This window comes from Erithacus rubecula (genome assembly GCF_903797595.1).
Source record: "Erithacus rubecula genome assembly, chromosome: 6".
NCBI lineage: Eukaryota > Metazoa > Chordata > Aves > Passeriformes > Muscicapidae > Erithacus > Erithacus rubecula.
In genome coordinates this window covers 54,322,754-54,435,377 of record NC_136688.1, presented here as the reverse complement: position 1 = coordinate 54,435,377, position 112,624 = coordinate 54,322,754, and the positions used below count along the sequence as shown (strand labels likewise).

Genomic DNA, 112,624 nt, shown 5'->3' with positions numbered 1-112,624 from the left:
CAGAATGCAGCAGTGTGAAAACTTCCCCTGCAGAGCAGAGGGAGTTGGCCTGGAAAAGTCACCAGCCCCACAGAAATCCCCATATTGCAGATCTGTTTTGCAGCACGTGCCTTTCTACCACCCTGTTTGGGTTGTTCTGAGCTCACACAAAGCCAACAACTGCATAGTTGGGAGCCAAGCATCCTTGACTTTGTGCTATAATCTCAGCATCTCCCAGAAGTTTTACTGGAGGTGCCAGTGCCAACACCCTGTGCACTGGACTTGTGCTATTCCTCTCCCAGAGGGGCTGGCTGTCCCTTCAGCACAGCTCAGACCCACCCAGCCAGTGGTCAGAGCTGGTCAGACAAGGGGGGACATGGCCCAGGTGTCCAGAGGAACCCTGAACTCCTCACACCTGAGCAGCCCAGCATCCACCAAGACCCTCTGATACCTGTTGACCTTCTGTCTCAGCAAAGAAAGCAAGCAGCTCCTCTGGAACAGCTCCTCTGCCAAAAAAAGAGAGCTGGAAAGTAGCTCTAAGCCATGAGGTCTGTTTCACAATTCACATACTATCATTGCATTTAAATACATTTATCTTGTAAATACATCTATCTTAGAAACCCCAGATTTGACACCTAATTTTGAGAAAATCAGCTACTACATGGAGCACAAACTGGTGAGTGCTGGGGTCTGTCCTCAGCTGGACAGACCAAAGTGAGCTGGGACTGCCATTTGTCTGGCTGGTGCTCCAGGCTCCTGTTAAACAAAATTACTTAAATTTGCCAAATCAGAGGTTTAGATCAGCACATGATGTTTGCATCATGTATATCACCAAGACTCACTAGATGTGATTAAAGACAGTATTTTCATATATAATCTTCATCAGGGTAAAAAAAAAATGCTAAAAATCCTTATTTTTAAAAGAAGATACATAGAGCAAAATAGACAAACTTCCGAACAAATCAAACATTTATGCTTTGCCACTTTAGCAAATTCTGCTACTTTATTCATGAGCCAGAGCAATGACAGAGAGCAGACACAGACATGCACTCACCTAACTCACTGCAGTCAGAATCCCTTCTGCAGTTTTAAATTGCAGATGGTGTTTCAGGATGTCAGAGTGAGCAGCAAGAGTCTGCACTGCAATCTCTGTGTGATCAGTAGATCTCCCCAGCAGCTGCTACTGGGATGTCTAATTGCTCAAATTTATAGAAAGGGTCTTGTCAATCAAGGCAGATCCTTACTTGAACTACCCAAGGCATCAAAGTCATTGACTGCAAAGCAAGGCTCCCCCTTCCAGCAGTGATTAGCTTCAAGGGAATTATTGTTTTTGCAGGTTATTGTTTCATAACCTGATCAAAAAAGGAGTATCTTGGTGAGTGAAATTATGAGCATGCACTGGGGCAAAATGGATCTTCTTTTCCATAATGGAGTATCAACACCTTTGTGAAGGAATTGGAAGCTGACTCTGAAATTATCATTACCCCTTTAATTAACAAGCCCTAAGTAAACATCCTCAAGGGAGATTTCTCAGACATTTGTACAAAAACATGCCTGGATTTTTGTCAACTGCAGAACACCATTTTTTACTCCATTTCTCAGAACAAGCAAGGGCAAGGGATGGGGGGGAGAAGGTGTGAGCTTGCAAGGAAAGAAAGTGTTCTTTCCTTGGAGAACCAGACAGCTGAAACACAAGTGAGCACCACTGGAAAAGGAAATTTAGAAATCATGTCCTCTGCCTTCACTGTGCAAACCCAATTTTCAGCTGCCCACAGAGCAAGGAGCAGTTGTGGAACTTGGTTCTGTGAAAAAAATTGCTGGTCAGTGAGTTCATAAAAGATGAGTGGGAGAGAGATTTGCAGCCATAAGCTCACACAGTGGCCTGCAGAAAGTCTCCCTTTCCTTTCCTTTCCTTTCCTTTCCTTTCCTTTCCTTTCCTTTCCTTTCCTTTCCTTCCTTTCCTTTCCTTTCCTTCCTTTCCTTTCCTTTCCTTTCCTTTCCTTTCCTTTCCCTTTCCTTTCCTTTCCCTTCCCTTCCCTTCCCTTCCCTTCCCTTCCCTTCCCTTCCCTTCCCTTCCCTTCCTTTCCCTTCCCTTCCCTTCCCTTTCCCTTCCCTCCCTTCCCTTCCCTTCCCTTACCCTTTCCCTTCCCTTCCCTTCCCTTCCCTTCCCTTCCCTCCTTCCCTTCCCTTCTTCCTTCCCTTCCCTTCCCTTCCCTTTCCCTTCCCTTCCTTCCCTTTCCCTTTCCCCTTTCCCTTCCTTCCCTTCCCTTCCCTTCCTTCCCTTCCTTCCCTTCCCTTTCCCTTCCCTTCCCTTCCCTTCCCTTCCCTTCCCTTCCCTTCCCTTCCCTTCCCTTCCCTTTCCACCATGGATGGACTGTGATTTCCCAGCCCCAGCACCCAGAAAAATCCAGAAAAGAAGGACAAGGGTCAGGGATTATGGACCCCTCAGGATGATGCTGTCAGAGCCACAACAATACAGCCCAGCCATGAGAATAGAACAACACAGGGGAAACCTTGCTTCAAATAAAATCCATGCTGCAGTATTTTAGAGGGAAAAACCAAATGAGTAGGGAGAAAAAGAAAAAGAAAAAAAAAAAAAAAAAAAGTAGAGGAAAAAAACCACAACAACCAAGCAAAACAGCATCTGTTGATGTCCAGAACATGCATCTTATCAAATATGAAGCAGTGATTACTATGAGATTGTTAATTTATCTTTCAAATATACATCACATGCTTCCAATGGATTGCATTCAGGCTTTCTGCAGTGTGAGCTAAGGAAAACAGCAAACAGCCTTTGAGGAAATGAGATATTGAACCATTCAGGACCAAATGAGTCACACCACGATGGTGATGGTGCTCTCCCTTTTTCAGGGTGAATAACCCCTGGCTCAAGGTCCTTGTTTCACTGCCAAGGTCAGCAGCCCACATTTGGTGCAGCAGCAGAGCTCACCTTGTTCTCAAACCCCTGGGAACCCCAGAGGGAAGGAATTGTCTGAAAAACAGAAGAGCATCAGGCATTGCCATCATGACATGGAAAACAACTGCTTCAAATAATTAACTCACTTAACAGAAACCAGAAGGATAAAAAAAAAAAAAAAAAAAAAAAAGAAGAAGGAACAGAATTTTTAATAAAAATCTTGAAAAGTTAGGTGGGAGGATTTTTTTAAAAATCTCTCCCAGTATTCTCCCTCTTTATTGTTCCCAGTGTCATTGGCAGTAAAGGACTCGAGGTTCAAGTGAAGGGTGAACAGGTGAGGTGCTGGAGGAGGAATGTTGAATGGAGGTGTATTAAATGTCCCCATCAGATCACCAGACACCAGAGACCTTTTTCCCCCACTGAAACCAACAGGGAGAAACAGGAAATTCAAAGACAAATGAGATCACAAGGAAATCAAGAGGACCAGCCAAAGTGTATTCACTGATCTAAAATGATCAGCAACTTTCCACTAAAATAACCCTAAAACTACTTTTCTGTAATTTTCACTGATCAAAAATAAAGCTAGAAAATAAACTCCTAAAGCTTTTTCAAAAATATACAGTTTAGAAGTTCCTGACTTATGGGGAAAGCATGTAAAAGTGAAAATACTGAGCTTAAGTCCTCTTCATTTGATTCTGGAAATATGCCAGCAAAAATCAGCCCAAGATTAGAGGCAGGTACAGGAAATACGTGCCAGATTGCAGATGAACCAGCTTTGACAGATCCCTCTTCTTCTATGGATTAAAAAACCAGGTGCTGTAGTTTTTGTGTAATTAAGTTTGGTTTCAGTGACTTCAGCTAAGTAAGATCCTGTTCTCTCATCTCCATTTGTACTGAACAGCCTCTTAGAGTGAAACAAAAGAGACACTGCAGACTCTCACCTATTCTGTCTCTAGAAAATCCTGTCTGTGGGACAGACACCAATTCCTGAAGGATTTGCTTTGTGTTGTCTGAAAAGCCTGAGTGCTGGCTTGCTCCCACACAGAGTTCTGCTGTCTTACTGCTCTGTGAGTTTATCTCATTTAAGTCAATCAATAAATACAGCAGTAGTATTTGAAATTGGGTTGGTCATGAGAAAGGAGCTGAGATGAGCTATTTAATGAGACAGACCAAGGGAAACCCCAGTGCTGAGTGGCTGCACACAGTAAGAACTGCAGAGACCTATGTAGGATGTGGCAGGCCAAAAGAACCTGGTGACCATTCAGGCAAGAAAAGACAGTGACTAGAACAGGAGATAATATATATATATTTATTTATATATTTATATATAATGTACTGCACATGAGAGGAGGTTGGAAATGTGGGTGTTAGCTCAAAAGTAAGACAGAAGAAGAAATGGGTGAAGAATCAAAGTGGTGTGGGATGGCTGGCCAACTTCATAAGAGGTGACATCCCTGAGAGGTTAGGGTATTAGAATAGATTGGTAAAACTATCATAGCCATAAATGCTATATGGAATTTGATGAACTCAATTCATTAAAAAAAAAAAAGCACTAGAATCACTTTTCCCTATACAAGTTACCACCAGACTTTCTGTCAATAGGTTGTTTACTCTTTGCTGATAGTTGGGAAAAGATGTAACCTTTGTGTCCTGAAAACAGCATTTCAAACCAGTGCATTAAGATTATTTAATCCATCCCCACAGCTGCTGTGTTCTTGTCTTGGAGTGTGACTTTCTGTCATTTTCTACATTTTGAAAGAATGCAGAGTTGGCTTACAAAGGGGCAGATAAAGCAGGTTTAACCTTGAGAGGGCACAGATGATCTGTAAATGAAAATCAAAGGCAGAAAGCAAAGCTCCTTGAAAGGCTCTGATAGAAACACTCCCAAGTGCAAGCACAGGGAGCAAAATTCAGCCATCAGGAAATGAAGGAATTAGATAAATGTGGGCTTTCCCTGCTAACAATGGGACACAGTCCCTGCTGAAGGTCTGGGGCTCACAAAGCCACTTCTGCTTTAGAAGACTTTCTGCTCATTTTGTTTGCTGAGCTTAACACAACACGAGCTGGCACCAGCTGAATGAGCATTAGGGGGAGAAGAATGTGGACAGGAAAGAGGATTTCTTGAGGCTGCTGTGGCAGTAGATCACACCACACTCAGAACTCAGGGGAATGACCCCTCTCACAGGAGAGATAAACACTTCTTGCAGTTTGAGGATACCTATGTTAGGAATGGCAGTGAGCACACCTGTAAAATCCAGCCCTGCAGATCTGATGTGCTGTGGAAAAGCTCAGTGCTGACTGCAGCAAAATCACAGCTGTTTCAGCACAGACACTGCCTCAGCAGCACACTCTAAGGAATCTGTCAGACACTATTCTTCTCTTCCTTTTCCATCAGACTTGGGAAATGAAGTCCAAGGGTGAGGCTTAACAGCAACAAAAAACACTAATCCACAGTTTGCTTGAGGCACATCTATCCTGGAGAGATAACACTCCTCTGCTTAAAAAGGCCTGCAGCTATGATGGATTCAACCCAGAAGAGAGATAATGAAGGTCCTGCAGACACTGGAAGAGCTGAAGCTTCTAAAATTTGGTAGTGCCCATCTCTAACATACAGGTATTGCACCCAAAACAAGGTAAATCCAATGATAATAAATCCACAGCAGAACTGCAGGTTCAGTTCAGAACCTGATCATAACCTGATTTGATACTGTATGGACAAAAAGCTGATTTAATACTATATGGAGAAAAACTATAGTTTGAACACATTTAATTAAATTCCTTTTTTATATCTTTATATGCAGGGTACCTCAGAAAACCTAATTTCTCAAACCTTAAACTTTGAGCAAAATGCTTCACAAGTAGAAATTAGAAGTAAAAAATATAAAGGCCAGAAAGGAAGTAAAGACTTTCCATTGTGAATAAAATAACAGGTTCCATCAAAATTGATGGTAAAGGATATAAAAGATGTGATAGACCAGAGCAGTTTGTCTGATATTGTCCCAGTCTGACTGGTGCAAATACTGATTGCAGAGTTCTGCTCTACTAAGTCAGATTTTGCAAAGATTATCAACTACTGAAGACATATTTCTCAAGGACTGACTGGCAGGAAGAATTTGCCTGCAACAGGAGCATTCCTGGGGAGTTCCCTGGAGGTTTAGGGGTTGTGATATATACAGTGGTAAGGGGACAAACACAAAAACACATATCCAGAATGGATGAGGAGGGTAAAGGTACAACACTGAGCCCAGGCTGTGGAACTCCTTTGTCATGGTCCTTAGGAAAGTAAGGAGCCCATTTCCTAAGGCTGCTGTATCCTTGCTCTGGAAAGGTGTATTTGTCAAGCATAGCTCCTGGTAGTAGTCAATCAAACACCACTTAGTTTTCTCAGTTTTCTCAAGCACTTTGGAAGTGTGTGCACCCTTCCACTGTCATCAAACACAGCCACATTTTCTTCCCTATTAAACTGTCCCTTCTTGGTGATGATGCTGATCACGTTCAGCCTAGAATCCAAATTCAGAAATTCAAATCAAATGGAATTGGCTGAATATTGATGTGAGAGAGAACTGGGTTCTTACTGTACACCAGAGAATTGCCTGGAGATTTGATCTGAGTTCATGGCAGTGTGTAGATTTTCCATTAAGCACAGATGCTATGCAAACTTTATGTTGCTGACAATTACCACATTAACTCCAGCCACTTTTGCACTCCACAGCTTTCCTCTAATAGTCTTTTTTGAAAAGACATTTTAGTCTTTTAGGACAGAATAGTGAGCAATGACACAGCTGCCCTGGGCTCAGAATTTGAAGATGAAGCTTCTTAATCAAAACTACAGAAGTTCAAAGATACATTATCTTAATTCAATAATTTCCCTACTGCTCATGGCCAGTGCACTGGAGAACAGACACCTTGTCTGACTCACATCACCCCCAGTGCTAATGCTCCATTTTTAACATTGCCTTCGTGATGAGTGAGGTTTGCAAATAGACAAAGCTGGAAATGAAGTCTCCTGAAACAAAGCTACTGTCTCTTCCTGTGAATCCTGTCAGAATAAACTCATAGAACTTTTGAACTAATCAAAATCCAGCCAGGGAAACAAACATGATGAGAAATCCCAAACTCCAGAGAGGCACTTGGCCAAATCAAACCTTGGCACAGCATAGACCCAGACAGCAGCAGCCAAGGAGTGTCAGAAGCAGATAGAACCAAATCTCCCAGCCTGAACTCTTCTTACCTGTGGGGAAATGTGGATCTCAGTCAACACTTTGAGTCCTCAGACTATTTCCAGATTAAGTTCTTCACCTTGTTCCTACTGATCTTAACAATTCCTTGTGGGTGCAGATCCATCCCATGTCATGGGGCCAGCAGGGCTCACAGAGGCCAGGATGAAAAATAGATTCCAGAAACAAACCCCACCACCATAAGAGACAGCTGAGGTACCAGAGGCTGCCCAGGTTCCTCTTGTCTGTATCAAGCCACCAATTTATCAGCAGCTGAAGAATCACCAGGGGAGGAAGATAAGAAGAGTGAGAGATAACAAAATCCATCTCTCACCTCTGAGCATCACTGCCACAGCCACATCACACTGTGACAGCCTCACCACCCTCTCAGAGAAGAATCTCTTCCTACATCACTCACTATAGTTTACATCTTCTTTACACATTCTGGTATCACAGTAGTAAAGATTTCACCTGAGCTGCAAGTTCAGACCAGAGCCTGCACTTTCCTGCATATGGATTAATCAATAGAGATTAACTGACAAGAGTACCAGAGGTTCAATTTTATGGTGCTAATGCTGCACACCTCTGCCTTGCTTCAAGCATGCTTTTTATTCTGCAGCTTTTGTAAGCAATGTCAACTTTTATTAGATCAGACAGAAAAATCCTGATAAATACAAAGCACTTTTGTCATTTAAAGACACTTTCAAACCAGACATTAATTTATAAAGATCGGACAGCCTAACAAGACAAGTTTAATGTTTCACAGAGCTTCATACAGTATTTGACTCTGACAATGTCAGCTATATCCTCTGAAGTTCAAAGGTCAAATATGTAAATCACAGCTGAGTATAATAATTTCTTGCTTTGCTTGCAGCTGGCATGTGGCAAATGGATGTTGAAATCCAGCTGCTTAAATCCTCAATCATTCATTTAAGTTTTAACCCAGCAGTGAAATGACTAAAATGTATGTTTGCAGAGGTGTGTGCCAAACTGTACCCCAGGGATTCCCACTCGACTCAAAGCACTAAAAGACTCTGAACTTCTTGGACATGTAAAGAATACAATGTACAGATGTTGCTTTATAAGGAAAATGCATTACAAATGACTCACATATTAAGCTGGAAAGATAATAAAGTGGTGGGTTTGACTCAAAACATAAGGCTAGAAAATTGAATTTAAGGTTTGCCTCTTTAATTAACATCAGGGATCAGTTGTCCTGCAGGCTCCAGTTTCTGAACACTTTATAAAGCATCACCCAAGAGCAGCAAGCACTGTAGGTTAAATGGGGTTAGGAATGGCCAAATCTCCACTGACACTTAAAGGACAAAACTACTGGTCTGTACTTCCTTTAGAAAACCCACCTCACAGGGATTGGCAGTAAGATGCCAAGAAGACTCAGAACCAAACTCCAGAGCCACAGCCCAACATTTACTGATCTTCCTGCTTTGGGTGACATTCCCTGCACAGCATGGAGAGCACTGGTGGAACTGTAATGTGTCTAAAAAGGGACTGGTACCAATGGCAGCTTCTGGACATCACAGCTGCACAGCCTTTTTCAACTGAGAAATCACCTTATTCTTTTCAATCCAAGGAGTTAGTGTTGACAGATAAATTAAAATTATCTAATCTGCTCTCTTCCCTTTTTAAGTTGTTTGAGTACATGCACAGGACCATGTCCAGGCAAAGGTTTTCCAAAACTCTTAATTAATACATAAGAAACAGACAGTGGCTGCAGGCTGAGCAACACAGATTTTGCCTGACCCAAGGGGAATTCTGGAATAAAAAAGATTCTCCATGTCACAGGAAAGTGAGAACTTTAAACCATGGTCCAAGGAACCCTGCTGTAAGTGTGGTCTTCTTGGCATCATTGTCAAGGGGTTTTTATCACCAGAGCCATTGGACACTGAATTTTCATACATTTTTTAAGAAGGCTCAGGGCATTTCTTCCAGACAGGAGATTATTCAGAATCTCTCCTCCAAACCTGTTTGGCATATGCAAATATGAAATTACTGGGGACACTAAATACAGCTCCTCACTCCTGTTACCCTCTCAGCACCGAAGAGAAGGACAACAACCTCTCTAAACCCCACACAGAGGTCAGCCTAAAATACTCACTTACAAGGACAGGAAAAAACATGGAATCATTAAGGATGGAAAATACTTTTAAGATCATTGAGTCCAACTGTTAATCCAGCACTGCCAAGCCCACCACTAAAAACCACATCCCCAAGTGCCACATCTGCAAATCTTTTAAATACCTCCAGGAATGGTGATTCCATTTTCCTGAGCAGCCTCTGCCAGTGCTTGAGCACCCTTTTGGTGAAGAATTTTTTCTTCATGCCCAATCTAAATGTCCTCTGGCACAACTTGAGGAGGTTTCTCTTGTCCCATTCCTTGTTGCTTGGGAAAACAGACTGACCCCCACCTGGCTACAGCTTCCCTCCAGGGAAATTTAGAGAGTGAAAAATCTCCCCAGAGTCTCCTTTTCTTCAAATTGAGCCCCCAGTTTGTGCTCCAGACCCTTCCCCAGCTCTGTTCCTTTCTCTGGACCTGTTCCAACCCTTCAATGTCTTTTTTGTAGTGAAGGGCCCAAAAGTGACCCCAGGATCTGAGGTGCAGCCTCCCAGTGCCCAGCACAATCTCTGCTCTGTTCCTGCTGGGCACAGGGATCCAAGCCAGGTGCCACTGGCCCTTTTGGCCACCTGGGCACACCTGGCTCATGTTCAGCCACTGTTGACCTGCACGCCCAGGCAGTCAGAGCAAGAGATCCAGCCTGAGCTTTTGGCTGACATGGCTGAGACAACCCTGTCCTGATCCACTGGGCAATAAAGTGTTTTCTTGGACATAAGACACATGTGACATGTTCAAAAATGCCTTGTCTCCCGAATTCCTTAAACATCTGATCATCTTTCAAGGCAGATAAATGTTTGAACAGATTTTGACTGTCTTTTCACCTCACTGTAGCACCTCCAGCTGTAAAACTTCATTCCAATCCCACGTTTTTGCCTCCTCTTCTCTCAGGTCTGGGGCAGAGCAGCACATTTCATGCAAGGTCCTTTTTTCCACAGTCTACAAAGTGCAGATCCACTTCCATTACAGGGTGCCAAAACAGATAGCACACACCTTGCTTCTCAGCATCACAGTGACATTTACTGTGTTTGATGTGTTTGATATTCTCCAAACAAAGCAAGTGAAGTTATACTGATTTCTTTCCATTTTTTTTTTTCTCATGTCAAAGAACAAATAACAGGTTTTTTTGCAAGACAACATGTTTTACGTAATTAATAATAATGGAGAGTCTCAGAGGAGAAAAGTTTCAGTAACACCAATCATGAAATGACAATTGCACCAGGAAAGGGCAGTTCCCTGCTCCTGGAAAAAAAAAAAATCCTTTCCATTTCCCCAGTAGCAAAATAACATCTTTTGAACAATGCTGCCCTGTTCATAACCAAATCCTTTTGTAAGCAGACATTGTGTCTAGACAGCCTCAGAAAAACTGCCTCACTTAACATCCCAGGGCTGGGGTTCACTGTGTGTGCTGAAGTGTTCACCTGAATGCTCAGTACAGATCACAAATCATACAGCAGAGGTTTATTCTGCATTAATAAATCCAGTTTTTCCCTGGAGCTGATGGGTGTCATTGTACAATAGGCAGGAAGCAAACTGGGATCAGACATTCCCTCTGAAGCTCATCTCCATAAAAGCTTTCTAGAGGTCACACAGACAATGTACACACAATAGTGGGGGATGTGAATAGGATCCATTTGCTGCAGGAAGAGGAAATGAGCCCACGTCACCCCTGTTAGTGCTGACCACTTTCCCACATAGACACAGCAGATTTGTCCAATCTTCTCACAGATCTTTATTTTACTTTTGGTGACAGCAACAGGACTTCCATCATTGACTCTGGCAGGAAGAGAATTAAGTCCTGCAGTTTACAGACGAGCTGTACTTAATCTGTCTCATCATGTTTCTGTACTTGGAAAAGGCAAGATTCCATCATTCAAGCTTGTATTACTGCAGTCATGGTAAAAATAATAAAATATTATTTAAAAAACCCCAAACTTTAGCCTTGGATAGAAAAACATCTGATTTATCTTTGAGATTTAAACAAAATCCTCTTCTGCACAGGGACAAACTCTGTTCTGGACTAACACAAACCTTTTTTCTTCATCTCCTCCCCTTCAGGCATCTGATCCTTTGGGAAGTGAAGAACTCAGGGAAGGAAATGTGTGGTGGGATGAAAAACTTAAGGACTGGGGGTCCAATGAAGAGTGGGTGAAAGTTACCCCACAGTCCCCTCTCCTCAGGGAAGGGAGGAACACATAGGGAGCAGAGATGTTCTCACTGAGTCACTCACACTCCCACCCACAGGCACAGGCATGCCAGAAATCATCATCATCATCATCATCATCATCATCATCATCATCATCATCATCATCATCATCATCATCATCCTCTCACCTGCTCAGTCCTCATTTTGAGGGCAAAGAGACAATAGCCCCAGCTCTGGAGAGAGACACTTCCAGAAGGTGAGGCACTACTTGAAAAATGTATTAACATGAATGGCCTGATGGGGATAATGGATGGGAATGAGAGAATGTGAACACATGGAAAACAATTCAAGGTTACAGTGAAGGAAAATACATTTCAAAGATGTGTTTTAAGGAGTTCATCTGCTGCCAAGTCAGGCAGCACAGGAGACAAGCCAGTGTGGAAGTAAGGTCACAGAAGTTTAACTACCAGCATTTTCATAGCAAGCTTGAAATCTCTGCTCCTGAGCCTTACCTGTATTTTGCCCACCTTGGCTACTGAAAAGGAATGTTGTGATAGAAATGCTTTCCTTTCATCTGATTTTTCTGTTTCTGGTCAATAAAGCACTGGGATATAAAATTGAATCCATTTCTGCCTTGAATTACCCTGCCACTATGAATGAAGATTGGCCCAACAGCAATCCCATGAAATCAGGCCTATGTTGAAGCAACAACTTAAGCATTAGAAATCAAGTTTTATTTATTGCTGTAAGATCTGGATTCCATGCCCATGCTCCCTGCTGCACTGATGATGCAATCAAAACAGGATATTATACATCAGCTACTAATTGACACCCAAAATGCCACTATGACATTAAATGGCTTATTTATAGATTCTGTTTCCCTTGACAATTAATTCAAGCTTATAGATTTAATTATTAGATTTAAAATTTTAGTAATAAATTGGATATTGTCCCATGAAATTATATACAGCATACATATAATTGTCAATGATTTTAGAGGAGGCTGGTAAATTAGAATAGGAAGTGAGAAGCAGTTGGATGGTGGATTTAGCAGCAATATAAAATAGAGAAATTATTATTGGGAGGGAAGAGGAAAAATTGTGTGTGTGTGTGTTTTTACAGTCTAATTTAGTTAATCTCTTTTTCCAAGCAAATGAAATCCTAGGGTAAAGGGTACATTGTGGGCACACCTGATTCCTGCTGGAAGGGTGTCCTCTTGCACCTGAATGCCAGGATCCCTTCTTGGTTTGTCAAGTCTCTTCTGAAGAACTTTATGTAAACCAAGGGGATCCTGGTTACCAGAGTGTCTTTGAACTGCAGAGAAAGTCACTAACACACACCCAGAAAACCAGATGAAAAATTCAGGGGAAACAAAGAAGCTGAGAAAGTTGAGGGACTAAAATTCCATGGGACAAGCAGCCACCTCTGCTCTCCCAAATTCAGACAAAAATCTACAAGCAAGCAAGAACTCTTGCACATGCTTGGCCTGTCCAAGCTGTATTAGCAGAAGAATCCAAAAGGCTTGTGCAGCTTGTGTGCTTCAGATCTTTGCAGATATTGATCAAAGGACTTTTTACAATGATGTGTAGTGAGAGGACAAGGGGGAATGGCTTCAAACTGATGGAGGGCAGAGTTAGACAGGATATTAGGAAGAAATTCTTTATTGTGAGGGTGGTGGGGCCCTGGCACAGGCTGCCCAGAGAAGTTGTGGATGCCCCATCCCTGGGAGTGTCCAAACCAGATTGGATGAAGCTTGGAATAATCTGATCTGGTGTAAGGACCTCTAAAGAAATCCCATTTCTTTAGCTGACCACATGGAAAGGGATTTGCTTGGAAAGGGGTGCAATGCCCCATGGTCTGTAGTTATGTTCCCCTTATGACAATCTCAACTAGAACAGCATATTTTGCTTAAACTCAGCCCATTACAATTCTTACATCTGTGTTTGCAGAACCAAGTGCAGCACAGGAGAAAGAGGGGCTGGGGCCACCACTTTGCAGTGAGAAATATTCATTTCTCTGTATTCCTGAGTCATTTTTGTCTGGCCAGAACTGATATTAGCAATGTGCATAACCACTAACCGTGACAATTATTGTCTGATGAGTGTCATGGAGAGCAAATAGCAATAATATCCCCTTGTACTTGTGAAATAGTCTGTGGACTAACAAACTAATTACCACTGTCTGAATTCCACATTTCCTTCCTCCAGAAATCAAGAGTGTCCTTTGCCAATTGCAGTTTACTCCAAGATCTGGCACCTGCAGACTTGAGCCTGGTGCCTCCAAGATGCCTGAAATGGAAGATTATGTAATGCAGATGCCCATATTGGTTTGAGACAGTAAAATAAAGTGATTTTCCACTCATGCACATCATAGACACTGACAAATATCTAAAAAAGCAGGGGAGTTGCTGCATAGCCTTTGGGATGACAGATGAGCATAAGCTGTAACCCTACCCAGTACACTTTGCAGAATTAATATCAAAACCTATAACTGAGCTGGATCATTTGTCCAGTTTACTCCCACAGTTCAACCAGGTGTGCTGAAGGTTCAAAAGGCAAAGATTCAAACCTGACCCAAGCCTGCTCAGTTCACAAAAGCTTTGCAGGTAACCTCTGCCTTTACTGCTGGATGGCTGCACAAATCCTTGGGCAAACACAAGGTCTGTCCTTCCTGGCTGCCAGAGCCCTTCTGCCCCAGCTGCTCCTGCTGTGCCTGGGGCTCCAGGAATATTCACTGCTGGGTCACTCCTTCCTCTGTCAGGGGAGTGCAGAGCTTCTTACACAAGGAAAAGATTGCAAAGTAAGAATTTTGACAAGATTCAGGTGGTCATTCTCTGTTTGAAAGTGCATCCCAGATCCAGGGACAATGCCAAATTCCCAGACACTTTCAAGTGTGTGACCAAGTATGAACCACTGTATAAAAACCAGACATTTCTTTAAATGCTTCTCAAACTTTGCATCCTTCCCAAGTCACCCCCAACTTCTCACACCTTCAGTGACTTCAAGGGGGAATAATATGGAATAGACAAGATGGGGGAAAACAAAACCAACCAAACACAAAAATAGTGCAAGATGAAGTTTCTGTATGATCATTTTTCATGTCATAGAAACTCCCAGAATAGCCTGTGGTCACTGCTCACAGTGGGTTAGTACACTTGCTTTCAAGGCATTCACTAACAAATTCAGGATATTTGCTTCAGCTTCAGATCCAGTGTTTAATCTTTAAAACCACAATCATAATTTGAGACCTTGTATCAGTGTCCAGTTTAACTCCCAAGCTACTCCTTCACAGTACACTGAGGCAGTAATTAATGCAGCCTTTAGCTGCACACAATAATACTTTCACAGGCTACAAACACACTTGTGATCTGAGGTCAAAACTTAATGCAAGACAAACCAGATATTCGGCTGCTGAAGAAGAAACCAAAATGTTCCTGAGAAGGAAGGATGAAGATGAAAAATTAGCAAAGCAATTACCATTACTGAAAGTAGAAACTAAGTTAAGTTTTTAATTCCAATCCTGCAAAGGTTGATTTCTAACTTGCAAGTAAAGAAGACAAATCCTACCCTGGAGGCCAACTTACTGCATGTTCTCTCTCTTTTTTTTTTTTTTAAACTTCTTCAGAAAATACTTGCTATGCAATAAAGAAGTAAAGAGACATTAAGTTGTTAAGTGATCTGAATATTGTCTTACAAGTATTTAAAGAGATTTGTGATAATGAGCTCTTCTAACAAAGACAGGCAAGATCCAACTGATTAAAAATAAGTTGAGGAAAAAAATTGAAAGAATTAAGGATTAGAGTATTGGAACAAATTGTGTAAAAACGTGGTATTTAAAAAAATCAAATGTCTAATAAATATATTCTCATTTTATTGAACCAGCAGCTCTCCTACACTGCTGCTAAAGCCCTTCACCTGCAGTGCCCCTTTCCAGGCTCCATCCATGGCTCTCTCCAGAAGGATTTCCCACATTATGTGACCATCTCCAGCGTTTCCCTTCACCTCTAACCTGCAAGGCAGAACAGCAGGAGGACTGAAACACGAGAACTCTGCCATAAAGGAACAAATTCCTTCACCAGCTGCAAAGTGTCAGGCTCAGAGGGTTCCCAAAGAACACTGTGTGGCTTTAATGCCTCTTTCCTGCACCCACTGATCCTGACCTCCCTCACAGGGGGAACAAGGATACTCACCATCACCAGAGGACCTCTGAAAAAAATTAACTTAATGAAAAACAAGTGTTTACTATGCCAATTCTGACTGAAACTTAAAATACCACCTCATTGCTTTGTTTTTTGGGTTTTTTTCTCGGGACAAGAGTCCTTACATTTGATACATGCGGATGCTTCAAGTTCACTGCTGAAAAGGTTTATGAAGTTTAGATGGGAGGAGGTGGAAAAAAAAGCCAAGCACCTGGAAAACACTTCATTGCTTCTTTATTTAGATGCACCCACAGTACAGAGCCTCTTGAGCATGTGCAAAAGAGGAAAATAACACATTTATGGCTGGGAGCACCATTGAGTTTGAGTTTTTTTGATACCATTTTTAAGAAAGTAAACTTTCCAAAGAATGACATTTGAATCCAAGAGTTTAAGACCTGCTTGTACTTTATCCAGAGGTGGAAGATACTTTTATTATTACTTGGATGTAGAGTAGAAGACATTTTCACAGTCTGGTTGGACCAGTCTATATATTTTCATATGCACCTTTTAATATATATAAAAAAGTTTCGTTTTTCCCCCCTACCCACAGATAGTTAGATGCACCTAAGTTTAAAAACAGTAATGGGACCAGAGCATTCCTATGGGGAAAAATGAACTTTTGCTGCCCTCTCCTGCTTAAACAATGAAATGCTAAAATATTAAGATCTATGAATCTAATGCTAACCTTGAAACAAAAAGTGTGACAGGTCATTCGCTATACTACAATCAAAAATAGGACAACAACAAGAAATGTATCAGTACTATTTATATTTGAAAACTCCTCATGGCTCCATGAGGTTATGAATACAACATATTTACAGCAGGTGATCCAAGTAACAAAAACTCTTAGAGAGGTTGTGATAAAAAGCATACGCTTCTGTGGATGGGAAGCAACACTTGGATAAAAATTTTCAACCAAAAGTAGTTCCATTCTGTCTCAAGATGCTGTTTCATCGAGTTCAAAATGGAAAATTGGGCTACATAAAATCTGCTGCACACACCAGCTAGGAAAAACTAACTCATGGCTCACTCCAGAGCTGCTAAGGGAAGCACATGAGCCAAATTTGAAAAGCTACGAGTAAATAAAAACATTCTTCAACCTTGAGCATCATCACCTTTGTCTTCTTTAAGGGCAACTGCTTTGGGATAGTGGTGTCACACAATTAAGGAAAAACGGCATCTTTGTTTTTAAGGATAGAACTAAGAGGAAGTTATGAGAGTTTTACTTGGGGGAAGAAGAATCTCATCTTTCCTACTCCTCACAAAACAATGAAGAGCATTTTAGAGCCCCTAATATATTTTCTTTTCCATCAAGTGAGAGAGCCTAAGGCTGTACTTATGCACATACAGTGCAAGTACAGCTGCTGCATTTCTTAGCAGAGCAATTCTTGGCTCCAACACTCTCAATTTTTCCATATATGAGAACAGACAAAAAAATAAATTAAATCCTTTTACTTATGCTAACAAAACCAAGATTAAATTCACTGTAACCCTGCTAGCAACTGCTCCAATGGCATTAGAATACTTTTATTTAAAGCATTCCAACCTTTGGAAGAGAGACAAAAAACACTTGAAAGCAACGAAAGGAAAACAGCAAGGGAGACGTGCAAGATGAAGAAAGCAACGTGTGGTCCATTCAGAGTGTATGAGAGGAACTTTACTTGTACAGTTGTTACATCCCCATGACCCAATGCCCTCGCAGCTCCTTCCTGTGAGCAGACAGTGCCCAACCCTTCCCCCCAGACCAATGTGGCCCAGGACACGCAGGACCATCCCCACGCCTGCCGGACGAGCAGTCAACAACATGGACACAAACAAAGGTGGTTTGTGGGACTCGAGAAGCAAACAGAAGTGCAATTTCTGATGCACTGATCACACTTGTGCCCTCGGGCTGCCTTGTCTTCCTCCTCCTCCTGCAGCTCCAGCAGTGGGAGCCCCGTGGGGCAGCGCTGGGACTGCGGCACTGGCGGGATCCTGGCAGCAGGTGCCTCTTCAGGTGCATCACCCAGCCTTTAGAGTCAAGTGACTTCACAACAACAGCACATCATCTTCTCCTTAAAGGAACATTCCTTCTCAGAAGTGATAAATCATCTATAAACGTCAGACACTCCCCGCTGTCCCCGTGGCAGAGGCCACGAAATATTGCAACCCACCAGGTTCTCCTCAGTTTTGTACGGTCAATAGCAGAATGACATGGCAAAACCAAAAATAGATATGAACAAACAACACTCACCTAAACTCTAAGTACAGGACAAGGTGCTTTTTCTAATTTCACATTGTTGTGTTTTACTCCACCAGGTGAAAAACATGAAGTTTTATTCCTCCATTCTTTCTCAGTTTTTCACAATGGAACATAGTCTTTGAGCATGAGTTTGAGTCCACCCTCTCATACTGTGAAAGAACATTTCACACAGAAATCACACTAGAAAGTTTGGTATTTTTCTTTTGGTAATAGAAATAAAAGACTGTCAAAATCAACGGGCTAAGGGACATGATTTGTTATAAATTTATTTAATCTTCAGTATTTCAGCTTGCACCTTTGCTTCAGCACTTTAAAATAAAATGTTTCAACTATGACAGTAACTGCCTAATTTACATTGCGTCCCAGTCAATGTTCTTAAAAGAAGCTCATAATAATCCCATAAAATCATGTTGTGTTTGGTGTTGCATATGACTAGTTCCACTTTTTTTTTTTTTTTTTTTTCCAGAATTAACAGTGTCAAGTTCTTACAAAACCTTGAGTTTACAACAATTGTGTGTGCAGACCCAGGAGTACAAACTGTGACCTGATAATCCTGAAACAGTCAGTAGTCTAGGAGGGAATTCTTTTTTACCTTTTTTCCGTGCCTGAAAACAAGAAAACTTCAAATTCTACTGTATATTTAAATGGTAGGAAGAAAAATATACAAGCTTGTATTTATACTGTATTTCTATCAATGGCAACAGGTCATAAATTCATGTTTGCAACTATCACAAAGACTCATGAACACCAATTCATTTTTATACTGTAAATACTGCTGGATTGATGGTTTAGGATTATCAATTCACTGTTGTCATATGTCTATAATAGTTCAAAAGCATCCTGGAGAAAAATCCTGAAACACATACCTTCCGGTATAGAATAATGCAACTGCATTAGCTAAATATATACTGTACAGAAGTCTTATCAGCATTTTACCTACCAAAGATGTAAGATTCCACTTTCAAATACAAAGCAGATAGCCAATAATGTATATTTATAATACAGCCCTCTTCTTTGTTTTTTGTATTTTTTTCCTCTTTTGTTTTAAACAATTTGGTCACAATGCACCTTTGATATAAAAGCATTTTAAACTTTATTATTAATACTCAGAACATTAGGATTTCCAGAATCTTTTTTTTTTTTTTCTCAGTAGCATTTGTAGAACCACTTTTGGTAACAAATACAGTAGTTAGGAATGAGCATCCAGATGAGAATGCAGAAGTGTATTATCCAGAATCCTTTCCAGCTAAGACCATAGGGCTGGTACTGTGATGAGTAATAGTACTAGAACCACAAAAACACTAGAGTATGTTTCTTAGAGGCTACATCCTCTTTTGCTGGAACACTTTATAAATACATATTAAAAAGTAAGGCAACAACTCCAAACTGTCCAAACTGCTATCTTGACTCAATTTCCAATTAAATCCATGACCCAAAGAGACCAATTTCATGCCTGTGTTGTTTAGCATGTGTCTTTATTCTTTCTGAATGGTCCAATAAGAACATACTGTAATAATTTAGCAATTGGTGTTTCTAAACCAGCTCTGGTACGTGTGTCCAATGCTGCATCACTAATACTGGTTAGGTATTGAAGTCCAGGGTGTTACCACTGCCCTTTTCTTTTTCCAAGGATTGTGGACACAAATTTGGATTTGCAATAAATAGGTGCACGAATCCAAAGCTCCTTTTCCTACTATGTTTATCACCTACTTGTTTTTTAATTCCTAATGTTCAAATTAAGGAAGCACCAGAGACAGCCTGGTACTAAAAAATGCTCACACCAGTAAACAAAACTTTTATTCAGGACCAATGTTTTTCATGGCCCTGATCTGAATGGACATTCAACTTATGAAGATATGCAAAAGGAAAAAAAAGTCAAATTACAGTAAAGTTATCCAGAGAAGGAGGATGTTACACAAACTCATAAGGAAATGACAGTCTTTTTTCTCTTTTACTATAAATACACATAACAGTTTAGCAGAAAGACAAGCTAAATTTTAAGATTGTTCACATTTGAAAGTTGTATTATACTCTCTGCTAACGATAAATAAGGAACAGGTCCTGACAATGGAATCTGACATTGCAATTTTCATCAACAGATCTTTGAAGACTGGTTTTAAAGAAGGGTTAAAACAATGATTATGTTTGCAAAGTTCTGAGAAGTCCATCTGTTGTCCAAACTTTGGATTAAAGTCCTTATTTTTTTCCTTTACTTAGAGACAGGTATATACAGTGCTGTTGTAATAATGAAACAAATGTGAAATCTACTGTAAAGTTGCACAATACAGAAAACTGTTGCTCCATCTTCTACTACATAAATGTGTGACTCCACAGGTTAATAATGCTGTTTTGTTTTTTTGTTAAGTTGGAATTATTCCATCACGTCTAAGACCTCTCTTTAATTCCAAATCCTCCAGTTTTTTCCACAGTTCTTCACGCTCTTTCTCTTTCTTCTTCTCACTGACAGATGAAATAAAACAAAGAGTTAGCAGGAGAGAAGATTGTATAATATTTATGTTAAAAAATATGTAGTTGACATTAAATAGCTCCACTAATTTTCTTGAATACAACGGTAATTTCCTCATATATGTATTTCATATTTTTTAATATTTTCTCATATTTTTTAATATTTTCTCTTTTTTTTGCCTTTTTGTTACCTACATAAACATATCTAAACAAATCAGTATGAGAAGAGCATAAAAATATAAGCTGAGCAAAGTGACAGTGTTCATAGACACTAACTTGCATTGAGGAATTAAAAAATGCAGTGGACTTTTACTACAGATCTGTCAAAATTATAAAAATTAACAGTTTGGACTAAGTTATGAAATTATTTTTATGTTCACTTATTTAGTTCAACCTACAAGATGTGCCTTTTGTTCAGTGAGTTACTTTTTTTTCCACATCAAATTCCTGCAAGATCTATGCAGCATTTGCTTTAACAACAGACTTCAGTGGCTGATTTGAGAAAATTAAACAGCAAACCTAACATTTACTTTACCTGCATTGTTTGCTTTCTAAATTTCCTGTCTCTGCCACAGCTCACTGTGAATAAATTTCCCTGAGACTGCAAGGCACAAAATACTTTCAAGTTCTATGACATCACCTTGTAGGTTTAGATGAAATGAAAATCTAACAATGACAGATACATAGATTCTCTGCCAGTCACATTACAGAAGTCATGAGAAGTATTTTAAGGGATTAGAAACATTCCTACACACTTTGATTCAGTCAACATACCAACATCTGTCTCATTTGTTTGCAATTTTGATTTCCCAAGAGGATTTTAAACATATGAAAAAATACAAGCTACTTTCAGATAAATCCCTACAAAACAGTAAATAAATAAAAAAAGAGCCTATTGTTACTAGAAAGTATTTAAAATTAAACATAAGAATAAGTGAAATAGCCTTACATTTTCAAGCTACTTACCAATATTTATCTTCTAATCATTAGAAAATGCATGCCTGCTTACCTAAAGGTCTATTAGAGGATGATCACTTCATCCAACTTACCTATTTGACCTATCCTAGTCATTAATATTGAATGTACTTCTCTTCAAGCTTTAAGTGGTATCTAAGCTACCCTTTTGAAATGAGGTTTTATTAAGATGCTAAAGATTTTCTGAAAACTTTAAGATAGATCTCCTGTTTATACATACAGATTTTAAACTTATTAGAAGTAAATAAAAATGGTGAAATGGTTAGCACCAGCCTTGGTAAGAAATAGAGTGTCAGCAGGTGCAAAAGAAATTCTCTGTGCAGTTCAGTCACTAAACCTTCCCCATTATCCAGACATGGGACACACCACTGCAGTGTCTGGTCCTGTGCAGAGCAGAATTTCTCATCCTAAGTGGCAAAGTGCAACCACAAATTGATTCAGGTCACCAAGCTGCCTCAGTGAATAACTGGATTAGATGATCAGTCCTAAAACTCTCTGCCTTTTTTCTAAGAAACCACACAGTTTGTCTCAACTGCACCACGAGATTGGCACTTATTTATCAATACATATCAAGAATCATCTGGCTTCTTAGTTTAAATGTATCTCTGAACAAGTCTCTAAAAGTAAAATACCATATTAGTGAACTAGCCTGTTATGTGCAGATTTTTTGGGCTGTGCAACAAAGTGGAATGAAAGGTCAGTATAACTCCAGTCACATAAGTAAAAAAAAACTACAACAGCCAAAAGACTTTCAAGGTTGGACTGCCCTAAAAAAACCTCTGTTGATATGCAGTGCCCTTTGCATTGCTTGGGGGAACCCTGAGTTGCAGCCAGATATGATTTAAATGATGTTTCAGGAACTGTTCAAAGTTCCTGAAATTTGCTCCTTTGTTCACCTAATCCTTGCATAAGTTGAAACTTTACAAAAAGATGCTGCAGTGTAATGGAGAAATAAAGATTAGGGAAAATAGGGGAAGAGACAAGAAGCCCTGGAGTTGAAGTAATGTCTCAGTGAGTGTTGTATTTAATGGAGATATATATATAAATAAAAAATATATATCCATAATTTTATATATATGACAGATACAGCAGGACCACTGAATAAGAAATAAAAAGTCTGAGAGATGTCTCTGCTTAAAGACCACATCCAACCTACAAACAGCAGTTTGAACAATCAAATCTTTGGGCTTTTCCTCACCTCTCTTTCCAAACCTAAGTGTAACTTTTTTTTTCCCAAAATCTTTAAGCAAAGCATTACCTTTAAACCCTTGTCTTCCTTTTATTATTGAAGATCTTGATACACTTAAGTGTTTTGGAATGTGGAGTCAAAAGGGAATTGCAGGAGGAATGTGGATTCCCGATGGATGCAATGGATACTGTATTTAATAAAGGCTAAAGAACAACCTGCACACCATCTCACATCCTGCAATGACAAGCCTAACAAGCAGGCAAAGGCAAAAATGGGGCAGTGTCTGTTTTGTCTGAGATTCTGCAATTGCACCTGAGTCTAAGGGGAGAACTAAACTGCAGGCAGTGTGCACAGCTGACAAAAAAAAGCTTTAAAAGTTACCGCTGACGATCTGACTTGTAAGTGGCTGTCAGCTCGTCAAACATGGTGCTGTTCATCTCCATAAATGCCTTCAACACATTGTAGACTAAAGCCACAATAGCCCTGTGAAACATGGAAAAAGAAGAGAGAAAGGAATCCATTAGTTTCAGGTGAAATCAAACGTGAAATAAAAAGTGTCTTCCCTTCCCAGCCTTTCTGTGACCAATTCTGTTCCTTCAAGTATGGTTATGTAAATTCTTGGATTTCAGTGAAACTACTTTTGATTAACATACTTAAAGGTGAGAATCAGCTTTCATGTCCCTACTGACTACTGAAAGGGAGCAGGCCAAAACTCCAGGGTAAAAGGCAACAACAGAAAGCTATTACACATAACTACAGTCTCTTCCCTCATGCTGTGGAGCAATTCTGAATGCAGCTTCAGAGATTCAAATCATCATTGCTGGCAGAAGGAATAGAATTCAAACACTAAATGAAAGTGATTCATATTTCCTTATGACTCTTCTATGAAGCTGAATATTCAGTGCATCTATGCAAAATACAAAGCTGTATTGCAAGACTGATTTCCTTGTGCTCATACAGTTCATATTCATTCTCCCTTTCACAGTTCCTGATCCACTACTCTGGCTGTCCTATTCAGACCCAGGGCTGCTGAAGAAGCAGCTCCTCAGCCAGGAGGCAGTGAATCAACAGTACAAGTGCCAGGAACCTTTGGAGCTAATCCTTACAGCACACAAGCTATGTGCCATTTCCCACGCACCCCTGGCTCTCTCATCTCTTTAAATAAACTTCCATTTTTGTTGCCTACATGAAAAATTTTCTTATAAATATAAAAATTCTTTAAATATCTCCTTTGTTTTAGATGTGTCTTTACCTGGCTTGTGTAACAAAATTTCTATGGGTATGAAAACTCTGAACTGGGATACTGGAATATTCTCATGACCAGAGGCATGATATAAAAGGCTGGAGACTGGTAATGGAGCACTGTGCCATGGAAAGTGTCCTTTTGTGACCAGTGTTAATTTACAGAGGCTTTCCAGCAGCATTAGATTTGTCATGTAAGCACACAAACTTGAGAGTTTGACTAGGTATACAGAACAAAAAGACCAGTGTTTGAAAAGATGAAACATTTTTCAGTAATGTCTCAAAGCAACTGGGACCTGAACATTACACAGCTCATTACAAATAATGAGTTTACTAAATGCTATTCATCTTGACTTAGAAAAATTTTCCAACTAAAATATAGGAGGTATGTCATCTAACTGTAAAAAAAATTTTCACTAAATTACTTTTACTAGGTAATTCAGTTTAAAATGAAATTGCCTAATTATCATGATAGCACTATAAAGCAACTGCTCAATTATTGTCACAGAGAACAGCTGCATTTAAATAAATTTAGAAAAAACAACTTAACCTAAGAATTTTCTGTATGCATGTTTAATGGGTGTTTAAAAAAATGCCAACACCAAAAGTCTCCCAGAGGTATCAGCTGGTGATGCAGCCACAAAGCTTTATTAATGCCAAGTGATACTCTTCTAGACAATTTACAATCAGGCTTAAGAGCCAACCCGTTTATAAAAAAAAACTGCGTAGGAGAAACACTTGATGAGCAACATTTTTCCTTCAATAACAATGTAACATTTAATTTCTTCTCTTTTCCAACTTGTGAGAAGGCCTATTTTTATCCCACAAAGTAGTGATTTTTGTACACATACCAGTTAATTAAAAACACTGAGACAAGCTCAAGTGCAGACTAATATACACTGGCATTAACAGAGCTGCACTTGCTCAGAGCAGCTTTGAGTCTGCATCTCTCCCATTCACATGTTCTTCAGCAGACATTCCCTGATTTTATCAGTGGGATGTCAAATGGTAAGAGAGAGTGTAAATGCACAAACTTACGGATTCCAGTGCTCTTTAGAAATCCTGTAAAGGCTGGAAAACATGATGGGAAGTATAACGTTTGAGTTCTCCTCTATCAAACTCATGATGTATTCATTATTCCAATAATACAGTGCTCTTTCAGCCACCTTAGAGTCAAAGAAATAAAACATTAACAGGAATTCAGAGACCTGCAAGTTTGTTATTTCCTGAAGGAAAAACAAATCACAGAGAAACTCCACAAAGACGAAATAACAGGAGTCATTAGTTTTGGAATTAAATTCTAATCAGTAGCATAATATGCATTAATGGAATTAAATTTCTATCCTGTAGCTCTGATCCCACAGCACCCACTCTCTCTATTTCCTGAGCAATGTGTTATTGCTCACTGAAGACTGGATGCAGACACAGCATCAGTGCTGCAGTTGAGGAGGGGAAGCAAGAGCAGAGAGATTTTTCATCATCCATTCCCTCAAAAGAAGGAAGAGTACAGTTGGAAAAAACCCAGCAATGTTGGGATACCAGAGGAAGGAGACAGGGAAAGACCCAGGAGCTGGGCTGGGTAAGAGAGGAGAAATCTTAAGAGTGGGGAAGGTACCAAGGACAGTAATTACCCTGGGGAGGAGCTGGGGGTTAGGAAGGAGGATGCTGATCTGAATTATGATTTAAAAAAAGATGTAGTCCAATGAAGAACTGAAAAGTCCCATCTGTCTTTGTGCCAGAACAGATCACCAGGCTTAATATGGAGACACTACAGGCCATGAACTCTATATCCTCTTCACATATCCATTAACATCCCATTCATACCTTTCCTCCCATTATACAATGTGATTAAAATGGGCTACAGTTTGTGTCACCTCTAAGCAGACACATGGTTACATGGTTAGAAGGAAGCAAGTCAGAAAACAAGAGCTGCACAACCTGGCACCAAAACCAGGGAGCAAATCCATCCTCCCTGAGCTACAGGGCCAGCACCTATTACCAACAGTGAGAAGGGATCAAAGTCTGCTTGGACACAGGTAAGGATTTGTGAAGGGCTCAGAAGAACAAGTTCTGTGCTGTAACCCCAAACAACTCTAACTAGTTATTCATGGAGCTCAGATCTAACCTTCCACCCAACATACCCTCTTCCACAGAAGACAAGTATTTAAAAACATAACATAAAATAATATTTACATCTGGGGGGAGTTTATGCATTCCTATACAAACAATAACCTCTACCACTGACCTGAAAATGAGGGCTAGAGACACACTTGGCAATTTGTTTAAACAAGGGTTCCTGGATTTTGACAAATTGTGATGGTTCAATGACATCCAAGATTTCCTCAAGCTCTCCTAGGAACATAACCTAAAGACAAAAAAGAAGGCAATGAATATAAAACCTCCAAATCATCTTGTTCTGCAGAATGCTGGTAACCTTCAAATTCTACTGCTTCAGGAAGAAAAGGAAACTCACTAGCTCAGTGAGACCCTCTCTCAAAAAAATGTAATCAGTTCTATGTTGGCAGCTTTTGGACTCAGTCCCTTAAAGCAAGAACAAGTTTCTCCTTCAAGTGCTGCATTTCAAGTATTTTGAATGAAATTCAGAATTGCACCAGTACATATATCCATGCTGAATACCTTGTCCCAAAAAAAGATCTGAACAACCAAGGCTTAAACTTCACAACTAAGGAGAACTTCATTTTGGAAAACAATATTCAAGCTAACAGTTTTGCTGTTTCACAAAACCTCACTAGGGAAACTCTGATTTGCATATGAAACAAAAATGCACATGCTTAACTGCATCTTTTAGATGTTTAGTAGGTAAACACCACATAAAGTATCTTTCATCCTCATTGGAAAAATACTGCCCTCACATATAAACAATTCCAAGTTTGAGTTTTCCAACCCATCCTCAACTATGTTTATTTTCTCCTTTCTAAAAAATTCTCTGCAGAAGTACCAGGACTTATTTTGTGAATAGAAACCACAGTTATCAAACTTTTCACAGTCAAAACTGCTCAAAAAACTAGAATTACAGTACTGAAAAATCATCTACAAGAAACAGCTCATGCTATGGTGAATCTTGGTGTTAGCAACCATGAATTATTTCAAAATTCCCTGCTTACTATGTTTTAGAGCATAACAACTTTTTTTTGTTTGTTTGTTTTTTGGTTTTTGCAATACTAGCATATCACTTACCTCTTTCTGACTGCAGGTTTTTGGCCAGAATTTCATTAAACCTCTAATGACCTAAATTAGAAGGAAAAAGAAATTAGATTTTTTAGTTCTCTCTCCACAGGTTAAGCTAGTCAGAGTTTAAAAAAGAAATATGAAAGAAATATTTACTGGTTCTGTGAGTGAGGGGTCTTTCTCCAGAAACTGTACTATGCAATACGCCAGCTGTGAAGAGGTAAGAATTTACAAAAACAAAGTTAGAACATTTCTACAAAGAAACCACAAAACCCCAACTTTTTTAAAAAGAGACATTTAAGGCAATATGCTATTCAGCTGTCTCAAACTACATCCAAATTTAGACTGAGATGCACAGTTTGCACTGTGCAAATCCATTCAAAGTTCAGTTTATAAGAAACGAGGACAATTTACAAGAACAATTAGAGTGACAAAGTAGCATATAAAATAAAAATCAGAACAACTTGGAATTCTAAATACAGTCACACAAGCAATGATTTGAAGCTTCTGCTCTCTTAAACTGCATCTTTTTACTAATTTTATAGAGTTGTGAGAATTCTTGCAGGATGAGTCGACACAGCTAAAACCTGGAATAACATACTTAGAAAGCAGAGCTTTACCACCATAAGAAATACTGCACTATCTGAAAATCAGAGAGAAAGGCAACAGGTAGTTATCAGAGGGAAAATTACATCATGTAAGCTGGAGGTATAAAAAGATGTATGAGAGCTTAAATGCAGTATTAAGGAATCTGTGAGGGAGAATATGAAATGAAAAAATGTGGATATTGGTATTCAGAAGGTTGCCAGGGTGAAGAAGAGCCCTGACAGCACAAGACTAAGGAAACCCAAACATCCTCTTGGGAGAGAAAATGGGAAAGGCAAACTTATGAGAATGGGAGAAGAGCAGAGAGGAAAACCTAGAGAGAGAGCTCAAGTACTAAATAAGATCTCCAAAATATTACAGATGTATGTTATGCTTTTAATGATCTAATCAGAAGTTAGATATTTGTCATACAAAGGATACTGAATTAATTTTGAAAAAATCTATTGTATTTTTTCCACATTTAGAATTTTTCCCCCCTTTACATGTGCACATAATTAATTTTAAAAAGCAACCTTAAAAAATATGCATATAATTCGTACTGAACAGAAAATATTTTCATAATTTCTACCTGTGCATGGAAGAGTGATAAACTCCTGACAGTGTGTAAAGGGATCAGCACCTTCACCAGAAACTGTTTATGCTCTGCCTTGAGAGGTAAAGCAAAACCATTGATAATACTGGAAATTAGAAAAGAAATATTTGTTAGTGTCATCATCACAGACAGCAATACTGAGGTCTGAACAAGCACTTTCTAGATTAAAATACATTTAGCAGTCAGCACCTGTTTACAAATAGCACTTGTAAACAGGTGCTGACTTTGGTCCTGCTTTATATTAGCAGGACACTACATATCTAGGTAGCAACCCAGCTCCCATTAGGAATAATCACAAAAACAGCTGCACAAACCTGCTGCCAAACAGATAAGAACTTGCCTATGTGGTCTGTAAATTCATGTAAGCAAGGTGGTCTCAAGTAATTAACCTACCAAAATTAGATTCACTCAAAACATTCACTCTGCTAAGTGTGCTCAGAGTAAAATAATCCTCCAGCATGTAAGGAGTATTTAATGCACTCATACACATAAAATCAATCCAACACTTTGGCTCTAACTTTCATGTAGTTATATATTCTTGGCAAAGATGTGACAGAGATTTGCACATGGGCTTAAAGATGAGCATGTGCACACATCTGTTGTCAGAATCAGGGATTATCATAAGACTTTTTCCGAATCTGACACTATCCTGACGTGTCCACAAGGCAAGTCTGAGTTAGATAATAAATAAAGACTTATTTACCTTCCTAAAATTTCCAACAGTTCAGCTACGCCATTGAAGTGTTCCGTTTCATAAACAAATCTAAAAAAAGAAAAGTGAAATGTAAGTGATGTATCAGTTTCCTAAAGTGTTCATAAGCTAAAAACACCTTCTTCCACAACTTACCGTAGAAAAATATTATTAATCTGTTTTCGGATAAATGCTCTAAGACCCAGGAACTTGCCATAAATTCTGTGCAAGACTGTTTTTAGGTAGTCTCGTTCTCGAGGGTCTTCGCTGTCAAACAGCTCCAACAGCTGTGTTTAAAGGAAAAAGAGAACTGAAACTGGAGACATTTGACAAGTAGGACACACAGATTTCTGTATGAAACTGAATTCATGAAAATAACATGAGTGAAAGAATGTGATGTCCATGGTACCCAAGGAGTAGATCCCCAGTATTAAAGAAATATTCTGGAAACTCTACACAACATCACAAAATAATAAATTTGTGATCAACTAGCTCCAAAATGCTGCCTTCCTTCTTCCCAAAAATAAATATGATAAGACAGTTTGACTTTTACCATCTACCATTCCCTGACTCTGCAGAACCAGAAGATCCTCATTTGATCTAATACTTTGTTCTCACAACATTGTGTCAAGGTCACATTTTTCTAATTGCTTGTAATTTATATGATGAGCCCTTAAGCCTTCCTAGTGACTGTGTGGCCTTCATGCTGTGGAAAGTCTCAACAGGGAAGTCCATGCCAGCACTGGATCTGCTGTCACAGGATCTCCACCAATTGCCAGAAATCAAAACCATCAGAGAATTAATCCTTCATTTTGAACAAAATGGTGATTTCATTATCAATGTTGATTAAAAAGACAAAATAAAACAATGAACAAAGAAAAAAAAAAAAAAAGAACAACAGAAAACTCACATTTACAAAGTAGCTCTTAAATAAATAAACAGCTATATGGTTACGTGAGACTCAGTCAAGGGAGAAGGTGTTTTAGTGTCTGGTATTGCACAAAATATATCCCAAACACTGACACCTGAAGCTGCATGAAATGAGCAGCAGGAATATCAACTGCAGGTCTTTGTTTTGCTCCCCTTGCATCCTCTTCCACAAAAGTATGAGCTTTCCCTTGGTCACCTTCTTCATTTTTTTGTGACACCACAACTCTGGCTATTCTGGTACATGTTTGGAATAAATTCAGAGGCAAACTTTACTTAAAAGCAAAAAAGCACAACCAACAGCCACAAATGTGCAACAAACAGGGAATTTTAGGTAATTTCTAGCAATCATAAGCAACCAGTATCTGTCTTGCATGAAAAAAAAAAATACTAACTGTCAACCAGTACCTGCCTTGCAAGAGAAATAAAGAGTTTGTCAAACAGGTCTTGCAAATGGGTAAGATGCTGGCAGAAAATCATTACAAGAGTGGCAGGAAACAAAATTATCTTAGATTCACAAACAGATAAATTATAAATACCTATTACAAGTAGATATGTCAGTGTATGTATGCTACACTTGATCTCTGTTAAACTGCTACACAACTTTGAGGAGGAGGAAAAAGATAGAAAAAAATAGGATTAGAAGTTGTTAGGCTGTCAGGGATTTTGCTTTCTAACATCCAGGTCTAGGACTGATACAAACATTGCTCCTCATTGTTTTGAACATTTCTGCAGCTTGCAATGAGACCTTGCTGTATTTTCCTTGCAGCAAGAATCTGTGGTGGGAATTTCATGAGGGAAATACAAGGTTTGTCAGCTGCCCTCCAGAGGTTATAAACACATTGCTTTGTTCAATTAGTTCTAGATTTAAATAAATAAATAGTCACCTCATCCTTCCCCAAATAGCACATTTCAGCCTAAGACAGCAAACAGCTGGAAGCACTTATGTTTTTCATTTTCTTACTGGATTGAAAAGTATTTATATTTCCAGTTCTCTTATGCAGATCCTCTCTGGAAACACTGCTAAACTAAGACTCAGTCTCTCATTAAAAAAAAAAAAAAAAAGACAATTATCTTTCTATGTCCAATTTGTTATTAGATTTCAATAATAAAGTCTTATTTTTATGGATAAGCTGCAAGACTTCCATAATTTATGTTGACTATTCTAAACATACACAGAAAGGGGAAATTAATTTTCCAAAATAGCAACCTACATAACACAGAGACTTGTGGATATATTTGAATAGTATGTCTCTTAGCAACCACTGCCAACCATTTCAAACTGTACATAAGCAGGATTTAGAAATGAACAGCTACACTGGTAAATACAGTATTTTATTAAAACATACAGCTGAAAGCCAGAAACACAGCTATACTTTATAAAAAAAACCATAAATCAAGTAAACAAGCAAAAAGTTTGAAAAAAGTCCATTAAAAAACCTGTAACTTTTTAATATACTTTTTTCATACAGGACCCTTACTGCCAAGAAACACTTCATTAAAATTTTAAAAAAATTAAAAATTAATTTTGAGGAAAAGCTGATTCCAAATACTCCAAATGTCCCACTTGTGTTGTAAGGATCACAAGACACTGAAATGCTTAATATTCCTAAGTCCCAAATTGCTTTCCTGTGTAAGGGATCTCTGTTGCAGATACTCAGGAGTTACTCCTGACACACAACAAATACAAGAGGAAGTGGAAGGACACCCCAGTTCCTATAGCTCACCACAAAGTATTTACACAAATGGAAATATATCTATGTGCTTATATATATTTATTTATTTCTATTTGTATGGCTGAATATAATTTTTTAATAGAAAAAAGTGAATTTTAAATTGACACACTGTGCACAGCAATATATAAATGTGCATCACCAAACCACATGGCAAGAGCACAGGAATTCTTAGAACTCCTTTGCCCTCTTGTCATATCATGATTTTTGATACATAGGTTTTAAAATCTCATATTCCCCTCTTTCAGTAGATACTATTCTTCCATTTAGCAGATTTAAGAAAAACTAGCAGGATTTAAAAAAAAACCAAAACAAATCCTTGGTTTAGACCCATTCTCCTGTGCCAAACTGACAGTTTTGAATGTCTTAAAAGGGTGTGAGTGGGATGTTGCCAGTCATGACCAAGTTCAGCAGCACACAACAGGAGCATCTAAGATTTATTTTTACTAGATTTCAAAGGAGAGCACATGCATTCATCCTAATGCAATCCTGCTCTATCTAATCAAACTAAAACCAGCCTGGAAAAGCCTGTCAGGAGTGATTCATCATGCATATTCTTTTATCTCCAGCAGGTACTGGATGAACACATTGGTGCACCTCCTTGTCAAATCAGTTCTGAGAGGAACAAAAATGAAACCACCAGAGGTTTGATCCAGATGAAAAATGCTCCTGGTGTTTAGGAGATGGATAAAATAAAAATGTAAGTATATCCTACTGCTTTCATAGGATGAAGAAGGTCTTGTGATACAGAGAAGGAAACTGAATTCCCTTCTTTGAAACTTTGAATGTAAGGACAGAAAATGTTCTTTTCACTACACTTTTCAGGTATTCTTCATCCAAACAACACACATGAACAGTGAAAGCACAACTTTTATTGCCTGAAAAGTACAGGGAAAAATCAAAGCTCCATGAGTGCTAAGGGGCAAGAGAAAGGTCTTCAGAAATGCTGAGTAGCTCCTGCCAACTCTACTTGGTTTTTCTTTCAAGTGTCAGCCTGCAAGGAACTCCCTTTTCTAACTAAATATGAATCTTTCTAAATTCCCCTGATTTTAAAAGCAAGTTACAGACAGCATCAAGCACAAAGTTCTTTCTGACTATGCAGTTAAACAAAAACTCACCAAGGGAAAAGAAAACCCAAAACAGGCCTGTTCTCAAATCTGAAGTCAAAAAAATGTATCTGTGGAGTGTCCTGGCTTACCCCAGAAAACAACTTCCTTTAACCACCTCTGTTTGAATAAACAATACTAAGACATATTAAAACTGGTGTTTAAGGAGTCTCTCCAGATAGAGAGAACAGCATTTTCAGACTACTTGGTAGCAAACTTTTCATTTTTCAACAGTTACTGTTTCAGCTCAGTCTCAAAACCAGTAAGTCAAATATTTTGATTGAGGTATTGAAACTGGATGCAAACCATCTATTTGATGTATCTATAGCAACACAGACTGACATATAAACACACACACCTTTTTCCACTACCTCCATAGATTGAAAACTTTCATTGAAGATGCTGGTTTAGCCTTTTTCTGTTGCAAAGGAAGTTACACTTTCAAATTCTAAACTAAACCTTTTTAAAGGATTTTTTTTTTTTCAAAAGCAACACTAAGTCTTACAGAAAACACATCAGCTTACCTGCAATACAAATTTCTGATCTATGTACTTTTTGGCAATGCTGGGCTGAAATTCTTGGCTTTCCAAAAATCGTATGAAAAACTCATATACAAGCTGCAAAAGAAAAAATAAACAAAATACAGGTTTAGTTTATGACTTGATTACTCTTCATATTTTTAATACTTCCCTAAATTATTTTGTTAGAAGATTAAATGCTATTTTTGATCTGGCACAAAGGGTTAAAAAAGAAAAATATTTTTCTCCTTTATCAAACTGTCACCTTTTAGTTACAATTAATTACATGATCTTTTTAAGCTGCCTTTGCTTATTTAACTCTAGTCAGACATTTCATCACCAAGAATAGGCATTGCCATCTTGTAATGCTTGTTATCATCTTGTAAAGCTTCCTAGAGTAATTGGGAAGCACATTTAAACTGCCCTCTGAACTGCTGAAGTCACATCAAATACAGACATTACAATTCTGAAGGGGTTGGCAAAACAGTTGGAAATATTTAAATTAAATTAGAAACTGCTTAGAGTAGTGTTCTAGTACAGCTTGAAACACAGAGGAAGAATACAAACCAGAATTTATCCAGAAGTTCCTAATTTACTGTAAAAATTAGCCTCAGGGCTGGAGAAAATCTGCTTATTTTCATGCAATTCCATCTCTACCTAAACTCTTCAGTGGGACAGCAAGACTTTTCATTTAGTGCAGAAAAAGAAGAGTATAAAAACCAGGGAACAAGGAAGTGAAGTGAAACAGAGACTGCTGTGGCCTCATAAGACACTAACTCTGATCTGTCACTGGTAATGAGCTACCAGCCACCCATTCTCTTTGCAGAACCTTTTCATAAGGAGCAGCCATTGAAAACTTTATCCCTTTTTGTCTTTAGTGAGTATGAATATTGATACTGAAAGGCGAAAGGAAGCTTTAAAACTACATTTTAAAATAATTTTAAACTTTTCCATGACAGCAATATGCTGCAAAACTGCTGTTTCTACTTTATAATGCATTCTCTGACTTCTCAAAGGAAGCAATAGGAAATCAAAAAGCAGGAGAGAGGTTTGGAAAAAAGTGACAGCTTACATAACACCAACATTAAATCATAAGGAAATCAATTCCATCCACTTTTCACAAATGCTATGGTGAATTTCTTCTTGACAATGGTAAGTCATCCACTGGATAAGAAATTCCATCATTTCCATGCAAGTAATGACTTTTTGAACTACAGCACCAGTGTCACTGAATGTGCTGTTTCCAGGCAGGCACAGCTCCTCAGAGCTGCCTTGACGTTTTGAAGATTCTTATTTTTTGTGAAATTTAAATATAAATGAGGGATGAACCTACATTTCAACAGATTCTAAATTAGAGAGCACAGAAGAGTGAAGCAAACTGTTCACAGGACTGTGCATGCAACTGTAAAATAAAACCCTCATTTCAGGCTGAGAGAAATTTTGCTCCTTTGTTCACAAAAACTCCCAAACTCCACAAACTTACTTAAACAAACTTCTTGTAAATTTACCAGTAGTGTGAGTTATTATCCTGACTAACAAACACAGAACCTTCATCTACATTTTCTATAAAGGAATTTACTGCATCAGTAACAATGATGCTTTCTCCAGTTTAGTTTATGTTCTTCATTCAAAATCACAGAATGATGGAATAGTTTGGGTTGGAAAGGACCTCAAAGATCATCTCATTTCACCCTGCCATGGGCAGGGACATCTTTCCTAGTTTCTCATGCAACCAGGGCTCCATTCAACCAGCCTTCAACACTCCCAGGGATGGGGCAGCCACAGCTTCTCTGGGCAACCTGTGCCAGGGCCTCAACACCCTCACAAGTCAAGAACTTCTTAATAAAGTTTAATCTGAATCTCTCTCCTTGTCCTACCATAAATCTGACTGTGTAAAAAGTCAAAGTCATTCTCCCTTGTTTTTTTATAAGCTCCCTTTCAAGTATTGGAAGACTGCAATGAGGTTTCCCTGGAGCCTTCCCCAGGATGAACAACCCCTGTGCTCACAGGACAGGTGCTCCAGCCCTCTGATCATCTTTGCACTCTCCTTCTGATCACCTTTGCACTCTTCTTTCTGGACTCACTGCAACAGGTCCATGATTTTCTTGTGCTAATAATTCCAGACCTGGATGCAGTGTTACTCCACATGGGGATCTCAAAATCCCTTGTTTTGACAATTGAAATTCAGAGGAAGGGATGCTACTCAGTGAGCTTGAATTCTGCTACAAACACCTGGGAGCAAACCTTGACTCCTAGGAGAGGAAGGAGAACTTAGGGATGCAGCTTCTCATTCATTTTTCTGATCAGCTGCCAACACTTGTGGCATTTTTGTATGAATATTAACCACCCTCAATAAAGCAAAACTGCCAGCAGTGTCATCCTCAAAATGCTCGTGCTGAAGTTGTTGAAAAACACTTCTGCATCAAAGCAGTTGGGAAAGCAAAAATTTTTAAATCAGTGAAGGAAAACAGGAATAGGAGGGACACCATCAATATAATTCTGAAAGAAAGCTTTAACATTTTGCAAATATCATGAAGTTCTGTACCATCTCTGGTACAGATTCTATATTAGAATCACAGACAGTATTAATAAATGTGTCTCACAGACTAGTTCTGATTCACAGGTTAAAAAAAAAGCTGAGAAAATAATTAGATACACTGAACAATGACAAGAATTTCTTCTGAGGTAAATAATCAAAAACCTGTAAATGCGGCCACGATGCCTCCAAGGTGGGCTCATCTTCCTCTGGATCAAATTCATTGCTGTCACTAGGTGGGAGAGTTCTGAAGATATTGCAAGATACCTGAAAAGGCAAAGAAAGGAGGATGAGATCCATTCTTCAAACAGGTAATAGATTTCAGGACTCTTTTATCTCTACTTGCTCTATCCTCCATCACTTAAACACTATTTCTTTTTCCTGCTGTCTGACAAGGATCTTTAGCAACAGCACAGGGATAAGGAATCTGTCACTTTACAAACCTGCCACCAGCCTTGGCTTTTCTCCTTTCCTCTGATATCCCAGCATTATCCAGTCTGGCACAATGTTCCAGGAGCCCACCAACATGTAATTGCCAATCCTGATGGCATCACTGGGTGCCAGGACTGCTTAAGAGTTGTAGGAAATACCATCAATGTGTATTTGTAAGTGTTGTCATACAGCACTTGGTTATTTTTGTCTGTACAGAGAAACATTAATGATTAAGGTCTCATCTGTCAGCACTTGTTAAGAGTTGCCAGTGCTACTCACATATTAAATTCCTGGACACCTCATGCCAAGTACAAAACTTGGTAATAAATGAAAGCAAATAATAGTATTTGCTCGACACTTAGCCTACATTTTATTTCATGGCTGGCTCGCTTTGCCTAATCTTATTTAGAGGCACTTTGGTGAGACTGCCTGGCTTTGTGAGGTTCATGCTATCAGCAAAGACTGAGCCAGAGAGCTTTCCTGGGTTAATTAGAGTGCTGAATGGAGCGTACAGCTTATTATGCAGCAAATCTGATAAACTGCAAACATGCTATAGGGCCTCTCTGCACTTGGAAGGTGATGAAGTGCCTTCCTTGCACTCTGCTGCTGCGCATTTGACCCATCCCTAAGCTGGTTAATCAAACAGCTGGGAAAAGCAGCATGTTATCCCCTAATCTATACATGACCCCTTCATAGTAGTTCAGACAAACTAAGCTATTTAAGACACAAAACTAGTGTGTTCTTCAGCATCCTTGTTTATTTTTCCAGCTTTTTTGCTTCTGTAAATGTTTTAGTGTGCAAGGCGTATTTTCAGTAAGTTGGCAACTTTGTGAGAAAGGGCACTTGAACACCCACAGTTTAAATACAATTCAAATACTGATAAAACCAAATTTAAAGAGGGTGAAGTTTTAGAATTTGCAGGACAAACAGAACAGATTCAAGCACTGCATAAAAAGAAAGATGAAAGATGTAAGTGCAGGAAAGCACATGGGGTACATCCGAGTCAGGGATGTTTGCTGAACACAGGAGAGTGAGCAAGGCAAACCAGTGAGCACAGAAAACAAGAGGCCACACTGGTTTGTGCTGGGACTTGTCCCTTCCTGCCACAAGAGGGTGTGTGCCACTGCAGCTCCAGTCCTGCAGGCTCTACAGAATCCCCACTCTGTAAAGCTCAGCATTGCTTTCAGCCTGGAGAGACACAGACTCACTCCAGCCTTGGTGGGCACTGAACTCCTCCTGTCTGTACCCACACCAGCCAAGTGACTGCCAGCATTCATTAGCAGAAATATTGTTCTCCCTTCTCCAGCCTTTTCCTCAACTCACTTCTCTCAAGAGCCCCTTCACTAAGAGGCATTTCTAATTTCATGAGAGATCAAATAACTATTCCAGGAATACACAAGTTACAGTTTGTCTTTCCTCAAGGATTCCTGAGCTCCTCCTTCTACTATCCCTGATATGAAAATGCAGGGAGAGGAAGAGAGTAATCAGAATTAGCAAGACAGAGTTTCCATGGCAGAACACAAAAGAGGGTAGACACCCAAAGGATTCCCGAGTAAAAAGTGGGAAATGTACCTTGAATCCAAACATCTAGGATTACAAAATACTTAATCAAACATTTTGTGTTAATGCTTCCCAGTCAAAAATCCCAACTCTCTCAGAATTTGGATCAAAACAAGAAACTAAGAAAACCAAAGGCAGGGTTTGGTTTTTTTGTTTTTTTGTTTTTTTTCTTTTCTGCTTTAAATTTCATTTGAAACAAGAAAGAAAATTTTCTGCAAATTTAACTACACATGTATTATCAAAACTTGTACCTACAGATCACTCATCAGCTGTTTGGTTTAGAAACTGGAACAAATACTGAATTATGGCACAAGCAAAACCTGCAAGGCAAAGTACATACTTTCAGAATGAAAAGCTAAACAAAGACAAATTCCTGTAAGACTCAAATTAAGTCAAACCAAGCCTCAAGCAGTTACTGCCAGGGCCTTACCAGCATGACAGAAGTATGAGAGGTTCAGCAACAATTAGTTAAGTGCTGGCACTGACACCTGGATCTTGAGCTTGGGACAAAATTAGTATGATTTCTGGAGAGTGCCTATTAAAAAATGCCAGTCTCAAGGCAACTCAAAAGCAAGGTTTTTTTGCACAAGAAAATTAACATGTGGAGTAAATGCAGTGCAAGCTAGAATATGGTCCTACTATGCAATTTGCTCTCTTTAATTTTCTGTTTTGCATTAGGAGTTAAGATAAGCTGTGTGGAGCCAAAAATGCAATGAGAAGAGCCAATGAGAAGAACAGACAGAACAGGTTATCTTTAAGTGATTTCCCCAGGTTATCATAACTTTAGGAGATAATGTGTGCCATTACAGCTACATTAATCACCACAACACAGCATGATAGCTCATTTACATGCAGTGTCAATTTATAGCATGCTTATCTAAATCAGTAGCCTCTGGGTGGTTAATGTTTATAAGGCTCTAAGGGAGAACTGAAGGCAACAAGTCCTTCCATGCATGAACTGCCCAGCTGTACATTGGAGACCCTGACAGCCACCACACTAAGACAGGAACACGCTACATCAGATCTGGAAAGACTTTTTTGCAGAGTGGCATAAGGCAGCTATTTTGCATTTATCCCTGGGCCCGAGCAACATGCCAAAATTCCTTCAGCTGGATGGCTGAATCATTTCTCTCCTGACCTCTCGTGGATCATCAAGCCAGAGGACATCCTGCCAGCCTGCACACAATCCCCAGTGACTCCTCTCCCAAAGCCAACACAAATGACTATGGATCAATACTGACTTTTGTGTGTCTCCAAGCCCAGATGATCTTTTTGGAAGGCAGACCTCAACTCCAATATTCCACAAAGTTGTATCAAGACGGATGTCCCCTCTCTGTCCTCAAAAACACCTGCACCCTCCTCTTTTCCATGCTGTACCTTTCAGAAGCACACAGCAACCTGGGTGTACAAAAGTCCACTACAGCTCCACCACAGAGAATCTGAACACCCAAGTGCCAGAAACCATTAAACAAGCAGTTAAATCTACCCACTGGCTCTGAATCTAAAGCATACAAGATCTAATTGGAAATACTGAAATGTCAGATTTCTACACTGGAGATGCACAGAAACCTCTGGGCTCTGTGTCAGTGTGTCAGTCAGGCACAACTAACAAAATCACAGAGTGGTTTGGGTTGGAAGGGAGCTTAAAGGTCACCTAGTTCCTGTGCCCTGCCATGGGCAGGGTGCCACCCACCAGACCAGGCTGCCCAAGCCCCATCCAGCCTGGCTTTGAACACTTCCAGAATAGGGCAACTTCTCTGGGCAACCTGTGCCAGTGCTTCACTTGCCCCCTTAGTAAAGAATTTCTTCTTAAGATCTGATCTAACATCTATCTCCAAGCAGAAGCAAGACAAATACTCTCTCAGGCAATTACAAGTCAATGCCAATTCGTTGAAAACAAACAAGACAGGGAAGGCTGCTCTGTACCCCCCTAGAGAGTGAGCTGCAATTTCTGAACAGATCTGATGTACCCAGCAATGCAGAACTACAAAATTATGAATATACAGGTAAAAGCATCAAGCTTCAAGAAAGCTTTATCACTACATTTATATTTGAAATAACTTTAAGAAAAGAAGGTAGTAAAAGGCTCAAGTCTGAAGTCAAAATTCATGTTTTGAGAAGTCCTCTCTTTGCCCCTCACTGGAGTGCTATAAAAGTGACAACGCTGTAACAAAAACACTTCACAAATTGAATTGCAGCTGAGCACTTCTACTCTGTGCTGCTTGAAACAAAGATTTTTATCAGTAATAGTCTTCCTGAATGAAAGCTGAAATGAAAACAAGCACACACACTGCAAAGTTTAATGTATTCTCTATATAAAACCAGGGTAAGTGGATACCCATCTAGCTTGCAGGGAACACCTGTTCTTCAATTAAAAATATGTGGAATCATCCAAATGAACCCCACGTACATACAAAATTGAAACCCAGTATCTCTGCTCACAATATTTAAACTGCTGTGCATAATAATAACATAGAGAAACAATAAGATGTAATTGAGTCATAACATGAAGCCATGCTAACCTGGAGACAACACTGGCCCCTGGAAAAGACACTGGACTTGTCCTTCTGAAACATATCTGCTTATGTGGTTTTTTAATATTGTTTACAGATTTACATATTCTAGAGCATGAAGCAAGTACTGCAGCCTCTCAGCTATAATCTCTCTATAAAACCCTCTGAATTGCTCCTAGAAGCTTGACTAAAGAACATCTTACAAAATGTAGTATCTAATTTTATCTTAACAAATTATAAAATTATAAACTGTTCCAGCAGCTTTCTTTTCTGAAAGTTTCACTACTAATTTTACTACAGCACTGCTTCTGATCTCAAGGTTGAATCTGCCTGATACCCTGTTGCTTCTTGTTAAACCACCAGATCTCTTTTACACCTGTATATATATTTGCATATGCAGTATGTCTATCTATAGATAGGTATTTTTATATAGACATGACAACTCTCAACCTCTGTGTTGTTAAATGGAAAAACAAAGCTCCTAAAGCCAAGCAGTTGTTGGTTTCTCTGTTTGTTGTTAATCCTGTGATTATTTTTGCTTCCTTCCTTTGACCTCCCACCTGTGCATAAGTGCACTGGGATATATATAAAAAGCCAGACCATCTCCCTCTTTTTTCCTGCATGTTGTCATATTAATTTATTGACGTTCACTTCTTTGAACAGTGCAGTGTACCAGAAATTCATATTAAGATACTCCTGATAAGCAATCCACAATGCTCAGGTTCTTTTCTGCACCACTGCTTGCCTGAATACAGTCTTTCAGGGCTTAATATTATGTGCCTTCTTTTGCCCAGCAGCATTACTTTTGACTTGGCTGCATCAAAATGAACTACATTGGATTGTGAACACAGTCAACAATCCAGATCACAGGCTGGGGGGGAAAACAGTTCTCATTTTCCCTTGACCTTTAAGTCTTCTAAAAATTCAATCAATAACCTGCAAGAATTTAGCTCTGGATCAGGGCTCCTAAACTTGTTAGCTTCCCATCACCCACTTCAGTGGTGGTAGCAGCTTCCATCCATACAGATGAGGAGGCAGCAAACCTGAGATCCCTGGGCAATGCTTCTCTAGGCAGAACTAGATCAGGAGTGAGTTTGCAGGACAAAACAGCTGGTGCTCAGGTGCAGTGCCCACATCCTGCATGTTTAGAGGGAAGAATTGCTTTCTATGATATCCTGCACTGAACAAAGCAGTAGCTATACTCCTGCAGTGGATGCTTTGCCCAAAAGAAACCCAATTTACAAATCCTGAAACTTCCCAGAGAACCACAAAAGGGTTTGGGTTGGAAAGAACATTAGAGGTCAACTAATTCCAATCCACCCTGCCACAGGCAGAGAGACTTTCCACTAGACCAGGCTGCTACAAGCCTCATCCAACCTGGCCTTAAACAATTCCAGGGTTGGGGAAGCAGCTGCTCTGGGCAACCTGTGCCAGTAGCTCACCAACCCAACAGCTGAATTCCACCCTAACACAATCTGTCCCTGTCCCCTTCCAAATTCAAGCCATTTCTCTTTGTTCTCCCCTTCCAGTTTAAAGCCATTACCCCCCTGCTCTAATCTTGTTCACTCTAACAAGAATCAAGGTGGATTATGACACTTTGGATCTGAATTAGAAGTGTTAGCCCAGAGCCCAGCCCAGCAGCAGCCCCGGGTACAACCAGGGCTGCTGGGAACTGGAGCTCTGCAATTCCTCTCCAGGTCACCCAGACCCCAACTATATCTGGGTACCCTACCAGCAACCCCATTCATCACTCTCTCCTAGTAACAAAGTTTTCAGATGATTCAGAGGAGGAATTGTTTATTTAATGTCTGCCCAGGTAATTCTATAATACAGTCTGAAAAATCATAGCTGTAGCTCAAGTATCTTCAACAAATTAAAGCACAGTACCAGCAGAAAGAGCCCCTCACCTCCAGAGCAGGCAGGAGACCAAGTGAAAGCCTGCCAATGCATGAACTTGAACTCTAGACAGCATTACCAAACTCATGCTGTCCTGGACTCCAAACTAAAGAACAAAACATACAATTCAAAACCCAGGAAAACAATCCCTCAGAAGAAGATTAACACTGTGCATGTCTGCAGACAAAATGCTTTAAAGGTACTTAAGAGGATGACACACCAAAATAAGGTGTGGGGATGTAAAGGTCCCATAAATAAATAAGCAAATAAATAAATAAAGCTCAAGTGCTTCTTGGAACAAAAAGTGTTTTTCCAGTTTCCTTCTTTCCTTTAGACCTGGTCACTGAACTGTTGTGCAGATAAAGCCTGACATGCAAGGCCTGTGTAACCAACTGCAGCAATAACAGACACAGGTAAATGTAATTACAGGCTGCTGCTGCAAGAGGAGCTGCCTCCAACTGATTTTTCTGAGAGGAGCACAGAACATCAGTGCCTCTTCTTTTAATAAGCATTGTATGTTCAATACAAGCTAGGTGTATAAAGAATGTGAATAACAAAAACATCTAAAAAAAAGTATTTGGAAATAATGCATAAAAGAAATCCAAGTTAGATGCTTTTCTTGCTTCTATAGAATTGATAATCCTCACATTAAAGAAAGAAGAACAGAATTTAAAATATGATGTGATTTTTGTGGGGTTTTTTTTAACAATAGCATGTTTGCTCCACTATGGCTGCACCTACATGACAATTTTTTATCAAAAAAACATTTGGGGGGGCAGTCAAAGGACATTGCATTTTCCTTCCAGCATTTCAGATGGCTTCAAAATCTGTTTTGCTTCCAATGAGTCAAGTTAAATTCAAGATTAATTCCTTATATTTTACAGAATTCCTGAACTTATATAAAATTCCCATTAGAAAGGGATATGATTTTTCAATTCTTGTGAGAGTATATGACTTCATTTATTTCCCTTAAACTCAAAATGACATTCACTATTATATTTTGAAATCTAGTACAAGAAGCAACAGGAACATACATGCAGGGTTTTTGTTAAATCAAAAAAATAAAACTGAATATAGATGGACTTGCAGAAAAATCTCTATCCAAGAATATTTAATACAAAAACTCTGAAGATGTCATACTTAGTCACAAGACACAACTAAAGCTATAGAAAATATAAAAACCATGATGCCTATGAAGTCTAACAGCTAGAACACTTCCTAAAAATAGGTTCCTCAACATGCTAAAAAAAAATCATGGCTTAGCAAAATATTCTTTATGTTTAATGGGTCTGTCACAAACAAACTCCTGAACAGACTCTGCCCTCACATCTGTTGAGACAAACCTGCAGTAAACTGAATGTCATATTTCTAGGTTTATGTCAGTAGAAAGAAGTAAAAAAACCCAAACCAGAATCTGACCTTTAAAATGCATTTATTTGTGTTTATTTGGGTATTGATTTAACCAAGTTTCTTTCCCTGTGTTGCTTAACACAGTTTCTACACCACATGACATCTCCTGTGATGTTTCACTTTGGCTGTACAGAAATTACAGTCTTATTTTACTCGATTTGCCATTACAGAAAAGATAGAGATGACAATGGGAAGCCAGAGGCATTTCAGCACTTAGAAAAGAGAACAAAGTATCACTATCCCATTCTAAAAGATGTATCTGAAGAGAGTTTCATTAGCCATCTCCTGTGGGCTGGCAAACACACATTGCACAAACGTCAGGGCCTGGTTTACAATTTCTAAAGAAGCAAGTAGGAGAGCTGAAAGGCTGCTCACCAACAAAGAGATTCATCCAGACTTCTCAGTTTAACAGTTTGTCAGTTTTTTCATCCATTTTTAAAATCAAATAGATCAGTTTGTTCAATCTATGTCTTAACATGCATCAAACACAAACAGCTTTACCACATATACCCTTCAGGATACCACAGATAATAACAAACATTTATTTCTTTCAACTACCACTGCTTAATCTACCAGCAAAAATCAGTACCATTAGTTTAAGCCTCCACATTTTGCTCAGACAGGAATAAATTTTAGATTAAGTGTCCAATTATTGGCTCATAAAGTCCTATTACGAGCATTTCCTTCTTAGCAGAGTGTGGCTTAATTGGCAAGGCCATTTTTCCTAAGACTTGCCTAATTCTAAAGAATGTCATCTACCCTTCTGAACAACACATCAAACTGCAGGGGAAGCACACTGAGCAATACCCTCCTGAATAATTCTGCTCAGCTCATGGTCATTAACACAAATCCCAATCACTCTCCCCATCAAATGATATTGATGACATGGATGAGGCCTCTGCAACTTGCTTTGGTGGTCATTAGGAAATTCTGTTTTATTTTTTTGAATAACAAATAACATGCCAGACACTGTATCAAGCTAAAGAGTGTGGTTTAAGAAAGCAGATTTGCACACAGGTTGACACACAGCCAAGTGGTTTCACATTTAGCTATATACAACATCATATCACATGCTCAAGAGAAGATGAAAACATGTGATATTACAAGCATGGATAAAGCTTTTAATGGCATAAATTTTAGATGATCAGCATGAAAAATATCCAGAAGTGATTTGGCTACCACAAATGACTTTTTCAAACCCTTATATTTTAGAAGCAATTAAAAATCTCAGCTCCTCTGAAGAATTCTACTGGCAACCTTTTCCTAGCCTAGTATATCTAGAGCCAAACACCTTTTGGGTCACTGACAGAGATCATTAACATAGACATACATTATAAAGCCTTAAAACAAAAGAAATCTCTTCCACAGATATTACTTCTTTGAACATTTTAGATTATATAGGTGAGAAATCACTTCAGCTTTTAACCCTTTTCTATGAATATTAGTAACTTTAAAAATACCAGTTTCAGATGGGTGCGACTTTCTTTTCTCCCTGCTCCTAGATGATGCTAAAACTCACAAAAGAACTTTTTCTCCCTTCACCTCCAAAGCACAGTAGCCCAAAGGGACAAGCAGGAAATATTAATTCTTAGATTCATAAACACTAAACATAACAGGGACACAGAAAGAGACATTTCAAAGGGACATAAAACAACTGGGCCCTGTTTTGATCAGTTTTAAGATCCTGGTCTTTCAATCAAAACACTCCCATGACAATTGTGGCAGGCAGGGGATGCTAATTTTGTCAGGATGCTGTTTTCTTCACTATAATGACACAGGTCTGAGACTGTCAGTGTGACAGCTCCCTTGTGAACACAGCTGGGGACCTTGGTGGAAATCCCCAAAAGCACATGAAGGTGGTAGCTGCACTCATGAACTAAACTGTGCACATTTAAGTCTGTCTCAGTGGATGATTATGGGCACAAAACTGCCTGAAACAAGAGCATGTACTTACTGCAAAGAACAAGTTATATCAAAAAACAGTGCTTCAGCACCAAGTGACTAATGCCATCTCTTCACCAGGCAGTATGTGCTGGAAACTTATTCTATAGAATATTAGAACTACCTTTCCCTCTAGGGCCCGTGTAACTGTGCTCAAAGTGGTGAAGAAGTCCTGTTTTTATAGGTGAAGACCAGCAGGAAAAAACAGCACTTTTACCAGACAGACTATCTGCCAAGAACAAAATACCTGCAAGCCTCAAAAACCCTGGTGATGTGGCTTAGCAGAAACATTGCAGTAGCTTTCAGGAATCATTCATTCAACTGCTCTGGACTGACTCACACAAATTCAGTATCAGAGCATTGCATCCTGCTCCCAAGGAATACAACCACCCATGGGGTTTTCCAGCAGCACATACACCAAGAACACCACTGGTTGTGACAGGCACAAAGCTCAGGTGACTGTTGCAGGCTAGAATTCCATCCAAAATCTAAATTACAATTTACAATTACATTTACTTAAAATTTTCTCAGGAAATTCTTTAGGAACAAAAAAAAAAAAAAAAAAAACCATATTCACTTCCTTAAATACTTAGGCATCTTTTTCTTGTAAAAAGAAACAGGTTTGGGCAGTCAGAGGCCACTGGGTAGCCAGACACAGGACATGAGAATATTCACAGTCCTCCCCTGCTTCAGTATCCCAGCACTGAAGAGGAAACAGCCTGGGCTCAGCATCACAAATGCAAAGTAGAAGACATCAGAATGAAGAAGGGCATGATGCAATGAAAGGAAAAGATGAGAGAATAGATTTCTATTGAAAAGGAGCTAAGCTGAAACAGGAATTTCTTAAGCTCCATTAGTAAATATCTATGAAACATTCAGGTTTATCTTTATTTCCAATAACTCCTCCATATTGTAGATACAGACTATATTTAAGGAAATTAAAGCCATGCTTTTCAAACTCTTTAGGCAATACATCATTTCCTTAAGTTAAAAACTGTTGTGTGAATCAATGCAAGTGACTGCAGGGACAGTAGGACATGATACCAAAGGGGTTTTGCATCTTTTCTACAGTTCAAAATCAGATTGTTCACAGTTTATGATTTATGACTCAACTTTGTAAGCAGTTAAAAATCAAATTCTTGTTTCTTGAGGCCCAAGCTAAAGCAACACTAACTTGCAGAGCTTTTATTCAAGAGATGCTGCTGCAGTAAATAACTATAACCAAAGTTAATACAAGAATATAACCTCAGTAACAGAAATGCTAAAAAAACTATCAAAATCTCTGAGGGGATGAGTTTGGAGGCATTCTCTATACACAGAAAAAGTCCCCCATTTTATTGAAGTTATCTGTGCATCAACATCCTTTCTATGCAAAGGGTGTGATACACTTTGTTCATCACACATTAAACTAACATTTGCAAACCATTTAGATACTACAGTGCAGCACCAGCAGAAAAATTGAGGAAAAAAGTCATTCTGTATTCTGCCTAGTATTTGAATGGTGAATGAGGTCACAGACTGAAGAAATAACACAGCAAGTAGTTCATTCACAAGACTGGTCCAGTGCAGAAGGGGGAAAGAGAGGGTGAGGGAGAAGGGGAAGAATTTGATCTCATAATTACAGGCTTTCTGACAATGCATATACACACAGAAACCATCTTAAGATTTTTTCATAAACCCTTAATTCTCTTTCTTCCCTTCATGATTAACTGCTTGGTGGTTCTGTCACAATTTACAGCTATTTTTAAGTATTACAGACAAGCAACACAGCATGTATCTGTGTGTCAGAAAAGAAGTGAGGAGCATACACAATGCAATGCAAAAACTATTCACATTTTTCTTCTAACAGCACATAGCTAGAGGATTCCATGACCACAGAGTACCATTAGGAAACTGACATCACCAAATTTATATTTAATTAATTGCTTTCTCATTTAAAGAATAGGTTATAAGGGTTCTGTACAGTAGCACAGAATAAACATTTAAAGCAGTGACTGATTTTGCCACTTGCAATGAACATTCTTCACCATGCAGCATCTGGTACTGTTTCCATTTTTACATTGAAAACACTATTATTTAACAATTCATATATACAAGGCGTGGCTTTATAGTTGAGCAATCTTGCTCACTCTAACAGCACCTGCAATGAGTCCACATAACCCAACCAGGACATTTTCACAACAATCCTACACAACATTGTTACCATTTATTATTTTAAAATTCTTGTCCAGGCATACTTTAAGCTATCTCTGCCTAAAGCAGACACCCAAGAGCTTGGAGAAAATTCAAAGAAAGATGAGAAACTTGCAAAAATTATTCCATTATTTATATTGGGGAGGAGAAGGAAGGTAGATTGGAGAAAACATCAGGGACTCCAATTTTACAGCTGCTCTCTTTCTCCATCCGGAAACAATCCAGGTTTCCTTTAAGACATTTGTGACACTCTAATACCCAAAATCTACTTGACTTTAATTAAAAATACATAAAAATTAATATTTTTGTCTTTGGAGAATTATCCCCAAGCAATGTCTACTAGCAAATACAAGCCAAAGGCACCATTTAATCCACCTACTCCAGGGTTCAATTTCGCCCACAGTGTGTAACTGGAATTGCAAGTGGATTTAAAAAGAGACCATGAGAAAGAAAGAACTCACCATTCTAACTACTTCAGGGTAAGTCTGCTCTGTCAAACAGCCTCTGCTTATTGTAATGTAGTCCACCAGTTCATTAAGAGTGGAGCGCTTGTATTCTTTCATTTTAAGGTCTGAAAGCGTGTCCATGAAGTCAAAAATGACACAGCACTGTTGAAGTTTCTTTAGGAACAATTCAGGCTGCTCTGAAGATGGAACGTCTATGAAACAAGAAAGGAAATCTTTGTGAGTCTGGCATCTTAGTATACAAAACAGGATTTATTTTTGAAGATCAATTTCAAAGGAAAGCAGCATTCATACAATTCTTGTAAAACAGAGCTCAGATTAACAAATGAACCACTTACAGGAACTGTATTACTATTGTGTGTTTGAGATCTTGAACGCATTGTAGAAGGAATTTAATCATCAACTGCTATTAGGAAAATAAAGTTCACCAAGAAAGTCCAGGCTAAAGTAGAGAATGGAAACACACCAGCATTAAAGACTTAATTTTTACAATAAACAACTACTTGGACTGGAGGCTGGTATTTACCATCGTTAACTTAAACTCCAAAGAAGAATGAAAGAACTATCAAACACATCAAGCTTGATTAATTTGTATTTCTAGAACACATATATATGAATACACAGCAAGACCATCATTCCACCAACAACTTCTGAGTTTCAATCATTACCCCCACGTTGACACTTTCCATAGGAAAATCAACTTCATTGAAATACAGTGAGGATTTTTTTGCTATACTATGAACACATAAAATGCATCAATAGGAATATTTTCACCAAAAATAATACATGCTTGACCAATACTCACTACTTTTGCTCTGTTTTCTTAATTCTCAGGAAATGAAAAGACTTAATACTATAAAAGTAATGTCAACTTCTTATTGTTGGTTACTTTATCAAACACATCAAAAGAATTGAGAGACAGCTTCATTTATCCAATATTCATGTACCCAAGAGGATAGCAGAAAGTTGAAGAAATGAGATCCACATTTTTCCTCTGAAGGTCTGTCCTCAGACTAGGGAGCTCTTCACTTCCTTTGAGCTACCTGGTTTTATTTAAGGCACCAATGCCTGCCTCACCATTGACCTTCCTGATCTCACGTTAAAAAAAAAAGCTTTAATAGTAAAGAATTTATGTTTATTTCTTAAAACTTCTAAAAGATGGAACTTCTCATTGCTGACACAGGAGTAAGTCACAGTAAGGAACACTTGGCAACTGCTGGGAGGTGCTAGCAATTGTATGGTAGTTTTAAGTAGTTTTAAGGCTTAAGTACCACGAATCTGTTTTGCTTAAACACAGTACATCAATTTAATTAAAACCAGGGCTTAAACACTAACATGGATTGCAGTCCAAATAAAGATGCAACAGTTTGTTCAACCTGTTTCTGTTTACGGTGCTGGAGTAACAGGAGTCAACAGGGAATCTACATGGGAGAAGAATCCTCCACAAACACCTGTGAAATAAGAAGGTCCCAAAACCAGGCACCCTAAAGCTATTCCACTGGCCAGGTTTCTCTCACACATTCAAACACCTCAGAGGAGACAGAGCTGAAACCTGAGATGAGTCAAGGAGACAGAGAAACTCATTAGCCTTCACCAGCAACAAAAAAGATCATTTCTATACACGGCCTGTCTAAGGTTACAGCCCTACAGGGCATAAAGGACCTGGGCAAGTTATTCTGTGACTGCTCTCTTGACTACCTGCCTTCAAATAATAGAGACATGAATGGACTTCAGAATTCACTGCTATTAACAAGCAGGCAACAGTTAAATGATGAAAAATTTGTTCCGAAGACAGCCTTATCTACAGGCTGAAAACAAGAAAAAGAAAGTGCAATTTGTTACTTTTCAAAAGCTTTATTTTAAAACTTACACTCTTTTTTCTTTATTACACCTATAATCCACCACAGACCTTGAAAATATTTAAAAGATATCAACACAACCTATGTTGTTACATGACCATAACAGGGTTTTGGCTGCCCTGTTCTACAAGACTTCTACATGTTTGCTTTGACCAACAAGAACATTATAGTTAAAGAAAAACAGGCTGAAATCAAGTGGGAATCCATTAGGATACAATTCAGCACAAATTAAAACCAGACTCATACATATGACTCAAGATTACACTCATTTTAAGCAGGGTTCATATTAAGTAAAAATTTTAAAATTACTAAAGCATTAAAATAAGTCATAAACATTTGTTTTCTTTTTCTTTCTCCACTTAACTATCCGGAGGTGTGGGAACAAAACAAAAAATATAATTACATTCTTCTCAAGAAAAACCACTCTAAAACCCTTCATGAAATCCATGCCAGTCTGACTACATCAACAGGGCATATGAACCATAGGGGAAGCTAAGCAACACCAAACCACAGCCAACCAAAAAACCTACAAACAAACAACAAAAAAACCTCAAAGCCCCACAGAACAAAACCCCACAAACCAATTGTTCTGCTCATATTTTGTTTTCTTTATTAAGCAAGATGCCACTCACACTAGGGAATACAACTCTAAGTTGTTTCACTCAGTAATTTTTCTCAATGTTCCTGGGAATTTGGGGTGCCTTGGGAACTGGGTTACCTAAGGCCAGAGGTTGTTTGTACTTGGAAACAGGGGAAGTATATGAGACTAAATATACTTGAAAAATTAGGGGATTCTAAAACAAGGAAAGGGTGGTACAAAAAAATAAAATCAGCATTCCATGTCCCCTTCCCATCAGACCATGGCATTAGATGGTTTGAGATTTTGGGGTAGGGGGTTCTTATTCTGGTATTTGGGGCAGATACCTACAGATCCCATAGCAGAACTCCTGAACTCCTTAATGCAGCAGCTTGGAATGAAATACACAGTTCCTTACAGATGTTCACATCTGGCTGATGAAAGACAGCAAACCCTTTCCTTCTCAGCAGATACTTAGAGCTTTCAATGAATTTTACTCCCATGCTAACACACATCCAAACATTTAGCTCCCAAAATTTAATAACCTGCAATATAACCATTACCAGTATCTACTTTCACATAAAAGAGCAGAAAATTGAGCAACTGCTCTAATAAATCTGTGTAAATACACATAATATTTTAATAACCTATAAAATAAAATCAAAGTGACACTATTAAGTGGCATGTGTGATTTATGGCAAATGCACCAAGGAGTATACATTTATTAAAATCAAAACTTAAAGCAAGATAAATTTTTGTCTGGATGACTGTGAGAACTCTCCTTGTTTTCAGGTCTTTGCTACAATTTAATTTTCAGGCTTGTCAGTTTTCTCTTTAGCCAGTTAAAACTGTAGAGAGCTTTTGAAATACAGTGAGTATTCACAGATTCAAAGGCAATTGGCTTAGTGAAAGTACATACATCTGAATGCTGATTGTCAGGTCAGAATCTGAGCTTTAAAGTCAAGTTTTTATAAAGTTATAAGAAAAACTGACAGAAAATGCTATAACTTTTTTTTTTTTTTCAGACATGGACCAACACTTTTTACTGCAAGGACTGAAATACTAATTCTAAAATGGCTAAAGCAATTCTGTTTCTCTCTTAATAGCCTTTTTCCAAAATAATCCTAATCCAACCAGCCCATCCCTTCTCATCAGGCTCTGCCTTCTGCAACCTTTTATCAACTCAAGACATAAAAATCTGATAGCACACTTTTATTGCAAGTCTCTAACATCAATAAAAACATACTAGCATTTCTACTACAATCATGTTTTAATTAAAGTAATTTACAAGTAACACATTTTGGATTATAGGAAACAAACGATGCACCAGAGAAACTGCATCCAGGGAAGTGAGCTCTGGCTCTCCTCTCCCTGGCAAGTGAACAGCCAGGAAGGGGGAGGACCTGGATCAGTTCCCTGATCCACTCCTGCCTGTAGTTTTCCAATGAATGGTACAATGCTGGGAAGTGAAGAAATGAAGATGTGGGGAGGGACTGAGCTGCTCAAAGCACAACTGTGAGGAAAAACCACGGGATTGCATGGCCAATATAGGGCCCAAAATCAGAATAAAACAAGACTAAACATGCATATTACATATGAAGTATTAAGCAGAACTAGAGTATGGTCACACATGCTGCCATTCACCCATGCACTATGAACATTTAGGAAACATTAAAATCAAAATGCTCTCAGAATAACTATTGCTTCCATATATACATTACTGATATTCATTAGCTGGAAGATGGTATTTGCATAGAGAATTAGCATCATCTTCTTGTATGACAGTAAAAGCCACATTAAACAGAAAAAAATAAAAAGACATACTAAAACCAAAGTAAGTTAAAAATGGGGAAGAGAGACTAATAGTAATATTTTTATTCACATTAATTTTAAGAACTTCCTTATAATGTCCCAACATCTGAGAACTCTGCATTCACTCCACCTCTGAGATTGTTTTGTTTCCTCTTTCAATAAGGTTGTAAAATTTCAACTTTCCCTTTCGACTTCATAGCAAAATAATTTCTCCACTCTTCTTCAATTTTCATATCCTCCAGTTACTAAGTAAACCTAGCACAATAATTTTTCTAGTTAAGTAAAACCTCCTTTTGACAAAAAAATCTCCCAAACCCCAAAACTGCTCCTGCTTTGCTGACTTTCACCAAATCACATCAAATATAACCAAGTCCTGCATCAAGGACCTACCTGCACAAAGAGGGCAGTGGTGCATAAAACTCTGCTACAGCTAACCCTCACAAATCACTATGAAGATTCTATTTTGGAAGAAGTTACTTTTCTAGTTTTCATTCCAATAAAATTGGTAAATTTGAATTTGAAAGCCTTTTGATTTTCTCTGAGAAGCTGACTTCAAGAGAAGGTGTAGTGACACCCAGCTCAGAGCTTTGCCTAACTTATAGTCCTGAAATACAGGAAAACCACATTTCTATGGGTCACTTTTCACAGCAGAACACTGGTCTTAACATTTCAAGAAGTACCAATGTTTGCCCTCTTTTTCTTACACAAACACTTCTTGAGAAAAATATTCACTATCCTGATTGCATTGATTTAATTTTCCTAACTGGCTGTCAATATTATTAATGCTTTGCCAAGTCACTAATCATTCATTTATAAGAGGTGCTTTTCTCAAAGCTGTTTTCCCAACCCATTCTCTAGACTTAATAATTATACAGGCAGGGCAGCAGTTAGGCACTGTGTTCCAAATATGTAAAATCTAACCAGTACAATTATTCACAGAGCAATAAATACAGTGGGACAAACTCAAGCTGACTTTCCTGAGTGAACACACTCAGAAAGAAAAAACACATTACCATACCATTTCCAGCACATTCAAACTGTATTATTAGAAATGCAACACAGAATATAATCCACCAATTTCCTGATAATCACTGCCTCTTCAGATATCTGTCACAAAGTTGGTAATTATTGACACAAATCTGCCCCTACTCAAACTATTCTTCACCAAGTGGGAAAATCCTGGGTAGTTCCACTGAGATCCTGGCTCTACAAATCCCTGGTAACACTCCTCAATCATTTCACAGATATTCAACAAACATCATTTACTGGGGTGAATATTCTAAACTCAGTGTAGATCTAACATATCATTTGAGTGCCTTGAGTGCAGATGGGGCAGCATTACAAATAACACAGGGTATTCCTTAATAGATGTATTCTTTAATCATACAACTGCCCAGATTTTGTAATGTAGACATATTAGTCAAAATTCTGCTTTTACTCACACATATGGTTCCTCAAGTTTCAGCCCCTGAATAGAATTATACATTGATGAAGGGCTAAAAAACTGACAATAAAAATAATTTACTAAATTATGTTTATAAAACTACTTTTACACTTTATGAAGTTTCAGTTGAACCTTTTGCCTATTTCCACACCAGGCACAGTGCAGGCAATAATTTAAGTCTCTTCATTTTCATACAGCTCAATCCAGAGCCATATCAGTGAAAGTTTTCAAGGAAAAGAACTTTGGTTTGTTAACCTGTGACCAGCACTTGTTTATTTTCACCAAGGATGTCTGTGATGTGAACATCTTCCAACCTGGAAGTGAACCAAGCCTGGTTGTCAAAGCTGTTTATGAACCATAACAAAACATTATTCCATGAATACTCACTGCAAGAAGTCAGTATTAGTGCAAATTGGCATTGATGATGGGCACCCTCAAGTGAGCAGGGACTCCAAGGGACCTTAGATTTTACAAGTTTGGGTGCTCTCACTCATCACTGACCTACATGAGGAATCTGTTATGAAACAGTTACATCAAACATCTCAGATAATGATATGTAATCAAGGAAATACATGGTGGATAGTGAGAATTCCTGAGCAATTAATGGAAGCAAGACTGCCAGGGTATTTTGGTGCACCAACTGCTGTCCCATAAAAATAGAGACTCACGAGATATTTGGCCTATACAGTGTCCCTGATGCTTGGACTGATAATCACCACTCAGCAGAACTGTCTGTCTTCCCAATCAAGAAGCAAGACCTTTGTTTATAGGTAAACTGACACTAGTTCCCCACTAGTTCTTCAAGAACTGGGATGAGTTTAATGAAACAACCCCAGGACAGTCAAAGTTTACATATTTTACCTCCAAATCCATTCAAGCCAAAAAGTATCCAGGTCAAAGGAGGTAGAAGAGAAGGTAAGGAAAAGGACTCAAACGACAAGATTTTACTGAAAAATTGATGGAAAAAGAGCAAGTAGATAAGTGTACCAAAAAACTTCAGCAGAGATGGAAGAACAGCAAAGAGGCTGTGAAAATTATGAGGAGGGTAGACAGAGGAAGTTAAAGAAGGCAGGGAAACAGCATAAATTATTAAGAGACCAGGAGAAAGAGAATGAGGTAGAGCAGGAGACTTGGAAGATGAAGGAAAAAAATGTTTGGAGAGTATGTACACAATGAGAGTAGAATATTTTAAAAGGAAAAAAAAGTAGTAGCTCCAAGTGTTTAATAAGCAAAACAAGAAGGAAAGAGTGAGAGGTTAGGGGCTAGATTTGATTAAGCAGCCACATATCTGGAGGTTCTTGACACTCTGACATCTTTAATATATCCAATTACATTACTTAGGGTGAGTTTGCCTAGACATCAAATTAACACTTATATTTTAGCCCCAGGCTGATCAAAGATTTTGTAGGTTGCTTTCTCTCTCTCCCCCCCAGCTTTTATTCATACTCCAAAAACAATTATTAGTGATTTCCTTCTTTTCCAGGGAAGCAAGAAAGCTGGTAAAAATGCACATAAATATTATTTCAATTCCCTAAATTGCACACGTGGCATAAAGTCCTAAAAGAACACAGAAATACTTTGCTGGAACACTGAGAGTTACTGTGGCCAGTTTCTTGGACTGACTCAGGTTTCTTTTATACTGGCTCAGAAAGCCCATGCCACTTGTTCCAAGTAGGTTTTTTACTGAATTGCACTTTCAAAGCACAAGTTACCCTTCACTCAGCTGAAGTGACTGAGTTTGCTGAACAGTCACCAGAGAGAGCTACTGCCCATGTCTGTCCTGCCACTTGAAAACACTGACCTAAGCTAGTGAAGAAGTTATCAGGATAATTTTGCCATATACTTTCTACCTAGTACCATCTAGAATTACATATGAAACACTTAATTGTTACTTTTCAAAGTCTTCTCCAAGAAAGGGGTGGGGGGGGGGGGGGAAAGTAAATCATTATAAATGTTTACACCAAAAAATCCCCACTGTTTGTTTTCTAAATTCTACATGTATATAAACATAAGCATCTTTCCACTTGGTTTTTTGTTTTTTTTCACGGATGGTTTATTGCTTCTGGTTTTTTTTCTGACACTAACCTCTTAATTTAGCTAGAAGAATAAAAAAGCCCCAAACCTGGGAGAGAACACTAACACATAGCACAATCATCTCACACTTTGCAACTCCCAGAACATTCTCCGTGTAAGAATCAAAATATCCACAAACTCAGAAGATGTCCCAAATTTTATCATCATGCTCAGTTACAAAGACAAGACTGTCCCTACATGGGAAATCCTTGAAGCTGGGTTTTGAAGCTCCTGGATCAGTCACTAATTGTTACTCATTACACCTGTACTCACTTCTAGCTGGCAATGCCTCCAGTGCAGAGCCCTCCACCAGCTCCATGCTGCCCTTAGCAGGAGGAACTGCACACCAGAATTTTTCTGGTTTTTCTGTAGACATTTGAACAGCAAAAGCTACAGGTAGAGCAAATACAAAGCAAGTTGAACATACCTATGTGCTCAGCTCCTCTACCCTAAATCACATCCCAAAGACCAGAGGCAACAGCACCATGTACACAAAGCCACCTCCTTTTCCAAGGCACTTCTCAAACACCCAATATAGGGCAAAGCTGCACAACAGTAGCTTAATGTTCCATGGAAATCACCCTACTGCTGTCTCCCTTTCCTTTAACATCTCTAACAGCTCTTCAAGGTGCTTTTTAGTGCATTTTCAATTGCCTAGCTGGTCTCTAGGACCCTGCCATCCTCCATCCATTCCCAAGCTCTTAGCAGAGCACTGCAACCCAAAACATCAAAAGAGACACCAGGTCTCAGCTGGTTATTTCAACCTGGTCATGCTGTGCTCAAATCTCTTTTATGTTGTACTTGTTTTCTGTTAATTTTGGAGAGAATGATGGATTACATTGCAGCCTTAGCTTTATCTTGCTACAATGGTTGCAATTTTTTTTCATTGTAAATTAATGGCAATATTATGGCAACACCAACCATTTATAATGAACAGGACATTGTTTCCAGGTTTCGTAGATAGAAAAAAAAATTTTAAATGTTTACAACTTCCAGGACACTAAGAAACAACCTTTGCAAAAACCCCATGATGGCCTCCTGACCTAAGACACAAGAATCCTTAAGAGGATTATTGTCTTTCTTTTGATAAGATTCTTACCAGATCACATTTTTTTTTCTGCATGACATGAGAGGCCTGTGCTCTGTAATGACCAGTAAATATAAGAACACAAACATGTCACAGCAATCTTACAGTTACCTTCCACCCTAAATGCAGTGACAAGGCAGCCCAAGATTTGCATTGCAATTCATTTTTTCAGCTCACTAAGTGCATAATGAAATAATGATAAAATTATATATCTGTACATGCTTCCTGTAAGAATGCAAAAATTGTATCTTGCTTAGTAAGTGCTCTGAAACTGCCATCTGTCCAAATAAAATATGCAATATTCATTTTGCCTCAACTACAGAGCTGTTCTATGAAATGTATACAGAAATGCCCAGACTCAAAAAATCTTGAACAAGAGCACAGGAAACCAAATTCATAGCTCTTATCCAAGCAGGCTCAGAGTAAATCCAGAATTGTTACTTTGCTTGATACTGACCCACTAATTTATCCCAGAAGTCACAGGAATACTTAATTCTCAAGTAAAACAAATAATTATGTGAGAGCTATTCTACATACATAACCCACTGTCTAAGAGGGCAGGCTTATGGTTTAAAATATTCACATTTATTAGCTTAAATAATATACATACACATAAAATATACATTTCTATAGCCCTGTTTATACATTGAGAAGAGTTTAATTGAACCCTGAAAACATGATTTCCATTCCCTTCTCATTTGGCAGTATAAACTTAGTCAGCAACATATTCTACTTTATGCTAATTTACCACAATAGTCTCCCAACATTTTCCAGGAACATGCTACACAATCCAACTGTTTGCTCTCTCACTCCCCTCCACAGAAGGGACAATGTGTGTAATGAAGTAAGGATTTTATGGGACTGCACATTGCTAAGACACTGTTTGTGTAAGAAAAATAGCCAAAGTTATGGCAAAAGATGCAGAAACAAGCTGGGAACTCACTTGAAGTCCCCAATGGACACAGTGAAAGCTCAACTTCTTCAACATTCTTATTCTTATCTCCTCTTTCCTGTAAAGCTCCAGCATGACCCAACAACAAAATCATGGGGTTTGGCTAAATTATTCATTTAGTTATTTTAATTCTAGTTCCATCCCACTGAGATGGGAATGAGCACCTCGAGCTGGATTCAGTGTGATGCCCAAAGCCAGCTGGGGCTGCAGGGGCTGCTCCATGAGCAGCAGCAAGTCCCTGGGGAGCACAGGAGCACAAGAACATCATCCCTGCTGCACCCTGCTGTGCAAAACACAGGAAAAGCCGAAGGTTCGTCCTGATCTGCACGCTGGGACTGCAGCTCCTGGCCAGCTCAGAAACCCTTCGGCACCGCTCAGAGGTGCTGGGTGAGGCCCCGGCACAGCCCAGAGCCCATCCCTGCGGCTCCCCCGGCACAAAGGCGGCCCCGGCCCCGGCCCCGCTCTCACTCCCTGCCCGGCCTTCACAGCTCCACACCATCCTCACGCTCTCTTATTCAACACCTTGTGACAATAATTCCAATCAGCCACGCCCTCAGTTAAGGGAACACCCTTTTTTTATACTGCCGAGCCCAGTACATAAGTCTAAATGACAGAAAATAAATATATAAATCGACTTTATTTTGCTTTTGCAATTGCTGCAGAGCTCTCTCACATTCCCTGGTGCACAGAAATACATTGCCATTCTATACCACTTCTAAAGCAACTTTTTGATCTTCAGATTATTCAGGATTTGAAACAACTCAGCAATAGAAGGGAAAAACATGACATTTATATAATACCCATCTATAACCTGTCAAGTTAATATGTGCTATGCTGGGTATTTTATGTTATTATGTATTATCATTACCTATATCTATGTAAAAATACCAGCTATTCCTTTAGAAATGGGATCTTGTCCATGACAGAATGGCTCAGCTTCATTTCAAAGCAATGTAAATGAGAAACTAATTTACTAGTAATTATCCACTTTTAGAGTCTATTGCTGTGTTATACCTAAACCAGGTATTTTTGCTAAAACCTGCAAAATTGACTGACACAGACTATTAGGGCACTTTTCTCTCTTTTGAACAGAAACTTTTTATTTTGCTTCTTGAACCCTAAATGGGATAGGCATTTATCTCCCTAACATGGTTCTAGAGATCAAAGACCTAATTTCAGAATATTTATAATTGCCTAAAGAACAGCCTTTATCATAACCTTGCACTTGCATGATGAACGTGGACTTTCTTTCAGAAGACCTTTACCTCTGAGCTCTTCAAAAACACTGAAGAAAATAATGCAAGGTTTTTTAGGCAGAACATTATCTACCTGCTTGTGTGCAAATGCATCACAGGGGGTTTTGTCCCTGAGAAATGCTGTGTGCTCCTGGACAGACAAATATATCTGATGATCACTGGGCCTTGGCACCTGAATTTCCCTTGAAATCACTCAGACCCTCTGCAATTTCACTATCAGTCAACAACAGCATATTGCTGCTAAAAAGAAATATTTGACCCATAACAAGTTAAAAATTCTGTATCATAACCAAAGTTATAGCTCTGCTGGGCTTTGAGTGACTTTGCAAAGCCTTCTTAGTTTAGACTGTTACAAACATTAACCAGACATAACAGTTTAGGCATTAAATATAATTAAAACATTTCCTCTGCGGTTACCAAACAATATCCTTCATCATCAACTGCTACCCTCTCTACCTACTCATTAGCTAAGCTGCTTCTCTGTTGAAGATGATAAACTGAAATTAGATTTCCAGCAATACTTATCCCCAGCTGTGCTGTGGTCACAAATTTCATCTCAGAGGTGGCACTCTGGCCAAACTGAAGTCAAGGAGTGTTACTCTGGTTCATTACAACTACGATTACACCTTTGCTCTAATTGGCAGAAAGCTTGTTGCTTACTAATAAAGGAAAAAAAAAGCTAGAGCAATCACATCAGTTATGTATTCCACAAAAAAGTTAATGGAGAAAAACTCTGTGCTCTGCAGGTTTATACAAATATAGGTAACTCTAAAAGTGAGGTGATCTAAATACACTACTGGTGAATTAGCATAACATTCAGAAAGCATTTTTATAGCCTTTGCAGGTACAGATCAGCAAACATGTTTTGTATCTGTCCAAAGGAATACACAGATCACACCTTCCCTGGCTTGCCCATACTTTTCAGAAAGCAGCCAGCCCACTACTAGACCACTAGTAAGAAGTCTTTAACTTACACAAATCCTTTGTATTTAAAGACAGGAATTCAGGTGCATCCCTCACACCTTTTTCTTCCATGAAGTATCAAATTCACTAATGCATTATTAAATGCTGAGTGAAGCAAGCCATTCACAATAAAACTGAGTATTTTAAGTAATTGCCTCCACTGGACTGAGGTTTACTAAGAGAAGACAGACAGCATCCTAGGTTCCTTTTACACTCAGGCTGTACCAGCAGGCACATATACAGATGGTCCTTTCCCAATCCAATAGCTAACATACAGCCAAAGTAGGTCAGTGGGCAACAAAAGAGTTTTTAACTATACTAATCCAGCAGCCTCAGTATCCTATGAAAACAACAGGGACCATGGAAGCTGTTGTGGTCCCAGGACTAAGGTGTTACTGTAAAGGCTGGAAAGCAAAATCCCAGCCCATCCAGTTCTCCTCCCTGTACCTCACATGGTATTTAATTATTTAGTCTCAGAGATGCCAGCAGTAGTCAACTAATTGCCTTCAAGCAAACCAAGTGAAGCATCACTGGTGTGTGACTTACTCCTGCCTCTGACAGAGGCATTAATGTATCAATCCTGAACAGAAGAGCTAACAATCCAGCGAGCTGCACACCCACACCTCTGGTTCCTGTCATTTCCAGAGGATGCTACAGCTTGTTTCATTTTCATATCAATGCCAGCCTTATGCTCTTGTCAAATGGGAGTAAGAGCCCAGCTCAGGAATTCCTCTGGCAGAGGCCAGTTGGGTTGAGGGTCTAATTTGGTATTGCTTTTTTTGCCATTCCTTTGGGCTGCTCCTACCTTTGTCTGTTCATGGAGATTTTCACAGTCCTATATTATTCTAATACTCCTTTCTGAAGGGTGCCACTTTCCCCTGTTGCCCTCAGACTACAGCTGAAGACCTCCTCCAAGCCAGCCCCCAGTTTCTCCAAATGCCATCCTATTTTTACCTAGGCACTGCCTTCTCATCCGGATGCTGCTAATTGGCCCCTTAGTCACAACTGGAAAAGTAACCTGGCTGAGTAACTCCTCCTGAGCTGCTGCATTGAGGAATCACATTCATAAAGACAAGGAAACTTCCAGTAAATTTGTTCCAGGGTTTAACACAAATTAACCAGAATTTAGCTGCTAAGATTTTACAGCAGTGTCACTTGCAATTTTTTTTTAAATGACAGCCTTCCTGCACAAGACATTTAAAGTTCTAAATCCTTAAGAAAGCATCATATAAAACAAGAGGTAACTGTTCCACTAGAGATCAGCTTTACCCAGTCTATTCACCAGGTTTTTCTCCTCACTTATTACCTACACCAACCTGCAAACTTGCAAGGATCACTCAAAAGAAATGACAGAAAACCCATGTAAATTTCGATTTTTGAAGACTGAAACAAGCAAAGACAATGCACACATAAAAACAACCCATTCTGAGCAGGGTGCTTTACCACATGGACTTCTTTCTTATGGATGAGACACAGCCCAGCTTGCTACACAGCTACAAAGTGATGTTTCAGACATCATGTGAAACATCCCTGAACTCTCCTTGTTTCTCAATCACTTTGCTAATGAAAAGTTGAAACATCTTGGAATTTCCTCCCAACTATTCTGCTTCTGTATAGTTGTCATCCAAATGGGTACAAACAGGAAAAATAGATCATGAGAAAGACTAGTTAGGCAGCTTTTAATAGGAAAACACTGGGGAAAAAAATAACTAAATTATCTGAATTCATCCTAAATTATTTGACAGTCTTGGTAATATTTCATTATTCCACTAAAAAGCCAAATTTAAATGCTTGGTATTAAAAGCCATTACTTTAGAAATACACTACATAATTAGAAAATTATCATTTTATTAAGAGACCTTGACTCATTTTTACTAATAAAGACCACAATCGTTTAATATTAATATAATGAATCCCTTCTAGAAATACTGATGTTACCACAGACAAACTCATCACGTGTTTTTGACAACATGAATGCAACTCTGAGATATCTTAAATATTATCTGTAGCAACTAAAAGCAGAGTTTTGACAGATTAGTAATTCTGGATTCAGTTCAATACAGGCAGGATTGATACAATTTCCTAGGACAAAAGAGAGATCCTGTTCCACCTCATGAAGACAGCTCAGGCTGCCAAGAGTAAAGGGAAGGACCTTCAGCTGTGGATCATTAAGAAACAGGCATTTTAAAAAACGGATGTTTTGGAGAACACAGCATCCGGTAAAACGATGGAGTACTTTTTCCATGCTGGACTTGAGAGAATTTAAAATCATTTATTCTGCAAATGAGAAACTGAATGCTTCTATGATGGTTTGTTTTGCTGAGAAAGGAACTTCTTTTCACTTGAAATGAAGGCTAAAAGGATCTGCTTTAAATGTGATTCTACTAAAAAGAAAGAACACATACAACAGACTGCAAAATCCTTGCCCAGCAAACCACCACCACCATTAGCTGGCACATCCCTCCTTCCCACTCTCACATTAGTGTGGTTTGGCTGGGCTTATTTCTCTTTTTAAAGGAACAGTTCCATATGGCTGTGCACAGCCTTGGTCCTGACTGAGGACTCAAACCACAGAGCCAGGACTCGAGTTAATTACAGAACAGTCGTGCACATCTCAGACACATGTGGGCACCTCAAAACCAATGAGGAATCCCTGCTTCCCATGACACTGAGAGGGACATCCAGTGCCTGGAGAGAGCAAGGAGTGAGCAGAGGGACAGCAAGATCCCACAGGACACACAGAGCTCAGTACAAGAGCACCAGGAAACCTGAGCCCTCCTAGAACCCAGCCTGAGAGCATCCCTCTCACTTCAATGCCCAAAATTAATGGCTGGGCATCCAAAATGCTGGAAAAAATGTTTGGGAGTTTCTAGCTGGGGACAAAACTGTGATGGGACAGACATGGTCATTCCTAGTTACATACTCCAACTCTCCAGTGGTTCAGGCACACACAAATAGTTTTTACCCAGGCAAAGGCCTGATGATTTTTTCATCATTTTTCAGGAGACTCCTCTCATCCAATCTCTGAGGCAGACATCCTCCCTCACTGCACACAGCCTCACCTGGGCACCCAGGCTGCCCTGGCCTAATGCAAGGCTTCAATCAGGATTCAGCAAGGCAGAGGAAATTAAAAAGGCTGCTTGTATAATGAAGAGGAAAATGACAGGTTTTTCTGCTTTGGGCACTACTCTTCCCACTCTGAGATAATCCTTCCTTGAGGCACCAGCACCACTTTAGGGCACTAATGGGGTAAGTATTTACTCTTGGCCCTCCCTTCAATAGCTCAGATACCTGAGAAAAAAATCTAATTATTCCAAAATTCAACTAGCTGGTAGACAGACATAAACTCAAGCAGAGGAATTTTGATTAAAGCCATTGTAAGGCAAACAAAATTGTATTATTATACAGTAGTGTGTTACTGAACAGAATTTTACCTGTTCAGGAATAAAATTTTATTATCATTTTTCCCCATCCTCACAATCTCCAAGGAACAACACATCATGTAAGCTGTGAATTTTTTTCATTTCTAGTGTTATGAAGTGCTTGGACTTTAAGAGGCTGAGGGAAAGCAGCTGAGCTCTCACAGCAAGCTCAGACAGTGCAGTTTGCCAGCAGCAGCACTCCCCCCTCTCTCTCAGCTGCAGAATAAATGGGCTGGAGCAGAGCTGCCTCTGCTCCTCTGTGCTCAACCCAACCCACCCAGGATCTGCTCCAGCTCCCTGCCCTGCACCTGATACAGCTCCTCTTCCACAACAGGTCTGGCCAGTTCCTCTCTGCTTCCTCATTCTGTCACACAGCAACAAACTTCCCTGGGTTTTCCTCCTTCCCTGATCATCTCACCTTTTCCTTGGCACCACCTCACAACCTGCCATTAACCCTTCAATTCTGGGTAAACCCTTCGAAATCATTGGTCGTTTTTAAGTTTTGGGCTTCCTGAGCCCTTAAAGCAAACAAAAAACAATCCAATCACAACAACAGCTGGTCACAACAACAACAAAAAACAGGAAGTTTGTTTTCTCATTGTAAGTAATGAACTCACTGAAATCTGCAGGAAGAAGAAGTTTAGAACTATTTGAAAATGTTTAGGGGGGACAAAAGAAAAACAAAACCACCTTGTGACCACAGTAAATGTCTGACTTACAGACACTGAAATGTCTTCTTAATGTACATGGGGAAAAATACACAGGAGGTGTATGAAACTCCTACTGGACTGGCATTTTGAAACTAAGCTTCTTTTTTATTATACTTAATAAGCAATGCTGATGTCCATTCTTAAACCAAACTGAAACACATTATTTCATTCCCATGAAAAATATTTAAGAACACATTACTGGTACAAAAACTTCTGGATGTATAACTTTCACATAAAAACTTTGAAAACTCTAATTTTGGTTTGTTTTTTAGGTAAATTTTACCTTTATTCTGAGCATAATTCTCTACCTCGAACTGGAGAAGAACCAACTCAGGTTTTAGCATGTTCAATGACAACTTCAAATCTTGTGTTAATTTCAGCAAAGAGATGGGGAAAAAATAAACTGAAAATCTCTCTTTTGGATTAGAATACAAATACAGTCCCTCTTAAAATCCTTCAACACAATGATCAGCTCTTGCTTTATTAAAATGTTACTACAAAACACACCAGCCAGAGTAACACAAACATTAACACTCACCTTCCTTCACCTCTCAAACACTGAACCTGAATCAGCAATCCTTAATCAGGCAAAGTGCTTATATAATCAAATGAGAATTATTTCTGAGCATCATAAAACCTGATCTTAATTCTGAAATGAAGGGAAAACTCAATGTGGGGACTGATCCTACACTTCTTCAGATTTTGGACCTCTCAAGCCTAGGAGAACTCTGCAGATAGGATCAGGTTATATGTTGATTTGATTTCCACCCACTGTCTCAAAGCTCTAAAAACCAGAAACAAAAGTATCACTTTAAATAAATAAAGATCAGCTTTCCTCTGACTCCACTGCTTTGCTACAGCAAGCATAGACAAAATATTCTTAAATGGTATCAGCTGCTAAAGTAGTTAAACTATAAACCAAAACAAAAAGCATCCTACTTGAAACTTAGAGCCTAAAACATAAATCACTACAAAAAGCAAATAAAACAACATCCCACCAAAAAGGAAACCCTAGCACCTTATCCTTTGTTTATGAATGAAAATTCCACAATTAGTCACACAAAACTGTATTTAAGAATATACACCTTTTAACTATGTAAGAAAATATAATAAAAATTTCTTATTTTTACAGACCTCTCCAGATTGAAGAGCGTTACCTTCATTTCATCCACAAGTTGAGTATTTCCACAAGATGAATATGAAATTTCCCTCAACAAAGCACTCCAAAAACCAACCTCCTTTTAGCCTGAGTGTTTACTGAAGGTATGTTTAGAAGTCCAGCACTAGGCTATGGCCTAATTCACTTGTCTAACGAGTGAATTATATTCATAACTGGATGGTGATTAACACTAAACAGCCCAACACTCACACAAACAGCACAGCAAATCATTCTTTTCAAACTGCCAATCGCTGAGGTCAAAACATTCATGCTTTTAAGTCAAATTACAATCAACTTCCTCCCCACCCATTCTATTATTTCTTATTCATGCATTGACAAGAGCATGGAAGACACTTCACAAAAAAACACGGGTCTCTTGGAGGAACCTACACTATTTAAAAACTAAAAGAGGGAAAGGGCTTCTTGATTTTTAAAAACAAAACAAAGAAAACAAAACCAACAAAAAAAAACCAACCAAACAAAATCCAAACTTAGTTTCCCCTTTGATTTGTTTTAGATATTTCCTTTTATCCTCTCATTATTTTATCCTTTAGCGTCAAGCCAAGCATTGTTTTCTACTCCACTTTTTTTTTCAGAAGTTAGCCTAACTAATATAGCAACACTTTGAATTACAAATAATTCACAGGGTTCAGTTCTGGTTTCTGAGGAGATGTTAGGCTTAGATTTTAAAACTGTAACTGTTGAAAAAAATTAAGAGGAAACGAAAAAAATTGCTACTTTTCTTTTCTATTGGAATACAGATTCATGCTAGAGCCACTATCTTTCCAAACTGTTAATGTAATCAAATATTTTCCAATAAAATATCATCAACCTGTTTGAAATACCACTTCAGCAGAGGGAAGCCAGCACTCTGAAGGACTGGTGAGAGCTGGAGTTTTTGGTGGTGGAGGCTTGACACAGGTTTGTCTTACCCAGCCTGGATCCTCAGGGCAGCGCAGCTCCTGCCTGCCCAAAACTGCAGCCTGGTTTTCCTGGATAAACACACAGCCTTTCATCATCTGCATAATCCCAGCCTGGCTGATTGCTGCACTGCAACACCAGTGCCTCAGTGAGTCTTCTTCCCTGAGTTATGGCCACGTACAACATGACCGGGGGTGTGCCAAACAAGATGATTAAGCAGCAAAATACGACAAGGCGTGAGTTGTATTATTAATATTCCTATCTAGCACCAGCCACAGAAACGAGGGGTTTGTGCAGCCAATAGCAGCTGTGCACAAAGCAAGCTCCTCCACTCTGACTCGCCTTCAAAATAAGAGCAACTATTTCTTTTGAGCAATTTTATTCTTTGGTTGCTTCGACACTGAGCTGTATTTCAGAATTTACAAATTGCTTTCTTTTTCAAACTCTACCTTGAGACAGCGTTGGAGGAAACTCTTAAAAGGCAGTCTCGAATTACAAGCCTTTATTTTCAGAGAATAAGAGCATAACCATTTTTCAACAATTCACTGATACAAACATTTAGTATATTTAAGAATAAATAGATATATATCAAATCTCCACAGATTTCAGATTCTTCAGCACACTCGTGTTTCCAAACTTATTAAAAAATAAATTCAAAAGCAAGTGTTAAAGAGTTCATATAAAATAACAAAACATCCAGGAAACCTTATTTAACCTTATTTTGCTTTCGGGGTTTTGGGGGGTTTTTATGGGTTTTTTTGGGGTTTTTTTTTGGATGTATGAATATGTAACACATGACAATAAATTACTGCATACTGCACTACCAAATTAGTAGAATAAACACTGAAAACCCACACAGATGAATTTTTGATGCCATAAAAGATCACTTCAGGGATGTGATGTTCAATATTCCCTAAGACAAGGCATTTGCTGCTGAACTCCTTCCAGCTGACAATGAGGATCTCCAATGTGGTATCAGCCCTGTCCCTCAGCAGTAAACAAAGAGGGGAGAAAGGACAGGCAAAGATAGCTGTGCTCAGTCAGGAAGTGAGAAAATAGAAGAGCTTAAGCAGGATCTCAGTTTAAAATTATTTTAACGCTCTATGGCCTTTCTTTAACCTGGTGAGGCTTGCTAGAATGTGCTAAGGAAAGGACAAAGATCCAGTGAGGCAACAAAGTAAATTATGGATTTCAGTTAAAAAAAATTTAAAACCCTAAGAGTACACTACTCTTAGGAAAAAAAAAATTAGTCTTGCATAATAAAATCAGGAATTACTGTATTATACTAAAACCTAGAATAATTAATTTTTAAATTTTATTCCTAAAATTAAAATAGAATCTGATTGAAAAGCAAAAGACTTCATGCTCAAAATGAACCAAGGAAGCAACTACTCCAGTCTGGATACTTGAATTTCACCAGGCACTTCATCACCTCTAATCAAGACTTCTTAAAATGCTTGTGATAGTCTCATTTTTGAAAAGAAAAACAGAAATAATTCAATCAGATTTGTTTCTATTAAAATAAAATTAGAGCAATCTTTCAGTTACTTAGCTGTAATAAAAGCACTGAATCTTAAAGAGTTAGCGAAATGTCGTGTGCAATTTTTATCTTGTTTTTCCTCAAACCTGACAATAATAACTTTTTTTTTTTTTAAGACTGTCATTTTTATGCTGTATTACTCACAAAACACCAATGTAAAAGAACACTGAGAAATAAAAGAGTCAGATTAAAAGCATCCATTAATTCTCCATGCCCAACTGGAGACATCTTGATTTTTCTGGATGTTTACTTAGCACTGTGTGATATTCAGGACTAGCTCCCACCAAGTTCACTTGCACTTTGAGTCATCATCCATTCTGTAAATCACCAGCTCATGGCTCAGGCTGAGCAGCAAAACCAGCAAGAGAGCAGCTCTAGATAACTAGCAGAGATTCATTCACCCAAGATACAAAGAGCAGAGGAAACAGAGCACAAATCCTCCAAGGAAACATCCCACTAATCTAAATCATTAAAGCCTCACTTTTCTTCCCAAACTCCTTCCTGCCTTTCCAACAACTTTCACAGCTTCAGAAGTAAGAAAAGCTGGGGTCTAAGAGCTGAAGACTTACAAAACTGCAAGCTGGAAGAGGCTACCAAAGCAGGAAGTTTAGCCTAAATGAAAACAGTCCCTAAGATATCCTACAGAAGCAACTCTCCATGAATTAATCTGGTAATGTGTGCTCAACTACAACATGTAGTCATGACTTTTAGCAAACTCACAGAGAATTTATCATCCATTTAAACAGCTCCTGCCAGCACAGACTTTTCCTCACTATTAAAACCACATGGTTCTTGCTTTAGCTGACAGCATCACTACTACTTCTATTTAACAAGTATTTCCTCCCCATAAGACACTATGGTCATATCTGCCCACGAGCCTTTTAATAATCTACTCAAAATTATTTTTTAAATTTTATTGCATAAGGCATTTTCTCTGGGTTTTCCATAATTTAATAGGTCTACATCTCTCTCATCCTCCTACAGCTCCTGCAAGTTTGGCCATGATGCATCCTCATATTGATCTCACCAGAGCCCCAGCCAGGTCCAACAATGATGCCTCTGTCACACCTCAGAGGAAACACATCACCCTCATCTGCTCTGGGAGGATGACACAGTACACCCTGGTTAATAACAGATGCTAAAATGCCTGATTGTTCTTAATTATGATAACCCCATCTAGCTGTCACACACAGAGGAATCTTCTGCTGTCTCAGAACTCAGCCACTTTTGGGCTGGTGTTCATAGACAAGGCAAAAAGCTGACCTAGGGCACAAACAGCAAGGGACCACTAGGGGAGTTCTAAAGCACCACTTCAAGTGGGCAAACATGTACTCTTTCAGAAATACATTTTTATAAACTCTGAAAAACCCCCTGAAATTTAAGAAACTGTATACAGCAATTTTAGCCTCATTACTGTATAGGGTAGCAGCAAAAAAAAAAAAAAAAAAAAAAAAAAGTAATCAAAAACCAAAAAATGCATTTATGAAAATTGAAAACTACTTTCTCTCAAAAGCAGAACTAGCAGGCAAGACAGATCAACATAGACTGTCTGAAAAATCTCTTGTCATTTCTTTGCCTCACTTTAAAAGTGAGTATGTTTTTCCTTTCATGTGATTTTGACAAAGTCTCCTAGGTTTTAGTTAAATTTGCCTACAATGAAATGATCATTCTAGAATAAGTAGGCCATGGAAAACTCCATTTTCCATTTAGATTCAAACAAGAGATTGTCATTAATTTGAATATTATTTTGTGGCTCAATTTGAACTTGGAGTGTGACATGCTGAAAAGATAATGTTTTTCCCTGGTTTCTATAGCACCTGCTAGAAGCTTCAGGCACACAAAATCAAACCTATTCCAAAGGTATAAAACATTAATCACCTCTTTTGACATTTTGCAGGTTAAGTATCAAAGGTGCTCTACTGGAAACATTTTGTTACCCACACGTGTGCTAACCTCTGCTTCAGAAGCAAAACTATCTCCCTTGAAGTTAACTATTTAATAACCTGGCACAGAGATCCTCTCATCAACTCTCCCCATGGAACAGGTCATAAAAGCAACCCCACTTAGAAATTAATTAGAAGTTCATCCCCCCTGTTAAATCAACTATCCTGGTCCTGATCAATGGATTCCTTAAGCCTTTTCTCTATGTTTACCCAGGCTGCACAACACCCTCACACTACTTTTATCTCCTCTCTCCATCCCTAAAAGAGAAAATTACCAAAAAACGCTGGGATACTTCATTTCATTTTCCCACACAGCATCTCACAGGTCAGAAGTGAAATGGCTAAAGAGCCTTCAAACCCTGGCTCAGCAACAAGGTGAGACAGCAGGGCAGCTCCCAGCACTTTCCAACCTGCAGAGGAGGCTCGTGCAGGGATGAAGAAAACTTCCCCTCTTGGATCATCCATGAAGCTCTGCACACACCCAGCAGAAAGCCAGGCCCAGTCCCAGCACCTCAGGAATGATGCTTATGGTCTTCTCATGGTGCTCCCAAAGGCTGCAGCACTAAATAAACTCTTCAGGTAAATTTTCAATGTGTTATGGCTTAGAAAAATGTTAATAGTAACATTGAGCTTTCTGAAAACTTCAGAAAATGACACAGCTTTCAAATTATCATGATCAGAAATAGTATTCCTCCCTTTAAAAATGAAGTTCAAAATGTTGCATAAATTTACATAATTAAAAAAAATTGTAAGACAGGTGGGAAGACAAAGTAGGGCTTAGGGCTGGATTTCTTTTGCCCTCCCATCAAGATTATTTGTAGCTGAACTCTTTTTTTTTATATAACATGAACAGCAGATAACATCCAGACAGTAAGTACCTTTTTAAACTGCAAGTCCTCTGTCATATTTGTCCCACTAATTCTTCCAAGTCATTAAATGTCTCTTTTTTTAGGCAAACCTACTAAACAGCTTCTTAATATTTTCAAGTAGTTTTGGTCCAGGTAGCATCTGCCAACCTCTGAGCTACATTTAGCATCCTCCCACAGTTGAAGCCTAACAGACTTCTCTATTGAGACTTAAATCAGCAGCCTCTTTGTCTCCATGCAACTGCTCTTTTACTGAAAATGGTATGGCAGCACAGAGAGCACAATATGAATTTAAGCCGTGAAGCTGGGAGAAAACTTCTTGTCTGAAAGGGGGAAAAAAAAGTGAAATCCCACTTACTTCCTCACTGCAAAAAATAAAATGCAGGCCCTCCCTCCCTGCAGCCATATGGATGCCATCACAGTGGCAAAACAGACATTTCAGTGCTCAGCATCACCCACTGTCCTGTCAGCCACTTCCCATCCCTTCCAGGGAATGGATCACATGGAATAATTTTTAAGGGCCATGTTTTACAAAGTAGCTTTTTTTTTTCTACAAAGAAAATTTCTACTCATGTAAATAAGCTTCCCTGCAACTTACATCTCCTCGAAGGATTATCCTAAATTTTACAAGTATACTGAAATTCCACACTAACTTTTTTCTTCTGTTTAGTATTAGAAGCATGTGGGTTTTTTCAGTATTATGTATGTTGTTGTAAGAACAAACATTAGGACTGATGAGCCAGATTTACTTAACATTGCTGATCACCTAGCTTCTTCTAAAATATGAAACTAGAATATTTGCTTTTAACAGCAACTACTTAAAACAAAACAAAACAAAAAAATATAAATACTTGTGGACTTTGAACCCAGCCCTGCTGTGCAGTGTGGCTTCATTAACAGAAGATTGTGCTGTGCAAGTCTGCACATTTGATATGATCATTATACTCATTCCCCAAATACCTTATAAAATCAGATTAGTTATCACTAGGTAAAATGACAAATCCATCATCCCCTAACAAATGGTACATAATACCTTTATTAGACAAACACAGACACCTGACTTTTGACAATTTATTTAAGGATAAAAAAAATTTTCAGGAGTTTTTCTCCTTCCATTATTCTAAAGAAGCAATCCCACAGAAGCCCTTTGTGCAATCCTTCACAAAATCAGCACCCCAAAGTGTTTAAAGCCACCCTAAATAATCCCAGGACATGCTCATTTCTCCCAGGACAGAGTTCAAGGCATGTGTGTGCATGCAGACACCCCCTTCCTTGAACCCAAGGGGAAGTTTGCTCACATTAAAGCATCCACTCACTCCCAAGGGGTCAGTGCTAAGAAATGTGCACTCCAGTTTCTGCCTTAGTCATGCACACAGTAAAGACTGTGAAGTACAATTCAACTTCATACAAGAACAATGAAACAGAAAATAAATAAATTGCTTTTGCTTAACACTGTAGGAGATGTTTAAGATTAGCCAAGAAATTTCATCTTTAATTTTATCATATTTCTAGAGATGAAATATTACAAAATCTCTTTGTTACTTATTATTTGTTTCTTATTATTTGTTTATTCCATAGGCATGAAAATGAGTAGCGTTTTTTTTACTAGTCATTTATCTGTTATTTGCCAAAATCTATCAATCTGACCTCAGAAGTAAATTTAATCTTCCCAAACTTTATAACCTTAGATCACATCTATCACATTATATACTCCCCAATTTCAAAGATTTAGTTCTGTAGGAGATAAAGTGGATTAAAGACATATTGAGGATTATAGATTATGCAGTAAGAACAAACACAGGCAAGTATTCCAAATAGCTGACCCTACAGAAAGGAATCACATTCTGTTCTCAAGATGGTATACAAAAATAGAAAGCACATTCCACTAGGAAAATATTTACTTAATAATTTATCATTTAAGAACTACTACTGTACAAATGAAAGTACAAACTACAGCATATTGAAATCCATGTGAAGATACATGTGCAATGATTACAACATCTTCAATTTCAATTGTGATTGGATTTACAAAGTTTACTCTCTTCCAGCGTGAATCACACTCCACTTTTCCCTCAAAGTCCTACATTTAAAAGAGATGCCAATTTTTTTGGATAGAAGAGGTTGACATACACAGTGGTGCCAAAAAAAAATCTAGAAATAAAAGGATAAAAGTCTCCAAGTATCCAACTGGAAAGAAATACCAGTGAGATATAAGAATCAATTTAGTCCAGACATTAATAACTTCCTTAATGATCCAATGATTAAAATAGCATATAGATAATATCATCCAAGGATATTAAATAGAGAACTTTGTGTAGCAGTAAAGTCAGAAATAATACAAAGGAACCTAAGCAAAATCCTTACATGGCCAGAAAATAATGTGAAATTCAGTTTGGAAAAACATCAGCTAATACATAAAAATAATCTCAAATATAGATATTCAATAAGGACAAGAAACCTGGGAAACAACAATGCAGAAAAACTGCATTAACCACAAATGCAGCATGGGGAGGGGGGGGAAGAGAGAGAGAGTATCTGTCCAGCCACTGAATCCAGGAGTGGGGGGAAGGCTGAATTACTTCTCTTTCACCCATTTGACAATTCTCCCAAAATGAAGCACACACAGGGGTGCTCTACTCCACTCCTTGTTGCAGCTCTGGACACAAGATAGCTCCTGCTCCTTCAGACATTTAAAACTACATGTGCAAAAATACTATCAAGTACCAAGAGCTTTAGCTTAAAAGAACTTTAATGAAAAACAGCCTGTGATTTTTTTATTGTATACTATATGGTGTTTTAAAGCTCTTTTTTTATATTTGATATATCAGAGCTCTTTAATCCAGAAGTATAATAACCCTCCAAAAGCAAATAAACATGAAAATATGCTCATTTCCAAACAATTTGCTTTTTATTGACCATGAAGTTTTGGCATATCTCACCACAACTGAAATCACTTTGAAGATTTTGGCTCTCAAATGAATTTTTGCCATAGTGCAATGCCTGTTCATGTTGGGAACAACTGTAGAAAACAAGGGAAGACAAACCAACACTGTACTCATGTCAAGTGAGGTCACCTTAGAATCTATATGAAGGGCATGGCAATCCTCCTCTCTGCAAAGTCCTTGATTAATAAAGTTTCTGCATGAGGAATGATTGTTCCTTACCAAGCAGGAAATAAGAGAAACTTGCTTAGAGGTACTCAAAACCTGCTTTTAGATATTTTTTTCCCTAGGAATTATGGCATTCTTCCATTAGAAGAATATCCCAAAAATTTAAGAAAAATACTTTTACATTCCTAATGGAACTAATATCTCCCCAATTCCATTACAGCCAGAATCAGCTCAGAAGCATGTACAGAAATTCTAAATACTATTTGGATTTTGTTGATTGTTTTTTCTGCTGTGAGGATGGGGATGTTCCCCTCAAGAGTGTTAATTGGAAGATTCTGTCCCACTTGATATTATGGGATACCTGAACCAAAGCTTCAACTTGGCCCATGAAGCAAGAGCTCCAAATGCTGTTTATTGAACTTGACTGTGCACATTAGATAAAGAGAGGAAATATTTTAAAAAATATTTAAAAAGAGATTCTGACAAGATCATTGACTCTGTGGCTGTCTTTTAGGTAAAAGATAGAATCTTTTTTATTTATTATTTGGGACACTTGTTTGTTCTTCCTGAAATTAAAGAAGAGTGCAAAATTTCACTGTGTGACCTGGAATTTCACAGTTAATAGGAGGATGGAGTAAACATAACCTCAAGTACTTTGTTCCTCTCTCCTTCCTTGCCACGATTCCCGCTGACTCATGGCAATGAAGTGTTTAGAATTTTTCCAGAAGCCTTTTCACTGCCTGGCTTGTGCCTAACCCACAGTATAGAACTCATTTACTCATTTCTCTAATACTAGGAGACTCACAGCAGCTCTTTTTACTTGTGACTACAGAGATTTAATCTGGCAGCTCTGATCATATTCTAAAGCAATTTACAGCAACAGAAGCTTCTTCTGAGATTATGGCATCCAAAATTTAAGCTAACAACCACCCTGAAGTGCTGACTACTTCTTGAAGGTTACCTAAAAAGCCCTGAATCCCAACCCTGACCCACATATATAATGGATCTGCTCCCACATCTTTGTCATCCAACCATACCAACCACTTTTCCAAGAGCCAAGCCCAGGTGCCAGAACTCTAGTTATGGTCTCCATCACTTAAGGCACACAATTTTGGAGCTGCTCTTGTCAGAGGGAGTAAAAAACACTTCTTTCCATCAGCCTTCCTAGCCCTACAAGTTGAAACTGAAGCAGCATCTAGTCCAGAGTAAAATACTTGTTCAAGTCTGGGTGCAGTAAAAAAGAGATACAAATTTGTCCTAAGATATCCTATTAAAGACAAATCACACCACTGGCCATTTTTCTCTCTCTCTGCTTCACCTTCTCATCCTTTCTGCACTTTTTATAGATGAATAGAAATCTCAACCACTGCAGTTTCTTAGGACCAGTGAAGAAGGAGGTTTTGTTTCCCAGTAAACAGGAGAGGAGGGGAAAAAAGCAAGAAATACTCACAAGAGTGCATGGGGGAGAAAGGAAAAGGAAAATTATTGCCTGAATAACAGATACAAAAGCAGCAAGGTCTGATTACTGCAAGAGAGGCAGGATGGAGCTGGCATGTTCTTCCCAGGGTGGATCTCCATCCTGACAGGTCTAGTCTTGCCTCCAGAAATGCACACAAACAACCAGTGCAACACATGGATGAAGCTGAAGATGAGCAGACTATTTTTTTCTATACAAATACAGCTAATTTTATTATATTGAGTTTGTCAAAAACCTCTGCAATCCCCTCCACCATAGTGCTCCTTTAACATGTGTGAGTTTTATCACCCTCTTGTGGAAAAATACCTTCTCAGTGTCTGTCTGAGAGTGCAGGAAGAAAAAGAAGTGGGAGGAAGGAAGGCAGTGATAAGGAACAAGGGAAGAATAAAACACAAGTATGGGCTGGGTGGAATAAAGGGAAAGTGAAGGAGAAACAAGATGACACAGTATCACCTCAACTTCTTCAAAAAGCTATCCCAAAAATGTTATTTGAAAACACCAAGAGAGTCAGCTGCCAAATTTACTCTCCCTTGGTAACAATGACAATACTCAACCAGTAAGTTTGGTTCTCCACAGTGATTCAAGCACTGTCTCAGCTGTAATCACCATCTTTTGCATTTTTGTTCATACATAGATAAGAAAACATATTCCCTTTAAACAGTTTTGATCAGTTAACCTTACATGAAATCAGAAAACACTAACTGCACTTCCTAATTTATACAGAGACTGCATATAACATCTATGTCCTGCTGTTGGAATGTGAAAGTGGAAAGCACATGAGCAAGACTTGTCAAGAAAACTAATGAGTTTATGAGTTCATAGTACATCCTATTGAGTAACATAAAGGAAAAATAAGAATATTTAATTCCTCTAAAATCTGGAATCATCCTTCCCTCAATTTCTGACTATCCAGAGTATCAATTTGTAATACAAGAAATTTAAGTTGCAGTAGATTTCCTTTGCAGCATAAACCATACAACAAAAGCATTGAAAGCAACAAACAAATTTGCTACCATCTACACTGTAAAACTTGAAAATCCAAGTTCCATACAAGCACATGCAAAAAAAAAAAAAAAAGAAAAAAGAAAAAAGCTAAAAAAGTCATAATAACATTAAACTCATGACACTGCAAAACACAGAAATCCCAAATAACAGAAGCACACCTCAGACTAGGCAGCTATACCACAAGAATTATGAAAAAATACATCTCACACAATGTACCCAAAACTTCCTGAAAATCTTCCAGGAATCCCAAAGAAAACTACAGACCACATCCAACACAAACTACAGTTAGTTCTTCTTAATGACACTCAAGTTTTTTTCTGATATTCCTTAAAAGAGTAGCAGAAAAGAGTCAGAAACTCCCTAACAATTCTAATGACAGATGTCCTTAAACTTATAATAAGAAATGCTTCCCCCAAAACCCAAATTACAGCAAATAATTCTCCAGACAACACACATTATGAACTTAACCTAATTCTTTATCATGGTATCTGATTTTTCAGAATAAAGACTGCTGTAACTGAGTAGTTTATCATATCAGTTCTAAAACTGATACATTTATCCAGCAGGGGCACACAGGAATCAGCATTTATTCACCACCCCTGAGATACCACTGGGTTTACTTCAACTTCTGCAAAATACCATCAAATAAGGACAGCTGAATCTTCAACTGATGTTTTACACCTTTTCCAATTCATAAAAATCTTCAGAAATACCCTAATTATGCACAAAGTTCTATAATCATAACAGCAGACTGCTTGTCTCCAAGTCTCTTGTAACTCAGTTTGAAGCCCAACACTGAGGTATCAGAACAGATCTTCAGCTCAGGGAACACCAGGAGCTGCTGTTACAGAAGAGCTGGCACCATGTCCAACCATGTAAAACAGACTTTACAGCAATCTGATATTCTAAGTTTTCTTTTAGGAAGCTACCCAGAAACTATCCATTTCACTTTTTTTGCTTTCTGCCCATTTAACCAGGTACAGCAACTCTGCTATATTATTTTTCTTCTCTGTCCCAGACTCTTGCAGATGCTACTGGAAGGACTTTGCCCTTCACATACAAGGAGAATACTACAGGTAAGAATCTGTCACACATATTGGAAAGGAAGTAGAGTGGTAAAAATCAATAAAGAGAATAAATACAAAATAATGATCCTTTCTTATAAAATGCATTAAAAATGTTACAAGTGTTTTAAAATAAAATCTTAAACACTTTGTATTCAAGCAAAAAAAATATAACACTTATTATCAGAGATACTGTGACTTGAAAAATAAACTTCCTAGTAACTTAGTACTTAGTTACTAAATTGATAGTGATGTGTATATTTTGAAAATGTATATACTCTTAGATTTGTTATAACAATTAGAAAAAAATTACTGGTGAAAAATCTTCTGTTATTGTGGATCATTATTACTCCTGATCAAACTGATTCACCTTCAGTCTGACTTCAAGACTTCATTGAAAACAGACAAAATTTTCAACCAACTGCATTAACTAAGGGCAGAGAAGTATTTCACACTGATTCTTTGGACAGCTGCCTTATCTTTTGAAATGCTTGATAAAGATCCTCAGCCTGTAGCTTCACTGTTTTTTCCTTTAAGCAGAAAACCACAGACACAGAAACTATCAACCCTACATAAATATCCACCAGCCTTTCAGATCTGCCAAATTAACTGTTTGAGAGCCCACAGGATCAAGCACATCACTAAAAGCAGGAGGAGGTGGAATGTTTCTAACAATCTGGTTTACACTGTGGCCCCACAGACACTTCTCTCAGCAGATGAGAGGCTGCACTTGGCTCGAGAACTTCTCAAAGAAATTCTGCCACCAGAAAAAACTCTCAGAAAACACCCTCTTGTCATTGCACCTGCAACCAGACTGACACGACCAGGGAGATTTCAAAGGAAGAGGAACACTGCCATACCCAGCAGAAACAAGATTCTAGTATTTTTCTAATAGACTTGCCTTAACTTCTTATGAAGCAAAGTGAGTTCATTTGCTGATACTTGTGAATTACACAGTTACCAAGATGACAGTAATCCATAAATACCCACCTTACCTAAACTCCCTGAACTCCCCAAGTCCTCTCCTCTGTTACTAAGGAATTTTGCCAGATTGAGCCAAAGAAACAGTAATAACTTGAATGAAAAAAACTGTAGGTGAAAGGAAGTTACCCTGAACCTAAAAATAGTTGTGTGTCCTCCTCCCACTCCCCAGAAAGCATTAATGAAAGTGTTCTTTTCTCAGGGAGGCAGGAGCTTACCATGGATGAATGTGAAAGGACTGCTGCCTTACTATGAAGCTCTACTAATGAACAGAAGCAATATCCCATTTTAAAAACAGAAGAGAAATTAAATAAACTCAAAACCTAAACTTTGTATAAGACCTTAAACATATTTATAGCTTATTTATATACACAGATATATTATACACATGTAATATACACAAACACAGATTTTATAAATACACACACAATTTCAGAGATATGGAAAATGTGCTCTTTCACAACAGTAAAGCTCCATAACATAATCAATTATAAAGGCAGCACTATACTTCAACAATCATGTGCACTATATAGAAATAATAGCTTGGCTGAATCAGAACTTGCATTTGTTGAAGGTACTTCAGGAAAGGAATAAAAAGGAGATACTTATTACAGAAACAGGAGGTTTTATTACAGACCCATAGGGTTACACTTGGGCACAGAAAAGAAAATGGCAATATTATTAGAGAGGTAAGTAGTACTGAGAAATGTTATAAAGACATACTGTACAAGTACAGCCTGAAACCAAAAGATTTTAATGATGATGGCCAGGCTGGACAGAGCTTTGAGCAACCTGGTCTGTGGAAGGTGTCTCTGTCCATGGCAGGAAGCTGGAACAAAATGATCTTTAACATCCCTTCCAACCCAAATCATTCTGTGACTGTGATTCTATGATAAAGTGTAAACATCCTGCAGAAAACTATCAAGGTTTTAGACTCAATCTTGTGAAGAGTACAGAAATACATTTTACATAATTGCAACTTACTTCAGTTTAAAAATTATTAAAAGGAAAAAAGAAAAGGAAAAGGTGGGAATCATCATCATTAAACACTTCCAGAAGCCAGACTGAGAAATTACAGAAGTAAAACATTTACTGAAGTGGAAGCTTCAGAAGCAAAGCCAAACAAACAAACAAACAAACAAAAACAAAAAAAAAAAAAACAAAAAAAAAAAAACTAACCACCTTTGCCCAAAAAAATAAAAAAATAAAATAAAATAAAATAACCCAGCACCACTCTGGCCATGGGAAAATTGCCAGTCCTAGAGAGACTCAGAAATAAATACAGAGAACTGACTGGAAACATTGGAAGATCAGGGGTAAGCTGGCAGAATTCCTCACCAACTGCACTTCACTCACACTGTTAAGATAAGAAGGTATTTCTTTTACTTAACCTGCCCATTCTGTACAAATCTTGCCTTACAAAGCTACATTACCAATGTGGGAAATAGTAACAAAAAAGTAACAAAACAGTAACAAAAGAAAAAAAAAAAAAGTGTAATTAGTGTATTGCCCTTTCTAAACACCATCAAATAAATACTTTCTACAAACAACCAAAAACCTTTAAGATTACTGGAAAAAATATTCTACAATCAACAGATGTAAACAGATTATAAAGAAAGTTAAGTGCATATACAAAAGCCAGCTAACAAGAGCACAAAGGAGTGAAGAAATTTATTACTTATGACTAGAACATCATACATATTCATTAAAAAATACTAAGTGGGCTAAGTCCTTCTTCCTTTTGAGACTGTGGCCCTGTTCCCAAATCTTACACAGAGATGGCCTATTATGTCCAGATTTATATCAACCAGAACAGGCATAAAATTCCTAGAAGCAGTTCCAGGATTCATCCCTGATTATGTACATGCAGCTCAAACCAACTCCAGTGTTTCTTTCATGCAATAAATTAGGAGTCCTAAGATCTATTTCTAATTTTGTAAATAAAGCTGAATTTTATTTTGGGAAATCATAACCACTATGACCCTAAATTCCTGTTTATATATGAGAAGAAAGCATTTAGCTTACCGATTTTATTAACAGTTTACTGATATTTGGGTATCTGATATCTGTAAAACATTCTAGATTTCTCAAATGAAGAGCAGCACAGACAAGATGAGCAGGCAGCTCCTATGGAAGCCAACAGAAAACAGAAGTTCTGTCTTTCTTCTACAACTCAACTCATAACTATTTCCCATATGAAGATTATTAGGTGGCATCCATAGGTCTGCAAAGGTCAGACTTTTTTCATGATAAAGGAATATTTTAAAAATTCAAAAGTAACTGTGTTTGAACAAGAAGGTGCACATACTGTAGTTCTCAGTCAAGAGTCTTTTCAAATTGTTAGGATGTTTTACTATTCATTCAAATACTATTCAGTATTTGACCAATAGATAGGATTCATAAAAAAAGCTTATAATAAAATCTCAGCTATATGGAAATAATTTAATGATCAAAAGCAAATAGCAAGTGGAAAGAGATTTTTCCCTTTTTGACTATGCAATGCTCTTTTGTTGCCACTACACCAATTCTTTAATACCATGGAAACTATCTGATAAATGAATTAGAAGCTCAATAAATTTCATAATATTGAGGTAGCAAAGCAATTGGTATTGTTGACAGAGAACTTCTGCTCTGAGCACTCATCTGAAGGAGGAAAAATATCTAAAAATAAAAATCATACTTTGAAATTTTTTCAACAACAATATACAATAGTTACAGAGAACATGAAAGTAACCTTCAGTAATTATGTTAAATTATTTGAAAATGTGGAAGGATGACAGAAAAAAACCCACACCTTGAATTACAAAAATGGAATACAAATGATTTAACAATTAACAGTCTCACTTTTGGGTGGTTTGCTTTGCCTAATTTCTGTATTTGTAATGAGGGCAAGGGGAGTGGGAATGATGCTGTGAGCTACATCCAAGTTTGCTGTGCAATTTCTGAGGATGCTAAGTGTGCATTCCTAGGACACATGATGTTTTTAACCATCTCTGTGAATGTCTTCATCCTCTGAACACGCCCCTCCCTCTCTACAGACACTGGGCAGAAACATAAATGAACTCCCCCTCCCTCTTTTGCAGGCAATGCTGAAATTGCTCTGTTTTCACATGTCCAGCACTACAATATACTCTTTTTCCAGCCAAATGCTTTCTAACATTGCACTCCTGCTGTTCCACCTCTAGAGACTTCTAAGTAAAAAGAGCAGCTATACAAAATGAAAGCAAAATAGCCCTCCAATAAATAATACACCTACCCAATACATCTACAATCCTATTTTCCTCTACAGAACAAGCACAGATTTGAGGCATGCCACAAACCTGGTTAGCAAACCTGGGAGGGAATCTAAGGCACACAGATGGAATTATTCAATCCCAAAAAAGGGCCCTTCACCAGGACTGCTCTGTCACAAGCCAGTTACCTAAGGCACCTGTCAGCCTGGGTGATACCAGCAGCCTCTTCAAAGTAAAGCCAAAATCCATCATGCACTGCAAGATCCACCAGGGAAAAGCATGCAACCTTCAAAAAAAACACATGTGAGAAACATACAGAAGAGCACACAGGCAAAATGCAATTGTGTTACAACTCCTCCCATGAGCACTTCTCAGCCCATTCCTCTACACTTGAAACAAAGGAGAAAACACTGGGTTTAAAGTGTTATGTTGGACAATAGTCAGATTTTTAAAAGATAACTTCAAATCAGATTTAGTCACAATGCAATAAATAAAAACATAAGGAGATCATCTAAAAATTTAAGTCTTTACTCTAGGCAAACAGCAGTTTTGTTAGTTGAGGCTTTTGAAAGCATCAACTCAGCCCAGCAAAGCCTCAGAAAAAACACCTTGTTTTCCAAATACATGTTTATTTACAAACTTATACCACACACACACTTTTTCAAAAAATAGAGAGTAGCAACTTCATTTCTCTATCCTATAATGAGCAACACTAAAAATTCCAGTTGTTCTTATTCCATTTCCTAAATAGCAGCTTATCCTTCAGACTAGTACACAGCATCAAAACATAGTATCTCTTTTTTCTTTCCCAAAATATTTCTATTACCAAACGAACAACAACAAGGCTGGTTTATCTATCTGTTTTTGCAATATAGGCATAGATGCTCACAGAAAGCAACAGACTGCATTAAAACACTACCAAAACAAGCCATTTCACTGTATGTGACTCTGCCCCTAGGGAAAGGAAGGAGAACAGATAAGATGTGACAGATGTGTAGTCACGTCACTTAATACACTACTGGAAGGTGCTCAGATCATTATGGTGACAGGCAGAGTATAAAAACTTGCAAGGAATGGACCAAGCAGTTACCCTGTTTTCTGCATACATGATTCTTGTAATCACAGAAGACACTGAAGGCCATAAAGTGCTGTTTGAGATAAAGCAGCCTGCCAAAGTCAATATGCAATATATCCAAAAAAAAAAAAAATAAAATAAAATAAAAAAACAACCACCAAACCAGAAGGGAGCATAGCACGTATGATTGTGTAAGCAAAAGCCCTCCATCATGCATATGAAATACATCTGATTAATATGAATTTGATGTCTGTCCTCTAAAAATTTCCCATACTGAAATATATCTGAAGAGGTTTAATTAAACTTGAAATTTACCCAAAACTAGGAAGCTTATCAATTGTACATCTCCCAACTAAGTTCAGTTTTCTGAGACTTTAAAAAGCTGTTTTGCTGGTATCTCTTCTCTGTTTTTGCTTAAAAGACAAAATTTTCCAGGATAAAAATGGAAATTGTGTGGTTACTGGACAGAAGTAATAGAACTGGTCACTTGTTGGAAGGCAAATGTAAACCTAAGAGTTAAAAAATAATCAGGACTTTCATGATACTGGTCAGGAAAAGTATGAAACACAGAAGAAAATAATCTCCTCGCTTCTTGCAGACTTAACAATCCTGAATGTTACAAATATTAATGTAGGTCAAGAATATTTCCAAACAGCAGAATGATTTTTAGCTGCCAGTGTCCCTTCTGCAGGGACCAACAGCACTGCTGTTCAGAGAGACTGTTAGGCCCAAATCCCACAAATTAATCAGCACAGGTAGATCCCTGCACCTCTGGGAATCTGCATTAAGGCAAAGGGGGAAAACTAACTCCCAGGATCAGATTCTTAATTTGAAGCTGGACCACTGTAACTCATTATGACACTAATCATAAATGTCTCACCAACACTCTCTGCTCCCCATCTGTTTGTTTTATCTTATTATAGTTTTATATCTCAATCCTCAGGACTGGCTGCAGTAGTCAAATGAAGCACCTGGACTTGCCTGTGTTTCTGCAAGGCAAGGGTCTCACTGTTTTACTTATGCTTGTGCCCATGCTTGGTTTACTCCTGAATGGGACTACAGAATGGAGTGGAATAATTACAACATCAATTTCTTCATTTGTACAAATACAAATCTCAGTGTTTTCCACTAATCCCATCATTTAAGCCAAAGGATAAACTCCAGTCACCTTCCAAAATGCAGCAACTGGCATGAAATAACTTGCATATCAAAAATTACCTGGAAAAGTATAAAACTGAGCTTTAAAATTAGTTGAAAGAATATTTGCTTCTTTATCATACTGTCACAAAACAAGAAAAGAGTTCAACAACAAAGAGCAAAAATTTTTAGAATCACAGAATAACTGAGTTGAAAGAAACCCACCAGATCAATGAAGTCCAACTCCTGGCCCTGCACAGGATCACCCAAAGAATCACAAATAATATTCACTGCAGACTACAAAGCCAATTCCAATGGCACCAACCAACCCTAAACTGAGAAATACTGAACAAAAGTCATCATCAGTTACAGTGCAGGGGGTCTGGGTGCACCTTCCATTTAACTCAGGATATTCAGGATATTCCATTTGTGCACAGAAAGAAGACCACAATATTTTAATGACAATTCCACTGGAACTAATCCTAGAATCCTACTGTTACTTAAAGACACACATTAAGATGAGAGATTTTTGGGGGTTTGAGGTTTCATTTTTTTTGCAACTACTCTATCCTTAAGAAGTGGGATTGAGTCCCATGTTTATTATATATTTCAATGCTCTGATTAACAAATCAGTCAAACAACACAGATGAGAGCATGTGAGGAACATACTTGCCCAAAAAGAAAGAAAAGGGACATACATAGTATTAAACTATTAAACTTCCTATTTTCCAGAATCATCTGCACTAGCCATGCCCATTTTCACTACTTATAGCAAAAATGAAGAATAGCAATGAAAAAAATACAGATATAAATAAACCATTTGAGAAGTCATCGTTCAATACTTCTGAAAGGTGAGTTCCCCTTCCTCACCAGACAGACATTCTGAGAGGTGCTTTTGACCCCTGGATTTGTACCAAAATTCAGTGACAACTAGAATTCAGGGGAAACATTCAAGGTATCACAGAGATAATGTCATCTTTTTAAGAGCAGTATGCTGAATCAAATTTTTCCTTCACAAATTAGAGGTTAAACCTGCCAGCAGAAACTCAACCAAGGCTGGGATATCCAAGATCTCAAAACAGTAGAGCCTTGCCTAAGACCAGTTTGGCAGCAGCATCTTTCCCCTTGGGAGGCTGCAGCTCATGGGACCTTTCCATTTCAAAATCCAGCAGAAGGCAGGCCCTGGGAGCTATCCATGCACAAATGGCATGAGAGGGGATCCCACTTCCTCTCCTGCTGTAGGGGCTGCAGCTGGCACCACTATCACAGGGTGCAGATCCACATACCAAGGAAAGATACTAAAAATCAGTTTCCTTCCATTCAGAAATCCATCTACCCTCACCAAAATTACTGCTGATTTATGTCAACTGCTGAGGAATCACAAATCAGAACACCCTTGCACAAAGCCTGAGAGCCTTGAAAATTCAAGTCATGGTACGGGTTAACATCAGCATTTTAAACTTTCAAAAGTACTGCAAACAATTACCACACCCTCAAGTCACAGATAAAATATTTTGTAGAGCTTAAATACATATAAATCCGGCATGAAACATTTCTCAACGCTGGCAAAATTTCCCTGCAATTCCTGACGACAGAATGCTTTGATTTTAGAAGTTAGTTGTAGAGCAAAAAATTGTTTTATTTGTTACAAACTGTGTTTGGTCTTACCTTTCAGCAGAGGCAGGGGAGTTAACTCGATAGGCTTGCCCTGAGACCTAAACTGGGAGGAGCTTTGTGACCTCTTCTGTCTGGCTTTTCTGACGGACTTCCGAGAAAATCCGTCTACTTTATCCACTGATGGAGGAGTAGTTGGTGCTGAGGACATATCCCTACTGAAGGAAAGCACATGTTAAAAATGTGTTCCAAATGAGTGAAACGGGTAAAGAGTTACCTAAATTTTCCAAGTATCTTCTTCCTGCACTGCTCTTTTGTTGAGAACTCACACAGATAAACAGTTAAGAGATCTTACCCATTTTATGGATGGAATAAACTTAGTGGAACTTAATTACTAGGGTAGTAATTCCTCTTGCTTACTTTTTTTATCTTTGTCTCCCATTTGCCAAAAACTTCAGGCCAATTGCTGACATCACTGCATTCAAAACTTCATACACCTATAGACCTGACTGTACCTTTAAATTATGCATTCTTTGGGATAAAGTCATTTAAACTCACACTGATGAAGAATGGGTACACAAAAAGGCACGATGGTTTTTTGGCATTAAGGTCACCCATATGCACAGGGCAGAACAAAAATTCCATTTATTTGCCACACCTACATAAAAGATTTTACAGAAATTTAAGAAGGTACAGTAAAAAGTACTGCTATGTTCAACAATTTCACTAACACTGACAAATTGTACATATTACTTCTTTATTCTCCATTTCAGAAATACTCAGTTATTTTCCTGTGAGTCCCTTTAGATGTAGTTATTCCATGTCCTGGCATTTCTGGACTGGCAGTGTGGTAGCTGTAACTGCTCTAAGGGCATGAGACAGACAAGGTTTGCATGGAGAGGCAGAGAGCCAAAAAAAGGCTTCTGCAAGCAAAAGTTTGTTTGTTTCCCAACTCCAGCTGGCCTAAGCAATAGGCATTGCTTCTTTCCTACAAAACCTGCCCTGGTGCTACTCCTGCAGCTGATTCTGTACCACTAGCAAACACTGAATTAATGCATCCAGCTGTTTTATTTACCAGTCTGGTCCTGCCTGTTAAAAAGGCCCATCAGAGCTTGATGAAACACATGAGTAACACTCAAGGGAGAGGAGACAGCAGGAATTCAGGCCTACATGTTCCAAGCAGCTCTGTGCACAGTTAGCTCCACTGGAACCAGCAGCCTCGTCTGCATTAATGACACGACCATTAAGGAGGGCAGCTCTGCTGATTTCGGCCAGGACAGACACCCGTGCAGAGTTAAGCATGGGCATAAGCACTGGCAGGATCAGGGTCTCAGAAAGTGTCCTTGGAAAGCATTACTCATCCCCAATGTCTCTTGACTTCAACTACCAAACTGACTCCTGGGCTACAAGAAGTTGATTCCACAACATGCAGAACACTTTTGAGCACTTATCGTTTTTATTGAAATATCTGGTTACTCGTGTGCTTCACAGATTAGCAAATCCACTGAAACAGGCATTATTTGGGTTTGTCTTTTGTAAGAAAAGCTTTCGAAAGCATGATTTGTTGCAACAGTGTAAACAAGCTCCAAAAGATAAGGATTATTTAATGCAAAATTACATATAGGTGCACTGAATCTATCAAAAATGGAGTGTAAACTCCATGGCTTCTTCAAGGAAGCATGTGCAGCACCCAGAAGCTGAACTGTGCAGGGGGAAGTACAATAATGACAAAACCTTATTCCACCTTTTTGATTTCTCCTGAGGTATTCTTCTGCTACCAGCTTAGCCTTTCTAAATATAATATACTATCAGCAACATGAACCTGTACCTTAAACTTGTCTTGTTTATCATCTGGGCAAAACAAAAATATATGCCACCATCACCAGGGCATTCAGGCCCCAGCCAAGATTAATAAATAAAAAAGTCAGATAAACTGGAATAGAATGGCCTGTACTTTAGTAACCCACTTCTAAGATTTCAACAGTCCGCCAAAAAACACACAAAGTTACCTGTTACATAAACCAAATTCTGAAAATATCAGCAAAAATATATTCCCTAAACATGACTCGGTTTGGCCCCATCTCATCTCATCAGAAAGCTTCCCCTCCTCATCACGTGCATCATTAAAGTGTAACCATCCCTGCAGAAATGTTTGCACGCTCTCCCCAAATTAAATTACCAAAAAAAAAAAAAAAAAATAAAAATAATAATGGACAGCGACTAAAGTAGATCACTTAAACTGCAGGATCATTGTGTCGGCAAGGAGCTTTACTGACACTTCTCTGCTGTAAATTTAGTAACAGTTTCCCTAACCTGCTTTATAAATTATTAAAATCTAATTCTAATTCAACAAGACTACATCCAGCCTAACAACCTTACAGTAAACACTGATCTTTTTTTTCGTCTCTCCAAATGAACATTCGCTGCCCCGCATACACTATCACAGGGAAATACTCTGTTTCCACCAACAGTGGGGGGGAGGGGGGAATAAAGCCCGAGATTATTTATTGTGTGCGAGGGGGGAAGCTGCAAACCCGGCCACCGCTCCCTGCTTCCTCCGCTCTATTCCCCGAGTATTTTGGTAAATACGAAGCCACGCTCATCAGATCCGCCGGTCCCGGGGGTGGGGGGGCGGGGGGAGAAGTGAAAATACCGACGGAGATCGGCGGGGAAAGGGAGCAGAGGCGCAGTTCCCCGCTCCCGGCTGTCATTTCCAGACGGGATCTCCGCAGCTGGAACATGTCCTCCCGCAGCCCCCCGCGCCTCCTCCCGCACCGCCGGGCCGCCGATGGAGTTACCTTGGCGCTCCTGGTAGAGAAGCCGGAGACGGAGGGAGGCGGCGGCGGCCTTGGCGGAGCGCGGCCGATGCCTGGCGGCGGCGGCGGCGGCCCGAGTGCGGTTCTCGCCGGGCTCGGTCGCTGCCGCGGCGGCGCAGCAGCCCTGTAGGCCTCGGCCTCGGCGGCAGCGCGGCCTCCCCGGCGCAGGGCGGCGTCGGCGGCGGGTTCAGGCGCGGGCGGCTCCGCTCAGTCCCGTGCACTCCCCGCTGCCTGCGGTGCTGCTGCCTCTTCACATTCCCGGAGAAGGGCCCTGCGAGGCGGGAGGGAGCCGAGCCGAGCCGAGGGGGAGCGGCGGGCGCGGCGGGGGGAGGCAGTGCCGGGCAGGGCGGGGAGCGCTGCTGTTCCGCCGGCGGCTGGCGCGGGGGAGAGCGAGCCGAGGGTCCCGGTGGGCGTCGGGGTCTCGCTCCTATTGTGGCTCTCAGCGGGCTCCGGCCATGGCACTCGCTCGCACGCACTCGCTCTCGCTCACAACCGAGCGCGCTGCTGCCACCGCCCCCCGCCCGCGGACCGCCCCCGACCGCCCACCGGAGCCGCCGCCGGGACGCGCCGCCTCAGTGGCGCCCGGAGCCGCCTTGGCCGCCGGGAGCGCCGGGAAAGGGCCGCCCCCGCCCCGGCCGCCCCGCGCGGCCCTCGCGTCGCTCGCTGCGAGCGGCGGCCCGTCGGCCGAGCGGCAAAACCCGGCGCTGCTGAGGGGGACCCGCGCTCAGGCTGAGGTAAAAGCCCCTCTCGGGGGGCGCGGAGCCGCTTCCCGGGCGGGTGCGGGCGAGGGGCCGCGCCGGGAGCGGCCGGAGGGAGCGGCCCGGCAGGTCCCTGCTTTGGGAAGCAGCGGCTGCGCCCCTCACTCTTTGCTGCTGCTCTGCACCCTTGGGTTTCTTAGCCCAGTGTGTGATCTGCATCACTTTTTTTTTTTTTTTTTTTTTTTTTTTTTCCCCCCCAGGTATATTTATATATACTTGGTCCCAGGGATCAGCACAATCACTGCTTGTAGATAACATGGTTAAATACCCTAAATTTTGTTTAAGTGTATCTACCCGATGGCTTGGTGTTCGACGGTTCTGGTTTGTTTGTTTCTATTTGTTGGGGGTTTTCCCAAAACACATCCAATGGCTACAGGGTAGCGAAGCTGGGCAAGGGTCTGCAGCACACAAATCCTGGGGATGTTAATCTGGAAATCAGGAGGCTCCGGGTGATTTTAGTGCTCTGTGGCTCCCTGAAAGGAGGCTGTAGCCAGGGGATCAGTCTCTATCAGACTAAAAGTGACAGAAGGGACACAGTAGGGGATGTCAGGGAACATCCCTGCTGAGCCAGGGGAGGTTTAGGCTGGATGTGAGGAAGAATTTCTCTAGAGGAAGGGTGATTAGACATTGGAATGGGCTGTCCAGGGAGACTGGTGGAGTTCTGTCCCTGGAGGTGTTTAAGGAAAGACTGGATGTGCCAGGGTCTGGTTGACAAGGTGGTGTTCAGTCAGTCATAGGCTGGACTCATTGTGTTTTGCACATTGTGTGATTCCGTAATGGTGTTAAATAAATGTTATGTTTCAAAACAGGCTCAATTTCACCTGTATTTCTAGGAAAAAAAGTTGACATCTATGAGGAGCAGCCCTCCTGTGTTGATTTGACCAAATCCCTCTTGACATACAGTCTGGTTTTTTTAGGAAATTAACTCAAAGGTAGTTTGAGAGCTGGTTGCTTTGGTGGGTCAGTCACATCCCTCCTGTTGGGCAGGTGCTGAATCCTCTCAACACTACCAAACCCTGCAAAGGATATCTAGTTGTCCTCCTCAGCTTCCTGACTCAGCTTTTGGCATAACGGAGGAAGTGAGACTGTGTCAGACTTGACTTAAAGTCATTTCAGCTGTAGTCAAACTACTTTCAAAACTGCTAATTTTCAGCCAGTTCCCTGGACCAGCTCTCCTTGAGGAACTTGGAACACTATTTAAAAAACTCATAACCACTGTAACTGAAGTAGAACTGTAATGGATGTGAGCAGTTTTGCCTCTCATCTCTCAAAATGCCTCTTTATGTCTCAAGATATATGTCTCCCCTATTTTTTTTTTTTTTTAACCTATAGACAAAGCAATTTCACTTCCTTTCAATCCTTCCTGGTGTGGCACAGTTTTAAATCTCTTAAGATGCTTATGTCTTCTCCTTGTGTTGTCTCAAAATCATTCACATCTTTTTTCTTTTAAGTGTAGCACCCAAGATTGGACTTTACTAAAATTAAGGCCTCAACAATGCCAGCATCTGCTGTCACAGACCCCATTCCTGTTTACACATCCAATACAAATAAATGCTTTTGAGTCAGTCTGATCTGTTCACAATCTTGCTGACCTGTTTTACCCCTGCATCCATTTCTGCTGACCTCCCAAGCAGGTATTTCTCCCTCAAGTAGACAGTAATGCTGCTTGAGAAATTATTTCCTGCAACAGCCCTAATGCTATGCCTTCATTTTTATTTTATAATCAAGCAGTCAAGACATCTTTTAAAATGAAATTCCACGTGATGTTAAGTCAGAGAACTGTAGAATTTGTCATCCTCTGTAAATCGATTGCACTTCTCAGAAGAATTGTATTTAAAAAAGCAAAACTAAGATTGAACTGTGCCATAGTTACAGAAGGGTTGAGCAACTCTAAATTTAGAAGAGTGATTTGTATACATATTTGTAGATATTTAAAACTTTCAATTTGCTTAGACTAAACCAGCTAAAATAATCTATATGCAAACAAGGGTGGGTGACAAAGAATGTGGGTCAGAGTTATACCAATATAAAATAAAATATTGGTATATTTTAAAAAGTGTAATGTCCCATTAGTGAGGGACAGAACCTGTATTTATATATGTTTTGCTGTTCCATGTGCTCAATTCTGTTAGCTCACAATTCCTCAGTTCTGTTCAGTGTCCTGTGAGCTGCTTTTGATGTGAACAGTGCAATGAGCAGCTCATAAATGTACTGGCAGCACACTCTGCAGAAGGGAGGTTCTAGCACAGCCTGATGGCTGTGCTGGCACTTCAGGTGCAGTTGAGCAAGGCATTTTACATGATTGTACTTCAGTTTTCCTAGCATGAGATTAATCCATCTTTGTAAAACACCAAAAATCTCAAATTGAAGCCTCTGATGTGGGTATCTATTAAAATAACTGCCATAGAAGGGATAAAAATCAACAGTGCTGTCCAAGTCTACTGTCCAGTGCACACAGATGTTTTTTACTCTTCATTCTGACTTTGTATAATGACTACAGAATTAGTTTTTCAGTACAGCTGAGCAAGCTGACAAATAATGCATTCAGCTAATTCATTTCTTATATGGTCATCATGTGGTCTCTTTGCTCCATTTTGGCTGTGTAAAGCATTATTATGATGTGTTTTATATCAGGTGATGTTTAGACAGTAACAATTCAAGAACAAATACAGGCTTTAGCAGGGAATAAACAGAAACCTTACCTTTTTTTTATCATGTGGCCATCAGATTTTACACAGTAGGCTTCCCATTTATCTCCTGGTCGCTTTCTTTTTTCTACTTTAATCTGTGAAGTCCTCATCTGTGATGAGATTTCAGAGCACAACATAAGGTATGAATGTAAAACTGCTGATGTTTCAAAGGGGTACTGTTACTTGTCCTTCTATTCTCTGTTTAGTCTGTATTTTGTAAAAATTGCTGCTTTCAAAATTATTACATGAATCCCAAGCAGAGATGGAATACTGAGTACTACAGGTGTTTTACACCTGTTTTACAGCAGATGTGTATCTGTACATGTTTTATGTATATGTTTGTATAAATACATGTAATCCCAATTTGCAAGAATAAAAATTAAATTTCCTCAGATAAAAGTTCACATGACCAACATCTCCCATACAAGTGTGTGGGCATATATATGAAAATGTGTGCACATTCAGTACATGCAGCACTTCCTGGAGGTCTACAAGCAATAATAAATCCTTTTGATCAGTGTCTTTCCATTGCTATCAAAGGTACAAGACAAACCTATTCTTTTTAAAACTTAAACTGCCTCACTCTCCTACAAAAGGGCTTTTTAAAAATAGGTGGAAAGGAATTTTCAGGGCCAGATCCTCACCAGTTCAGCTCTGCTTCTTAGCACCCAGACAGTCAGAACAGCAGTCAAGGGCCCTCCAGAACAGAGATTTTTGTACCAGTGACTCAGATTTGTGGCACTTCACATTTTTTTGTGTGACTGGAGTTCCACTATAGACCATCTGTTATGGCCACCCAGGCAGGAATAGAGGAGCTTTCTTCCACATTGGCATTCTGCTCTTTGCAGAGCAGCTTATCAAACAGGATTGCTGCAGAGATGCCACTGTGGAAGTCCTGCTGTACTGAGTGATAAACATGAATGGATCTGGCTGGGGCTTCTTTCACCTGGCACATGTGACATCTATTTGTCTACAGGAAGGGTCACGTAATGCTCCATAAATGATCTCCTATATGTCAAAAGAAACATTATCAGGGTACCATGGGATTAGTCCAGATATTCCCTGTTCCAATACTAGGAAGCAAAAAAAGACTTGGTCTCCCCAGAGAACTAATTATTCAAACCATCAGGAAAAAGACCAGCCAGAGAAAGTGGTATGGAGGAAGCAGCAGAGCTGTTTGAAGAGGCAAACCAGCATGTGAGCAAGGCTTTTCTGATACATCTTTTAACAAACATGAACATTGTGGAACCTGCATCAAAGTAACAGTCCTGATCCATCACTGTGATTGAAAGGACACAATCTGACACTGTTTTTGTTTACTTTTGAATCCAATTCACCTGTAACAAGAAGGCATTCTACTTAAGTCTGTTTACTCTGCAGTTGACTCCTGATTCATGTTTTTGGTTTTGGGGAGGAACAGTGTGGCTTTTAGACAGTGTTTGCAATTGCCATACCAAGTTTCCCTAATAACAAGCAAGTGCTGGTTACTCCTTCCTCCTGCTCCTCCTCGTATCAGCTGTGCCATGGCACTGTCAGGCCCTGAGGAAATGAATTCCTGCTGGGTGTGGGGTAAGCATTTTAGGGTCATAGACACAACTACCATAATGGGAACTAATTCTTCCTCTCTGTTTATAGACACTGCGTCATTTGAAGTCTGTTTCTGTAGTCAACATGGCAAGATAAGCAGGAGCTTGCTGGCCTTGGCAGCTGGCTAGCTGTCTCCTCCAGCACAGCACTGCTCTCACTTATTCCCCAATTCCTGGGTTTGTTCCTACTTTGTTCCCCTCCCCCAGCATCTTAACTTGCCTCCAGGCCTCAGGCACTCCTTTAAGCCAAGTTTTCTGAATTTTTTTGTTCCCTTTCCTTCGCTGCCTGTTTACCTCTTACCTTCCTGGGGCTTTGTGCTGCACTCTGTGCCAACTCCCCTCCCCAACTGTCCCTGCCTGCCCCAACTGTCACCTACAACTGCCTCAGAAGGTTCTGGTGCTGCCCCAGGCACAGGGCAGCACTCACAGGGCAGCCTCTGGCACCTGCCTGGAAGCAATCACCACCTGTGTTATGTGGTCCCCTGTGCCACTGGGGGATGTCTGAGTCTCAAGTGAAATGAGCTTGGCTTGTGCTCTTTGCTTTCTGATCAAGTCTCCTTCAAGTACCTGAAGGGAGCCTACAAGAAGGATGGAGAGGGATTTTTTTGAGGAGCATACAGTGACAGGATAAGGAGGAATGGCTTCAAACTGAAAGAGAATAGTTTAGATTATGTATTACAAAAATGTTCTTTACATTGAGGGTGCTGGCACAGGTTGCCCAAAGCAGCTGTGGCTGCCCCATCCCTGGGAGTGTTCAAAACCAGTTTGGATGGGATTTGGAGCAGCCTGGTCTGGTGGGAATTGCCCCTCCCTATGGCATTGGGTTGAATGAGATGATCTTTCAGGTCTCTCAACCCAAACCATTCCTTGGTTCTGTCTCCTCAGGTATCTCTGCATTTAATGTGTAACAAACCAATATATACACTGCCATAAAACCATCCTCTTCCTGCAAGCACCTTCTACTGAGGCCCAGCTTCCTACTTACAACATCACCCTGGGAAGAACAAATGACTAAATTACTTCTGTGTGTGTGTGATGAAGGTGCCCAGAAAGTGTGTGAGCTGTAGCACTTTCCAGTCTCCTCTGAGCATCACCAGCTCCCTCCCAAGCTTGGTGCATCTCTCCATAGCAGAATTGAAAAAACTCTCTGATTTTTCCACAAGTGCAGAGACCCTGAGGATGGAGTAGGCTGAGACAGAGATATTTCATTCTCTTTACTGTAAAAAAGAGAACAGGCAAGTATTCATGTTGTATTTTTTTAACCTGACTTATCTCTGTCTAGTGGTACAGCTTTAACCTATTGAATACTTTTTAAATTTTCAAGTCACAGCAAATGAAAGTGTTCTATAGTCAGTGGCTCAGCTCAGCATTGTAAAGAAGAGGGTCTATCAGCACTTAAGTTTAAAATACAAGTCTTAATGGGTTCCAAATTTTGCAGTAGGGATGAATGGATATGTAGGTATATTGCCAAAATAGGAAGGACAGAAAAATAAAGGTAATAGGAGTATTTTCTGGAATCTTCTGAGATCCACTGTCAGGTAAACAAATAGGATAATTTTGCCACTGAGGAAATTACATTAATTAGGATTAGTTCTGTCATGACCCTGTACAGGAATTTCAGACACCCTATAAATGACCAGTAAGAAAGGTCTTTGTGTGAGACAGGAACTGGAGTTGAAATCCAAAAGCTATAAATCCTAGAAAAAGACAGAAATTCATTAGATTGAGATGGAAAACAGCAAAGAAACACCTAAATAATCTCACGACTAAACAGAGCACACAAAAATAGATAATTGGAACAAGAACAAAACTGGTGTTCTTCTGTGCAAGCACTGGAAGTTTAAAAACTTGAAGAGATGAGGATGTCTCACTTTAAAGCAGCACTCTGATAGGACTGATTTTTAGGAAGCAGTGAGAAGGAATGGCATTAAAGCCTCTGCCATACTTGATGGCCTAAAGAGATGAGGATGCCAAGGTTAGGAAGAGAATAGCAAACAAGCAGGAAATATACCACTGCACAAATCCATGGTGCATCCCTCCTTATCTCTAACTCTGTGTGTAATTTAGAAAAAGCCAAGAAATAAGATGGCTTGGTACGATTCCCTCAGAAGGAGAGGATTCACACACTGCTGATCTTTATCTCAGAATGAAAAAAGCTTCATGCTGAATTTGACAGAGGTTTGTCAAGATCTTTAGGGGAAGGGAGGCAGGTGAATGAGTGAGTTATTTATCAAAACTGCTTTCTATTTTTTGTTCTTATGTTATCTGGCAAGGTGGAATATTGCAAGCTTCCTCATCCTGTTAGGGAGGCAAAAGGATTGAACAGGTTCAATAAAGCAAAATTTTAAAAACCAGGTGCTCAAGGACACTGGGGAGATTCAATTATCCTCATATTTTAGTGGGCTGCTTTAATTGCAACATACATGACACATACAACATACTAATACATGGAGAAGCCTATCTAAATACTAATTAAAATGCACCACTATCAGCTTTAAAAGTCTGCTCTATACAGGTCTAGACACCAGATTTAGGGTAAGATAACTAAGTAAATACAGAAGAATTGGAGCCAATATAAAAGCTGTGATGTGGCAATATTTGACATATTATCATTATTGAGTGGCTTCTTTGACATGCTGTGCCATCCTCATACTTAGGGAATTTTCAATTATCCAGTTACCCAGTGTCAGGTGGGACCTGGAAGAATTTATAGCAAGAACCAATAGCTAAGACTTGAGTGAGAGATGATCAAAAACAAGAGTTGAGATTTTCCTTTTTAAGAAGCAAGGAGAAGTTAAAACCACAGTTTGCTGGGGCACCAAGCAGCACCAGAGGACACCTCTGGAAAATTTGTCTTAAGCTAAATTTAGTACATCCAAAGAAATTGTAGCTCCCACTTGAGCCATTTCAGCTCAAATACAAATAAATAAAGAAATATTTTAGAGAGTTGTGTGCTTCTGAGTCATGTTTAGTTCTAATATGTGCCTTTCTAGGTGAGCTCCTGCCTTAGAGCAGATTCATTTCTAACTGCAATTCTATAGGTGTGCACCTGTACTTCATGTGTTAAAGTCCATCAAAAGTACACCAGGCACTGAAATTATAATATTGAAAGCTTTTAGTAAAATGGCTAATGAGAGCCCTTCAGATAAGCACTTTCCAGCAAGTTTGTTTTAGAATAATTAGTTTCTTGCAATTACTGGCTTTTAATGATAGGCTGTTGAGACATTTTTTTAGTTCCATAATCTTTGTAGAGTCTTTTGTTCTTGAAATTTTATCACCACCTTGATACATGAGTGTGAGATACTCCAGAGAAATGCTGTTCAATGCCTGCTTGAGTTCAATTTTAAAATGTAATTTTTTGTCTTTTCTCTGATTTACACCTAGGTCAAATTCATATTATGATATTGGGTTCCTTCTTGAAAACTCACTGCAGCTTCATTCAGAATCTTAAAATATTATTTAAGTCACATCCTGGAAGATGTGAAAATAGATTTTTTTTTTTCATCTTCTACATAAAGCATCCTTTCTGAGTTACTAAACTTTCTTCCAAAGCACACTGGTTTTGATTCAGAATTTCATTCTATGACATTCAAACTGTTCTGATCACATCAAATGTAATTCCACCCCCAATGAAACCCACCTCAGGCCTTCTCCCAGCATGATCCAGCAATTGCTCTTTGGGATGTTACAGAAGTTGCACACTACCATTCTGATACACAACGTTTTGGAAACTTTTTTCAGAACTCCTGGTAGCATTGCAACTCAGCAAACTGGTTTGATACATCTGTGTAAGCAATTTAACTTGTCCCCAGTTCCCTCACTGCTTTGCTTTTGACAAATTGACAGAATTGTGACAAATATACTCACCAAAGCTTTCATACATTGCCTATCAACCCATTGAAATGGTTTCTTCACAAAAAATACCAGTATTAGTCCTGCTGGTGATCATCTACAGGGATTTCAACCTCAATGCCACATGTGCAGAATTTTTTATTTTAGTTGCAAAAATATTTTCCACCTGAAATATTCTCCACTTATTTAAGCCATTATACAGAAATATAAGCAAGGCTGTTTGCTTTTGACAGAGATTTGCAAAAATCCTCATTACCACCTGGGGAAAAACGGGTAAAAGACGTTTGCAGAGAAAAGTGGGGCATCCATTGTTGCTGCATGTTTAATTTTGTTTGATTTACTATACTTAACTTTTTTCCCTTGTTGGCAAAAACAACCTTAGCTGCTGCTCATGCTGTTTGCCAGCATCTCCATCTGCATCTTGGGTTGCTGCTTGGGTTCTCCTGCTGCATTTGCAGAATGCTGCTCGCATCCTCTGCGCTCCCATGGGAATGGTTCCCCTCTGTGGCTCACATTGGCAGCAGCATGGAGTTCCCCTCCTTGTGGATGACATTTTCCTGCAGCTGCAGACACCTGAGCCCAGCTCCCTCTCCAGTCTCTGGTGGCCTTGGTGATCACTGGCAGTGATAAGGGGATGCCTCTGTCTCATCTTCAGCAGTCTTGGATTGACGCTGTGAATCCACACCCACGTTTCAGTTCTGCCAGTAATCCCAAATCCCCCGTGGGAGACTTTATCTGAATTAATCTCATCTCGTAATTTTGCCTTGTAGGTTTATTTTGCAACTGGACCGTTCCTTATCTAACCTTTTGTGGATTTTTTTTGCTCTTGGGAGTGGTTGCCATAAAACACCTCGGAAAGCATTTAATTCAGTCTGAAAGTTAGTGCTGCATTTTCTTGGAATTTCTGTCTGGCCTGTTTTCTGCTGACCTTTACATAAATGATTATGTATATGCATGTGTGCATGTGTTATTTGTAGTGCTTTCTATCTTGCTCAAGTTTAATTTTACCCATAAGGCAAGCTTTCCTCTCGAGTGTGATGTCCCAGTTGTTTTATTAGGATTGTGACAAGTCTGCTCACACAAGGCACATCCACTGCACATCTGAATGAAAGCAAATATCCTGTGTTCCCCAGCCTTCTCTAAGCCCCAGCAGATGGCTGCTGCTTTGGCAAACTGTGTGCAATAGGATGGATCACATTTCCCATGCAGCAGACTTATTTCTGGAATCCAAACCCAGTATACTTCCAGAAGGTGGGAACATGCATCCAGCCACAAAGCTATTTTGCCCGAATCAGTCTTACATGGTTACTCTCCATTGCTCAGCTCCTCTTGATTTTTGGGATGGATGTATAGCAGGGTTGAGCCAGCCAAAGTTGCAGGTGGGTTGGTAACAGCTTCCACGTGCAAGTCTTAAAAGTTCATTGTGTGTTTGTTAGAATCTGTGTGTGTTTATTTTTTATCTCTGTGATTAAGTACCTTGTAGAGATAAATGGTGGTTTTTTTGGAATGCCTGGGTTTCCTTGATGTTTAGAGCCAGTCCCTGCTGAGAATCCTTGTAGGATCTGCAGGAGGTGATGTGTATTTTCTCTGCCTCAGGTAACACAAATGTCTTTACCCTGATTCCCTGCAGCAGCACTACCCTGATGTGTCTGCTTAACCCCAGGTCTGGACTCAGGGGCACTTCAGTGTCCAGGTGAATTAGTAGGAATCACAGAATGGTTTGGGCTGGGAGAGACCTCCAAAATCATCTCGTTCCACCCCCTGCTGTGGATGGGACACCTTTCAATAGACCAGGTTGCTCCAGGATCATCCCACCTGGCCCTGACCAGGGATGGGGCATCCACAACTTCTCTGGGCAACATTTCTCAGCTTGAAACTTGTCCCTGAATGTGTGTGGTGTGTTCAGGGACCCTTTATCACTCATTTTTCTCTCAGAAGGAGACAACAAAGGAGTTATTTGGGCTGCAAGTCCAGGCAAATAGCCTCTACTAGGTCTGTTGAGAATCTTGTGTCATGAGGAAAGGGCAGTTTAGGAGGGAGTTCATCGTTGCTTGCTTAAAATTTTTCTCCACTGAGCAACAGGTTCTGTCTCAGCCATTTGTGCCCACTTCCCATCTCATGTTGGAGTATTTAGCATCAAAAAAGGCTTTTGAAAGAACACCTGCTTTCTTCTACAACTTTTGCACTGATTTCTTTGCATGGATGATCTTCAATGGGCGACACATCTGTTCTGCTGCATTCAGAGGCCCTAAAAATGATGCCATTTGTTCACAATCATAGAATCATTAGGGCTGGAAAATACCTCCAAGATCATCAAGTGCAGGAAGTCATTCTAAAGAATTACAAAATTTCTGATGTTTCTCCTCCAAATGCACTGATTATAAGAATGTCTGTGTGCAGGCTAGGCTAGCATTAGCTATCCTACATCATCCAGAACCTCTCTGGTCATGCAAGCCCAATACACAGTTAATGTGTATCATGGGATATTTTCCTCCATCACACCAATGTAGAAAGCTCCCAGTGGCTCTGGAGTGCATATTTCCATTAAGGATTCAGTAGGCTAGTCACAGTCCAAAACTGTCTTCATTATTTCCTAAATCAAAGTTATTCACACTTCCAATTTCCCTTACAACTCATTGGGGTTTTTTCCACTAACTGTTAAGCCCATCACACTGTTGGTCAAAACCTCTGACTGGTTAGACCGAGAGATGAGATTGTTGATCCTGTCTTCTAACAGCTGCTTCTGTATTTGAAGAGACACTCCCTAGATGGTTCTGACTTTTTTTCCCACTAATGGGACTAAGTGTCATTGACTGGGATAGGCAGCCAGAGACTTCTTGAGATTTTTTTTTTTTTTTTACAAAAGGTTATGCTCAGAAAAATCAATATTACAGAAAAAGCAACCTATCAACATTTCTCTTTATATAGAGTGGAGTTTCCATTTGCTTTATTTTATTGTGTATCCCAAGCACAGAAGGATGGACACTGAAATCAGGTGGATAACCTGCAGCCATGGAACTCTGCCAATAATTTAGTCTATTTTGCAAATTGCAGTATTTCTTGATTTGGTTATTTAATCCGGAAGAAAGATTTACAACTGGTTGTACTGACCCATTCAAAGGTGTTTGTAAATAAAATTTGAATCACAAAGCTGTATCTATTTCTTGTCCTTTTTCTTACAGTTTTTTACCACAGCAGTGGCTCTTGGGCTTGTCCATTGAGTTTTTCAAACTCAACAAAAGCATCTGTGAACCATTTTGCCTGCTGCAGTGAGCCAGTGGTTGTGCACCTGGGAAGAGAGACAATGGTATAAACAATGCAACATGAGACAAAGTCATTGAATTATTTTGGTTGGAAAAGCCCTCTAAGATCATTGACTCCAACCACTAATCCAGCACTGCCAAGCCCATATTAAACCATGTCCCCAAGTGCCACATCACACCTTTTCTGAACATTTCCAGGGATGATAACTCCACCACTTCCTTGGGCAGCCTGTTCCAATGGCTGCCAACACTTTCAGTGAAGAAATTTTTCTTAATACTTCTCCACCTCTAAAAGAATGTATGGTTCTGGCACAAGTGAGCTTGAATAAAATTGTCATGAATGATACCCATGGTCAAAGGAAGCATCAAAATCACTTATTCCTCAACAAGAGAGCTGGAATCAAGTGTAAGTACCTGCAGGGAGCCTACAAGAAAGATGGAGAGGGACTCTTTACAAGAGCCTGGAGTGACAGGACAAGGGGGAATGGCTTTACAATTAAAGAGAGTAGGTTTAGATGGGATATTAGTAAAAAAAATCTTTACTGTGAGGGTGGTGGGGCCATGGCACAGGTTGCCAGAGAAGCTGTCCCATCCCTGACCATGTTTAAGGCCAGGTTGGAAGTGGCTTTGAGCAGCCAGGTCTGGTGGAAGGTGTCTGCCCATGGCATTGGGTTGGAATGAGATGATTTCAGTTACATTCCAACCCAAACCATTCTATTGATTCCATTTCTATTGATGTTTGCTATAATCAGAAACAAAGGGCTGTGTGCACAGCCTTGCAAATTTTAAGTGGGAGAGAAACTTCCTGTGAAAATCCTGATCAGAGTCACAGCCTAAAACACACTCAGCCAGAAAAGCCTTTGGTGAACACTGAGCCTCTCACCTTCCTGCTCCATACTCAGATCCCACACCCAGCTCAGGGTTTCCCCCCTGTGACTGCTCTGTGTGCCTTACACTGCCCAAAATCTCTTTTAGCCAGTCAGAGCTCCAGCCACAGAGGACAGCAAGGTCCAGCTCATCAGGCCCCTGAGGAGGGCACTGACCCTGTGGGGCTATTAAAGAAGGTAACAGTAGGCTCAAGCTGTTGAGGAGAGAAATACAAATAACTCCCTACAGCACAAATAAGGCACATTCAAATGTGTTTAATTGTGTGTGCCTGTCTGGAAATCTGGCTCATCATTCCTCTCTCCATTTCTCACTCAGAGGGTCACCAGTGCCTGAAAACACTGATGTGCCAAGGAAGCCAATTCCTTGTGGGGGCATGACTCTGCTCCACACAGACATTTTCCCTTCTGTCACTTGGCATAATTCAGTATGTGACTTGAAAATTCAAAATATAAACAAGAGAGATGAACCAGGGCCAATCGTGTTGCAAGCAGAAGTCTCAAACCCTCCCAGTGAGTGAAGAATACCTCTCCTCCAGAAATGCCACACATTTCTCCATTCTTTTCAGCTTAACCAGGACAATTTCTTTGCAGCTTTTAACCTATGAGGAAATTGGGCTAAAAATACCATGGTCAAACACTCATGTATGAGACTATAAAAACCACTCAATGCCTCACAAAACACAATTTATCAGGCAAGTTTCTCCCATCTCCTCATTCTACTCCTGTGAATTGCTTATTGCTTTTCTTTCTTCCTCAGGATTTTTTTCTCCTGTAACTTTGTTGTTTTTTAATGGTTCTTTCACAGTTAAAAACCTTCAGGGTATTTAGGCATAATTCTAAGGATGACAGAACTGTCCTTTAGTGGTTTATGGTCATTCCCATGTTCCAGGATGCACCAAGTTATTGCAGCTTTTTTCTGAAAATTGATAAATGATACACCTGAGCTAAACAATAAGAAAAAAAGCCAAGAATTTATGGGAATGCAGATGGCATGATCCTTTCAGAGAATTATTAATCTGAATTAACAAGAGGGACAATTTCTTAACTGAAAGGAAAAGCAGGGAGAAGAATTCAATGAAAGTTAATACTCCTGGCTAAAGAGTTGAAAGATCCATTTTGCATTTTGTCAGGGAAATTATTTTGAGGAAGAAAAAAAGGAGAAAATTTTGTAAGTATATGAAACTATACTTAAATATATTAAATATATGAAGTATATATGAGAATGAAAATATTTGTGATGCTTTAGTAAATGTCATCTCTTGTGAAGGAAACCCAATCTTAATTTTAGTGTTTCCTGTTCTGTGGTCTTGTATGGTGTAGGCAGGTTACTGAATGGTTAATTTTGGCCTCTGCCATTATAATGTACCTTATTTCTAATGGGAATTATGTCCAATTTTGGCCCCCAGGCATTCATCCTGTCATGTGTTGATTACTGTAATAAATATTCTCATTACTGAATCTATTCTTATAAGCAAACTGAAGATCAGATCTGCAGTGCTCACAGGATGCTTCAAACAAAATAAGCAGCATCATGAAACCTTCTGTCTTCTCTCCTGTGTTTTCCCAGCCCAGGAGAGGGGAAGGACTGCAGGGTCAGTGGAGAAGACTCCTGGAGCCAGGCTTGTATTTTTGGGGGTTGCTTTTTTCCCCCTGTACATTATGACCTCTGCAAGGAAAATTCTGATGAGTTTAGGCATTCCACTCTGGTAGTCATCCCACCAAACCTGAATTCAGCAGCCCTCACAGACCTGTGGCAGGATTAGATACTGATATTCTTGGCTGTTAATTAATTTTGCTACTAAATGTGATGTCTTCACAGAAGCCTCTGTTGCAAAAGAAATTTTAAACATCCTTAAATCTGGATGTTTCTCACTTGTAAATAGATCTCAGTGGCACACAGGCTGTATTAAATACTGCATTTGAGTTAAAGCACCTAGAGAAAGGACAATTCCTTGTAGTGGGCTGAAGCCAGGTGCCCACTCTGTGAGTCCTGACCTTCAGCAGGATGGGGACAAGGGGAATTAAGATGGAAAAACCCCACAGGTCACAATAAAGGCAGTTAAATAAAGCAAGAGCAAAGGCCATGCATGGAGGCAAAAGAAAACCAATATTTATCGCCTACTTCCCACCAGCAGGCAAAATCCAACTACTTCCTGGGAAGTGCTTCAGCATGGAGCAGCTGCAAGGATGGAATGCCTCCCTCTTCCCCCAGTCTCAGCTTTTATTGATGACCAGGCACCAAATGGTTTGAAACATCCCTTTGGTCAGCTGGGGTCAGCTGTGCTGGCTGTGTCCCCTCCCAAATCCTTGTCCTGCAGCCTCCTGGTGAGGGGAAGATGCTGCAGAGGCAGCTTGATGCTGTGGAGTGCTGGGCAGCAGCAGCCAAAACACTGATGTGTTATTTATCAACACCTTCCCAGCTATCAATACACAGCACAGCCCTGTGAGGGCTGCTCTGGGCATCATTAACTCCATCCCAGCCAAACCCAGCACAGCACAAAAAACATCTTCAGCCTTCCCATGGTGGAGGCTGTGAATACTCAGCCATCCCAGACCTGTCCTGGTTTCAAAGAACATTGATTTTAAAGGGATTGTCAGTGCCCTTAGGGCAGTAAATACAACACTGCTAAAGTGTTGGTAAGCAAACACAGAGATCCAGGGGTTTTTCAGACTGAAGTGAAATGAAACAGACTTGGTTTATCTCTCTTCCTACATCATGCACAGTGGCACCGAGCACAGACAGGCTCCTGCACACACTTCATGCTGCATCCCAAGAGTGTGTGGTGTTTAGAGCTCCCACAATTTCTAAAACCCACACAGGAACACAGCAGGCAAGTGGAGTCACTGCAGCAGAGGACAGAAGGCAACAGCCCCTGTGTGCCCCAAGGTCTCTCATCTCCCACCATCTCTGCAAATCACCCCCAGAAAAGTGTGCCAGAGCTGATGAGAATTAAGAACTCTCTTCCATTCCTCTGCTCCACAAGGCTGCTGCAGCTGCTGTGGCCTCTTGTGGAGTTCATAATCTCATCACCAGGGGTAATTTAGTTTGTTAATTCAAAGGTCTGAAGCTTGGACTCTGGAACCAGAGAACAGAGAGACAAAGGGCACACAGCTGATGTACTGAGGGAATAAACTACTCAAGGAAGGGGAAAGAGATGAGAACAGCAGCAAGGCAATTCACAGCCACCAAAACAGAAATCCCATCCAGCTCTTTAAAGACAAAACATACAAAACAAAACACCAAAATTTACTGCCATACATGTATGTATCATCTTTATCTTGAGGCTGCAGAGGATCACAGCCTGGACTTAGAACAAGTCCTTGTTCAGGGAGAGGAGTCAGGCTAAGCACAAACTCCAGCCCCACTGCCTCCATCCCCAGGGTCAGCTCCTGCTGGACTGGCACTAGAGGTTCCCTGCCTGTGTTTCCCTTCCCCTCGTGCTCATTAGCAAGGAAAACAGAGCTGGCAGCAATCCCAGCACTGCGTTTGCTAAATGGATCTATTAAAATGTAAACAGAGATCATGTTGCAGGGCATCATCATAAAGCACCGTGGGTGACAGCTCAGCTGGTTCCCAACACTGCACCGAGCTCCTCTTGCACATCCCAGTCACAGCAACCCTGACTCTTCCTCCTCTCCAAACATTTGGGTTTTTGGAAGGCTCATCATTATCTGTCAGTGCCCTGCAGCCTCACACCAGCAGGAGCCTCGCTGCATCTCCAGCACATTTTGGAGCCAAACAATCCCTCTGAGACTTTCTGCTTCGGGGAAACAGGACTCTGGAGCCTCAGAGCCCTTGCCATCCTTCAGGAGCCCTGGAGTTTGCAGTTCAGCATTGCTGGGGCACAGGACAGGCCACACGGGTTGCACCTGTCTTGCTCCTGCCTGATACACATCTAGGAGGAGTTTTATCACCTCTTTGTCTGACTTCCAAATGAACATTTTCCTGCTCTCTCCCCTGCAGCCCCTCCTCGCTCTCCCCAGGGGCTCTCAGAAAACCACCAAGCCATTGCTTTATTCTCCTTCAGGAATTCTTTAACATCGTGTTCATCCACCTCCCTGCCACCTAGTCTGCAACAGCTTGACAGAAATTGGGGCTGAGGAAAGGTTGGGGGTTTCTGTTTTGGTGGCTCTGACTTGCCTTGCTGATGTTCTCATCTCTTTCCCCTTCCTTGGGTGGTTTATTCCCTCAGTACATCAGCTGTGTGTCCCTTGTCTCTCTGTCCTCTGGGGTTCCAGAGCCCAAGCTCCAAATCTTTGAATTAACAAACTAAATTACCCCTGGTGATGAGATTATGAACTCCACAAGAGGCCACAGCAGCTGCAGCAGCCTTGTGGAGCAGAGGAATGGAAGAGAGGCAGGAGCTCTTGATTCTGATCTGGCACAGATTTCTTACAGGCAGCTGGGGAGGTTTTTGCCTCACTTTCCCTCTCTGAAATGAAAAATACAACATCCACTCCTTGTTTGAGAGACTTGAAGGACAAGCTCTCTGGCAAGACAATCCACTGTTTATCCACAAAACACCCTGTGCAGCATGTGCAGAGCTGTTTATCCATGCAGGAAAACCTTGGGCCCTGCTGGTCACAGTGAACACCATGAACAGCTGAGAACATGTCAGAAAAAAGTTAGTGGCAGTCAGAGAAGGCTTTCCTAAAGAAAGCTAAAGAGAGATGCTGCTTTGTACCATTTTCTAAAAGCTGATACAATATTTATCAGCAGGTTTCAAGACCATTCTGCTCATGAAATATATAGTAATTAAACCCTCCTGATGGAACAAAATGTGTATTTTTTATATTAAAAAAAAAATCTGTGCTTTTGGAAACCTAGATTCCATTTGGGTTATAAAGTTTAGAGGTTTTAATTTCATTTCTTGAGAATAACTATGTAACATAACTTTAAAAATGAGACAGTTTATTTTTGTTATACTGGAGATAGTGGAGGGTGGGGGGGGGGGGGTTGGAACCCAGCTTAAATCCTGTCTAAAATCTGGGAAAAATAATCTTTGAGTGACAGACAACCATTTTCTTCCAGGAGATTAGCAGTAGTTTATTATTCCAAGTATATATTTAGACTATTCCACTTAACATAGTTGCTTTAATATCAACCATATTAAAACCTTTCTGATAGCTGTTTGCATTCATAAGTGATTCCAAGCTCCAAAAAGTGGAGCAAAGTGCCTCTCAGGGTGCAGGGCTGCTCACACCTGATCCCTCTGCACATTCCAACAGGTAACAGGGCAGGTGGGCACAATGTCCTGCACTTCCCACTCCTCTTTCAATATTCTGCATGAACCCCATGGCCCAAAATGTCAGGAAGCAAGAGAGTGAGTGCTCTTAGAGCACTTAGTAACATTCCAGCATTTTGGGATTAAAAATATTTATTTTAAAACAGCATGTTTCCTGTTTCTTGGTGCTGTCCTAGTGCTTGTGTAGTGAGACAGGGAGTTGGGATTTTCCTGGTAATTGTCAAGCCTGCCTTTGCTAAAGAACAGAAATCGAGGTCAAGAAGAGCAAGGAAGGGAACAGGAGGTTCTTAGAGATCCCAGAACCACAGAATCATCATGGCTGGAAGAGAGCTGAGATCATTCAGTCCAACCATCAACTCAGCACTGCCAAGGCCACCTCTAAACCATGCCCCAAGTGCCACATCCACACCTTTTAAATCCCTCCAGGGATGGTGACTCCCCCACTGTCCTGGACTGCCTGTTCTGATGCTTGACAACCTTTTCTCTGAAGAATTTTTTTTCCCCTCCAATCTAACCCTCCCCTGGTCCAGTTTGAGGCCATTTCCTCTTCTCCTATTCCTTGTTCCCTGGGAGCAGAGTCTGATCCCCACCTGGCTCCACCCTCCTGTCAGGGACTGTGGAGAGTGATGTTTCCCCTTCTCCAGGTTAAACACCCCCAGCTCCCTCAGCTGCTCCTCACCACATTTGTGCTCCAGACCTTTCCCCAGCTCTGTTCCCTTCTCCAGACTCACTCCAGCCCCTCAATGCCTTTCTTGCAGTGTGGGGCCAGAACTGGACACAAGTTTGAGCTGTGGCATCACCAGTGCCCAGCACAGGGGGACAATCACTGCCCTGACACAGACCAGGTGCCATTGGCCTTCTTGGCTACCTGGACTCTGCTGTCTCAAGTGCTTTTGTAGTAAGATGACACCAGGTTGCACAGGAAGTTAAAGATCTTTACAAAAAAATAGGGAAAAGAATGGGAAGACATGAACACCGCAACGACTGCTCTCAGCTCTTGCTCCTGTGGGCCAGCCACATGTGCAGGATTTATTCCCCAGACCTTGGGTTGAGAGCCAGCAGAATGCTCTGGTTTGCACCCACACGAGCTCCTGACAGTGGCACAGGTGGAAATTCAGGATCCCCACGGAAAAGCTGAGCCAGGCTGAACTCACCCACCAAGGTGGAACAAGCATTAACAACTGGAGGGGTTTTGTATTTTGCAAACAAAAGGAAGTTCATTTCCTCTATTAGCTCACCATGTGCAAAAACAGGCCTGGAGCTCTTGAAATACCTTCACTTATTCCTGCATCTACCAAATTTATTTATAGAGCCATCTGGAAAACACTGGCTCTTCATTTACAAGATACTACGGAGCTTTTCGGAATTGTTGCATCAACAAAACTCTCTAAAAACACCCCCACCTACAGAAATTGTCAACTACAATCAAGCCTCAGGAATTTTTTGTGTGTGTGTATTTAAATAGTATTGACAAGGCAGTTAAACTGCTGTATTAATGCATAAACAGGTAACTCTCCACATGCTAATTTTGCCATGCTAGTAAATCTATTAAATGTGTCTAATAATAAATCAGCAAATTGGTCTAATACACACCCCTGCAAGAAACCACAAATACTTCAGCTATGTCTCGTTGAAATGCAGTCCTGGGGCATTCTAACAGTTTAGAAAATAAATTCTTTTATGGAGTAGAATAAACCTGCTGGCTTAGAACATGTGAAACCAAAGCAAGGTGAAAGCTGGGAGGCAGGAGTGTCCTGGCTGGCAGGTGGGACAAGAGAGGGAAGAGCAGCTCTCAGCCCCTGCACATGGCCCTGAGCTCACTCAGAGCAGCTGAGTTGCAGCTCACTCACTGTCTAGGCATCCTGGCAATAAACCACAACAGAAATGTTAAAATAATAACACTATTAAGAATAAATAAGGATTTGGGCTTATTTTAGCCAAAATGTTTTAACAAAGCACCACTGTTCATTCCTTGGCATGTGGTGGGATGCCTTTGTGCTCCTATTACTACATTCCTGAATTGCCTTCATACTTTCTCCTGTTTGCAACAGCTAGGACTCCATAAGTTCAACCCAACTAAAGGAATTAATTCCAACAATGATTTAATCTACCTGTGGCTTAATACCACATCTAGATAACTACAAGATCTTTATTGCTGCCACGTTGATGGGTTGCTATCTCAAGGTATCCTCCTGACCCACACAGCATTATGTGTCTTCATTTATCAAAACAAGATTGTTTTCTAAAGTGCTTATTCCTTTCTAATAAACACTAGGTTGTCCAGTCATGGTCTCAGCCAGTCTTTGGTTTTTGAGGTGTGAAGCACAACTACCATCCTAATTGATCCAAAGAACAGCTCCCTGTTTGTTCTGATCCCTCATTTATCAATCCTAAACTGAGCCAGTTCACCCAGATCATTCCTAGAGTGAGCCCTGAGCCTTCCTTCTTCAAATGATGCCCAAATTACTGTTAGGAAACACTGCACTCTGCATTCTCTATATGTCTGAGTGAAAAACTTTTAAAGGAACCTTTGAGATCTCCATGTACCAGTCAGAGTTCCCAACAGAAAAGTGTGTCAGCCTCAGTTCTGCCAAGACATATCAGTCTATGTTTCTGCTTTCATTTTTCATGTATCTGCATTACTGAAATCAAAGACATAAATCAGAACAATTGTGCTTGGCCCATGGGCATTGCTCTCCAGAAGTCCCTGTAAAAGTTAAGGGAACCACTTCCAGCTGTTTGGCCTGCTATGTGTGTATTCAGTATTTCTTGATTTGGACCTGAAGCAATGAGGGCTGGCTTACATTGTACTTGCAGGCATTCAATTCCTTTAAAAATCCAGAATTCCTGTATGAAAAACATCCAGAAAACTGGACTCTCTAAAACTGCTTCAGCTTTTATCTAACATACTCTCCAAATCAGTAATATCAAATATAGTACCTGGGATGCAACAGTCCTTCAGTGCCCTACTGTGTATTTTGATTTATTGGACCTTTTTTCCCCCCACTTTTAGGACACTTCTCCAAATTATCACTTTAAATCAGCACTGAGAGCTCTCCTAAACTCCTCCCAGCACTTCTCACTGCCAGTTCTGAGATCCTGCAGCCCCAGGCTGCTCAAGTACCACCTTTATGGAATTGGAGCTCCATCAAATCTTTAGTCAGGGTACAAAAGAGTGAGACTGAAATTGCTATTGAAAATGTAATGTAGTCCTTAAAATACTGGTGCCAACATTGCAGGAAGAGTATACAGAATAGTATTTGCTGACATTCTATTTCCAGAAAAGTAGATAACTTTCAAAATACACATTTCAAAGTATCCAAAGGCACGAGGAGGAAGGCTGGAAGGAACAAACGTGTAGAAATCCCAGCAGGACAGAATAGAACACCTGCCAGGAAGCTGAGGCCACCTGCAGTGGCAGTAACTGCAGGTAACCCCTCTCCCCTTAGCCAACATATCTGTGCCAGGTCACAGTCTGGTGCAGAAAAAGGAAACAAAACCCAAGAAGTTATCAAAGACCCTCAGAATTGATTGATAGATTATCAGCAAATAACTCTGATAAGGAACCAGGGGCACCCCAACAGCAGCAAGTTTACATTACTGCCCTAAGCTGTCATCTGCACACCAAATCCTGCCCTCCTGTTCTCATGGGTTTTGGGATCCCCAAATCCATTGGTTCCTGCAGAGCAGGGAGTGCAAGAGTGGCTCATCCAGTGGCTCTGCTCACTGCTCCTGCAAATGAAGAACACCCAGCCCTGGCTGTGAACACCTTCTGCCTCTCACAGCTTCACTGCCAAATCACAGACAATCTCACAGACAAACCTCATCTCACAGACAAACAGGAACTGGCTTTTATGCTTAAAGGGTGTTTATGTCTTGCATAATTTATTTGAGGTCCTATCCTGCTTACATCAAGAGTAAGCTCTGACATGTATTTCAGAAGGTAGAGGGTCCAGCTCCTTATCAAGAGTTTCCCTGGAGAGATGCTCTGTCAGAGGCTCAGCTGGGACCAACCTCCCCTTTTCCTTTCCTCCTCCTGCTTCCCACCCTCCATCTGGGTGGTGTGGAAGTGCAGAGTCCAGCAGCCCATGCACAGGGCAGCAGAGCTCCCAGGGGAAAGGAACAGGACTCATCTCTACAGAAAAACAGGTGCCAACACAACTTGTCACTGTCCAAAAAGAGAGCAAGAAGCCAAACAAAAAAAGACCATTTTAAAGGAGTGGAGAAAACTCCAAATTAACCATGGAAAATGCAAACAAGCTTTAGGAGATGGGCAAGGATGTCAGTTGCTTCAGGATTACAAAAGTTTTGTTAATTAATTGACACTGAAATTAACTGTATCCACACCCAGGGCCCTCCTGAAAGAAGGGAGCTTCTCCCCAAAACACCAATATCTAAGGGTGAGTGCCAAGAGGATGGGACCAGGCTCTTTCCAGTCACAGGACAAGGGGCAATGGGCAGAGTGTGATGCACGGGACATTCTACCTGCATATGAGGAAAAACTTGTTTATTGTGAGGGTGGCACAGCACTGCCCAGAGCTGTGGAGTCTCTTTCCTGCAGATATTCAAACCCTGCCTGAACAGAATCCTGTGCAACCTGCTCCAGGTGAACCTGCTCCAGCAGGGGGTTGGACCAGGTGATCCCCAGAGGTGCCTTCCAACCCCAACCAGTCCAGGTAAAACACAAGATGCAGCCCCAGGATTTGGGGCCAAAATCAGCACTTCCCATGACAAAATGCATTGCTGCACACAGCACTCTGACCTACAGAGCCACAGCATGGCAGGAGCCCAGAGAAAGCTGTCATTGGGAACAGCATTTCATGTCTTTGAAACCTTTTACTCTATCAGCTTCTCTCCTGAGGGATATTTGAATGCAGACATGCAGTTTGAATACACAGGACATGTGCCATATACAGTCTGGGCACAGAACAGCTTATGGCTGGCAACTGACTAAATAAATTCCACCCATAAATGAATTCACAGCTCTAGATTTGTCAAATAATTTCCACCTCAACCCCAAGGTGTGGGTAAAATCCTACACTCAAGTAATTGATAAAGTTATCCACAGACTATGGGATGTCATCCTGAATGTCTTTTACTTGAAAAACTGAGCATGCAATTACTGCACTTTAATTACAGAGAAAAGAAAAAGAAACAAAGAGTAAATTTCAGGATGTGCCAAATACAAGTAAGTAAATTTTCATGTGTTTACAGCAGGATAATCTCCTGCTGCTCAGATACATCGTACAACAGGTTTACTATAAACTCTGAATAAAGACAGAGATTGTTTTTTGCATTTAAGTAGTCTATCTGGATTTCTATTTTCATTTACTGGAACAAACCTGATACTGCTTCCGGAATTAAAGCTTCCCCTGGGGTTAAACAATTCACACAGTGGTGATTTCCAAAAGCTACTTGCACATAACTGCAATTACATAAGTTTTATAAAGGTCAGGTCTGGATTCCTGCACGGCCTTTGACACAGTCCCCTGCTGCATCCTTCTGAATTGGGAGACAGATGGATTCAGTGATGGGCTCTTGGGTGGATGAGGAATTGCTTGGATGGTCACATCCAGAGGATAATGGTCAACAGCACAATGTCCAGATAGAGGTCAGGGGGTCCCTCAGGGGTCTGTACTGGGACCAGCACTGTTTAATTGATGGCACAGACACTGGGATTGAGTGCAGCCTCAGCAGATCAGCAGATGATACCAAGCCCAGTGGTGCTGCTGACACTCCTGAAGGATGAGGTGCCATCCAGAGGGACCTGCACAGGCTCAAGAAGGGGGACCATAGGAATCTCATGAGGCTGAACAAGAGCAAGTGCTGGTGCTGCAGCTGGGTCAGGGCAGCCCTTGGTACCAATCCAGGCTGGGGGTGAAGGGATCTAGAGCAGCCCTGCCAAGAAGGACTCAGAGCTGCAGGAGAGGCTGGCAGGGGGTGCTTGCAGCACAGAAAGCAAAGCCCATCCTGGGCTGCATCCCCAGCAGAGGGGCAGCAGGGCAGGGAGGGCATCCTGCCCCTCTGCTGAGAGCCCACCTGCAGTGCTGCATCCAGCTCTGGATCCCAGCACAGGAGATGGATCAAAGGCAACAGAGATGCTCAGGGCTGGAGCAGCTCTGCTGGGAACACAGGCTGAGAGCTGGGGGTGTGCAGCCTGGAGAAGAGAAGGCTCTGGACAGACCTTCCTGCAGTCCTTCCATCCTGAAGGGAGCCTATGGAAAAGATGGGGACAAA

The 112,624-nt window shown here is 39.9% G+C and overlaps 1 protein-coding gene across 4 annotated transcripts; it reads right to left on the bottom strand.

Annotated features, from left to right (window-relative positions):
* Positions 1 to 18,071: 18,071 nt before the first annotated feature.
* On the bottom strand, positions 18,072 to 91,746 carry PPP2R5E (protein phosphatase 2 regulatory subunit B'epsilon). 4 transcript variants are annotated; one of them, XM_079308274.1, is made up of 14 exons: positions 91,566 to 91,746; positions 85,344 to 85,507; positions 48,007 to 48,203; positions 35,766 to 35,867; positions 33,071 to 33,163; positions 28,937 to 29,067; positions 28,793 to 28,852; positions 28,066 to 28,174; positions 27,048 to 27,101; positions 26,901 to 26,951; positions 25,948 to 26,067; positions 24,741 to 24,868; positions 22,857 to 22,943; positions 18,072 to 20,290 (listed from the first exon to the last, which is right to left on the bottom strand). In XM_079308274.1, exons 1-14 carry the CDS (start codon positions 91,688 to 91,690, stop codon positions 20,191 to 20,193), a joined length of 1,521 nt encoding a protein of 506 aa, XP_079164400.1. In that variant the 5' UTR covers positions 91,691 to 91,746; the 3' UTR covers positions 18,072 to 20,190. The 4 variants fall into 4 exon arrangements, with proteins under 4 accessions (XP_079164400.1, XP_079164399.1, XP_079164402.1 ...); XM_079308273.1 differs by having other exon boundaries at positions 22,842 to 22,943; positions 91,566 to 91,739; XM_079308276.1 differs by lacking the exon at positions 91,566 to 91,746 and adding an exon at positions 88,088 to 88,637 and having other exon boundaries at positions 22,842 to 22,943.
* Positions 91,747 to 112,624: the final 20,878 nt, after the last annotated feature.

What these genes read in the sequence shown, in the direction of transcription:
- PPP2R5E (XM_079308273.1), bottom strand. Translation starts at nt 91,690, where the DNA reads ATGTTGTGCTCTGAAATCTCATCACAGATGAGGACTTCACAGATTAAA. An exon ending in ATCAGAAATTTGTATTGCAG is followed by an intron (nt 29,068 to 33,070) that starts GTAAGCTGATGT and finishes CTTTAAACACAG; the next exon opens with CTGTTGGAGCTGTTTGACAG. An exon ending in TACAAGTCAGATCGTCAGCG is followed by an intron (nt 20,291 to 22,841) that starts GTAACTTTTAAA and finishes TTCATCTGTCAG; the next exon opens with TGAGAAGAAGAAAGAGAAAG.